Source organism: Neofelis nebulosa, chromosome 8, assembly GCF_028018385.1.
Source record: "Neofelis nebulosa isolate mNeoNeb1 chromosome 8, mNeoNeb1.pri, whole genome shotgun sequence".
NCBI classification, from domain to species: Eukaryota; Metazoa; Chordata; class Mammalia; order Carnivora; family Felidae; genus Neofelis; species Neofelis nebulosa.
Genome location: NC_080789.1, coordinates 31,448,887 through 31,593,065, shown reverse-complemented (window position 1 = coordinate 31,593,065; position 144,179 = coordinate 31,448,887). Strand labels below are relative to the sequence as shown.

Sequence of the window (144,179 nt, the reverse complement as noted above, 5' to 3'; positions counted from 1 at the left end):
CTAAATGGTTTAAAAGATCATGATAACCACTAGGAAATCTGATTGTTCATTAAATATCCTTCAGGTGGAACCATGGCTATCTATACAAACATACATGTGAATATACATACAAAAGTGGAGCTCAGTAGCTTATATTATGTGTTGACTGTGTACCTGTCTCTGTTTTAAGAACTATAGATGGTATTGCCTCACTTAATAATTAATAATAATAATAATAATAATAATAACAATAATAGCAAATACAAAGAGTGTTCAGGATGTGACAGGTACCATTCAGATCACTTTAATATGTATTCATTTATTCATCCTCACAAGAACTCTATGAGGTAGGTACTTTATTACCCTAACAGAGGCATAAAGAGAAATAGCTTCTGCCTTCACACAGCGAGGGAGTAGCAAGCAGAGTAAGAACTTGAACTTAGATGTTCTAACTCCAGAATCTGTAATCTTAGGTCCTCACACTATAATGCTTATTACTGAAGATCTTACAAGTAGAGTTGATACCTCACAAAAAAAATATACTCTACCATCTATCCAAGGCACCATTCCCAAAACACCTCCCTTACCAGCTTGCATAAGTGACTGAAATGCTGATTATTTAGTCATAATCTTTACAGAGGTACTTGAAGAACTAAAAAACAAAAAACACAAATGCGTCATATGGGTAAGTGACATAAAGCTCTAACCAACCATTAATATTTTAGCATGATATAGTTTATCAGATAAATCTAACTGATCCTTGACAGACTCTTTTTTTATGTTTTTAATTTAATGTTTTTAATATAATTGATTGTCAAATTGGCTGACATACAGTGTGTACAGCATGCTCTTGGTTTTGAGAGTAGATTCCCATGATTAATTGCTTACATGCAACACCCAGTGCTCATCCCAACAAGTGCCCTCCTCAATGCCCATCACCCACTGACAGACTCCTGAGAAAATAGAATAAGATAGCACATTGAATTTTGAGATGTTGGGGAAGATAAAGTCATGAAATGTTGAAAGAGTAGGAAAGAAAGACCAAGTAGGATGGTTACACTACAGGATATTTAAAGAAAAGGGAGAAAAGACAGATCAGAAATTTGGACAAAATAAAAAGGATTTAAATGTGCTACCACCAAAGTATTCTGTGCTGCTTTGCCAATCCTATCTCACCTGAAAGTGCCTGATTTTGAGTATATGTATTTTATCTTAGATTCTGTATCTCACATGGAATCATATCTTTGGGACCAGCAATTTCTTTTAGGTCTGGCTGGATATTTTAAAAGGTATTATTAATAGGTATAATTTAGACAGATTTTTGTTACCTGGAAGAATAAGCTCCAATTTTATAGTATGGGAAAGCTGAATCTAGTATATAGGACTTAGCTTCAGCAATTTTTGTTAACATCAAAGTTTGTCCATATACTGAGGTGCTCCTGTGAGAATCGAAATTTTGCTTCAAGATATATAGCCTTTGAACTAGGTATTCCCGGCTAATAGGCAACCTCTAGTCTTATTTCATACCTGCGAACTCTGTGCCTTTTAACCATTTAATAAAGAATAATTGGTTTAAGCAAATGTTTAAGTAATCCCTTGTGTATGAAACTTCACATTGCATATGTAGAAAAGATATATAGCATTATTTGTTATTAATTTTGATCTTAGCCTTTCAATCAGAAAATCCCTTTTGACAGATGAACATAAGGGAAGGGAAGCAAAAATAATATAAAAACAGGGAGGGGGACAAAACATAGAAGACTCTGAAATATAGAGAACAGAGGGATGTTGGAGGAGTTGTGAGATGGGGAATGGGCTAAACTGGTAAAGGGCATTAAGGAATCTCCTCCTGAAATCAGTGTTGCACCGTATGCTAACTAACTTGAATGTAAATTAAACAATAAATAAATTTTAAAAAGAAAGAAAAAAATCCCTTTTGTTTCCTCAATCTGATGAGATTCTACATGTGCATTAGACACGAATTATTCATTTTTGTGAGCAGTTCACTGGTTCAATAAATCATTAATCTGAATAAAGAACTGAAAATTTAAACCTCCTGAATCTGTATGACATTTATACCAAAAAAGAAAAGTTTGTAAGTGAATAGTAGCAAATTCCATGTATTTGGAAGAGTGATTGTATCAAATATTTCTCTAATCCGTTATATTTTAATTTTTTTAAGGTTTATTCATTTTTCAGAGACAGAACGTGAACGGGGGAGGGGCAGAAAGAGAGAGAGACACGGAATCTAAAACAGTCTCCAGGCTCTGAGCTGTCAGCACAGTGCCCGATGCCGGGCTGAGCTCACAGAGGGCGAGATCATGACCTGAGCTGAAGTCTGACGCTTAACTGACTGAGCCACCCGGGTGCCCCTTTAATCTGTTAGGTTTTAAAACAATTTAAAGTTATACAAGAGTTTGCCTACATAGTGAACCTTAGGCAGCAGAACTTTCCCTGGAAGCCTCAGTCAGGAAATAGGCTTGTGTTTCCTTTCCACTGGCGTATCTTATCTAGCTGGTTAGAGGAAATATCACTAGTGCCAGGGACCAGCAACTGGATATCCCAGCAAGACAGTCTCCAAGAGACCCACAGAAGCATTTCACTAAACAAGCAGATTGTCATCTGACATGTCCAGAAGACACCAACACTTGATTATAGTCAAACAAGTCCAATAAGAACTTGTCCATCCGCTTATATCTCCTCCTTCCCCCTGCTCCAACATTGGAGGCCCATGGCTAAGAGAAATGAATAGAAGAACAAAGTGAAGAGATGACGGTGACAACTCCACTGTGCAGGCTGGAGTAAGTTGAGGAAGGGACAAAGACCTAAAGCAGATAAGAACAAGGAATTTACGTTTTAATTATGGGCTGAACTGCACTTGTAATTATATTAAAAAATGAGATTATGTTTTCACACCCAATAGGCTCCTGAAAGCTCTGGCATTCTCTGGGGATTTTATCAAGGATAAGAAAGAATGAGCTAAGAGAGTAAGTTTAATGGAGGATATAGAGAAACACTAAAGTTACCTTCCACTTGAGCCCTTCTGAGTGTAACTCAATAAACTAGTTAGAAATTTAGAAGGAAGAGAGCTGAAACTCTATAGTTATATTTAAAAAACCAGCCTCTAAAACACTGCAATGTTTATGATCTGAAAACAGTCAAGCATGAGACCAAAACATATCAAAGAGTATATTGGTGTTTGTGTCCCGCTGCTGCCATAACAAATTTAGTGACAGAAGCAACATAAATTTATGATCTCACAGTAGGTTAGAAGTCTGATGGTTCATCTGATTCCTCTGCTCCAGTTTCACAAATCCGAAATCAAGGTGTTGGCAGAGCTGTGTTCCTCACCGGAGGCTCTAGGATGGAATTCAGTTTCTTGCTTTTAGGAATTAAATATTTGTTTTCTTACTGGCTGTTTGCTGAAGGCCATTCTCAGTTTCTAAAGAATGCCTCATTGCTTGGCTGGTGGCCATCTTTCTCCATCTTCAAAGCCAGAAATATTAGGGCAAGTCTTTCTCATGACTCAAATATCTCCTGTGCTTCTATCACCACACCTCTCTGTCTGCAGCTAGAAAGGTTCTCTGCTTTTAAGGACTGTAGTGATTACATTGGGCCCATCTAGATAATCCAGAATAATCTCTTCATCTCAAGGTCCATATTCTTAATTGTATCTGCAAAGTCCCTTTTGCTGTCTAAGGTAGCATAGGTTGCAAGAATAAGAGTATGGACATCTTTAGAAAGCCATTATTCTACCTACCACAGTGTTAATGCCCTGACAGCCTTCATTTCCATGAAGAAGTAAATGATTATGTCATCCCTGGATAGCAAAGTAGGCAGTGGTGTAATATAAAGAGTAAGATTTAGAATAGCTATGATGAGGGGTAAGAATAGGAGTAAATTAGGAATTGTTAAAAAAAAAAAAAAAAAACAAAAACCTGTGGAGGGGATAAGGGATTAAATGAGGGCTAAGTACCTTTTGGCAACATGCCATGTAGAACTAGGAATCATGCAATTATTACACGTGCTGATCTGAGAAAGCATCATTAACTTAAAATTATATATACTTGCTCTTCTTAGGGAATTCATTTGTATCTGAGTAATTTGCATCATGAATTCTTAGTTTTTCTTAAATGGTCACACTCATTAACTTTCAATTAATACATAGCTATGGCTGGTGACGTACAGAAGTAATCCTATTTTCCAACTGATAACCAGCACATTGATTTTCAGCAGAAGGAGAAATAATACCAAGAGTCAGGGGAGAACATAAGGTGGAGTTAGAATCCTCTGAATCTCTAGGAGACTTACAAGGTTGATAAATTATGTTCAGTACATAGGTTAATATCATATTTTGAGAAAGGAAAAATTATTATAAAATTTAAAATATGGAATATAGACTGGAGAGCAATCGAGATTCTTACATTTATATAAAAAAAGATTTTTTTTTAATTGAAAAACAGTGATTTAGAGAAGACCCTCTAGCTTTCATTAACTTTTGTTTATTTGGCTAGGAATGTACAGGTCTCTGTGTTGAGTCTGGATCAGCAGCCTAAGATCACCCTTTCCTGAAGTTTAGAGTATGTGTGTGCATGTGGGTATGTTTGCTCATTGCTACTGGTTTTATTTTTTTTAATTTTCTGGAGCCACAGTCTTTTGTTTGGCCACAAGTCATAATCGGGCCTAACTTATGATTGCCTTTGTCCACCCAACAGGTTTTCCTAAATTCAGACTGGCACAGTATACAGCTAATACTAGAAGTTTCTTCGATCTCAACTACCTTGTCCCAGTGGTTATAGTTTGATCAATAATAGCTGACTATGGAAAAAGTGAACTAAGAAGGGCAATACACTCAAAGTTCAATGTGATACACCATTGAAAACTGGGCAGGGACCCCAATCATCAGGTGCACATCATGGCAATGGAAAGGTGTAAATGCTGGAGTTGTCTAAAATAGCAACCCTATGTGATAGTCAGAAGCAATAGCTTTATAAGACAGTTCTCTCTTATTATACTCTATTAAAATATAAATTAAAGATGTTATAAATATGTTGAGAACTAAAAAAAATAAAACAGTGCTGCCATCATGGTAAGGAAAACAATGTAGACCCCCAAACTCTCCTCACTTCCCAGATCAGGATTAAAATGGTAACCTCAGTTTATTAAGCATATCTCAATATTACAAGTTGAATTTCTAGTTAGATTTTTATCTTTATTGGAGAAATAATCTCTCCTCCTTCATCTTCTCCTTCTCTTTCTTTCTCTTCCTGAAACGTTCAGTCCTAAAGCCATTAAGTGGGGTTGATCAAGATAGATGTTAATTGTTTATGCCAGAGTGAGGGGAGCTACAATGGCTCAGTATCAGAGTACAAGAAAATGAGGAGGATTTCCTCATGGAGAGAGAGCCTGGTGCAAAGGGCCAGAGCCCAAGCAGGAGAGATGACATCACACAGGAGGGCATCCCAGAATAGGGTATCAGAGCATGAACAATTTGAGAAGGTGTCCATGTGGGGAGTGCTCAGGCATTTAATGCCAGAGGCTAGGTGGGAGTGTCAGACATTGTATAAGTGGTCAGAGCCTAGGTGGGATGAGGAAGGCATTCACATGGCAGAACAACTCAATTTAGGTGCATCAGAATTTGGGTGAGGTAGAAATTTTAAAAAAAGGTGTCTACTTGTGCAGGCAGCCTGGCATGAGGATATTGGAGCCAGCTGACATTATAGAGTGTCCATGCAGGTGTCAGGAGCAGACAGATCTGGTTTCAGGACCTAAGTAGGATGAGGGAATATCCTTACAGGAAAGTATTGCAGCCCAACAAGGTGAGGAAGCTTCCCTGATGAGAGGGGTGTCAGAACCCAGGTAGGTGAGCAGGGTGTCCATACAGGGATGGGGTCTGGTACAATGAATCAGAGCTCAAAGGGGGTGAAGAATGTATCCATGTGGGGAAGAGGGTAGAGGAGCAATGGGAGATATTACTTACTGAGGCACTGAACAAATAAGTAAATGCACGAAGATAATAGGAGCCACATTTCTCACCTTTGCAGAGGGGAATTCCAAGTATGGGGAAAAAAATAAACTAGAAGGAGCTCTGTCTTGTTGGCTTGGAATTTGATATATTAATGTGAACTCATGGTTTTCAACATATGTAGATAAAGAAATGCTTAGGTTTTAATGTGGGTGTGTGCATACATGCATGTTGCTAGGGCTGAGTAGCAACTCTATTTCATAGGCTCAAAGACACTTAGCAGCTGCATCTTGATTTCTAAATACCACCCTTCAGTATATGATTGACTCCAAGGCTGAGGCAGGGAAAAGAACAAAATAATTCTGGGACATCTGTTTGTGCCAAAAGTGCTGACAGAGTGATGTGGGCACATTAAAAGGAGAGAACAGCCAGTTTGAAGGGTCTCACACTGGGCAAATGGGGGACAATTTGAACATAAAATACCAGTTACAGTATAAATCTTGAATAAAATAGGAAACCATGAATCCATACTCTTAGCTATCAACAGTCTCAAAGTAACTCTTCATAGAATGCCTATGAATGACAAAGGAAAAATTAGAAATTCTACAGTGGAGAATTCTGTAAGCTACCATCTTACCTAGGTGATCAGAGAACATGATCAGCAAGGTGACAAGTTGAATTGTATATCACCTGATAGGTTGCAATGAGAAGAACACAACATTTCTTTTTTACTATTCTTACCACTTACGCACAATCTGACTCTAATCGTAAGGAAACGCTGGAATAACCCAAACTCAGAGTAATTCTACAAAATACCTAACCCGTAATCTTCAAAAGTGTCAAAGTCATGAAAGTTGAGGAAAGGCTGAGGAGCTGTTCCAGATTTAGGAGTCAGGAAAAGTGACATTGAACTGCAAAGTGTGATTCTGAACTGGATCCTCTGCTCTTTAGGAGATTGTTAGAACAATCAGTGAAATTGAATGGATTAGCTAGTAATGGTGTATCATTGTTAATTGCCTGATTTTAATGGCTCTATTGTGACTTTGTAGAAGAATGTCCCTGTTTGTAAGAATTACACACCATATTAGTTTCCTAGGGTTGCTGAATCAAATTGTCATAAACTGGGTGGTGTAAAAAAATTTACTGGTGGTGTAAATTTATTCTTTCATGGTTTTGGAGGCCACAAGTGTGAAATCAGGATGTCAGTAGGATTGGTTCCTTCTGGAGATTCTGAAGAAGAATCCATTCCAAAGCCTCTTCCTTCAATTCCCATGGCTCCCGCAATCCTTGGCATCCCTTGGCTTATAGATGCATCACTCCAGTCTCTACCTCCATCCTTACTTGGCTTTTGCCTGTGCCTCTCTTTTGTATCTGTGTCTCTCCAATCTTCCTGTCTCTTGTTTTATCATGAACACTATTCATGGAATTTAGGTTTCACCTTTAATCGAGAGTGATCCCATCTCAAGATCTTTTACTTAGTTATATCTGCGAAGACCCTATTTTTGAAGAAAGTCACATTCATGGGTACTAGAGGTTAAGACTGGACCAATTTTTTTGGAGGGGGTCACTATTCAAACCACTGACACACACTAAAGGATTAGGGGGTGATCAGGACATCATGTTGGCAAATTATTCTCAAATGGTTTGGGACAAAAGTTATTTGTACTGTACTTGTGATCTTTTTATAAGTTGAGGCTGCTGCAAAATTAGAAAAATTAGAAACAAAGTAGAGGAATAAACTCTCTTGAACTAGTTTAGTAACAAATAAGACTGACTATACTGAGTTTGTCTGGGTGTGAGCTCCACCATTTACTGTGTGAATTTGTGCAGGTCACTAAACCCATTTCAACTTCAGTTCTTTTGTCTACAATGGGAATAGTAGTACTTTATAGATTTGTGAGGATTGAGACAACGGTTGTAAATAGCTTAGCAAAGTGCTCACCACTTAGTAAACAGTTAATAAAAGTTAATATTATTACCTTTTTAACATCATAAATATCATTAGAATGATCTAACATTTTCTTTTATGCAATAACTGAAGGTCAGAGATGTGCTTTCAGCCTGATTAAAAATTCCTGAATTGAGTAGGTCGGTAAGACTTGTCCTTTCCATACTAGTTTACCAAAGCCATATATCCTTGCTCTCTGCTTGTAGTTGAAATCAATTGTGTCAAACTATTATGTGTTGAATTTGTGGGGTTTTGACCTTTAAACGTCTTAATATAGCCATTCAAAGATCTGGAAATTCTCAGAAGTCCAGCCTTATTATCATGGTTAAGTATCTCTGTCTGTGTTGGTTGTGGTGTCATTTAAGAGTACATTCAGCTACAAGGAACATAAAGCAAAAGCAGAGTTTGCTATAACCATTCATCTCAGATAACATGAGATAAAGAGGGAGGCAGCCCAAGGCAGCAAGACAGTTCACTGATGTCGGCAAGGACAATCACAGGCATATTAGCTTCCATTCTTTACTGTCTTATTGTCACAAGATGGTTACAGGATGTTGAGGTTTTATATCACTACAAGCATGAAGAGAGGGGCACAGATCATAGAGCACACCAACTGAGTCTTTTTTTTTAAAAAAAGACAGCACAATTTCTCAGAAGCTTCTGTTCACCACACCATTCTTCTATCACTTTGATCAGAACTGAGTCACGTGATGCCCCAGAAATAAATCACTGATGGGGCAGGAGAAGTGAGAAGAGGGATAGTATTACTGTAATTAATTCAGGTCATTTTTTATTCATCTTCCAAAACTGGGACAGGCACCAGCTTTCTCAGTAGGACCAACCATGTATGTTAGCTGAACACACCAGGGTTCTATTAGCAGGGAAGAGGAGGGAGGCATGTAGGTGTATAGACAGTGGATGGTTTCTGTCATAATTGGCCACAGCTGTTTGCCAATTGCATTAAAAAGTAACGTATCAGTCTATCACCAGATCCTTCTGAAAATACCAACCTAAGATATACTAGTAAAATATAATTCTGACTTGCTTACCATTTAAGTGATTATGAGATACAGGTTTTTTATATATTAGCACATTTTTTGGATATGAATATAAAGTAGGAGCACATAAAATCCCTTTTTTTTTAATTGAAGATGCAGTAAAATCTATTGTTAGTCCCAGATTATTATTAAACACTCTCAATCTTGAAAAGCAGAAAGAGTTTTCCACTGCATGAGTCAGATGAAATTCAATATAAAATCCTTTTTTTAATTTTTTATTGTTTTATGTGTTTATTATTGAGAGAGAGAGTGTGTCAGAGAGGGAGGAGCAGAGGGAGAGAGGGAGACACAAAATCCAAAGCAAGCAGTCTCCAGGCTCTAAGCTGTCAGCACAGAGACTGATGCAGGGCTGGAACCCTCAAACCATGAGATCAGGACCTGAGCTGAAGTTGGACACCTAATCTACTGAGCCATCCAGGCTTCCCTCAATATAACATCCTTAAGGAACACAGGGGATCGTGTTTCTGTCTTCATGATCTGGGAAAGACCTAAAATAAGTAGAATACAAATCCAAAAACTATGAATATGATCTTATAAAGATCATCTAGTCCTCCTCTTTGCAGTTATGAAAGGACTAGACCCAGAGGGAGAAGGTTAGGCATGTTGCCAGAGGTTCCTCAATTGTTAGGGGATGTGGAACTAGATCTCAGACCTCTTTACCCCAATCTAGTGTTCTTTTATCTGTATCCCTATGAGGCTGAGAAAGCCCAATAATCTGGAAAAAGTAATACGTAGTGAGTTGTCTTGGTTTTTGTTGAGAAGAGACAGAAAATTAGAGAAATTTCCCGGATAGTCCAACCTCCTAGCTAGGAAGAGAGGACCAGAGCTGAAGGATTTTTACATCATAAACAGAGAGAGAAAGAACATAGATATGAATGTTTGGTTTTATGCAACCAGCAAGTCTGTTAAAATTCTAAACTTGTCTCTTCCCTCCCTCCCTCTCCCCACCTCCATGTATTTATTGAACACCTATTTTCTATCTGGCACAATAGGGTATAAGACGAAGTCCTATCTTCTGTACAAACTAGGTTTTCAAATCTGCCTCAGGATTGTACCCATGATCACAAAGAATCAAAATTGTGGTTCACAGTCCACTAGGAATCAGTTGTATCACCATAGTCCAATGCAACTAGTTTTGCCTCCAAAACTAGAAGGAATTTTTGATTTCTCAGATTAGCGCTGGATGAAGTAGTTGTCTTTGGTTTATGGGCCATGGTTGTTAACAAATGCTATCTTTACAAACTCACATCATGCTCATTGTTGTGAAGCACATGCACAATAAGACAGAAATCAAGGCATATTTTGAGGATTAAATACCAGCATCCAATCTCCCATATCAAATTCAATCTGAGGGGCGCCTGGGTGGCGCAGTCGGTTAAGCGTCCGACTTCAGCCAGGTCACGATCTCGCGGTCCGTGAGTTCGAGCCCCGCGTCAGGCTCTGGGCTGATGGCTCGGAGCCTGGAGCCTGTTTCCGATTCTGTGTCTCCCTCTCTCTCTGCCCCTCCCCCGTTCATGCTCTGTCTCTCTCTGTCCCAAAAATAAATTAAAAATGTTGAAAAAAAAAAAAAAATTCAATCTGAGTCCTGTGTTTATTGAAGAGAATAGTGTACAGAATCACTATTTTTTGGTCTTTTTTCTTTGTAAATTCTTCTTAATAAAATATGCATAGTTAAATGTGTATACATGCCACACTGCTAAATATAAACTAGTGTGTATGACTGAAAATATAACTCAATAGCTTGTGGGTTGCTAAAAACAAGTGTGAATTTAGATCTAGAATAAGAAAAGGTAATAAGCAATTAGTCAGTAAATGATTGCTTAGAGATCTATGGGAAGAGGTGATCATTTATTAGGAGAAGAGAACTAACGAGGTGCGTCTCCTCCCTGCCAAATGTTTTACAGATCTTTCTTCTTTTAAGCCTCATAAAAATTGCATGAAGTAACTTTTATTATCTCCAATGGAACAAAAATAGAACCAATTCAAGGAAATTCTCCAAGTTGGTAAGTGGTAGAGCCCAGATTTGAATCTAGCTTTGTATGACTCTGAAATTTGTGTTCTTAAGACAACAGCACAGCATCCTATTCCCCAACAAGACAGTATAACTTAAGATCCAATGCACGAGATTTCCTTCTTTATGTAGAGACATGGGAGAAATATCTTTCTTTGTCTCTAGCCAGGAATAACATTTTAAGAGCCTTCTGAGCAAATGGTATGTTTTAAATTGAGGATACTCTGAGTATATCTTCACATTCTGAGATTCCTGTTACAATCCTTAGCATCAAATTTGTGGACCATCAATAACAAGCTAGAAGATCTACTCTATGCAAATTTTTTATTCAAATCTCACTCCTGCCTTCATGTTAACTTTTCCTTTCCTCTGTGCTGTGTCCCACTTTCATATGCAATTATTTTATGGTGGTTTATTTTATTTCATTGTTATGGAATAATTGCTTTAAACTCTGCCTGTAACAAGGCATGAACTCAAGAGTGAAATAAAAACCCAAATGTAAGATCATTAATAGGCAGAACATGACTTTAAGAATGAAGGAGTAATGTAACAATAAGCTCATAAAGTATAGAAGTGTATTTACCAACTTAATTTCCTTGCAATTTTCTTCATTGTTGTGATATTAACCAAAGCATGTCCCCGCTATGTGTTAGGAATGAGAGCACCACAAAGGAAGGATTTGCTTGTTTATAGAAATAAATATTCATTTATTCCACCACCTATAATATGTACTATATGTCAGGCATCATGCTAGGCCTGAGAATAAAAAGACAAGTAAGACATAGTCTTTCCCCTTAGTTATAGATAATTGCCATAAAGAGTGATTAGTGTTGTAATAGACACTGGTACAAAACCTTCTGAGATTAATGCAATAAAATGACTAAAAGCTTAGCCTTTAAAGTCAGACAGACCTGGATTTAAGATAGTCCTTTATTGTAGTACTTTCCTAGGGCTTCTGTAACAAATTACCACAAACTGGGAGACTTAAAACAAGATAAATTTATTCTTTCAGTCTGGAGGCCAGAAATCTGAAACCAAAGTATCAGCAAAGTTACTTCCTTCTGGAAGTTCTGAGCCTCTTCTAGTTTCTGTGCTCTAAAAATCTTTGATCTGTCTCGGCTTGTAGATGCCTCATTCCAATGTCTTCCTCTACCATCACTTGGCTTTATTCCCTTTGTGTCTCTGTGTCTTCATATGGCCTTCATCTAGGACACTAGTCATTGGATTCAGGGCCCACTCTAAAATTGCAACTGCAAAGACTCTATTTGCAAATAAGGTCATATGCTAAGATTCGGAGTGGACATGAATTTTGGAGCAACACTGTTCAACCCAGTACGTTCACCTACTAGTTACATTAGTTTAAATAAGAACTTCTCTATTCCTCATCTGTAAAATGGAGATGATAATAGCAACTATCTCCTAAATTGTTAGGGTATTTAAAAAAAAAACTTACATAAAATGTTCTGCATACTGCTTGGCACAAAATAATTGCTAAATAAGTGTTAGCTAGTAGTAATTTTGAGAACAGTTGAGTCCAGTTTTTCCTTGCAGCGGTAATGCTTTGTTAACTAGTTTTCAAGAAGCAAAACAAGTTTATTTTCCAAAGTCTATGATATCTACCCCATCAAATAACTCAGATTATTTCTAAAACTTTGCAGAGGAAAACTGTTGTATGTGAGCACAAGGTCTCTGAGGAGTATTGGTATGCCAAGAATTTTACAATCCTAAAGATTGGAAATATCCAAGTCATGTATCAAAACTGTGTACATTTGTAAATAGGTCATTTAAACTTAGAAAGGGTACAACTATTTTAAATATCTCTAGTAAATTTTAATTTACTTAAGCAACAACTCTTTAAGTTGATAGGATAAGGTTATAGATAAGAAAGTCATTTTGATCTCTAAGATCCAATTTTTTATTAAATCAGGAAAATTACTTCCTGAATATTTTAGTCTGCCTTTTTGTTTGTTTTTTAATTGGCCTTATTTTTAGAGCAATTTAAGGTTAATATCAATATTGAGCAGAAGGTATGGAGATTTCTTATATATTCCTACCCCGATGTATGCAATACCCCTCATCAACCTCACCCACTAAAGTGGTATATTTGTTACAAGTCATGAACCCACATTGAAACAACATTGTCACCCAAAGTGTGTAGTTTACATTGGGGTTCACTCTTGGTGTTTTACATTCCATGGGTTTAGATAAATTTGTAATAACATATATCCACTGCTATAGTATAAACAAAGTAGTGTCACTGCCCTAAAATTCCCCTGTGCTCTGCCTATTCATCTCTCCCTCTCCCCTAAAAGTGATGACAAACACTCATCTTTCTATTGTCTCCACAATTTTTCTTTAATACCATATTTCAAATCACACAATATAGAGTTTTTTAGATTGAATTCCTTCACTTAGCAATATGCATTTTTCTCCATGTCTTTTACTGACTTGATAGCTCTTTTTTTTTTCTTTCAAGTGTTGAGTAATATTCCATTGTCTGAATATACCACAGTTTATCCATTCACCTACTTAGGGACATGCTTGGTTGATTTGTCAATTATGAATAAGCTGTTATAAAACATCTGTGTGCCAATTTTTGTGTGGACATAAGTTTTCCTTTGGGTAGATACCAAGGGGCACAATTGATGGATTACTTGGTAAAATATGTTTAATGTTATAAGAAACCATCATGCTGTCTTCCAAAGTGGCTGTTCCATTTTGCATTCCCACCAATGATGAATGAGAGTTCCTACTGAGCCACATTCTCACCAGTATTTGGTGTTGTCAGTGTTCTGGATTTTAGCCATTCTAATAGGTATATGGTGGTATCTCATTGTTGTCTTAATTTGTATTCCTCTGATGACATATGATTGGAACATCTTTTCATATGCTTATTTACCATCTTTATATCTTCTTTGGTAAGGTGTCTGTTCATGTCTTGGGCCCTTTTTGGATAGTAACTCTTTCTCAGATGTGTCTTTTGCAAATATTTGCCCTCTGTGGCTTGTCTTCTCGTTCTCTTGACATTGCATTTCACAGAGCAGAAGTTTTTATTTTTAAAAAAATGTTTATTTGTTTATTTTAAGAGAGAGAGGGAGGGAGGAGCAGAGAGAGAGGGAGAGAGAGAATCCCAAGCAGGCTTCATGCTGGCAGTGCAGAGCCTGATGTGGGGCTCAAACTCACGAACTGTGAGATCATGACCTGAGCTGAAAACAAGAGCCAGATGCTTAACTGACTAAGCCACGCAGGCACCATTGGAAGTTTTTAATTTTTTAAAAATTTCTTTTTAATGTTTATTCATTTTTGAGAGAGGCAGAGAGAGAGAGAGAGAGAGAGCACGTGTGTGCGCACAAGCACATGTGAGGGGGGAGGGGCAGGAGAGAGGGAGACAGAGGATCTGAAGCAGAGAGCCTGATGTGGGTCTCAAACTCAGGAACCATGAAATCATCACCTGAGCCGAAGTCAGACACTTGACCGACTGAGCCACCCAAGCACCCCTGAACATTTTTAATTTTAATGACATCTAGCTTACTAATTATTACTTTCATGGATCATACCTTTGGTGTTGTATTTTAAAAAATCATCACTATACCCAAGATCATCTAGGTTTTTTCCTACATTATTTTCCAGAAGCCTTATAATTTTTGTGCTTTACATTTAGGTCTGTGGCCCATTTTGAGTTAATTTTTGTGAAGGGTTTAAGATCCATGTCTTGATTCATTTTTGCATGTGGATGATGAGTTATTCTGGCAACATTTGTTAGAAAAACAATCTTTAATCCATTGAACTGCCTTTGCTCCTTTGTCAAAGATCAGTTAGCTATATTTACGTGGGTCTATTTCTGGGCTCTCCATTCTGTTTCACTGATCTGATTTGTCTATTTTTTTTTTTTTACCAGTATCACATTGTCTTTATTACAGTAACTGTAGTGAATTCTGAAGTCGGGTACTGCCAGTCTTCCCATTTTGTTCTTTTCCTTCAATATTGAATTGGTTATTCTGGGTCTTGTGCCTTTCCATACAAACTTTGAATCAGTTTGTCCATATCTACAAAATAACTTGTGGGGATTTTATTGGATTGCATTGAGTCAAGTCAAATCAAGAACCGACATCTTGATAACAATATTGAGTCTTCCTATATATGAACATGGAATACCTCTCCTTATTTAGTTTTTTTATTTCTTTCATCAGAGTTTTACATGCATTTTACACATGCATTGTTAGATTTATACCTAAGTATTTAATTTAGGGGTGGCTAATATAAATGTTATTGTGTTTTTATTGTCAAACTCTACCTGTTCATTGCTAGTGTATAGAAAAGTGATTAATTTTTGTATATCAGCCTGGTGCCAAAGATTGAACATTTGTGTCTCCTCAAAGTTCATATGTAAAGATCTAACTTCCACAGTGATTGGAATTAGGAGGCAGGGCCTTTGGAGGTGCTTAGATCATGATAATGGAGCCATAATGAAAGGGATTAGTATTCTTATAAGAGAGACCACAGAGACCTTCCTTGTACCTTCTACCGACAGAAGGAGAAGATGGCCATCTACCAGCCAGGAAGTGGACCCTCACCAGCCACTGAATCTGTTGGTGCTTTGATCTTGGACTTCCCAGCCTCTAGAACTATGAGAAATAAATCTCTGTTGTATATTAGCTATCTAGTCTGTGGTATTTTGTTATAGCAGCTGCAACAGACTAAGATGTGTTTTATCCTGTAATTTTGTTATAATAGCTTATTAGTTCCAGGAGGCTAGTTTGCTTTTGGGAATTGACATGATCTACATAAGCCCATTAAGAAAATAATAATAAATTAGAACTAATGTTTAATGAGTGTCTACTATATGCATGGTGGTGTTCTAGGCACTAGGGAATATTTGATTAATAAAAATATACAAGTTCTCTACCCTCATGGTGCTTACCTTCTGGTGGAGAAGATAGATACATAAATAAACCTGTGATGTCTGGTAGTGATAAGTGTCATGAGGAGAAAAAAGCAGGGAAGGGAATGGATAAGGAAGCAGGCATTCCCTTTTAGATAGCTGGGTCAGAGTTGGCCATCAAAGTATCTGGAAAAGAGCATTCCAGGAGAAGGGAAGAGCAAGATCGAATAGTCTCACAGGAGAATGTACTTTTATTGCTTTAGAAAAAATAAGGGACTGAAACAGAGTGAGCTAAGGCAGAGATGGGGTGGGGTGGGGTAGAATTGACTGGAGGAAATTACATTAGAGTCCATCAGAACCATTTGAAGGGTCCTGACTTTTTGATGATAAAATTGTAGTACATGGTAAGAACTTCCATTGTCATACTTAGTATAATAGGAAGTCATTGGAAAGTTGAGAGCAAAAGAATGCTTTTATATAGTTTGCTATGTGAGGGTTTTACTCAATTCATAATATCCACTGAATTTACATTGGCATGGAAAAATCTATGACTAGAGTATACTATGCAATATATACTATGACACAGATTTAACAATAAGAAATAAAACGACTAAAGATATGACCATGGGTTGAATGGGCCAGGTTAAAAAAAATGCGGACAAAGTAAATTAGAAGATATTTTAGAAAATATGACGTGAAGATAGAAAAGCAGTAGGAATTGGAAACTCAAAGCTACTTAGAGCCACTTGGTTAAATTTTGGTTTTCAGCTATCATTTAACGAGAACTTATTATGTGCTCAACACTTGCTCACATCCTGGACATATCTAATTAGGGAGGAATTGTTGGCCTTATTTTATATATAGATTAATTTATGTAACAAAGGAGTATTATTAGCTGTTTTAAAGATGATGAGACAGGCTCAGGAGGGAAGGAACTTGATCAAGGTCACATAATTGTTAAGTGGCAGAGCCAACATTTTAATTGAGTTTTTTTCTGATTTTTAAATCCATGTTCTTTATTACTGTGAATCATCTTAAAAATTTATTTTTACAAATCACCTCTTCCCCATGAAACCTCCAAATTTTGCCTTCAAAATGCAATTACCCTTAACCCAGGCATCTCACCCAAGTCTCTTGTCCTTTCATGTAGCTGCTGTGTCCAGCACCTTTGCTGCGCCTATCATGAGGTCTGTATTACCTTTGTCTGTGGCCATCTCTCAGGCCAGAGAACTCAGTGTCCTCCCCATTGTCTCCTAAGCCTTTGGGGAGAAGGTTTGATGATGAAACTAGCCCTGTGGAAGGGACCTGTCTGTATGGAGGTTTATTTCTCTCCATGATGTTGTCTCATATGAGCAGGCACATTATTTCATTTCAGGTAGATAGGGTTGACCTGAAGATCCAGTAAAGGGAAGGAAAAACAGAGGACAGATACAGTTACTACAAAATCAGGATTCTTCTTACAATTCTTCGTACAATCCTTTTGTGCTAATAGTCTATATGCTATTCAGTTTCATTTTTCTCTTGGCTATTATCTCTCAATCTGTCCCTTCATCACTGACTAATCTATTAGTAACTTTTTTTCCCTTTTCTAATGCAGATGTTGACACTATTCACCCTTTCTTCTAATAATTTTCCAACAACCATGATTGATTTTTATGGTTATAGTTCATTTAATATCCCAGTTCCATTTCCTTGACCTTTACATTAATAATCTTCACTTCTAACAATTCACATGTCTGTCTACAGCTCTAATATTTTAAACCCTGAGATTTCTCTCTCTGAATGAGCACTCTGCCTCTTTTACTTCCTCAATTTCAGTAAGTTTGATTTTTGCTTTTGTTGTGATCTTCCCTATTCTCAATTTTTTTAACTTCAGTTTATTAATCTAAGTTTATTAATCTAAGCTTCATTCCCTGCTTATTGCTTTTCAACAAGAAGGTATGCCCCTGTTTCTTGATATTGTAAACATCCTCCAAGTTTGTTGGATCACACCATATCTCATTCTGCTCTAATGCCCCAAGATTTCTGAATTTATCACTACTTTTCACATTTATAGCATTTTATTACTCTCTGGGATTGTGGTTCAGCGCTGCATTTAGGGTTATAATCATATTTTCCTCTTGGATCAAAGACTGGATTTTCCCTTGGTCTGTACTCTCTATAGGCATCTAGATAAATATCTTCCATGAAATTGTTCAATCTTGAATAGGCAAAGTTGTTAGTGATTCCACACATCCCCATGTATATGATCTAGGTACCTCCCTATACAGGCAGAATCCCAAGGTTCATCATGTCAAGTATATAATCATCAACCCTCTTCATTCTTTTACTCTCTTAACTTGTTTGTGGAGTTTATACATCAATGCCAAAATCTTGATGACCCTACCAATTCACATTGTCTAATTCCATTCCAAGATTTTTAAATAATGTTAAAGAAAATTGCATAATTATGTTGGTTAGCCTCCATTAGAATTTTTCATTTTTCAGCTTCAATGAGATAAGCAATTCTTTGAGTCATTCTTAGTCAATTCCTTACACATTCATTTTAATAACTATTCCAATAAGGAAGGAAGGAAGGAAGGAAGGAAGGAAGGAAGGAAGGAAGGAAGGAAGGAAGGAAGGAAGGAAGGAAGGAAGAAAAAGAAGAAAAAAGAAAACCCTTATAGTTCTTTTCAAGCCCCTGATTAATAATAATAATAATAATAATAATAATAATAATAATAATAGTAACCTAGCGGGGCACCTGGGTGACTCAGTTGGTTAAGCATCTGACTCTTGATTTTGGCTCAGGTCACAATCCCAAGGCTCTGCCCTGAGTGTGGAGCCTGCTTGGGATTCTCTATGCCCCACCCCTTCTGCCCATCTTCCCCTTCATACTCTCTCTCTCTCTCTCAAATAAAAAAAAATTAAATTAAACTAACATAGTTCTATGGAACCTAGAATTTGTATGTCTTATAAGAACATCTTCAATTTCACTATCTATTCTTTCTAACATAGTATTCTTTTATCATCTTTCTCTCTCCCTTCTGTATCAGCTAAAGTTGTTTGACTAGGGTGACACAAATGGAGTCTCCTAAGGAAAAATAGAAAATTACCAGAAGGATATTGTCATATCATATGCCAGAACATAGTGTCAAAAGGAAGCTTAGAAATGTGGATTTGGAAATTTGTGAGAACCAAGGAAGCCCTGGAGGGAAGAATGGCAAAAATAGTTTGGTGTTCCAGGCCTGACCTCTGGGATGAATCCAGATGTTTCTAGTCTCTTGTTACTCTGCCAACTATTAAACTCCTGGGAAGAGAACATCCAAGTGGCTTGGCTTGGATTACAGAAGTTGTTTCTTGGCTAAGTGGAAGTAGGACCTTGAATTACACATCCATCTGACTGTAACCAGTGGAGAAGCAATACTTTCCCCAAAGGGAATTGGGATGCTATGAGGAAGGGAAGAGTGAATGCTAAACCATTAAAACACAACAGAAATCCACTATTCTTCCTTTCTCTGAGAAATAATTGGTTCTACATTTCCCAATTCTCCCACTGGGTTCTGATTCAATCCCTTGTAGGATTTAGTCATAACCTTCTTCTCCAATATACTCATTCTAATACTGGGTCCTCTTTTTATCTGTTGAAAACCATTATATGTGCACTTCCTCCAAATTTTAGATTTCAGAGTAATCTTTGTCTTTTTTCCTCTGAATTATCAACCATCATCAAACTAATTGATGTTAAAGTTTTATTGATATTATGTGAAAAATAGCTCTCCAATTAAGTTTCTTTCTCTTTGCCTCACCTGAAACTATCATAGACTATTATAATAATATAATATTTTTTTCCTTTTTTAAAGTTTTTTTCCTAAGTTCTTATTTATATTATAGTTATTTAACATATAGTAAAATTGGTTTCCGATGTAGAATTTAGTGATTCAACACTTGCATGTAACACCCAGGGCTCATCACAACAAGTGCCCTCCTTAATACCTATCACCCATTTATCCCATCATCTGCTTGCCTCCTTCCACTAACCCTCAGCTTTTTCTGTATCACTAAGAGACTCTTTTGGTTTGTTTCCCTTTCTCTTTGTTTTTTACCTTCTGCTATGTTCATCTGTTTTGTTTCTTAAATTCCACATGAGTGAAATCATATGTTATTTGTCCTTCTCTGATTTTGCTTTGCATAATATACTCTAGGTCCAACATGCCATTACAAATGACAAGATTTCATTCTTTTTGATGGCTGAGTAATATTCAATTGTGTGTATGTATGTATATATAGATGTATATATGTATATGTATGTATTCATTCATAAGTCAATGGACATTTAGGCTCTTTCCATAATTTGGCCATTGTTGATAATGCTGCTATAAACATCAGGGTGCATGTACCCCTTTGAATCTGTATTTTTTTAATCCTTCAGGTAAATACCCAGTAGTGCAATTGCTGGGTCATAGGGTAGTTCTATTTTTAACATTTTGAGGAATCTCCATACTGTTTTCCAGAGTGGCTGAACCAGTTTGCATTCCCCTAGGCAGTATAAGAGTGTTCCCTTTCTCTGTATTCCTGCCAACATCTGTTATTTCCTGTGTTGTTAATTTTAGCCATTCTGACAGGTGTAAGGTGGTATCTCATTGTGGTTTTGATTTCTATTTCCCTAAGGTTAAGTGATGTTGAGCATCTTTTCATGTGCCTGTTAGCCATTTGTATGTCTTTTTTTGAGAAATGTCTATGTCTTCTGCCCATTTCTTAACTGGATTATTTGGGGGGGGGAGGATGTTGACTTTGATAAGTTCTTTCTAGATTTTGGATACTAACCCTTTATCAGATATGTCATTTGCAAATATCTTCTCAAATACCATAGGCTGAGTTTTAGTTTTTTTGTTTCCTTTGTTGTGCAAAAGGTTTTTAACTTGAAGTCCAAATAGTTCATTTTTTCTTTGTTTCCCTTGCCTCTGGCAACATGTCTAGTCAGAAGTTGTTACAGCTGAGGTCAAAGAGGTTACTGCCTGTGTTCTCCTCTAGGATTTTGACGGTTTCCTGTCTCACATTTAGGTCTATCATCCATTTTGAATTTATTTTTGCGTATGGAGTAGAAAGTGGTCCAGTTTCATTTTTCTGTATGTTGCTGTCCAGTTTTCCCAACACGATTTTTTGAAGAGACTTTTTTCCATTGGATATTCTTCCCTGCTTTGTTGAAGATTAGTTGACCATATAGTAGTGGGTCCATTTCTGGGTTTTCTATTCTGTTGCATTTATCGGTGTGATTTCCTTTGGCCAATACCATACTGTCTTGATCACTATGGCTTTGTAACATAGCTTGAAGTTTGGAACGGTGATGCCTCTCTGCTTTTCTTATTCAAGATTGCTTTGGCTATTCAGAGTCTTTTGGGGTTCTATACAAATTTTAGGATTGTTTGCCCAGATCTGTGAAATATTCTGGTGGTATTTTGATAGGTATTTCATTAATTGTGGAGATTGCTTTGGGTAGTATAGACATTTTAACAATATTTGTTCTTCCAATCCATGAGCATGGTATGTTTTTCCATTTCTTCATGTCCTCTTCAATTTCCTTCATAAATGTTCCATAGTTTTCAGAGTACAGATCTTTCACCTCTTTGGTTAGGTTTATTTCTAGGTATCTTGCTAATTTTGAGCATTTGTAAATGGGATCAATTTTCTTGATTTCTCTTCCTGTGCTTTATTATTGAATGAATATAGAAATGCAACAGATTTCTGTATGTTGATTTTGTATCCTGAAACTTTACTGAATTTGTGTATCAGTTCTAGCAATTTTTTGGTGGGGTCTTTCAGGTTTTCTACATAGAGTATCATGTCATCTGTGAAGAGTGAAAGTTTGACTTCTTCCTTGCCAATCTAGATGCCTTTTATTTCTTTTTGTTGAGGATAGGATTTCCAGTGCCCTGTTAAATAACAGTGGCAAGGGTAGACAAGCTCTCAGTTTTTTCCCATTGAGGGGGATATTAGCTGTGGATGTTTCATATATCCCCTTTATGATGTTGAAGTATGTTCTCTCTATCCCTACTTTGTTGAGGGTTTTCAATCAAGGATGGATGCTGTGTTTTGTCAAATGCTTTTTCTGCATCTATTGAGTGGATCATATGGTTGTAATCATTTCTTTTATTAATGTGGTATATCAAGTTGATTGACTTGAGAATATTGAACCACCCTCACAACTCAGGAATAAATCCCACTTGATTATGGTGAATGATTCTTTTAAAAAAAATTTTTTTTCAACGTTCATTTATTTTTGAGAGGAAGAGACAGAGCGTGAGTGGGAAAGGGGCAGAAAGAGAGAGGGAGACCAGAACCTGAAGCAGGCTCCAGGCTCTGAGCTGTCAGCACAGAACCTGATGCAGGGCTCAAACTCACAAGCCATGAGATCATGACCTGAGCTAAAGTCAGACACTTAACCAACTGATCCACCCAGGCAACACTGAATGATTCTTTTATGTACTGCTGGATTCAATTTGCTAGTATTTTGTTGAGAACTTTTGTATCCATGTTCATCAGGGATATTGGCCTGTAGTTCTCTTTTTAGAGGGGTCTTTGGTTTTAGAATCAAAGTAGTGCTGACCTCATAGAATGAGTTTGGTAGTTTTCTTTCCATTTATACTTTTTGGAATAGTTTGAGAAGAATAGGTATAAATTCTTCATGAAATGTTTGGTAGAATTCCCCTGGGAAGCCATCTGGCCCTAGACTCCTGTTTATTGGGAGATTTTTGATTACTGATTCAATTTTTTTGCTGGTTATCAGTCTATTAAAGTTTTCTATTTCTTCCTATTGTAGTTTTGGTAGTTTATATATTTTTACAAGTTTTTTCCATTTATTTTAGATTGCCCAATTGGTTGGCATGTAATTTTCTATTGTATTCTTTTATAATTATTTGTATTTCTGTGGTGCTGGTTGTGATCTCTCCTCTTTCATTCATGATTTTATTTATTTGGGTACTTTCTATTTTCTTTTTGATATGTCTGACTGGAGTTTGTCAATTTTATTAATTATTTCGAAGAACCAGCTCCTAGTGTCATTGATCTGTTCTGATTTTTTGTTTGTTTGCTTGTTTGTTTGATCCTATATCACTAATTTCTGCTCTAATCTTTATTATTGTCCTTCTTCTGCTGGCTTTAGGCTTTATTTATTATTCTTTTTCTAGCTCCTTTAAATGTAACGTTAGGTTGTGTAATTGAGATTTTTTTCTTGCCTCTTGAGGTAGAACTGTATTGCTATATACTGCTCTTATGACTACTTTTGCTGCTTCCCGAAGGTTTTGGACTGTTTTGTTTTTATTTTCATTTGCTTTCATGTATTTTTTAAATTTTTTCTTTAATTTCCTGGTTGATCCATTCATTATTTAGTAGGATGTTCTGTAGCCTCCATGTATTAATGGTCTTTTCAAATTTGTTTTTGTGGTTACTTCAAATTTCATAGCATTGTGATGAGAAAATATGCATGTTATGATCTCAATCATTTTGTACTTGTTGAGAGCTCATTTGTAAACCAGTATGTTATCTGTTCTGGAGAATGTTCCATGTACACTCGAAAAGAATGTGTTTTCTGCTGTTTTCATATGAAATTTTCTGAATATATCTGTTAAGTCCATCTGGTCCAATGTGTCATTCAAAGCCATTGCTTCTTTGTTGAGTTGTTCTTCTGCTTAGATGATCTGTACATGGCTGTAAGTGGGGTGTTAAAGTCCCCTACTATTATTGTATTATTATCAGTGAATTTAAGTTTGTTTTTTTTATTTAAAAAAATTTTTTTTCATTTACATCCAAATTAGTTAGCATATAATACAACAATGATTTCAGTCTTTAAGTGTTATTAATTGATTTATATATTTGGGTGCTTCCAAGTTGGTAGTGTAAATATTTACAATTGTTCGATCTTCTTGTTGGATAAACCCCTTTATTATGGTCTATGTCCTTCCTCCTCTCTTATTAGAGTCTTAAATTACAGGTTTAAAATAGTTTGTCTGACTTAAGTATGGCTACTCTGGCTTTCTTTTGACATCCATTAAAATGATAAATGTTCTCCATCCCCTCACTTTCAATCTGCAGCTGTCTTTAGGTATAAAATAAGTCTTTTGTAAGAAGTATATAGATGGGGTCTTATTTTTTTAACCCATTTTGACACCCTATGTCTTTTGATTAGAGCATTTAGTCCATTTATATTCACAATGATTATTGATAGATATAAATTTAATGCCACTGTATTACTTGTAAAGCCATTGTTTCTGGAGATTTTCTCTGTTCCTTTTTATTCTTTGTTGCTTTTTGGTCTTTATTCCCAAAGACATCACTTTCATATTTCTTGCAGGGCTGGTTTAGTAGTCATGAACTCCTTTAGTTTTTGTTTATCTCGAATACTCTTTATCTCTCCTTCAATTATGAACGTCAGTTTTGCTGGATAAAGTATTCTTTGCTTCATATTTTCCACATTCAGCATGTTGAATATATTATACCAAGTTTCTGGCCTGTCAAGTTTCTGTGAAGAGATCTACTGCTAACCTTATTTGTCTTCCCTTGTAAGTTAGGGATTTCTTTTTTCTTACTACTTTCAGGACTTTTTCATTTCTGTATTTTGCAGATTTTTACTATGATATATCTTGGTATTGGCCTGCTTTTGTTGAATTTGATGGGAATTCTCTGTGCCTTCTGGATTTGGATGTCTGTTTTCTTTCCCAGATTAGGGAAGTTTTCAGCTATGATTTGCTCAAATAAACCCTCTGCACCATTTTCCCTCTCTTCTTCTGGAACTTCTAAGATAAATGTTATTACACTTTATGGAGTCACTGAGTTCCTTAAGTCTACCTTCATGATCCAATATTTTTCTTTCCGTCTTCTTTTCAGCTTCATTATTTTCCATAATTTTATCTTCTATATCACTTATTCGTTCTGCTGTTTGTTCCATCCTTGTTGTCATTACAACCAACCAGTTTTGCATCTTGCTTATAGCGTTTATTTGGCCTTTTTTTTTTTTTTTTTGGTCTTTTGTCTCTGCAGTAAGGGACTCCCTGGTGTCTTTTATGCTTTTCTCTAGCCCAGCTAGTGTTCTTATGATTATTGTCTTAAATTCTGGTTCAGGCATATTATTTATATCTGTTTCGATTAGGTCCATGGCCATGACCTTTCATTGTTCTTTCTTTTGGAATGAATTCTTTAGGCTTGCATTTTGCTTAGGTCTCTTCTGTGTGTAGGAAAGCCTGTTATGTTTCCTGTTCCTGAGAGTAATGGCTTTATAAAGAAGAGGTCATATACTGTCCAGGGCCTGGCACTTCAGGAAGCATTTCTGGTGTATGCTACATGCACTCTGCTGTTATGTTTTGGCTACTCTTTCACACTGGTCAGTCCTCTGCAGAGTTCTCCTTGCCTGTAGTGGGAAGGGTTTGGACCTTGTCCACTGTGTGACAAGTTTTAACTAGGTGTGTTTTGGTCAGCTTGTTAAAAGAGGCTAGATCCTATTGTGACTAAAGCTGAAGCTTTGCCACTTTCTATGGTTCGTAGACTTGGTGCATGTTGGGGTGGGTGTTGCTGGTCTTTTGGGGGAGGAGCCCTGCTACTCTGGCTCTCAGGCATATTTGCCCTAGTAGAAAAGTACCTATAGAGCACAAGAGGGTGGGGCTTGGTGTAAGTGGCTCCAGCCTCCAGTGAGGGTGCTGTATTGCTCACTGGAGTCTCCTCATGCTGCTGGGCAGGGGAGGGTGGGAGTGGGAAGGAAATGGTATCAGCTCATTCTCTAGTCTCTGGAGGAGGCAGTTTGTACCTGCTGCTGTTCAGGAAGCCCTCACAGAAGAGCAAACATTTTGTGATCCTGGCCTCCCCCAAATCCCTGCCTTCACCCTGTGTCCAGGCTGTCTGCCCACATGACAATGTGGTGCTTTTGTGTTTTATCTCAGGTGCACTGACTGGTTTCAAAACTCCATGTTTTAGGGACCTGGTGCAGCATGGACCCACACTGATCCTTTGGGAGAGGGTCTCACCATGCTATGGCTGGTGTTGGTTTGTCCCAGAAGGTCAGTCACATGACTGTGCAGGGGCTTGAAGTTCATGGTAAAGTGCAGCAAAGAGACGGCATCTGAGCTAGCTGCCCTCAGCAGCTCCTACACTAATAAATCACAGCAAAATGGTGTCCCCCAGCAATTTTATCCCCAAAGGGTCAGTACCACCTCTCCCACTCCAGGAAGAGGAATTGCCTCTCTCAGTGTGACCCAGAAGATCCTCAGACCATGCTGTCCATTCCTGGGCCTCTGCCCTCCTTCTTCACAGGATCACCACTACACCTGCCAGGCAGCATCCCAGCAATGATTTGGACTTCTAAAACTTCAGTCTTTGAGCTCCGCTGCTTGTAAAAACTTGTGATAATCAGCCCCTCTCATTTCCCCAGTCATTGGTTTTGGGGACATGTTTTTCTTGTGCAATCCCCTGCATGCTGCTCTCTCCCTCACTCTCTCTCCTCTCTGTCGTCAGGGTTCCCTCCCCTCCAGAGCACTCATGATTCTTTTTTTTTTAATTTTTTTTAACGTTTATTTATTATTGAGAGACAGAGAGACACAGAGCATGAGCAGGGGAAGGGTAGAGAGAGGGGGAGACACAGAATCTGAAATAGGCTCTAGGCTCTGAGCCGTCAGCACAGAGCCTGACGCAGGGCTTGAACTCACAAACTGTGAGATCATGACCTGAACCGAAGTTGGTCACCCAACCAACTGAGCCACCCAGGTGCCCCTCGTGATTCTTTTCTCCCACAAATCATGTCTCCACACCTCCTACCTTCTACCTTTTCTCCCTCTAGTTGTGCAATTTGTTCTCTCAGTCCTCAGATCAATTTATTGGGTGTTCCAAATGACTTGATATTTATCTAGCTCTTTTCAAGGGATAAGGCAAGCATAGAGTCCACCTACTACTCCATCATCTTAACTCTCTCTACCAGAATCTTTTATAGGCACTGAAAACACAGAAATAAGCAAGCTGACAGAAGTTTCAGCTCTTGAGAGCTTATATTCTAGGGTGGGGGCAAAACAAAAACTAACCACTAATAAAATGGTAAGGTGTAGACTGATATAAAGTATTATGGAGATAAATAAATTGTGGCAAAAGTGCTAAGGAGTGCTAGGAAACACTGGAATGTAAAATAGGGTGGGCAGGGAAAGTCTCACTAAAAAAGTGAAATTTGAGCAAAGATTTAAAAGAAGTAAGAAAATAGGTGTTTATCTGGAGGGAAAGTAAGACAGGAATGTATGTATCATGTTAAGTGACATTCTGTTATTGAAGAGCAAGTACACCAACATGGTGGGACAGGAGCCAAGAGGGGATGAGAGTGTGCAAATTAAAATAAAAGCCAGATCATACAAGGCTTTGTAAGCCATAAATCATTGACTCTGAGTAGACAGTTTGGGCAGAGAATTGCTGACTCCCCCAACTCCACCCCTTTCTCTCTCTCCAGTTAATATGTGTGTGGTTTCATTTTTTTTTTTAAATCAAAGTGTAGTTGACACACAATGTTACCTTAGTTTCAGGTGTACAATTTAGTAATTCAGTAAGTCTGTACATTATGCTATGCTCACCACAGGTGTAGCTACCATCTGTCACCATAGAACACTATTACGATTCCATCAACTATCTTCCCTATGCTTTGCCTGTCATCTCCATGACTTATTAATACTTCCCTTTCTAAAAGATCATTCTGGTTGCTGGACTGAGAACAGAGTTTGGGGAAACATTTATCACACGATATAATTATAAATTGTTTATTCATCTTTAGGATTTCTTCTCCCTCTGAAAGCAAAAAATATATGTTGTTTATCTTACTATATTTGTGACTTGTAAGTGTTTGAGAGACTTAATGTGTAATCATATATTTGCTGCATTAGTTCCATTTCCTTCATCAGGCATAAGAGAAATGTTTATATTCAATTCAGTCTGAAAAGATTACATTAAATTTAATTACATAGAAAAGCAACACTAAATTGATAAAGGCAATAGAATGTGGAAAGGAAAAAAGAGAAGAGAATTAAATAAACCTATGCATAGGTAAATAAACATAGGGTGCAGTTTAAAATAAAGAACAATTTGTTTTTAGATTTTTAAATGGATTAAGAGCTAATGGAATGCAGAATTATAGCTTAACCAAATATATTAAACATCTAAAATGACACTGTGTAAACTATAATGGTATATGTCTCCAGTAAAATCAAAGTATTGGTGAAATGTTGGAATGTTAGTCATTTTCACATGGCTGTGTAACGGCAGCATAGACAAATCATCAGATAAATATCCCATAGTTAAATAAACTTATCCCCTGAATCTAAGTCAAATTATGTATTTGATGCATGTGTATTACTCCCAAATACAAATTTGCAACTTCATTCAGTTTTCAGGCAATTCCTAGGTTTCCCTGAATGTATTCTTTTGCACCATCATTTGTCTGGTATTTGAAAGGCTGTATTCACAAGTTCAGCTAGAAAATGTTTATAAGCCCTATGGTGCCAGGCATTGGCAAATGTCCTCTCTGGACATGTGCTGAAGGGAACAAGCCATATAACTGCTTCCCTTCCACATAATCCCTGTGGCTCATTGAAATTGGATGACCTTCCTGGGAACTCTTTACTGTGGCCTCCCTGGGTGCCAAAAGCCCAAGAAAGCTTGCTGGGTTGTTCTCATTCAAATACTGAGCTTGCTGGGTTTTCATTCAGGCATCTTTAGACACACTTCCTTCTTGCTCAGCGACACTGCTAATTGGCACGGGAAACATCCCAGCTTTGTCTATTTTCTATAGAAGTTGGAAATACTTCTAACTCACTGTGCTGGCAGAATTATATTTTCAATGGTATGAATGCCGCAGACATTTCAATGATAACTTTGGAGATAAAATAAAACACATAATACAGTTAGTTACTCTTAAACAGCCTCATGCCACAGAATAAGTGGTTACAAGCAAGAGTCCTCCAAAATCAGGAGCTAAAAAAAATGTGTGCTTGGGATATAGTTATTTAAATTTGATAAAAAACCGCACAGAGAGACTTTGTGTTGCTTTGCTCTTTACCTTAATTGTGCCATTTGCACAATTATACATTTAATCTGTTTGCCTCTAGTTATAAATAAGAGACTGCTGTCGTCAGTTTCCAAGGACTATTTTTCCATCAGTTCAAGAAAGCATGTTACATTTCCAAGAGTGAAGAAAATTGTCCTTGTATTTTTCATTGGCTAAGAGCCTATGTCTCCCATATATATATAAAGGAGCAAAATAAAAACAAAAACCTCTCTAATCTGTATTTTAGTTCTTGCCTGCTTGTAATGGACTTGTATACAGTGACAGGCAGAAAGGAGATATAATTAGTGGTGAGAGCACTTGTTGAAATTACTGAAACCTTTTTTAAGCCAGTCTTAACATTTTGTAAGTTTATGTCAAATTGCCGAAAGCTATTTTAAATTCTTTGCATATGTAAATATGTATATATGTCTTCTTTGAATTCAAGTAGATGCAACAAGGTTTTGTCAAGTCTTTTGAGGATAATGATGCTCTTTAGTTGTGAAATTCACATTAAATATATTGATATGAGCAAGGCCCACTCAAAAATATCGTTAAATAGATTATTAATGTTTTATTCTGTGTTTTTAATTCCATATTGTGAGGTTTTGGAATATTCACTAAGAATAAGATATCAATTCATTACATCACTGTTCTTGTGTTTAAAAGATCATGACAGGATAACTGACCAGGTTGCCAGTCATGTACAGGAAAATCCAGTCATTTCTAGTTTTTGCTTTATGTATAAAAAGTTCATTCATGGTGCCCTGTTTCCAGTGCTGGAAGGTATTTAATTCATTGAAATTCTGTGTGCCCACAAAATGTCCGGAACTGTAATAAATACTTGAATGGACAAAAAAGAAGTCTCCTGGAGAACTTTTGTTTAGGTCCTCTTTGAATTATGATTTCTAACTCTTGCCAAGTTGTGTGGTTGAAATCAGCTTTTGAATGGTTTCAAAGGATAATATTTTATGCCTCCCAAAATTAAAGATTCATTAGTTTGTGAAACAAAACTAAAAACAATTTTCAAGATCACAGTAAGTCAAAAGGTTGATGCTTGAGAAGGAACAAAATGATAGCTAAAATAGAGTTGACAGTTCTAGAAATAGAGCCAAAGTACACATAGGAATTTAGTGTGTGGCAATGCTGTTATTTCAAAGCAGTGTGGAGAGATCAATTATTTAATAGACAATGTTGAGGCAGCCATCTAGCCATTTGGAAGAAGATCAAGTTGGATCTCTACACTAGAGTCCTGATAATTTTTTAGTAAAATAATAATAATAGGAATCCTAATAAATTAGGAAAAAATGGATATAACATTTTATTTATTTATTTATTTATTTATTTATTTATTTATTTATTTAGGATGATGAAATGGGCAATGTCTGTTTAAACATAAAACATCACCTAAAGGCTATAAAGGAAAGGGAAGGATTGACTATATAAAAATTTAAACTATCTATGCAGCAAAAAGTACCATAAAAATGTCAAAAGAAAAACAAACTGGAAAAATATATGCTGAATATACAATAAGCAAAGGCTGATTTCCTAGATATGCAAAAAATACTCCTAAACCAAAAACAGCACCTGAAAGAAAATTGACAAAAATATAAACAGTGTTCATAGAAAAACATAAATGGCCAATAATCATTTATGTCATAAATGTGTGCTGAAAACCTACATGGCCAGGATTATTCAAGGTGTTTATAATATATCAAAGAACAAAATAGACACAAAGTCTTATACTTCAGCTCATTCTATCATGAGGGATGGTGGTGGAGAAGACCATAAATAATACACTTAAAAAAGTATGTAATAAGGGGCACCAGTGACTGGGTGACTCAGTCAGTTGAGCATCTGACTCTTGATTTCAGCTCAGGTCATGATTGCATGTTCATTCATGTGATCTCATCAAGGAACCTACTTGGGAATCTCTCTCTCCCTCCCCCACTTACACATGCATCCCCTCTTTCTCCCTCTTTCTCAAAATAAATAAATAAACATTAAAAAAATAGTTACATGGTAAGATCGACCCATGGTTTCCAAACTTTTGGAATTACAAAAGTTTATGCAGGTTATCTAAATTTTTAAGGGAAGCATGGCAACATCTATCAGAAAATGTACAAATTACTAGCTGAGGTAGCTGAAAGTTTCAACATGAAATCGTGCTAAATTTCTTCTGGTGACATCATGTCTTTTTAAACTCAGCTTTTCAGTGGTTGCTGTAATAACAAATACCATTTACAAAAATCAGTGTGCATCAAGAAATGAGAATGGTGTTGTCCATTATGATTCCAAGTATTGACAAGCCATTCAAAGTCCAACAGGCACACACATCCTATTATCACTTTTTAAAATGAATAGTAAGTTGTTTGGACATAAATACTATTTAGTTGTTCGGACCTTTCTGTTTAATTAATGGAATCGTTAGGTATTTGTTTTGGCTAGAGGTGCTGTGAACATTTTTTAATAAACTAAGGGAACCATGAACTGATGCAGTTTGGGAACCTCCATGCTAGAGGGTGATAAATGTTATGAAAAAAATGCCAAACACACTAAATTGGTCTAAGTGCTGAGGGTAGGAAGGGGGCAGGTTGCTTTTTGATATAGGGTGTATAGGATGAACTTCACTGAGAAGGTGACATTTGAACAAAGCCTTGTGGAGGTGAGGAAGTGAGCCATATGGATGGATACCTGAAAGGAGAATGTTCCAAGCAGAGAGTACAGCCAGTGCAAAAGCCCCAATATGGTAGAGAGCTTAGAACATCCAAAGAGTGCAGTGTAGCTAGGAGCAGAATGAGCCAGGGAAAATGGTAGAGGGAAAGGTCAAGTAGGGGTCAAGTAGGCATGTCATAGAGGCAATTATAGAACTTTGACTTTTGCTCGGAGAGAAATACAAAATGATTGCATTTTAATATGTGTTTTAACATATTTACATTCCAAAATAATAGTTTAGTTAAAAAATAAGTACTTATATTAGACTCTTCTGATATTTCAATAAACTCTACACCAGGTAGAGTTCAGGTACATAAAGTTTGAACCATTACTGTGCATATCTCACAATCCACATTTTTTTAAATAAATATATCTTTTTGTCTTTAGAAACTTAGCTTTATATCTGAAGTGAATCACGTAATAACATTATTGCTTAGAATGTAAAAGTTGTCCTTCAGATTGTCAGAAGCTATAAACATTTCATTCCCCATCCCATTTTCTCCCACAAAAGAAACACTTCCAGCAGTTAAGCCCAGCAGTACCTAATCTTAAATTTAAAAACACTTATGCATAAAAAGTAGAGGGAGATAATTTATTTGACAGTTTTCACCATCAAACATCTAAGGACTTATAAATAGTTAATGAGTTATTTTTGAACAGTATTCTTTAAGGTTACACTATTTTCTGAAAGCCTTTAGAGGGAGGGTTATGCTAACACATTTTAAAATATTTCAAATGATGGGGCACCTGGGTGGCTTAGTTGGTTAAGCCTCCAACTCTTGATTTTGGCTCATGCCTTGATCTTACGGTTCATGAGTTTGAGCCCTGCACTACCCGTGCAGAGCCTGCTTGAGATTCTCTGTCTCCCTCTCTCTCTGCCTCTCCCTTGCTTGCTTTCTATCTCTCAAAATAAGTAAAGAATTTACAAAAAAAATGTTTAATGTTTTATTTATTTTTGAGACAGGGAGAGACAGAACATGAGCAGAAGAGGGGCAGAGACAGAGGGAGACACAGAATCCTTAGCAGGTTCCAGGCTCTGAGCTGTCAGCACAGAGCCTGACAGGGGGCTTGAACCCACAGACTGTGCGATTGTGACCTGAGCCGAAGTCAGATGCTTACCTGACTAAGCCACACAGGGGCCCCAATAAGTAAACATTTTTTAAAAATAAATAAATAAAATATTTCAAATGATAAATATATGAATATTACATGAATATATTTAATTACATACATGGTTTTATTCTGAGATTAAAATCCTAGAGAGTCTTTATGACCAAACAAAAATACCATATTTGAGTAAATTTATTTCAGAATGAGAATTAGGGTATTTACAAAAAATAGGTACTAAAATCACCGCTTATATTCAGAGAACAATATACCTTCATGCATGAATGTACTTAAGTGGCAGCCAAGATATTATTTGTGTCAAAATTATCCTATTGAATAGTTTTTTACTATAGCAAGCAATAAATACTAGTCATTAAATAACCTCCAGTTAATAAAAGTATAAACCTAAGGATAATTTTTTAATATTTCCAAGACTTCATTTGGGTAGTAGCTGCAAAGAACTCCTTCTAAAATGTCCAGTTAAGCAGAGCTTTTATGGGTTTTGTTTTGTGTTTGTATTTTTGCAGTCGGATCAGAAGTTCAGTTTGGGATGCCAAATTTGAGATTACACTCAGATGTCTAAGAGGAAAGGGATCTGGGCTGGAAAAATTAATTGGGTGTACTTGCTGCATCTGTGTTACTTAAGGAGAGTGTACTGAAGGAGATCATTAAGAAACGCATGTGTTCTAACAGAAGAGGCCAGAGACTGAGCCATGGAATACTCCTTCAGTGACAGGATAGGAAGATGAAGAAGGAAGAGAGTAAGAAAGAGCAACAACAAAAGAAGCCAAAATAAGACTTTAAAAGTGTACCAGGGAATGTACGGCAAATGAAGGTTCCAAAATGACCATTAGAATTCATTCCATAAAAAATCTTGATAAGAGTAGCTTCAGTGGAAATGAAGACCCCAGTGAGTTTAACAAAGAATGTAAGATAAGATAGAGGATTTCCATTCTAGTAATCCCATAAGTAAACTGAATCAACCCTCCAGATAAGGAAAGCAAACTTGAAAAAATGGCAAAAAAAAAAAAAAAAAAAAAAATTAGGGTACTAGAGAGGAAACAACAACATCAAAAAACCTCAGAGAGATAGGCAAGGCATTCAGGGACACATTTTTCTTTCATTTTCAGGGATATCCACTGATAATGGAATGGCCAGCTAAAAGGTTCAGAAGTTGAGTAAAACTTCCAACCACTCTCAGGTCTGGTAGGCAAACATTGGACTCACTGCTTGCCAAGGAGTATGAGCTCTGGTTTAAAAAAAAATCCAAGCATTATATTGGGATCTTGAAGGTGTGAGAAGGAACAGATGGACTGTTCAGTGACCAAATTAGTGTCAAAAGATCTCAATTTCTGATTAGGTTAAGGCAATCAATGCGGGGGGAGGCTGATTTTACCCCTCCGACGATATTTGACCATATCTTAGACATTTTTATTGTTATCCTGGGGGATGCTGCTGGCATCTAGTGGGTAGAGGCCAGGGATGTTGCTAAAGATCCTAAAATGCACAGGGCAGCTCCATAATAAAAGATTATTCAGTTAACAGTGTCATTAGTGCCTAGGTCCGGAAGCCCTGGATTAAGGACATCTGGAATTCCTAGTGCTCCTAGCTGTTCTAGGAGACTAACAAAACCCTCTTAGAAGAAATATAATGCTATTCTGGGACTCAAGCTGTATCTATAATTGGTTTTATTTAACATCTAATGAGAGGTTGAAAATAATCAGGTACATGAGGAGGTTAGACAATGAGATCAAAATTAAAAGAAACATGACACAATGAAATTATCTGATGAATTTTATATTTTTAATTTTCTTATGGAAAATTTCAAACATACAAAAAATATTGAAAAAAATAGACATGATAGAAGGAAAAATGAACACCCTTCTAAATATCTCCCAGGGATAACAATCAATATTAATTCATAAACACTCTTTTGTTTTATCTATGCTGTTTACCACCACTGAATTCTTCTAAGAAATTGTCACAATTTTCACCTGTAAGTATTTCAGCATATATCTCTAAAAGATAATCTTTTTTTTTTTTTTAAATATGTCATGGACTGAATGTTTGTGTCCCCCCGCCCCATTCATATGTTGAAGCCCTAAATTCCAGTGTGATGGTATCTGAGATGAGGCCTTTGGAAGGTATTTACGGTTAGATGAGGTCATGAGGGTGCACATTCATGATGGGATTAGTGCCCTTCTAACAAGAGATACCAGGGAACTTGTTCTCTCTCTCTCCTCCCATGTAAACACAGAAAAGAGGACACATGGGCATAGAGCAACATGACAGCTGTCTGCAAGCCAAAAAGAGAGCCTTCTCCAGAGTCTCACCATACTGGTACATCAGTTTCAAACTTTCAGCATCCAGAAATGTGAAAAAATAAATTTGTATTGTTCAAGCCATCCAGCCTATGGTATTTTGTTATGGCAACATAAGACAAGGAATATAATCTATACCAATAATACCATTATCACTCCATGAGGAAAAAAAAGACAACCCTAGAATCCATTTTCCAGCTTGAGTTTTAACTTCCTAAATTGCTTCAAAGACTTTTTCTTGTCAGATTGTGAACATTAGAACCCAAACATTAAAACATATCTATAAAACAAACATATTCAGAGAAGTTTAGCTTCTTGCTTTTTCCTTCCAAAAGAGGCAGGAACTCCTTTCCCCATAGGCAATTAATTTGTCTTATGATTTAGCATTCCATATTTTAAATATGAGCAAAGACACACATACTTATATTCATAATACCTTCCCATTTAAAAAGAAATTTAATTTTTTACATTTATTTAGTTTTGAGAGAGAGAGAGAGAGAGAGAGAGAGAGAGAGAGAGACCGCACATGCACGAACAGGGGAGGGGCAGAGAGACACAGAATCTGAAGCAGGCTCCAGGCTTTGAGCTGTCAGCACAGAGCCTGACATGGAGCTCGAACCCATGAACCATGAGATCATGACCTGAGCTGAAGTTGGACGCTCAAATGACTGAGCCACCCAGGTACCCAATATCTTCCCATTTTTAAGATAAATAGTAGCATATTTACATTTTCTTCTACGGCTTTTGATGTAATATATTTTTGTTACAGTTTTATTCTTACCATCAGAGTAATTTAAATGTATTTCTTCACATCTTTATTGACTTTGTTTCATATGTATTTATTTTTTTATTTAAATAGTTTTTCATTTTTATATTGATGTATAATTGGCACACAATGTTATATTAGTTTTAGGTGTGCAACATATTGATTTGGCAAGTCTGTATAATACTCACTGCTCATCACAAGAAATGTAGTCACTATCTGTCACCATACAGCATTACTACAATATCATTTACTATATTCCCTATGGCGTACTTTTCATCTCTATGACTTATTTATTTTATAACTGGAAGTTTGTGTCTCTTAATCCCCTTTATCTATTTCACCCATTCCAACCCACTTCCCCTCTGACAACGACCAGTTTATTCTCTGCATTTAATAATCTGTTTTTTGTTTGTTTTGTTTTCACATTCCACATGAGTGAAATCATATAGTATTTGTCTTTCTCTGTCTGACTTATTTCACTTAAAATAATAGTCTCTAGGTCCATCCATGTTGTTGCAAATGGCAGGATCTTATTCTTTTTATGGCTAACATTGTTTTATATATACATTTCACATCTTATCCATTCATCTATTGATGGACATTTACTTCCTTATCTTGACTATTATAAGTAATGTTGCCATAAACAAAGGGGTGCAGATATCTTTTTGAACTAGTGTTTTCATTTTCTTTGAGTAAATTATTGGATTTACAGTAGTGGAATTATTGGGTCATATGGTATTTCTATATTTAATTTTTTTGAGGAACCTTCTATACTGTCTTCCACAGTGATTGCACCAATTTACATTCTCACCAATAGTGCAAAAGGACCCAAACATTAAAACATATCTATAAAACAAACATATTCAGAGATCCATATCCTCCACATCCTCAAAAACACTTGTTATATATTGTCATTTTAATTCTAGAGATTCTGACAGATGTGGTTTTGATTTGCATTTCCCTGACATATAGTGATGTTGAGCATCTTTTCATGTGTTTGTCGGCTAGCTGTATGTTTTCTTTGGTAAAATGTCTATGTAGGTCCTCTGCCATTTTTAATTGTGTTATTTTTTGGTGTTGAGTTTGGTGTATAAGTTCTTTATGTATTTCGGATATTAACTTTTTATTGGATATATCACTTGCAAATAACTTCTCCCATTCAGTGGGTTGCCTTTTTGTTTTGTCAATGCTTTCCTTCACTGTTCAAAAGCTTTATATTTTGGTGTAGTCCCAATAGTTTATTTTTCCTTTTGTTTCCTATGCCTGAGGAGACATATCCATAAATATGTTGCTAAGGTAAATGTCCGAGAGATTTCTGCCTGTGTTCTCTTTTAAGAGTTTTATGGTCTCAGTTCTCACATTTAGGTATTTAATCCATTTTGAATTTATTTTTGTGTATTGTTTAAGAAAGCAGTCCAGTTTCATTCTTTTACATGTAGCTAGCCAGTTTTCCCAGAACCATTTATTGCAGACTGTCTTGTCCCCATTGTATATTCTTCTTTTTTATTAAAAAAATTTTTTTAACATTTATTTATTTTTGACAGAGAGAGAGAGTGCGAGCAAGGTAGGGACAGAGAGAGATGGAGACACAGAATCTGAAGCAAGCTTCAGGCTCTGAGCTGTCAGCACAGAACCCGATGCAGGGCTCGAACTAACAACCGTGAGATCATGACCTGAGCCAAGGTTGGATGCTTAACTGACTGAGCCACCCAGGCACATGCCACCCCCACCCTCCCACCGACATAGTATATTCTTGTTTCTTTTGTCATAGATTAATTGACCTTGTAGGTGTGAGTTTATTTCTAGTCTCTCTATCCTGTTCCATTGATCTGTGTGTCTATTTTTTTGTGCCAGCACCATACTGTTTTGATGACTATAGATTTGTAGTATATCTTGAAATCTCAAGATTGCTTTGGCTATTTGGGAGTCTTCTGTCGTTCAGTACAAATTTTAGGTTCATTTGTCCTACTTCTGTGAAAAATGCTATTGGTATTTTGATAGGGATTGCATTGAATGTGTAGATTACTTTGGGTATTATGGACATTTTAAGAATATTAGTTCTTCCAATCCATGAGTGTGGAATATCTTTCCATTTGTTTGTGCCATCTTCAATTTCTTTCATTGATGTTTTACAGTTTTCAGAGTGTATGTCTTTTACCACTTTGGTTAAATTTATTCCTAGGCATTTGATTCTTCTTGCTAGAATTGTAAATGGGGTTGTTATTTCTCTTTCGTCTACTTTATTGTTGATGTATATAAATGCAACATATTTCTGTATATTTTGTATCCTGAAACTTTTTGCATTGGAACTTTTCAGTTCTACTAGATTTATGGTGAAGTATTTAGGGTTTTACATATATATACATATACATATGTATATATATATATACACTATACAATATACATATACACATGTATATATACTATATACATGTGCATATAGTATATATACATATATATGTATAGTATATATAGTATATATATGTATAGTATGTATAGTGTGTATATATGTATATAGTGTGTATATACATATATACACATATATATATGTATATGTGTATATATATAGTATCATGTCAACTGCAAACAGTCACAGGTTTACTTCTTCCTTACCAATTTGGATGCTTTTTACTTCGTTTTCTTCTCTGATTGCTGCAGCTAGGACTTCCTGTGTTGAATAAAAGTGGTGAGAATGGGCATCTTTGTCATGTGTCTGATCTTTGAGGATTTTTGAGGCAAAGCTTTCAGTTTGCACCATTGAGAATGATGTTAGCCATTGGTTTTTCCATATAGGTCCTTTATTAAGTTAAAGTATATTCCCTCTAAACTCACTTTGGTAAGAGTTTTTATCATGAATGGATACTGCATGAATTCCAAATGCTTTTTCTGCATCTCTTTAGGCGACCATATTACTTTTATGCTTCCTGTTGTTAATGTGATATATCATGATTGATTTGCAAATATTGAACTACACTTGTATCCCTGCAGTAAATCCCACTTGATTGTGGCAAATGATTTTTCAAAATTTATTGTTGGATTCAGTTTGCTAATACTTTGTTGAGGATTTTTGCAATTATGTTCGTTAGAGGTATTGGCCTGTAGTTCTTTTTTTTTTTTTTTTTTTTTTTTTTTTTTTTTTTTTTTTACAGTGTCTTTGTTTGGTTTTGGTATCAGGGTAATTCTGGCCTTGTTGAATAAACGTGGAAGTTTTCCCTCCTTTTCTACTTTTTTGGAATAGTTTGAAAAGAATAGGCCTTAACTCTTCTTTAACTGTTTGGTAGAATTCATCTGTGAAGCCATCTGGACCTACACTTTTGTTTGTTAGGAATATTGTGATTATCAATTCAGTTTCATTACTAATAACTCATCTATTCACATTTTTTTTTATTTCTTCAGTTTTGGAAGACTATATGTTTGGAAGACTATTGATTCAGTTTTGGAAGACTCTATGTTTCTAGGAATTTATCCATTTCTTCTATCCATTCTTCCAATTTTTAATATGATTTTTATAATCTCTTATAATTCTTTGCATTTTTGTGGCGTTGGTTGTTATTTCTTCTCCATTTCTGATTTTTTTTAAAATATGAGTCTTCTCTTTTTTTCTTAATGAGTCTGACTAAAGATTTATGAGTTTTGTTTATCTTTTCAAAGAACCACCTTTTGGTTTCATCGATCTTTCTATTGTCTTTTTAGTCTCTATTTCATTTATTTCTGCTCTAATCTTTATTATTTCCTTCCTTCTACTAGCTTTGGGCTTTGTTCTTCTTTCTCTAGCTATGTTAGATGTAAGGTTATGTTGTTTGAGATTTTTCTTGTTTCTTGATGTAGGCCTGTATCACTATACATTTCCCTTTAGAACTGTTTTTACTGTATCAGATTTTAGTCCACATATTTTCATTTTCATTTGTCTCTATGTATTTTTTTTATTTCTTTGTTGACTCATTGGTTTATGATAGCATGTTACTTAGCCTCCACATGTTTCAGTTTTTTCCACCTTTTTTTGTAATTGATTTTGAGTTTTATACCATTATGGTCAAAAAAGATACTTCATATGTTTTTAATCTTCTTGCAATTAATAAGACTTGTTTTGTGGCGACACATGTGATTTATCCTGGAAAATTTTCCATGTGCCCTTGAAAAGAATGCATATTCTGGGGCTTCTGGTTGGCTCAGTAGGTTAAGTGTCCGACTCTTGATTTCAGCTCAGGTTATGATCTCCTGGTTCATGAGATCGAGCCCCACGGTGGGCTCTGTGCTGACAGTGTGAAGGCTGCTTAGAATTCTCTCTCCCTCTCTCTCTCTCATCCCTCCCTCCCCTGCTTGCACGTACACACACTTTCTCTCTCACAAAATAAATATTTTTTTAAAAGAAAAGAATTCATATTCTGCTGTTTGGGGATGGAATGTTCTGTGTATATCTGTTAGGCCTATCTGGTCTAATATGTCATCAGAGCCACTGTTTCCTTGTTGATTTTCTGTGTGGATGATCTATTCATTGATATAAGTAGGGTGTTAAAGTCTCCTACTCTTATTATATCACTGTCAATTTATCCCATTATGTATGTTAATATTTGCTTTATATATTTAGGTGCTCCTGTGTTGAATGCATATTTATAATTGTTATAAACTTTTGTTGGATTGAACCATTTATTATGTAATGTCTTTCTTTGTTTCTTGTTATGGTCTTTGTTTTAAATTCTCTTTTGTCTGATGTAAGTATTGCCATCTCAGCTTCCTTTTTTTTGCTCTGTTTATATGGTTAATATTTTTCCATCTTCTCACTTTCAGTCTATATGTGTCTTTAGGTTTAAACTGAGTCACTTGTTAGGTAGCATATAGATGGCTCTTGTTTTTGTTTTGTTTTTTATCCATACAGTCATCCTATATCGTTTGATTGGCTCATTTAGTCCATTTACATTTAAAGTAATTTTTTTTATGATTCAAGGATTTATTAAGTTATACATGCAAAACATACTGCTAATTGCATTAGCAAAAGATCAATGTAAAAACACTCCACAAGTCTGAAACTGTCAATTTAAAAAATTTTGTTCTAGTGGTTGAAAGGCCCAACCTTATATTCTTGCTGGTGGGTAAACTGTACAGAACTTGGTTAGCAGCAGCAGGGGCTTACAGAGCCGCACAGACCCAAAAGAACTTAGGCAGAGCAACAGGAAGGTTGTGTGTGTCTGGGGGGTAGGGGCAGGGGAGTGAGGTGAGGAGGAGGGTCAGCATTAGTCAAGGTACAGTACTGGTGATCTAGTGAGACAATGATGTTAAGAAAGTTCATAGTTTAGGAATATCTAAAATATTTCAAAAACTATAAAGCTGCAACACATGATTTTTTTTTTTGCCTAATTACTAGAAAACTAAGGAAAACACTTATTAGCTTTGAATAAAGTAACAAGGGAACAGGAATGCACTTTTACTAATCTAAAAAATAATCTAATGCATTATCAGAAAGATTTTATAATACAAGGAGGCATATTGTTCATTAAGAAGGGGTTCTAAAATAAAAGCACTAAGTTAGCAACTATGGGAATGACCAGTTCAAAGATGAACTAAATGCCCCATTTTAGGAGGGATGGCAGGTCTAAGAAAAAAATCTTAAAACACTTAGTGATGATACTGACCTCTCATCATTCATTGCATCTGACAGAAACTAACTTTTTAAGATTTTACTCGTGACACTTTCACTCAGTTTAATAATGATGCGCACAGTGTTGTGTAAATTAACCTCCATATTTTGTAAGAATAGTGTCTTGTCCTCTGATGGCCTCCTGTGAAGCACACACCCGCCCCCGTGTGCCCGCGACCACAGCGGAGCCTTCATCACAGGGAAGGGAGTCAGAGGGCGGTTCCAGATCTCAGCCAAAGCTAATACACTAACTTAAAGAAACAAAAATCTCACTACAAAATAAAAAAGATTGATCCAGAGAGCTGAGTCATTACCCTCGATCCATGAGGATCTTAATCTGAGCAACTCTTAATCTGAGCAAGAGTAAGGGCTTTTGAAAAATAAGGCTTTAAGAAAGCTTGCCATTTTAGGGATACATTTTAATGTGAAAATTTGAAGTCTTAAACTTTACAAATAAATCCTAAAAATTACTGATTTGTTCAAAATGGTTTTATGGAAAAACTAATCTGTAACAAAAAGATGGCATTGAGTGTGAAGGCTCCACCATATTTGAGCAAAGTGTACAAAGGTTCCGAGGGGGACAGGGCAGGAGAGGGGCCCAGATATTTACAACAGCAGGCATTTTCTTTCCCTCCTCTTGACTGAAGGGGGCCAGAGAACTGCTCGACTAGCGTCATCAAACACTGTCTTGAGGCCTCTCTGCGTGATAGCCAGGCACTCTAGGTATTTTACAGCACCCATCTAACTTCGTTATGGCCAAACCCTGCTGGTAGGTGATGGGAGTCAGCTTCTTGTCTTTCAGTTGCCCAATCCTGTCTTTGTCATCCCTGAGGTCAAGTTTAGTTCCCACCAAGATGATGGGGGTGTTGGGACAGTGGTGTTGCACTTCAGGGTACCACTCTTCTCCAACATTTTCAAATGACACAGGACTCACAAAAGATAAAGCAAATTAAGAATACATCCGTTCGCTGAGAGGATAAGGGACGTAATCTGTCATAATCTTCTTGTCCAGCTGTATCCCATAAGCCCAGATTCACTGGTTTTCCATCCACCATAACATTGGCAGAATAGTTGTCAAAGACAGTGGGATATATTCTCCAGGAAATGCATTGGTTGTGTAACTGATCAGTAGGCACGTTTTACTACAACTCTGTAGTACTCCACCACATGTTTGATGGCCTGCATCTGGGCCGCTTGCTGGGCCTCAGCAGGCTCAGGGGAGGCAGGCAGGCAGGTGGGCGGGTGGCTGAGGGTGGCGGGGTGCGGGGTGCCAGGGCTGCTGTCCATGCTACCTCATCCTCCACCTACCGGAAGACAGAGCCCAGAAGTGGCCACCACCCAAAAGCTGGAGAAAACTCTAAAGTAATTATTGATGGGTGTGTACTTGGTGCCATTCTGTTAATTGTAGGTACTTTTTAAATTATAATTAACATACAGTGTTATATTAGTTTCAGATATGCAACATAATGTTTCAACAATTCTATACTAACACAGTGCTCATCACAATTAGTGTAGTCACCATCTGTCACCAAATAGTGTTATTATAATTTCATTGACTATATTCCCTATGCTGCACTTTTCATCCCTGTGACTTATTTATATTATAACTGAAAATTTCTACTTCTTAATGCCCATTCTTTTTGTTCTTCTCTGTTCTTTTTCTCTTGTTCTCTTCCTGTGTGGTTTGATGGCCTTCTTTAGTGTTATGCTTGTATTCCTTTCTCTTTGTTTTTTGTGTATTATAGATTTTTGACTTGTGGTTACTATGGGGTTCAATTATAACCTGTTATGTGTATAGTAGTCTATATTGAGTTGATGGTCTCTTAACTTTGAACACATCCAGAAGCACGAAAGTTTTACAGTCCACTTCACATTTTATGAATGTATCTTTTATTTTGTATATCCTTTGACTAATTTTTTGTAGATATAATTGATTTTACTAATTTTGTATTTTAACCTCCATACTGGCTTTATAAATGATTAATCTAGTACCTTTACTACAGGTTTGCTTTTACCTGTGAAATTTTTTCTGTTCATTATTTTCTTCTAGTTATGACCTTCTCTTTCGATTTAGAGAATTCTCTTTAACATTTCTTGTAAGGCTAGTTTAGTAGTGATAAACTCCTTTAACTTATGTTTGTCTGAGAAACCCTTTTTCTCTTCTATGATGAATGATAATCTTGCTGGGTAGAATATTCTTTGTTATAGGTGTTTTCTTTTCAGCACTTTGAATACCTTATGCCACTTCCTTCCGGCCCTAAAAGTTTCTGCTGAAAAATCAGTTGATACCCTTGTGAGATTTCCCTTCTATGAAACTGTTTTCTCTTGGTGCCTTTAAAATTCTCTCTTTATTATTACTTTTTGCCATTTTAATTATAATGTGTTTTGGTGTAGACATCTTTGGGTCCATATTTTTAGGGTCTCTCTGTGCTTGCTGGACCTGGATGTCTGTTTCTTTCTGCAGATTAGGATGTTTTCAGCTATTATTTCTTTACATAAGTTTTCTGCCTCCTCCTCTCTCTCTTCTCCTTCTGGGATACCTATAATGCAAATGTTATTACACTTGATCTCACAGAGTTCCCTTAACCTATTCTCATTTTTGTTATTCTTTTTTTTCTTTTTGCTGTTCAGCTTGGTTACTTGTCATTACCCTGTCATCCAGATTGCTAATATGTTCTTCTGCATTCTCTAATCCCCTGTTGATTCAATTGGTGTACTTGTTATTTCAAGTTATTGAATTCTTCAGCTCTGACTGGCTCTTTTTTATATTTTCTGTTTATTGAAATTCTCACTGAGTTCTTCCACTCTTAAGTCCAGTGACTATCTTTATGACCATTGTTTTGAATTCTTTATCAGGCATATTGCTTATCTCCACTTCATTTAGCTATAATTTTTATCTTGTTCTTTCATTTGGGACATGTTCTTCTGCCTCATTTTTTCTCTCTGTGCTTGTTTCTATGTATTATGTAGGCCAGTTATGTCTTCTGGTCTTGAAAGTAGTGACCTTGCATAGAAGAGGTCCTGTAGCACAATGCCTTCTGGTCATCAGAACCAGGCACTCCAAGGGTGTCCCGTGTGGGCTGAATGCACCCTCCTCTTGTGACTGAGCTGTGATTGCCTTTGGCCTAGCGGGTTGCAAGGATCTGTTTTGCTTGCTGTGGGCACACTGGGCAGGGTTTCCTCCCCATATTATTAAGGACCTTCTTTGTGGCCCACTTGGGCTTATTGGTGAGCAGGGCAGGTACTCACCCTAGCTCTCTGCAATTAGCCTCTCTGTCACAGCAGCAGGTGCACCAAAGGGCAGGGCACAGCTGCAGGACCTAGAGGTGCACTGGTGTGTGGGGTTCTCTCCCACCAGCCTCACCAGGGCATGAGCCACTTTGGTGTGGTGCCAGTCATGGCTGGGGCTGCTCCAGGTGAGGTGGGTGCCTGCGGAAGCAGGCAGTTGGGATGCAGTGGGTTCACAGGGGAACGTTGGGGTAAGTCGTGCAGTTCTAACAAGATAAATGGAAGGTGTTAGCACTGGTTCCAGAAAAGTGTCTGGCTATCTAGGTTGGGGGATGGGAAAAGAAATGGCAGCCACCAGAACTTTTGTTCTAGGAGAAATCTCCTACAGATCCCTGTCCCTCTTACACACATTCTAAGATTATTCAATGAATCTCCTTCACATATACCCCAAACGCTTTTCAAACTGCTGCTTCTGATCTGTGTCTGGGGCCAAATTATTTAGAATGCTGACTTTTTAAGGGCAGGGTCTCAGTTTTCTACCACCCTCTGGCTCTCCTGAAGTTAAGCCTGTTGGTTTTTAAAGCTGCTGGAGTTAAGCCCCACTGATTTTTAAAGTTCTTGGAATAAAGTCCTGCTGGTTTTTAAAGCTAGATGCTATGGGAACGGTCTTCCCAGGGGAGGTCCCCAGTGCCAGAGATGCCCAGTGTGGTGTCTGATCCTCTTGCTTTTCCATACTTGTGATGTCCCTCCTGTTTCTGGTTAGTCTGACCAGGGGTTTGGTTCGCAACTATGTCTCTATCTCTTCTACCCTTTTCTATGATTAGCAGTGAAAAGTCTGTTCTGCCAGTCTTCAGGTGGTTTTTCAGAGTTAGTCGTATGGATGCAGCTGTTATATTTGTATGTCCATGGGATGAGATGAGCTCAGGATCCTCCTACTCTGCCATCTTCTTAAAACTCCTAGGTCTTGGGGCGCCTGGGTGGCGCAGTCGGTTAAGCGTCCGACTTCAGCCAGGTCACGATCTCGCGGTCCGTGAGTTCGAGCCCCGCGTCAGGCTCTGGGCTGATGGCTCGGAGCCTGGAGCCTGTTTCCGATTCTGTGTCTCCCTCTCTCTCTGCCCCTCCCCCGTTCATGCTCTGTCTCTCTCTGTCCCAAAAATAAACAAAAAACGTTGAAAAAAAAATTAAAAAAAAAAAAACAACTCCTAGGTCTTTAATAAATAAATACAATGATTACAGAAAGGGATCCTTTATATCGATTTTATATGTTTGAATTAGTTTATAATTTCTCAATTATTTTTATGAACGATTCCAAAACATCTTTCCAGACTGGAGTTAAATGTCTGAGTTTTATCTTTTTTCTTCTAATGTTTTGTTTGTTTTTGTTTGTTTGTTTGTTTGTTTGTTTGTTTGGAGTCTTTAAAACTATGTTAGAAGTCATTACAAGTTCCAAGTCCTTAAAATGTCATTATGTCCCAACAGCCTTATGTTAGGGAGACCATCTTGTTACACAAAAACTCTTTAGAAAGTTTTAAAATATGTTAAAAAATCCTTGAAGCTGCTCTATGAAAGACAATGTTAAGAGAATGAAAAGACAAGCCACAAACTAGCAAATATGTGTAGAACACATATCTGACAGAGGGTTTGCCTGTAAATATATACAAGAACCTCTTAAAATTCATCAGTAAGGAAACAAATAACCCAATTTAAAAATGGACAAAAGATTTGAAAAGACACCTCACCAAAGAAGATAAACAGATGGCAAATAAGCTCATGAAAAAATCCTCACCATCATTTGTCATTAGGGAACTGCAAATTAAAACAATGATGACAAACCAGTACTCATCTATTAGAATGGCTAAAATCCAACAGACTGACCATAACAATTGCTAGTGAGTACGTGGAGCAGCAGAACTTTATATTCATAGCTGCTAGGAATGCAGAATGTCACCGCCACTTTAGAAGACAGTTTTATGTTTTCTTACAAATCTACACATAGGTGTACCGTACGGTCCAGAAATCATGCTCCTTGGCATTTACCCAACTGATTTGAAAACTTCTGTGTTCCAAAAACATGAACGTTTAGAGCAGCTCAATTCATAATCACCAAAAACCGGAAACAACCAAGATGTCCTTAATAAGTAAATAGATAAACAAAGTGTGACACATTCATACAAAGGGATATTATTCTATGATAAAAAGAAATGGGCTATCCAAGCCATGAAAGACATAGATGAGTATTAAATGCATATTGCTAGGTGAAAGAAACTCGTCTGAAAAGGCTACACATTATGTAATTTCAATTATATGATACTCTGGAAAACATAGAAACTGTAACAACAATAAAAAAAAATTACTGGTTTCTAGAGGTACAGGGGAATGGAAGAGATTTTGAATAGGTAAAGCACAAGGGATTTTTTTTAGGGCAATTAAACAATTCTGTATGTTCTATAATAGTGGATATACCACACTACACATTTGTTGAGACCAGTGTATTGAGAAGCCGAAAACATGTTATCTCACATACGGATTTTCTGGTTCTATAAACACAGCAATTTTATTAAATTCTATTGTATTTCCTCACCACTAAGAGAAAAAAAAAATGTATGGTTTTGTTTATAATTGTATACTCTGTACTACTGAGCATTTTGTGATTGGGGAAAGCTATTATTTTGACCAGGCATTAATGAAACCTTAGTCTTCCACTTACAGTTTTACATATCAGGAGACTGTGATGATTGTGAAAATTTCCCACAAACTGGATTCTGCCTCCATTCATTTCAAAACTCATTTCTCATCCATCACCCGCATACTTCTGGTGCCAGATCCATAAGACACATTCACTAGGGCATCATGATACAACCTCACATATACTTTTAGGTCATGGTGTCCTAGTAAATTGGCACAGTGTCCAGTGGGAGTGTTTCTGGAAGCCATTCCCACATGAGAGGTACTTTAATATCTTAAAGATAAATGCAAATGGGTGCAAATTTTACAAAAATATATTACTATATGAATACATGGCTAGCTCCTCTCTATGACATATAGAGTGAGTGCCTGTATAAGTGAGGACCAGAAACCTGAATTTCTTTAGCTTCACAGAAAATCAGCCTCCAGGCATTAGGGGTCTTTGGAAGTTCTATTCTTTCAGTTTGCAGGTAAAATAGCAATCAAGATTATCGGCTAAGAGTGGGAATGAGGAATGTAGTGGGTGGTTTGGAAGAGAAAATAATGTATGAAATAGCTACGAGAATGGAAAAGCAATGGACTAGAGAAATAGAATTGTTGAGCAGCATTAAGACCCACTTGATGGGAAGGAATCTACAGAGAAATTAGTAGGCATGATGGCGTGTTGTACACCAGACGTGTTTAGCCATACAAGTGCAGACAGAGAGTGCATGGAGAACTGGATTTGAGCAGGGTTGTCATTTAACAAGCAAATATTAGGAAATGAGAGGGATTAAATAGAAGGTATATGCAGGAGAGTGATTATTAATGCTGGATTGTGGATTTTAACCTGTATAAGGAGAGAAGAGAGGACATCAAGTTTGACAATTAGTGGAAAATGGTAGAATCGATAGATTGACAGGCCCACTGGATCAAAGAGAATAAACTGGAAAGATACAAAGTGGTGGTCAGAGATGGAATACATGGAATTGAAGAGATGAATGGATTGCAATTAATGGCAATGACAAAGGCTACAGGAAGACCATCAAACTAGGGGACTAGGATGGTGTTGAGGACTGGTTCATTAGGAGAAAAGTTCGAGGACCTGAAGGGACAGGATGTTGAAAGGATCATTTATGTGCATATCAAAATCCCAAGAATGAAGACAGGAGTACAAATGAGTGACAGTGAACCAGATGCTAACACCATCAAGAAATGAGGCCGTAGAGCCTGGGAGTTATATATGGAAGGAACAGTGAGTGGCAGTGGAAAATCTAATGAGATTCAAATCTGGGAGGGAGGAGGGAGGAGAAAGTAATACAGAAGCGGTAAGAACAGATAGCTCACTTCTGGACCCTGTGATTGTTATGGAGGAAACACAGCCACCAAATGAGAGGGCTGAAGAGATAGATACATCCTCAGAAGACAGACTCACTTTAATTTTGAGTAAGATGAAGGAAAAGTTTTGAAAATACATTGGATTTTGCAAAGTATCGGCTTTGGAATTCCAAAGGGCACACATTATATTACAGTCTCAGTGTCCATCTATAATATCCTGGCTATTGTGGCACAGTGAATAGAGGTCTATTGAATGTTACACATTCTTCTAATAAATGAAAAATGTAAGGCTACAGAATAGCATTATATACATATATATGTGTACATACACACACACACACACATATTCACATATATGTATATAGTTTGCTTATGCCAAAAAGTTCTCAAAGTTAACACAAAGTAGTGGTGTTCATCTGTGTGTGTGTGGTGGTGGGGGGGATCTAAATACAATGAATGTTGAAGGGATACTTTTGCCTTTATTTTATAGCCTGCTGTAGTGCAATATTGAAATGTATAATGATGAGACAATTGAAATATGAATACTTACTGACTCTAATATTAAGGAATTGTTCATTTTTCTTAAGTGTGGCAAGTATATCATGTTTTTTTTCAATTTAGAAATACATATTTACAGATCAAATATTTTTGGGTATTGGCCTAAAAGTAATATGAAAGGGGGAGTGGATAAAGAGTATAGATAGGAGACTTAGATACAAGATCATTCTGTAGTTGAGTAAAGTTGAACCTAGGCTATGGTTACATGGGGTTACATTACACTACTGTATTTTTATACATATTTCAAACTGTTCATAATAAAATGTTATAGAAAATAACTTATCAGATATTACAATAGGTAGTATCTATTCAGTTAAAATTTTGTTTCATTACACACTTTATTATATTAAATTTGGGGAACATAGTGTTATAAATATTCATGGTCCTACCCCTCACATTGTTTATGGCTTAAAAGTAAAAACAATTAGCAATCTCCTCTCCTTCCCCAAAATTATGAGATGGACCAAGGAGGGCCTTGTAAGCCATGTTAAGGCATTTGGGTTTTCCTTTGAAAATAATGAGAAACGATTTAAGTGTTCCAACCAGAGAAAAATATCAGATGTCTTCATATTATTTGTTCTAACTTGAGGAACTGATTGAAAAAGGGCTAGGTATGTGTGATCAGTTAGGAGGTTATTGAAATTGTCTAGGCTTACATTGGTGAAATTGCAATACAAAGGCTGAACAGAAAAGGCAGAGTAAGCAAAGAAGTTGAAAAGAAATGGTGGGTGAATAAATATTATGTCATAAAGCTAGGGTATATGGTCTGAAAAGTCAAATACCGACCAGAGGTTAGCAGGATAATGATTTATTGCCTAAACCACATTAGCCACCATGGTGTTTGATCTTGCCATTCCTCTTCTCAGAAACACACGGTGGTTTCCCATGGCCCCTAAGAATGTCTACCCTCCTTGTTGTGACATTCAAGGTCATGCTCTCATCTCTCTGTGTATCTCTTTTTGCATTATATACTCTGGGTGCACTGATTTGATCTGATTGAATAAGAACTTGTATAGCTTCTTGCTTTGGAAGGTGCTGCTCAGACTGGGCCTAATTCTCCTCTGTCAAAATTTGTCTCACCCTTGTAAGTCTTATTAGCCCAAACACCCAACTCCTCCATAATCCCACGTAGTCTATATCCATTCCTCCTTTCTGCATGCTCTAAGGACATTAACTGGACCTCAGCTTTATACTTAGGTAATAACTTCTGTGTGTTTTTATAAATATTATAGTCGTTTTCAGATCTTCTCCCCAACCAAGTTAGAAACCTCTTGAGGTCAAACAGTGTTAACTTTATCTTCATCAATTACCTTACCTATTTTAGTAACCGGTAAATACGTCCATATTATAACAAAATCTAGATTTTAGCTTATATGCTCAACCATTTTTTAAATATGTGTGATAACCTTGATATCAAATGACAAGGCAAACTTATGAGAGTGCATAAAATTCTTTATTTAGAACAATAAAGTATATGTATATATATAATGTAATTTCAAATTCAAACCTGTATAAAAAAGGGTCAGGACATATACCTAGTTTAAAAAGTACACATATAGTATATACACATACACATCACATTTTACAACGTTTTTTATTTAATTACACTTCAGTCATAATAAACTAGAATAGTGTTGACATACATTTACATTACAATATGCAAACTCCAATCTATGAATGAACTAGCAATGTATCTATGCATCCATCTAAATGTTTGAATACTTTTCAAGTCCGTCAATTTAAAAAATAGCAACAAATGGACACTATAATCACACATTAATCCTTAGAATATAGGATATTTTTAATGAAAAATTTTGAGCCTTATAGCCGAGAAATCAAGTAGTTGAAAATACTATGTTTTTAAAACAATTTTATTTTTAAAAACATCATAAGGATGTAGTTGGAGATGGCAGTTATAAATTTACAATGCTTAGGAAACATTTTAGGATTATGAATATCCACTTTAAATTCTTTCTAAAACATCTTGTTAGGAAATAAAAGTACCATTACTTTATTTGTAACAAAGGCATTTCCAGACTTGTTAATGAAAAGCAGCAAAACCATAATTTGTGCAATAAAATATCATAAATTAACTAGTTAGAATTCCAATGTTTATATTTTAATGCCAATTTTACAAAATCATACTGTTTCAAAGACAAGCTGGCTTACTTTAAAATTCTTATCCCACCTTCTAATTTTAAAATGAAATTTATGGATGACCCCTTTCCAAATGGATTATAAATTATTTTTTGGCACTCAAAAACTTTAAGCATCTTACATTTCTGTTCTAAGCTTTTAATAAAATGACAGCATTTAAATGCTTAATTTGGTGCATTTCCAAATGTTGCACATATCTTATAGTATCTCCTCCTGACTAAAATGCACTTGTGGTTTTCATTCTTCAGAGGTGATCCAAAAATGTTTACTTAAGCAAAGGAAAAAGCCATCTCTTGTGTAAATGGTTACCCAATTCACCCTATAGGAGATTGAATTTTACTTTTACTAATGGATCCTATTTACATTACAAACAAGAATAGCAATGACTTTTTGTGTTCAAACTGATTATTCACAGATCAGAATGGAATATCTCATATGGAATAGTTTCAGATCTATTTTGTTGTCTTTGTCAGTCAGTTATCAATAGGTTTCACACCTAAGGTGGGACCTCCAACTTCACCATAAATAAAACATGGAGATCCAAAGAGAAGAGGTGACTTACCAATATCCGTTAACAGCAGAGAAGTTTCTCACAATTTTTTCCAACATCTGCCTCACTATGCGAAACTGTCTTTTGAAAAATTTCTAAGAATACGTGGGAAATGGCTAAAAGCCCCATATTGGAATTACATTTTGAAACCAAAACCTAGCTGCAGAAAAATACTGAGATATCCATAAATCATGAATCATGAATGGATTTTTCTGTTAATTTCAAACCTCAGTTGAATTAGAATACCAAAATATGCCACAAAGTTTCCCCGAAGTACTTTCATACTCAATTAAATGTGTTAATTCTTACGAAAAGCAAACACTACATTAAAAAACACATGTTTTCATTCTTCATATACTTAATTCTTTTTAAAGAGAATAGGGTACTTATTCTATTATCATATTGAAAAAAACTGAAATTTGTCTCTGACTCATTAAAAAAATGGCAGTGTGGTAAGCACGTTAGATTATAATACAAAATCCGGCAACACTTTGATATTACTGGGCAGGCACCATTTATCACAGAGCCAGTTTCTTTATAGACTTGTGTTCTACCAAAGAGGTGCAAAGCTTTTAGTATAATTTAGAATCTGCAGACTTCTGAGATCATTTTAAAAGGCAATTTTGGAACATTACAAAAGATATCAGATACATGGCACCAATTTAAAAGGTGATTTCATGATTGATAATATCAGTTGTGAGTTTTCCATGATTTCTGAAGGATATTCAGCACACATATCAGATAAAATAAAGCAAATGTGTGTGTGTATGTGTGTGTGTATATATATATATATATATATATACACACACACATACACATACACACACACATATTCATCTCAAAGCAGATATGACATATAATTCCCAAGCAGCCAGCATCCAAAATCATGTTCAGCCTTTTTCTACTGTTCATGCATTTTACTGAACTTTAGTGTTTTAAAAATTGGTAATTCACGTAACTCTCAATGAACTAACACATTTAATTAGGTAGAATATATCACCCCTTGCCTATGATGCCAGATTTCATAACTTGCTGAATTTGTTATTTAACTCTATTGATTAGGACCATGTCCTTGAGCGTTAAAACCCAGCTCCTGCCTTTGAGAATAAAAGTGCATTTATTGTACTCTCAAGCTCATTAAACAGCATTTTCTCATGGCTAAGAAAATCAAAACCATTGGTGAAATAAACTATTAAATTGAGAAGTATCAATCTTCTCAATCTACACCTGACCTACACACATGACTCATACTAACTTATATCTAGTTTCTTCCAAAAAATCAAAGTCACACACTGAGAGTCAGGTCCTTTCAGCAATTAAACTGATCGCTGGTTTTATTACTAAACATTTGATCCATGGGATATTTAAGGGCCTGAGTAAGTCAATGCAGCTTCCCAAAGCACCTGGGTTGTATCTTAGAGAAATGACTACCATCTGAGGAAGCCCAGCACTTTAGAGAAGGAAGGGATCGTAGAAATCATCTGGGCTTTTTGGTACAAAACGCAAAAGCCGCTTCACTGGGGTTGTATTTGGATCTTTTAACATGAAGTCCAACTATACTAGAAATTCTTGGACTTTTGAAATAAAGGAAAGCTAGCAGTTTTTCATGCCCTTTTGTATCACTACATTGAAAATGATCATCTGAGGGGGTAGAACATGACAATAATGTTATAACAAGAATTAAATTATAATAGAAAGCTTTGGATCCCTTCATCTGTATGTTCATGATCTACTGAAAGAATCTTAAACCACAAGAAACCATTTCTTTAGTCAGATCTTCGACTATTAAAAAAAATGGCAAGGGAAATTCACAAAATGTCTTACAAGTTTTAGTTTAAAAGCATGATGTCCATCTTGAGAATTCTTACCAAATTCACTCTTAATACAACAAACGCTGTCACACATTTTAAACAGCAAACTGACATGCGTAACTACATAAAGCTCGCTATTTTAAATTCATAAATATTAATATAGAGTGCCTGATTTTAAATAAATGGATCCCTTAAACTGATAATGGTGATTATATGAGAAATAACTAAAATTTCCTGATTCCTTTCATTCTTATAAAAGCCAAGTAACCTTATTTTCAATACCCATATTACCATGTGGGTGTGGTTTTCTAATCTTAGATACTAAATATAATTTTTAGTTTCTCTCATGATGTAAATTGAAAATGAGACCTTCAAACATTCAGCAATTTCTCTTAAGTCCCTTTACATAACTCTGTAATAGTTTTAGAATATAAACATTTCATAATATATTTTGCAAGCACAATTTATACACTCTATAAGTGGTAGGGGAAAGGGGTGCAAAATGTCCTCCTCAGTGACCGTGCTGTTCAGTGTTCATGGCTTCTTTGGGCCATAACTCCTTTGGAGAGTCTCCTCTCTGCAAAGGCATCAATGTTTTTTTTAGGGGGTGGTTTGTTTGTTTTTTTTTTACATTTTTATTCAACTTACTTAAACCAAAGCAAACCAAAACAAAAACAACCCAGTTCATCCATTTCTCCCAACCACCCCCATCCCTTGCAACTACCAATCTGTCCTTTGTATCTATGAGCTTGGTATTTTTAATTTTTTTACTTAAAAAATTTTTTTAGATTCCACATATAAGAGAGATCATACGGTATTTCTCATTCTGACCTATTTCACTTAGCATAATGCCCTCAAGTTCCATCCATGTTGTCACAAATGGCAAGATTTCATTTTTAGAGCGGAATCAACTGTATGTATAATACGTGTGTTATACACCCACACATGTAACACATTTTCTTTATTCATCTATTGATGGACACTTACATTGTTTCCATATCTTGGCTATTATAAATAATAATGCAATGAACATGGGGCTTATACATCTTTTAGAATGTGTTTTCATTTTCCTCAAATACCCAGATGTCGAACTCCTGGATAACATGGCAGTTCTAATTTTTTTGAGGAAACTCAAAATTTCCCATAGCGACTGCACCAATATACAGTCCCACCAACAGTGCACAGGGTTCCCTTTTAATTCTTATCTTTTTGATAATAGCCATTCTAACAGGTATGAGGGATATCTCATTGTGGTTTTGATTTGTATTGCTCTGGTGATTGATGGTGAGCATCTTTTCATGTACCTGTTGGCCATTTGCAGGTCTTCTTTGGAAAAACATCTACTCAGATCTTCCCATTTTTAAGTTAGAGATTTTTTTCTTTTTCTTTTTTTTTTTTTTTTTTTTTTTTTTTGCTATTATTGTAGGAGTTCTTGGTAGGTTTAGCTATTAGCCCCTTATCAGATATTTGACTTGCAATTATTTTCTCCCATTCAGGTTTTTTTTTTTTTTCCATTTTATTGATGTCATCACTGTTCTACTACAATACTGACTCCCAAGCATGGATAGATCCAGCTAACCATGTCCATTTGTCTAGTGGGAGATAGGTTTATGTCAAGAAGAGACCAAGATCAGACCCAGACCATTAATTAGCAGCTACAAGGCTGACATGTTGCCTACTCCAATCATTTTGTTCCTACTGCTTTCTAAATGTAGACTGGCTGATGCTGTTGAGTTTTTGTTTTTAACATTTTTTCTAGATTCATTTCAGAAAAATTATCCCCACTATACAGGATGAAATCTACTTGCAAAGACCAAGATTACTATGAACTGCAGGTTGTAACTGAAAATAAAGCTATGTGACTTTTCAGCAATTAGACACTTCTGGAGGCATGCAAAATGGTGCATGCAATCGGGGACACGTGCTTTCTCTCCCAACGTCAGTTGCAAGTTCTAAATGAGACCACCAGTCCCCCACGTCTTTAAAATAGAGTCCTGCTCCATGCAAGGTCTTCTTTATAGATGATTAATTCAGTGCCAGTTTCACAGTAAAACACTTTGTTCCAATTTGTGAATCATCCATATAGAGTCATGGGTAGCAAGAACAGATAAAAATGCAGTCTGTTACTCCAGACAGAATATGAATTTGTTTAAAGCTGCTTCATTTATGAAGCAAACATGAACTGTTACCCGCCTAGAGAGGAAAGAAAAGAGAGAGATTATGGTGTATCTGCTTTATGCCTTCTTTCCATTCTCAATAGCTGAATTCATAGGACTACAGAATGAGTAATATACTTAAAATACAAGCTTCACTTACACAAGCTACAAGAACTTGACAAATCTTTTCCTAGATGCAATGATTAGTCACTCTCCGTGACCTCCCTGGGAACATTTAACATTATCTGAATGATCTTACTCATTGTTTGACTCTCTCCTCTCATTAAAATGTAAGCTCCATGAGGACAGAGACCTTTGTCTATCTTTTTTACTGCTGTACTCCAACACCTAGAATAATACCTGGCAGAGGAAATATTCAATAAATATTCCTGGAACATAAGGATGGATGAATGAATACCCAGTGGCCTTCACACCCATTTGCATACTATAGATTGTTTCCATTTGTGGTAAGAGGGTTATTTTGCAGCCTTGAATTTCTCTAACCAGGCTATGAAAAGGTAGTATATACATAGTGAGGGGAGAGGGTTTTTGAAAGACAAAGACAGTGTCTAGAGAGAAATGCAGTAGCATTAAGGAGACATCAGTGGAGAAGCTAATAAGAGACCATCAACAAACAGCAGCCTTCTGGTCACTGAGCAATGCCAGTATCTTAACTGCTAAGCCATCACTTCTCCCAAGTGAGGAAACAGCAGCAGCAAGAGGGCTTTCAATACTGTCAGCCAAGAAAAGGAAGAAATCCTCCATCACGTCCGGACAAAGTCTCTGGGGAGGTTCATTTGGCCTTAACATAACTTATACTTGTTGAAACATTAAAGCCAGACATTGTTTCAGTTCTTCAGAGCTGGTGCTAATCCACTGAGCTTTGGACTCAGCTTTTAGATTTTCAACTTTCACATCAAGTCTCCCTACTTACTTAACTATTTTTTTCAAAGATCGTATCTTCACAATATCTTCAATCACCACCACTAAATAACCGCGTATGTTGCTTTTTCTTCCCTACTCAATACCCTTCGTCCTTATTTCCTGAATTCAAATATCTCAGTTTTTAAATATTTGACATCAACACAAAGGTTATATATAAACTGCATAAAATTCCACAGTATAAATGGTAAGAAGTGCACTATTTTTTTCCGCTCTCTCTAAATGAATTTACTACAAATTGTACTATGACAAATTATCAAACAGAGAACTCTAGAAACTAGAGAACCTGCATCTGAGAAAGGAGAATTAAATCCCAAGAGGAAAATTAAGAAACAATTAAGAGAAAACTTCAGAAATCCAAAATATATAAGTAGATGATATTTTTTAAATAAGCCTTGATTAAAAACCAAAAGGGAATCACACAGAATACAAAAGGATATATTTTTTAAAAAAGGAATAGCTTGAAATTCTAAACTTAAGTAGAGAAGATTGGAAATCTATTTCTAGTTTTGTTCCCAGGTATCTTAGCAAAGAAAATAAACTCGAAGGTTGACAACAGTTTTCCCATAAAACAAAACAACAATTTTTATAATGATACCCTGGGATCCTTGCAACCACCTCATGAAATAAGCAGGGTGAGTCTTATTATCCCCTTACTAGAACTTGAAAAAACAGGGGTTAAAAGACAACTGACCCATCCAATAACCTACAGCTTAACTATTTGCAGAGCCATGGCCTGAACCCAAGTCTGATCCCTTCTTATCCTCTATGTGTGTGTCCTCAGAAAGAGCTCAAAAGCAAATCCTCTGAAATTCTTAAGAAATATCTGGTAAAGAGTCAGAGATCTTGGCAAATCCTGTGTGTGCCAAATGATAAAAATGTGACTCAACGTTACCCATATTCCAAATCTAGGATCTATTATCGCCTATCTTAGCCCAGATCTGCAGGAAATGTCCAGGTTGTGTTTCTTTTATGAATCTCTCCACCAGCCTACTTGTAATAAGTTTAAGTTTATTTGAGAGAGAAAGTGGGGGTAAGGGCAGAGAGAGAGAATCCCAGACTGCACTGGCAGCATGGAGCCTCATGCAGGGCTCAAACCCATGACCCATGAGATCATGACCTGAGATGAAAGCAAGAGTCGGATGCCCAACTGACTGAGCCACCCAGGACCTCCCAAAATTACTTTCAACACTTACCATGCTGGGGTGTCTCAATAACACTGACAAATGAGTGTCTACAAACTCATGTTATTTACTGTCAACCAAACAGGGCCTTCTCAGTGATGCAGTTCTTCTTCCAAGGTCTCAATTAAAATTCTTTGTAGATGACTCCCAAACCCCAAATCTATTACCTCCAGCCCTGACTGTTCTTTGAATTTCCAGTCTAAGACATTTGCCCCCATCAATATTTATTAACAACTCCTTCTCTTATTTTCTTTTAATGGCACCGCCATCTGGTTAGTCTCATAGGCTCCAAATTATCCTTGAGTACTACCTGTGATGTCAAGCCTCACATTCCATCAGTAACTAGAATGTGTTGATTATTTCACTGCATATCTCCAAACAGATCCATGCTTTCCTATTTCCATGGCCCTCACCCCAGTTTACGTCATCATTCTCTCACATCTATTTGGAAGATTGGCCTCCTAGGTGGACTGCCTGACTCCAGTTCACTGCTTCCATCCATCCGGCCACACCAACATTTCATTACTTTCATAATACTCGTTTTTGACTGTATTACTCACATCTTTTTTGAAGCCCTCACATAGCTCCTTACATTACTCAATAGAGTACACGTCCTGTATTTGTAATTTTTCAAACTGATGCCCACATCCTTGCTTCTCAGCATTTCAGCCCTTCATGTGTGACCTCCCACTGTAGTCCACCTGTACAAATGGACTCTTGAACACTTTCTCTGTACTTTTGGCCTCTCTTAGTTTATACCAATTGCAGTGTCTGGATTTCCCCTTCCCTATTGCTATTAAAATGTTACCAGTCATCCAAGATCTAGCTCAGTATAAATGCCACCTCCATCACCTACATGATGAAGCCTTTCTCCTATTGCTAGTGATTTCTTTCTCCTTTCAGATAAAGCAACTGTTTATGGGTGTGCATACTACAGTTCTAAGAGGTCTGTCCATACATATCACCATCTATATCTCTGAGTCAAGGACACATCCTGTACAACCATAATCAGTGCCTTTGATCTCTTATTGCATTTTCCTTGTAAGCTCCTTTCATTGTTTTAACTTTGCAAACTTCTAGTTTGCTTTTAAAAATAGGTTATTATGCATATGTCTTACTTCCTTTGGTAGGCTATAAGCAATTTAAGGACACAAGTAGGCTATATTAAGCTTTGCATCCAACAATGTATCTACTAGAGTGTGTTGAAATCACATTTGTGGCAAGAATTAAGAGTGAAATTTTCCTATAATATACGCTTTTCTTTCTCAAACTGCTACACACAAGCTAATAAGTGAAAAATTCTTGTGGAATGCCACTTATGAATACTTGGCATCAGCTAGTCAACTAAGTCGATTTTAAACTGTTTATATAGATTAGTATATTTTCTCTTAGCACCGGTTTCTTTTGTTTCTAGTTCATTACCTTATATTCCATGTTATTTCCTTGTTTTCAAAATATCAAACCTTTCCTCTTTTCATTTTCCAATTACAGGTTATTTCATTTGAAGAACTAATTATTCCATTTTTTGTTCTAGTATTCCAATATTTGTCTTCATTTTTTTTTAGCTGGTGAAACTTCCACTTGAGGGAGAAATCCTTGCAATAAATCTGAGTCATTCCCTGTAATTTCTCCTTCCTTGTTAACCAAGAAAATGACTATAATCCAAATCATATCTAATATTTAAAATATATAACAACAACTGCATATTACATTTCTATCTTGGTACTTTTTACTACGGCTTTCTTATTTCTCAGCAAATTTCCTCTTACTGCATCCTATTCTGCTCTCCCAAACCTTTTCCTTCACCACAATCCTCTCCCCAAATTACAAAGTTCTTCATCAGGCCTTAAACCTCTGTTGGTATAGGGACAAGCAAAAGGCTTTTACTCTACACAGTGGGTACTCAGTAAATGGTAACAAATGATACCTACATATTCACACTTTGGAGTCTGCAGATTCATGATGAAACCTGGCTCTTTTGTCTTCCTTTTTCCTATCCTTTCCAGGTCTATTTTTGTTTTTATTTTCATAAATTTTATTCTCATATTATTGCAATTTTCTGAGATTCTCATTTTCTCCATTTGTCCTCCAACAAATATTTATTCATTACTGTATGCACAAAGTAGATGTTATAGAGTTTGGTGGGATTCCAAAATGAAAGTCAGAAACAAACCTTGCTCTGTAAGAGCTTATGGTTTAGCAGTGGACACAAAATAACTATAAAAGTAACTGTGAAGTCCTATTAATGTGTTAATATTACATGAGTATTACATGTCATATGACATAGGATTAGAAGGGTATAAATTTGGGAAGTCAGCTTTTTGGAGGTGGTGGTATCTGAGTCTTGGAGAGATTTGCACACCTGATGAGTAAGATATTTATGAAGGAGAATGCCAGTTCATTCCTTATCCATTTCACAATGACTACTCAATAATGTGTGAGGAGTTTATTTCTAAATGATCCAGAGCTTCTTTTTAAACCTAATGTGATTGAATGTATACATGAATAACATTTTACATTTTAAGAAAAAATAGTCATTTCTCATGACTATATTTCCCCTTTGGACGCTTTACTTTCCTATTGACCCAAATCAATAAGTTAAATACACACGCACACACACACACCCCTACATGATAAAAATAAATCCTACTTCACCTTCTTAAAGATTTTTAAAAATTTATTTTATTGAGGTACGAACACTTAATGTGAGATCTATCCTCTTACCACATATTTAAGTACACAATGTAGCATTGTTAACTAGGGGCATAATGTTTTATAGCAGGTCTCTACAATTTACTCATCTTGCACATAAAAAACCCTACTTCAGAAGAACTATCTTCCTTACCAGTGGTTAAACTTTCATTCAGGATTTATTCACTCTGTCATTCAACAAGTATTTGGTTTGAGTCTACAACACATAGGCAACAAGCTGAGTTGCTATGAGGAGATACAGCAAAACAGGCTCAATTCCTATCCCTGAATGTTCCCTGACTAGCAGACATATGCAGAAATTGCTTGACCATGGTTGTTTTCAAATGCCATTTTTTTCCCTCCTAAACAGGTGCCCTGGGTTTTCCCATCATAATCCATTCTCCAAACGTCATAGGGCAAATACCACAATTAAAAACCGCATGATTAAAGACCTGTGTGCCAAAACAGGATCCCAGCGATGCAATCCAAAACCAACCAGGACATTACTTGAGCCTTTAAGACTCAATTAACTATTTAATGTGTGGTTTCTGGATGTCTAGCTTAAGGGAACTGAAATGGCAGACAGGAAAGCAACAGTCAGGCTCATGTTGGGGTTGAAGGGCAGAGGAATTATTTTTCTTAGAAAGCTAGGATTTCAACTTGGAGAGTACTGCTCCAGAAAATAAAAAGTATTGAATGAAAGGTCTATTCATTATTTGACAGAAAACATGACCTTAGAGAGGAGGTAAGATCGTGAACAGGGGGGGAAAAAAGTGCTATTTATGGTTTGGATATGGTGATCCAGAGCACGATTAAAGGCTGAAATGAAGTCTGTGTAATAGCAGGGTTAAAATGTTAGAGAAATAGGCAACATTGTTATTGTATCATCTTATTTGGGACTGTTGGAAAATGTTTTCCAACTATCAGAGTGAGCTCCTGGAGAAGGCAAAAAGCTCTCTGGAGAGAAATCTCTGAATCTGGGACAGAAATGAAACTGGAAGGACAGTGATCTACAAAGAAAAGGCGAAGCTCACCACAGACCATGTATCTCCTAACCCTGGAAAGTGGGTGATCTTCTGACCATGAGGGAGGGCAGGGAAAGAACTGAAGACTCAGGAGGATGAGAGGACATTCATACACCACTGTGATCAATGTGTCGCGCTCCGGTGGCCGTAACAAAACTAACAGCCAGTTAGCACAAGTAGAAATGAGAAGGGCAGAACTGACGTTGGCTCAGGTGGGTGCCATTCAGGGTGCCCTCCCCCTCCCCCACACTAATCCAGGGTCTGCCACTCAGCAGCTGTGAAAGTAGACAGGAGAGGAGGTATGAACATCAGGTATCTGTTTCTGGTGTAGGTTTACTGCATCCTGGCTCTGGACAGTCATGGGGCAGGTGGCCCTTTACCTTGACAACTTTCTTCTCCTGATTTACAAGCTATTTTGATCATTTATCCTTTTCCTTAAGATAGCAAGGAAAGGGGCGCCTGGGTGGCGCAGTCGGTTGAGCGTCCGACTTCAGCCAGGTCACGATCTCGCGGTCCGTGAGTTCGAGCCCCGCGTCAGGCTCTGGGCTGATGGCTCGGAGCCTGGAGCCTGTTTCCGATTCTGTGTCTCCCTCTCTCTGTGCCCCTCCCCCGTTCATGCTATGTCTCCCTCTGTCCCAAAAATAAATAAAAAACATTGAAAAAGAAAATTAAAAAAAAAAAAATTAAAAAAAAAAAAAGATAGCAAGGAAAGATTTGTGGCATGCACTTGTTTACAGCATCTAACAAATGAGTTGCTTTTTTCTATTACGTTATGGTAGTCACGCCTAACTGAAATTAGTCTTATTTTTACTTCCTCTATTAATATTATCTTATTTTAGCCCTAATTTGTTCTATTTCCCTTGGTTAACTTATTTTCTGGCCTCAAAAATAGTAAACACTTGGCTGTTAATTTTTTGTATCCCTTCCACACAGGATGAATCCAGTAATCAGAACGACTAATCACTGTTTGCCTTTCAAAATGTAAGAACACACATGACTGCATTGTGCACATCTAATTCATTGTAACAGCTTCAGTTACCACACCAACATCAGTTTAATAGTCAACTTAATAAATTTTGTTTCTAAATTTTGGCATCTAAGATTCTGTAGGGTTCTTGCTTAATCTTTCAGCTTAAATTCTAAAAACTTACCAAGGCACAAAAGTAACAGTGTTGATATAAGCCACAATTACACCTCTTGAAACTCTCTCTCTTTTTCTTGCAGCATACTGAAAAACAACAAGAAAAATGCTTATTTGCTTTTGGACAGAGATTCTGAGGTACACCATGATCTGGGCATTGTAAAAGGCAGTTTTTTTTTTTTCTGTAAACACAGTAACAAAAGATGGCAAAACCGAGTGGAAAGTTTATCTTCATCAGTAATTCTAAAGGGAAGAAGGAAGACCTCAACACAGTCTTCCCCAAGTTGTTTAAAAAAAGTCTCTCTCTCGCATATGCAAATACACATACTAAACATGCCTATCTGTGCTTCATAGGTGTATCTGTATACACGAAGGCATGATACAAGAGAAAGTAACATGCCAAATGAAAACTATAAACGGGGGGTAAATCAAAGTACCAGTGCTGGAGCAATATGGGGTAAGGGAAGTCAAATACATGAAGTATGCAAGAGAAAAGTCACTCAAGTATCCTGACTAGGAAGTAACCTTATGAACCAGGGTTGCAGGCGGAGTTTAGAAGGGCGAAGGGGAAGATTCTGCCGCAGCTCAGTCAAGACATCATAAAGGGGTGGATGAAGAGGATGACGGTTTCCAAAGCGCTAAGAGACAGACAGAGGAATGAGCATGTCCTGGTTGCTAGTGTGGAGATGGAGATTATGCACAAGTGTGCCTCCAGAGCCCCATGACGGGCAGTTTAAGCAAGATTCTGCTGAGTACAGAAATAGAGCTGCGACAGCCACTCTTGATACCTTAAGAGGAGTCACGAAGACGACGTGAAGGTATATTCTATAGGGAAGCAGAGATGTAGGACTGAAGCAAGTGTGAGAGGTAGGAAGTGTGGATAAAGACTGCAGATATGCATTGGGAGCTACCACTGAGAGCAAACAACTTGTTAAAAGATGTATAAGCACGTGTAGGGCAAGTGAAATGGCAATGTCAAGCCTACTTATGCACATATTTAGCAAAACAAAATACCTTATCTCATTATCCTCTTCATTAATCTGTATATTTTCAACTGTCCTTGTGAGATTCGGTTGTTTCTTCTGGGAAAAGAACAAGGACATAGATTGTAGAAACATCAACGGACAGTATAATATTCAAGAGGTAAATGGTCTCTACTTTGATCTTTATGTCAATAACTCCAACATCAGGGTTTTGTTTCCCAGCATGTAGCATGTAAAATATTTCTACAATAAAAAGTTATGAAAAATGCACCGTATTAGCGACTTAACATTTCCAGGGTGCTGGAGGTGAAAAAGCAACGAAGAAACAGAAAGATTTAAATGGTAATCAAATTCAAAAGACTGGATTTCAAAAAGTTGAATCGTAATGATTTAGCACATTTTAAAATCTGAGACAGGTTTCTGTAAGAAGAGAACAAAAGAAGAAAAATCCAAAATAGCAGATAATACAAATGACATTTCTGTTTGGCTTTAAGTGCATCATATGTTTTTCAGTCTATTTCTTCCTTTTTACATTTAGTTCAAGCTATTAAAACCAGTTATCATTTCTTAGGTGTACATTTAAAAACAATTTTTTTAACATTTCTTTATTCTTGAGAGAGAGAGAAAGAGAGAGAGGGAGGGAGGGGCAGAGAGGCAGAGTGGCAGAGTGTGAACAGGGGAAGAGCAGAAAGACAGAGAGAGGGACACAGAATCCTAAGCAGGCTCCAGGCTCTGAGCTGTCAGTACAGAGTCCGACGCGGGGCTCGAACTCAAGGGCCATGAGATCACGACCTGAGCCAAAGTCGGATGTTTTACCGACTGAGCCCTTTAGATATACATTTTCAGATAGAGGGGTTTTCTCCAAAGCATGATAAGGAATGAGGGCAAAGCCTTAAGATTTAGATTTTATTGAGACTAAATTAAGGTAGGATCTTTTCTCAGAAAAGGGGTGGCTTGTTAATCATTTATGTAAATGTAGTATGAGCAAATACACATCTGAAGTTAAGTTTTGATCAAGAAATAAAAAGAGTAGCAACACTTACCTTCCAGTAGAAGGCTCCAAAAGCAAATCCGATTACAAGAGAAAAGCACGCTGGTAATGCCATGACTGCCCATTGTATGCTGGAGTCTTCTATGGGATTTGTGGCCTTCCCTGTAAGGAAAACAGTACAGTGGTGAACACGGCATATCCATGCTAGTGGTTTGCTCTCATGCTGTGTGTGGTTGGCCCCACCTGTTGCCATAACGTACTCTTGACCTATCTCTGTTTGGAATATTTGGAAAACTGGTTTTTCTGCTGAGCCTTGTTTTGGGACAGCAATACAAGTCCATGTCGTCTCCAAAATACGTACGAGGAAAAAGAAAAGAAAACCCACAGAAGGTTATCACTTGGTTAATGTTGACACATATGGACCACAGACGACATTTTCCTAAAAATTATTTATACTATCAAGGAAATCTAAAACCTTTTCACTTTTTCACTCGTGACATCTTGCCAAGAAATTTTAGAGGACATGTTGCATTCTGGATCAAGGACGGTATGCATTATGCTGTTTGGCCTGCTGCATATATTAAGTCATTAAATATACTTTGTGGTTAGGGTCCTTTTAGGTACCTCACCCTCAGAGTCATGGCATTGCCTCACCACATCTCCGGTATACATTTACTGCACGCCAGAGAATGCCCAACACGGTGCTAAGGACTAAAGGTTTAATTTTTCAGACTTACATTGGAAAGCCCCAGAGTACCAAACACTAAGAATGGTTGAAAGAACCAGTGTCCTCTCATTGCTTACTCTAAATAAAGTAACAGTGCGAGAGAGAAAACGTGTGAGATTAAATTGGTCCTCCTCGGCTTTGATCCTGCTTGGCAGAATGATCGATGAATTAAACAAAACACATCTCCCACAAGGGTCTCTTCTCCTGTATCTCCTTACAAGGAACAGCTTAGCTGTTAGAACACACGGACACACATGCCAACTGGTGAGAGTCAAACCTGAAAAGTTTTATACATTTTCAGCAATTATAAGAACAAAATGTAAACTAATCCAAGGTAAAGTGACCATTTGGGGCTGTAATATTGCGCAAGATCTGGGTTACTGGGTCAGCCTACGGTCACCTATTTAACATATTAAGTACCTAAAGTATATAATGTAAAAGAACCAAACCACTGTAATGTGTATAAACATTTATAAGGAGAAAATGAACTTACAGATTTAACCTGAGAGGCAAGAAACAAATGCGATCTACTGCAGGGAGAACAGGAATTGCCCATTTCCCCACCATTTGTAAACTGGGAGCAGGAAGTTCAATTCTAGGATTCCTGTTTCCCAAAGGCTCTAATAGGAAGTTCGTGTGTGTGTGTGTGTGTGTGTGTGTGTGTGTGTGTGTGTGTTAAGGGGAGGGTTAGTGAGTCATGGGTACCCCTTACACATAAGGAACAGGGAGACTATCTGGATAGGGAAGTGGGGTCATCCATCCTGAATCACTTCCTTAAGACTCAACTACTGTATCTTCTGGCCCACCCCCCATCCTACAGCCCCATGGGAAAGAAGTTTCAGGAGTTTTAAAGTGGAGTTCAACATGAATTCTTTCAGCAAAGTAAGCCAGAGTTACAAAATGGGATTTGGTAGAATTGAAGTAGTACTACTGTCATTATGATAATATAGCTATTTTAAGGGTTACAGAAGATTATGTGTACTAGTCTGGGATTTGACTACCATTTATAAAAGAGTTTTCTCTCAGAAAATGGATTCAGAGTTATAAGCAATTTTTGCCATTTTAGGCATTTTAATATCACTGTCTGTAAATAACTTGGCTATTTGTGGTTGCATTCCAGTAACAAGTTTGATTTCTCCCAGGGGGCCACTCTGCTACGGCCCACAGTGTCTATTGGGACTGCTGTGTAGTTATGACAGATTTGACCAGGCGATGTCCTGGAGGGATCCCCTAATGAAGGTATACAGAGAGAACAGAGGAAGCTTCTGATATTTTTGTCCCCCGACTCCAATGGAAAACTAATGAGCCAGGATGGTGCTATGGAAAATTCCATTACGTATGTTTGGGTAGCCAGATGCCCTGGAATCAAGGCAGCCAAACACCCTGTTTTTCCCCTTCTTTCAAAAAGCCAAATCTTGAATTGAGCCATTCAGACCACAGGAAGGACCAGGCCCACTACAGCAACAAGCAGAAGCAGGCTACTAGAGAAAGAGGCATCCTGGGATTCCCCACTCACAATCTTTCTCAGGTAGGACGGCCCCTAAAGAAGGTGTTCCAAACAAAGCCATGCTGGAGGAGAGATCTAATTAAAGAGAACTCACCTCACGCTTCCAGAGTATTGTGACTTTTTAACCATTTTAAAAGTCCTTCCCCTCCCTGCTCCAGGACTTTGGCCCCAAAGTCTTAGCATCTAAGACACAGAAGCAATCCACTTGCTGGAGGGAGGGGCCTGGTAAAGACCGGGAGGAGAAAGGGACCAGGAGAACTGAGAGCTTTCACCTCCTTAAGGGGTCAATGTTACCTTGCTTTTGTTATTTCTCATTAATGCAAAAAGCTTAATAGCCAGCCTTTGGTTCTCTCCACTGATACTGCCATCCCTCTTGCAGAGAAAGAAAAAGGATGTTGTAAGAAAAGGCTTGTTCACACCTTCATAGTTTGGCTCCCAAGAATTTCTATTGCTGCTATCTATGTGGGATCAATGAGATTTGAACTGTCTGCCTCAAGGCCCATATGGTGGGTGTCTGGGGTCAAAGCCCAAGCTAGTAACAAGGCTTTGCTTTTAGTAAAGATTGTCCCAGAAAACTTGTGAGGTAAGGGGGCTCATCTGGACAGGATTTGAGTAATCCCAAATCCCTGGGTTGTTGTTATAATGGTTCTCTCGTTATTATGAAAAGGGTCCATTGTCCAAAATTTATGGGAACTGATTTGTTTGGTTTGACTAATAATACACAACATCTGTTCAAACACAGGACACAAAAAACTGCGCTACAATTTTGCTGAACTACTATTTCGAATGATTCTGCTTATGGGCATCACCATGTCTGTGAACATGGATCTCTTGGTGCTTAGAAAACCTGTAGCTCAGTCTCCCTCCATGATTCAGATTCAAAGCTCACTGTAGGCTTGCCACATTTACTGACCCACAGGCTTGGTGTATCTGACAATTCTAACAATTAATGATGAACACATACATAAGGCATTGTGAGAAATAAGCCCACTGGCCCAATCAAAGGAGGGACATGGAGACTCGGAGCACAGTGAAGTGAGGCTTTAATCAATGTTCTTGCAAGATTGGGTGTCTGAGGGACAGGCACGCTCAGGGAAGTTGCGGCAAACCATTTTTTTCCTAGCATGCAAGTCCTTCCTCTGGTTCCTCATTGGCTGAGTAATAGAGGTTACCGCCTGGGACACAGACAATGCCTATGGCCCATGACAAGCAGAAAGCAGTCTGACTGGAACAAATGTACATTCCCTGAGGTGACACAGAGACTTTCAGTCCCTCCTCCCTTTGCTCTTTGGCACATGCTCATTGCAAAGCCTGAAACACAGGGAGGGTAAGAAGAACCAGGAAGTGAAATGTCTAAGGGTTTGGGTTTCCATTGTGTGTGTGTGGGGGGGGGGTCCGTACTTATTTCCAATAGGTTGTAAACCTGTTAACTAGAGAGCACAGTTTTTTTTTTAATTTTTTTTTTAATGTTTATTTATTTTTGAGAGAGACAGAGACAGAATGAGAGGGGTTAGGGACAGAGAGAGAGAGAGAGAGGGAGACACAGAATCTGAAGCAGGCTCCAGGCTCTGAGCTGTCAGCACAGAGCCTGATGCGAGGCTTGAACTCACAAGCTGTGAGATCAAGACTTGAGCCACCTAGGCGCCCCATGCATAGATAGCACAGCTTTTATTTGGTACTTCTGAAAATACTGCCCTTACTTCTCACAGGCAAGGCTCCAAGTTCATGTGTCTTAACACATTTAAAACTCACAGAAACCTTCTGAAGGAGGTATTATTATCCTTCATTTGACTGGCAAGTCCAGAGAAATTAAGTAACTCACCCAAGGTCACACAGTTATCCAAGGGCTAATGCTGGGATATAAGCCCAGGAGGTCTGACTCAAAGACTCTCTTTTTAGAAGATATATAAGGTAATGTCAAAGTAAGAATTTCTTCCAATATTCTTCTCAAATACTGTCTGCAAGGATCTTAAACATCCTTTTAGCTTGGTATATAAAGTTAATTACTTTTACTGTGAAAACCCAATTCCTTTTGGGTAACTTGAACACTTTTATAAGGGAGAATCATGGGATAATACAAGATATGAGAGGACACTCATCTCTCAGGACTCCTTCATAGACTTTGGTCTTCCGGCTAGCATGGCCACTTTTTGATTCTTATCCTGAAAACTAGTGTGATCACTTCAAATTTCTCTGGCCATATTCCCCCCAAAAGTCTTACCTCCTTTATGCTACAACTAAAAACGTTTACATACTTCTGTTATGATACATATTGTAGTCCATACATGGTATATATGATAAAATACTATGAGTATTTTATGTATGTATGTGTCTTTTAGAAAGATGTAAGCTCTACAAGAGCTAGTCTTTGTGCATGGCTATCTAAGTGCTATATTGATGAGTGACATCTGACAGCAGCAAATTATGCAAGATCCATATTTTTTACAAAAAAGAAAAAAGAAAAAGCAAAACAAAAAAGAACACTGACCATTCATTCTGTAATTTAAAAAATACCTTCAGACTCAGAGGCACAGGACTGAATAGGTGTTTTATATTCAGTTGTTTTTTGAGGTAAGTAGAAAAGACTTTTGTTTCCAACCATGATAATAGCAGATTAGCCCTCCCAACCTAAATAGTTATTATCATAGAAAGATTATAGGCGGCAGTTACTTTCATACATTAGCCAACAGATAGCACAAGAATGTATTCCCTAAGAGAGTAAAAGCACACATGGTGAGTCCCACGATTGTCTTCATTTTCTAGCTAGGAGGTATGGAAGACAGAGCCCAAGGAAAGTTCAACGGTCTCACTTGAGATAGGGTATCAGAGACTGAAGTTCAGGGATGCAGTGGCCACAGTTTGTGGGGCAGGTTTATTTGTGGGAAAGGAGCGGGGCTGAAAAGAAATCTCTGGAGGAATCTCCTTAAGTCACCAGTTAAGAAATAAGCTGTACATGGACAGAAAGAGACTTCACAAAACCTGGAATAAACAACACCTGGGAAGCTATGACCTTGGCATTCAGAGACAAAGGAGCTCTGACAAGCAAGAATGGAGAGATTTTCTAAGCACTCAATATCTCAGAAATTTCACGCCTTAGAAATAAGGCTACTCTCCCTCTTTCCTCCATGAAAGCTTAAAAACAAGACTGACAAGGAAAATAGTCTGCCAGTAATTGAACTGCCTACCTGAACAAAACTCAAAAGTCTCTAAAGGAATGAAACAAAATCTGCTTTCTCAAAAACATAGTATCCGTAATATCCAGCATATACTAAAAAAATTACTAGTTATTTAAAGGGAAATGTGACCCATAATCAGGAGAAAAAAGCAGTCAATATATAATAACCCTGAGATGACCTACATGGTGAGATTAGGAGACCAAGAACTTTTAGAGCTTTATTAACTACAGTTGGCACTTGAACAATGTGGGGTTAGGGGCATGACCCCCTTGCACAGTTGAAATCTATATATAACTTTTGACTCCCCCAAAACTTAACTACTAATAGCCTAACTGGAAGCCTTACCAATAACAAACAATCGATTAACACATATTTTGTATATCTATCCTGTATTCTCACAATAAAGTAATCCAGAGAAAAAATATTAAGAAAATCATAAGAGAAAATACATTTATAGTTCTGTAAAAAATCCATGTATAAGTGGACCCATGTGGTTCAACCCCATCTTGTTCCATGGTTCCAGGGGCCAAAAAAGAAAATATTATCATAATGAATATGCAGAATGCAAATCTCAGCAGGAAAATAAGAATCAAATGGAAATTCTAGAATGCAAAATACAGACTTAGAAATGAAAAAAATGCACTAGATCCAAACCCAAAGAATGTACAGCACCAAGAGTGAACCCTATGTAAAATATGCACTTCCAATGATTATGATGTGTCCATGTAAGTTCATCAGTTGTAACAAAGGTACCTCTGGTGGGGGGGGGGGGGGGGAGGGGAATGCCGATAATAGAGGCTGGACATGTGTGGGGGCAGGGAGGGTGTGGGAAATCTCTGTACCTTCTCCTCAATTTTGTATGAATCATAAACTGCTATAAAAAATTAAAAATAGCAAAAAATAAAAATGTACTGGATGAAAAGTTTAGCAGCTTACAAATGGCAGAAGAGTCAGGGAACTTGAAAACAGGTAAGTAGAAATTATATATTTTGATGAATAGAGAAAAGAGATCGGGGCAAGGGAAAACAATGAACAAAACCTCTAACATCTGAGATAATATTAAACTACCTAATATATGTGTTATTGGCATGTGTGTGATTAAATATACTATGTAGCACAAAAGATATTTCTCCTATTTTTTTCTTGGTGCTACAATATTAACTAAGTAGAACATTTCAAGTTAAGATATATATTGTAACTCCTAAAACCACAAAATAATAAATTTTAAATTTTATTGAAAACAAAATAATAAAAAAAAAAATTAACCCAAAATCAACCTGGAAAGGAGAAATAAAGAAATGAGGCAAATAGGAAACAAAATGGTAGACCCAAATCCAACCATATGTTGATATGATGATAATAATAATAATCATCATCATATAATAACTGTATTAAATATAAATGGATTAAACACTCCAATTAAAAGTCAAAGACTTGCTAAAATAGCAAGGCCCAACTATATACTGTCTACCAGAGATGTACTTTAAAAATAAAGACAATAGATTGGAAAGAAAAAAATATACCATGAAAAAAGTAAGGATAAGAAAAACTGGCTCTACTAATGCAGATAAAATACACTTCAAGACAGAATACTAGCAGAGGTAATGAGGAATATTTCAGTAACAATATAAAGGTCTGTTAATCAGGGAACCCATAATAATAATCAATATAACCACCTAATAATACAGCTTCAAAATATATGAAGTGAAAAACTCATAACCAAAAGGACAAATGGCCAAATCCACAATCTTAAGATTTTTAATACCCCTCAGTAATTGATAAAAAATTAGACAAAAAAATGTAATAAAGATATTGAAGATCTGAACACTATAACCATTTTGATCAAATTTGAGAATGCTACACTCCATATTTGAATGATACACATAAAATAAGTCTCAATAAATTTTGAAAGATTACAGTGTATGTTTTCTGACAACAGAATTTAGAAACCAGTAAGGTACCCAGAAGAACCACATATGTTTAGACATCAAGCAACCCATTTTAATATTACCCATTAATCAAAGAATAAATCACATGGATAATTAAAAAATATTTTTGAGGAAATGATGGAAACACAATATATCAAAGTGTATGGGATGCAACTAAAGTTGTTTACAAGAAAACTTATACCTTTAAGTGCTTATATTAGAAAATTAGAATGGTTTAAAAATCAATGATTAGATTTTTCTACTTGAAGAAAACTAGAAGTAAGCTGAACAAACTCAAGCCCAAGTAAAAGGAAATAAGAAAGATTAGAAATCAATGAAATAGGGGTGCCTGGGTGGCTCAGTCGGTGGAGCATCTGACTTCGGCACAGGTCATGATCTCACGGTTCATGGGTTCGAGCCCCGCATGAGGCTCTGTGCTGACAGCTCAGCCTGGAGCTTGCTTCGGATTCTGTGTCTCCCTCTCTCTCTGTCCCTCCCCCACTGGTGCTCTCTCTCTCAAAAATAAACATTAAAAAAATTTAAAAAAATGACATAATATAAACTAAGAAGCTAAAAGTTGCATCTTTGAAAAGATTAATAAAATTGGTAGTAGAGATCTTAACCCATGTAGTCCGTTCTTAAAACTTTTCAGATCTGACGTGTTATGTAATTCAAAATTTCAGATTTTACAAAGTTCTGTCTTACAAATATTGTATATAATATCCTCATTGAGGTCTGGGTAGCACACTGTAATCAAACACAGTATTTCTGTAGTGAAATCAAGAAATATTCACTTTTGGAAGGAAAAATACTATATATAAGTAGCCTTATCACGGGTCAGGTCCAGTTTTGGTGGCCAAAATTCCTAAACAAATGGATTTTAGAGGTTTTTAAAAATTTTCTGAATTGCAGATTTGTTATGGTGGATTGGTACTAAATTGATTACTCTTATTTACAGGTAGTTCTTCTATGTCCCTGATCATATAACAGTGCCCCATTACGAAGTTTTGAGGGATGATTTTCTTAGCTAAGATCACAGGATGAAGTTCTTCCTCCTACAGCTTCCATGAAACTAGAGGATCAGAATATTTAGTAAAACCCAATGATCTTTATAATGACCTTGCCTGTATTTGAAAAGAGGACATTAGACTTGCACAAAATTGGGTTCTTGGTTAAAAGGAAAGAAATTTCAGGCAAAGCAGCATATTCTCCTCTAAAATAATTTTATAGTAAAATAAAATCATCAAATGTACAAACACACAATAGTAAATACTGTGAATAGTAAATATAAACAAAACTGAAAATATCCTTGGAATTCTATATAACCAACATTTGTACTTTCAATTTTTAAATTCCATTTTTGTCAGGCAAATTTCACATAAAAATGTAAGCTGACAATGAATAAAGCTTAAAAGTATCTGAAATTAATTACATGCCGTATGTAAAATAATTTTAGAAGATTTTGACCCAATTCTCTAAAAATTATTTCCAGTTATAGGGAAACCCACTTATACAAGCCTAATATTTAATTCTGAGGAAGACCATAACAGGAAGAACAGTAACAGAACAGTATTAATAGTAGTAATTGCAGAAATTTCCTTTAAAGCCCATGCAATACTCCTATAGATGCTAACTGGAGTCATGCATGCATTAAATCAGATATATGTACTTACTATTACTGCTACTGCTGTCATTCCTAAGGGAGCTGGCTGCAACAGGGGGTAACATAAATGGTTTTGTGACACTGACCCTGGAATCTAAATAGAAAGCAATAATGTGTCAGTGTTGCATGGCGATTTAATGAATTACAGAGTCCGCAAAAGCCTGAAGTGCAATACCAGAATATTTTCTAGGTCTGCTTCCCAAATCTTGATTATTAAGATCCTATTTATTTCATACCGAGTCCTGTTCTATTTTTATTAAATGCACCACAATCACGTTATAGAACAAGGATTCATTGCTTACATAGGTTAATAAATATGAGTAACACAAATTGTTGGTAATTGGTCTTCAAAACAAAACAAAACAAAACAAAACAAAAAAAGCAATGAAATTAGATTTTGCAATACTGGGACCCAGTGGGAAAAAAGGTTCTTAATACAGAGTAACTACTGAAGATCAGAATTCATGACCCAGAGGCAGACCTTAAGGAAAAGATTTGAAAAGGGTACATTAAGAAGAGTGGAGGTGAAGAATATTACACTTGCACAATGCTAGCAAAGACCAGATAAAAAATATGAGTGACTAATTCCTATATTGTTTACTCACACACAATTCTTATATTTGAAAATGAGGAGTGTTGCTGTGGCCTGAAAACCAACAAATTAACTGATCATTTCTTTCATGCCATTGATATAGGTCTTTGTATTACACATATACACATACATCTTTCTCTAGCTACACATACATTTGAGTCAGAAGTAGATTCTTACCTAAACATTCAAGATTCAAGCTTGCTTTTGACATTTAAATTAGAAATGCTTACGTGTCTTACCTTTTTCGGGACTTAATGTTGAAGAAACCACACATTCACTAGTTTTAGATGCCACCATCTCCAAGTCCTTGAAGGCATCAATAGATCTATTAAAAATTCTAAAGAATTCTTCAGGAGTAAAAAGCCTGGGTTCTGGGCTCTTAGATGATTTTTTTACATTCTAGAAGAATAAAAAAAAAGGATTGTGCTTTTCAAATAATTTACAGATTTAACTGACGTCAAGGTAATAGATTATAAACATGTCCTCCAAAGACTCAAGTAAAATTGATACTTTTAGACAACTGCTTTAACACACATAATTCAATTGGTACTGCAAGGTAGTGATCCCATCCAGTTAGGTCTGGGGCTCAACTCCAGATAAAAGGAATGGGGTGCTGGTGGGGATGAGTAAGGTGACTAGACATGCTTTAAAATAATTATTCCTCAAAAAAAAATACCCTTACATAACACATTCTCCAAATAGCCCAAAATTAACAATTCTGATGATACTAAATATTGCCAAGAATATGGAACAAAGGGGACCCACACACTGGTGGAATGATGTAAACTGGCACATTGGATATCCTCTGGTAAAGTAGGACATGTGTCCACTTTGTAACCCAGCAATTCTACTTCTAGGTGAATACTGTAGTGAAGTTCTTGCACATATGCACCAGGAGACATATAAGAAAGTTCTTAGCAGCAGTATTCTATAACCCTTACATCAAACAACAGAAGAGTGGTTTAATAAATATTGGTATATTGAATCAACTCTATAAGCAGGAAAAAAAAACCCTGAGTTTCAGCTGTATGCATCAAAGTGAATATAACTTATAAGAATATAAGTTATAAACAATGCTAAGGGAAAGAACCAAGTTATGAAAGAATAAAGAGTATGATTAATTTCTAGAAGTTCCCCAAGAAAGCAAACCAACACTATAGTTTAGGAATTTGTAAATGCATGATTACCTATAAAGAAAAGCAGGTAATAACAACACCTATGTAGCACTTGCTATATATCACTCTAAGTGCTTTATATAGATTAACTCAATCGCCAAAAAAATTGAGAAATACCAGCTGGGTTCTTGCCAAAGTGCCATGATTAGTAAGTGTACATTCTCCAGTGTTTGGGGTACTCTTCTCGACATCACCATTTACCTAGCACCTAACTCCATCTTTCAAGCTCCAATGGGAGCTTATTTCCTCCGTGACACTGTTCCTGATATGCCCTACTTTTGGGGTCCTTGACCTTGTATCATTGCCCTCAGAACACTATTTGTACTAACAATATGAAAAGACACGTTGACTCTAAGAGACTATAGATTTTAAGACACACTATTCAGAAATTAGAAAGTAAAGCATAGAAGTGATGAAATACAGTGAGGAGGCTATTAGTATGGTAAGAACTCTGAGTTTGAAACACAAATGGGACTGACATTGGGTCTTGAAGAGTGACTGGAAGATGGATGAGAAGGTAGTATTTGAGTTTTACAGTACAGAACCATGTTTAAAACCTTAGATTTAAGCATCTAGAAGGCCTGTAGGATAAACCCTGAACTGTAAACTCTATGCCAAAGCAGGCCTCCCAAGACCTATCTTATTATAGATGAGGTGTTCTAAAATAAGAATAAGAAATATTTATTAGGGTTTATTTTGCCAGACATGGTACTAAGGCATTAATCAGAAATCATCCAATGTCAATTCCGTGAGATGCATCCTGTCATTGTCCTCATTTTAGGCATAAAGAAAGTGAGCACAGAGAGGTTAAGTTCCCAAAGCTAATTAGCGACAGAGTCAGGATTTGAACCCTAACACCTCATTTTTAATCTCTGTACTCTGCCTCTTCAATATACTTAGATCTGAAAACACTGCCATGACCACATTCTGAGGCTGGTGACAACGAATCATCAAATGCCCTGGACTGGAGATGTGAAAATGCACTTCATTGTTGTGACAGGATTACTATGGATAAAAGGTTAAGTAAGAGTGTTCATTATAGGTAATTTTCCATTTAAAGATAAATGAACATTTGTAACCTAATAGGTAGGTTAGAAGGACTTCACTACCTTCTGAAATAAAGGTGTTTTTTTTTTCTTGTGTTGAGGTGTGAATAAATTTTATTTTTATGTTAAGTAACAACATTTAAGCCTTAATGTAGATTTCAGCATTGCAGGGTAACTACAAACACCTATTCACTGTGCTCATCTGAAAAGAATTTTTAATTAAAAGTCTTTAAATTAAAAACTTCACAAATAGAGACAACCCCACTCTTGCCACTGCCAAAGGGCATAGGTTTTGGAGAAAAGTAGTAAAAAAGGAATCCCAGGGAATACAAAGTTACCTCAGATGAGTGTCCTTCCACGCACTCCACAAGGTCATCCACTATTTTCACAAGTTTGTCTATGATAGAATAATTACTCAAGCCTTCAGAAATATTTGAAAACTTGTCCAAAAGATCAGTCAAGCTGACTGACAACTGTTCCACCATCACGCTTATCCAACAATGACTAGGCTGAAAGAAATTGAAAGAAAGGAAGATAAAATCTCTATGGTCAGTCACCCCTCAAAGACATCAATGTTTTAGTCACTGTGGGATAAAGAATTTCCTTATATCAGAACAGGTCAGATGTTTTGTTTACCTCAGATTTAACATCGGTTTCAAAATTTGCAAATTAATAAAGATCAGAGCCAATATTGATGATGAACAATATTGCTCTCGTATGGAAGTAAACTAAGAGTCAAGTCTTACCCTTGACAAGGTTTACTCACTGTTCTTAGAAAAGCTTTAGCACAGAGGGAGTTAAAAAAAAAAACAAAAAAACAAAAACTGTAGGAGAGAGCCCTAGCCTTCAAGGAACTTGCAGTCTTTTGGTGAACTGAAATAATAAGCAATGGATTAAAAATAGCCTGTTTTTCCAAACTGCTTGATAGATTTCAAGGTTTCTCTACACATAAATTCATGTGGGTCTTTAAAAATCAAATAACAATCATGGCAGGAATGTGGTCTGAGAGAGAAGCACTTTTGCCTTAGCAGCAGGACCAGCCACATAATTTGTGGGTCCAAGGACAAAATGAAAATACATTTATTGTTCAAAAAGTTGTTCAAAGCTGACTAATTACAAGATGGTGACAGTAAAGCATTAAACCAAGCACAGAGTCCTGCCCATGATGCTAGCCCTGCCCATTGGTTAGAAGCTCAAATCTTAAGAGTCAGGTATAACTGGGTTTGTTTTGGGCTGAGAAACTCCAGGCAAGCCACGTAAATTCTCTGAACCTCTCTTGGATGGGAATGGGAATAATGGAACAAGGTAGTTATGGGGAGATAATGTACATAATTTGTAAGTTTTATGAAGGCAGTATTTTTTTTTTTATAAAAACTTGTTCCCCATGGTGTCCCTATGGCCTAGAACTGTGTCTGGCATGTGAAAGTTGCTCAGAAATTATTTGCTGAACAGATGCATGAGTGAAGAAAAAATACATGAGAAAAAAATTACTCTGTCAGGGAGTAAAGAGCCAGATAATATGTCAGACTTGGCATGCTAAGAGGCAAAAATAAAGGATATTATGTAGGTACATATATAGAGAGAAAGAAAATTTCTACAAAACTTTTATTACAGAAAATATAATTGAATATAATTTCTTTTGCATAATAACCAAATTTAATCTTTTTTAGTACAGGTCTACCAATAAAATTAACGGAATTCTTTATTTTGGGTCAGCATTTGGTGTGGTTGGGCCTCACAGCATTCTCTATTATCAAACAGACCACAAATGTCCATCTGTAAAAACTAATCTCAGTTAGCTGGCCATATAAAATCAGGTACAGACTGGATCTGACGTACAGGGCATAGTTTCCCAACCTTGGCTATGAATGGTTCTGGGCCAGTAGAGGTTTAGATTATTAGGAAAAAACCTCCTTGATACATTAAAATGGATTTCAGGATTTTTTAAATTAGTGCGGCGTCACTTAAAATAATTACTTAAGTTCATATATATTCTGTATTTTAATGTTGTTTTCTCACAAGGATCTTTTAAGTAGAAGCTCTGATTTTTTTCTTTAATCTGCTAAAATGTAACAAGTGAGGGAAAAAAGATTGGGAATGGCTGCAATTGCCATAGCTTATGTGATCCTAAATTATTTAAAATAACTTCTGCTGTAATAAATATATTATAATCACAGGGAGTAACTGATGCCACGTAAAATGAATCAAACCACTAAATCCGATTTCTACCAGCAGAATATCTCTAAGGGAAGGCCAAGTAATTTATCCTAAATTAGGATATTTGGGGGCCATCTATTTATTTAACAGAACAGTTTTAATTAATAGAACACAGCTAAAAAGGAGACTGGTTTATCTACAGAATGGTAAGCCCCAATTCCTGGAAGCACTAAATGACATTCAAAACTTTCAGGAGTGTTGGCTCTGGCTTCAGAAAAGTAGAATAAACAAACCCCCAAATGGGAATTAGTTCAATTAGGCCATTTCACTCAACTCATCAACCAAGTTCTCAAAGACTATGTGTTTCCAAAGTATGCTCAGAATGGATTCTTTGTTTTGTTTACTCAGTGCTTATCCCAAGCACATGCAAGTTCACATTCACATCATTCGCACGTCTTTTTCCAAGATGTCAGTCTTTCCTACGGGGCTTAATCACTCTCCAAGTCTCCCACCATTTAGGCAGTGATAATTCCCTTTTAGATAGCCAGCCCTATCAGCAAGGGGCAGATTTCCTAGGATACAGGACGCAGCATATCCTGGAAATACTGTTTGAAGGGTATTTATAGGGCAGGGAAGCCTTCCCCAATTAGTTCATTCTGTTGTAATTGTGCAAATTTTACTGTGGCAAGAAGATTTTAGGTGTTGGGTCTCTTCAAACTCTGTCATTATTCCGCTTTATAAATATTCTTGCCTATCCTTCCCCTCAGATCTTCTGATGTGGAAGAACCAAAATCAAGTTCCCTTAATCTGAAATAAGGTATTCATTTAGTTTCTGCAATCTTTGCCTTAAGTGAGGTTTTTTCTTTTTTTCTTTTTTGTGGTTAAAGTAGAAAAAAAAATTTGTTTATAGGTTTCTTATATTTAAACCTGGGAACTCTGGGGGTGCTTATTGCTACCACTTCTGTTTATCTCTATTTTCAGCTGAACTCTAGGTTTGCATTCTGCATTCAAGTTCTCATTTAGCTATGACGACTCCCTCATGGCCACCCACGTTCTGTCCACATACCTAATCAACAGCTGAGGCAATCAACTTTTTCCAGGAAAATCCTCAAGCCTAAACTTGTAATTTCTTACAGTGAAATCATGGCAATCCAACAATCTAATCTTAGCCAAATCTGCCCCTTTAACATGAATTCATCAATAGCCAATAAGAAATTTCTGTACTACACTGCTGAAAAACACATCTCTAAACATCTTATAAGTTGTATTTCATTCATTATTCATTCTTGCAATAATTTTCTTGGAAAAAAACTGTACAATTCAGAGTTCTATCTTTTCATTAATTTGTTCAAAGAGTTACATGTTAGGATTTTAGGATTCTTGGACTTATTTTATTTAAAAAAAATTTCTTAATGTTTATTTTTGAGAGAGAGAGAGAGAGTGAGACAGTGTGAGTGGGGGAGGGCCTGAGAGAGGGAGACACAGAATTGGAAGCAAGCTCCAGGCTCTGAGCTATCAGCACAGAGCCCAATGTGGGGCTCAAACCACAAACCACGAGCCGTGAAAACATGACCTGAGCCGAAGTCGGACACCTAACTGACTGAGCCACCCAGGCACCCCAGGATTCTTGGACTTATTAAAGATAGATCTGAGGTTAAAAAAAATATATCAAATATCGGCCAGTTTTGACCTGTCTCCCTGCAAAAAAGAAAACCAGTTCTGACTATATCATCAAGCAGTTTCATATTTTCTTTTTAATTAAATATAGTCAATGATTTGCAAAAGAGAACAAAATACAGCAAGCTAATATTTCATTTGTGAGATGACAGACCTGTTTTTTTTTTTTTTTTGACTGATTCCAAGATTATGATTAGGAAATGGATGATTTAAGGCTATGGGGCTCCCAAATGTAATCTTTTCCTTTGCCTTAATAACAGGCATTATTGTCACACTTTCTTAGCCTTCAGAGACAATTTTAAGTTCAAACAGTTCCATATAAATATTAACTCACAACATGCATCAGAAGAACGTAAGATATAAATAATGTTCTCTATTTTACTAACAGAAGAATGTGAAGAATTAGGAAAGTTGATAAAGCCACAGAGGAGTTCAATGAAGTGATGTAAAAAAGTACCTTTCAAATTCTTAAAGTACATATACCTTAATGTTCGACTCACCCATATACATACAAAAAGAAATACAATCCTTGCTTTGAAAGGGAAAATCTAGGGCTGCCTGGGTGGCTCAGTCAGTTAAGCGATTGACTTCGGCTCAGGTCATGATCTCACAGTTCATGGGTTTGAGCCCCGCAAGGAGCTTTGTGCTGACAGCTCTGAGCCTGGAGCCTGGTTCAGATTCTGTGTCTCCCTCGCTCTCTGCCCCTCCCCCACTTGTAGTCTGCCTCTATCAAAAAAAAAAAAAATTAAAAAAATAATAAATAAAATAAAAATGAAAGGGAAAATCTATCTGGCTTTTCCTTAACTCCATACTCTCAATTTCTTATCTTCTTTCTTTGTAGCTTCCATCTTACATTTTCTGGGTTAATTACAGCAACTCTGAATAAAACCACTGGAAAGATATGCTTTCAATTCCTATATAACACATATCATTCTAGAATGCTAAGTTAGTCAATGATAATGCATCAATATCCTTAACGGGCTACCACGCCCCTACCCTTGAAGATTTGCTTAAAAACTGTGAACCTCCTGTAAGTGATTTTTTTTTTAAGTTTAAAGTGTGTGAGCTGGGGAGAGGGGCAGAGGAAGGGAGGGACAGGGAGAGGGAGAGAGGGGGGTAGAGAGAGAGAAAAGTCCTAAGCAGCCTCCATGCTCAGCACGGAGCCAGATGTGGGGCTCCATCCCACAACTCTGGGATCACAACAGTAGCTGAAATCAAGAGTGGGGTGCTCAACCGAGCCATCTGGGTACCCCTAAGGGATTTTAAAGTTTATAGCATCATGACTAAGTTGATGATTTAACTAAATGATTAAATGAAAGATATAAAAACTATTATACTTAAAAGCATTCTAAACATAACTAGGAATACTACTGCTTCTAAAGATCAATAATGAAAAAATCCATGCACATTCTAAAACCACACATATTTAAAATACATAATATACGAATATATGAAATAGATAACATATGATATGTGATATAACACCTCTGCAATCCCAGAACTGATACATTTGAGACCCTGGCTGAAATTGTATGTTTTAAAAACATCCTAGTGGGTGCCTGGGTGGCTCAGTCGGTTGAGCATCGACTTGGGCTGAGGTCATGATCTCACCGTTCATGAGTTGAGCCCCAGATAGGGCTTTCTGCTGTCAGCACAGAGCCTGCTTCAGATCCTGTTCCCCACCCTCTCTCTGCCCCTTCCCAACTTGCAGATGAGCTCTCTCTCAAAAATAAACATTAAAAAAATAAAAATTTAAAAAACAAACATCCTGGGGACTTACTGAGTCTGCCATACTTTCTCTTCTCTGTCCTCTGCTTCATTCAAGAAATTGTTCTGCTTTATTAGCTGAAAGAACTTGACACATTATTCTGCATCAATCTTGGATGCAGAGGGAGTCTCTAAGAGCAGTCACCATTAGCTTTATAGAATCAGAAGGTGAAAGTGGACACAATGTACTGTAAATTTCTTCATGCAAGCACTTGGCGCTTCTTTCCATTTGGTAGCTATTTGAAGACAGATACCTGTGTGTTTCCTTACTGGGTCTAAGGTTGGTATCTGCGTTGTGAGAGTTCCTGACAAAGGAGCTGGGGTAATGGGGTAATGTATCTGTTAGGATTCTTACAGAGAAACAGCACTGGCTCATAACCATGAGCCCTCTGAGGAATATTCACAAGAAGCATGCACTCAGTCTTCTATTCCAACTAATCTAATTACTAGCATTACCGCCCACTTAGATTGTTTTTGTTTTCTTTTCTTTAATGTGTGTGTGCCAGTATTAGAGGTATGAATGCCCAAGGCACAAAGCATTCCTTTGTTTCCTCTCCTGTTTCCAGCATTTCCCTTCTGAGAAATCAAAAGAACCTAGAGCCACGCCATTAGAATCACAATAGTTTGGATCTGGAAGGAATACCGAAGACCACCTGGTCCAGCCCCATAATTTTACAGATGGGAATGCCAAGACTTAGAGCAATGACGTGATTTGTCCAAGGTTGTACAATAAATTTAAAACAGAAACATTACAAAACCGAGACTCCCAAGCACTCACTTAGTTCTTTTGTCAGTGATACAAAGCACATACAGCTGCAGCATTTCTTCTGCCAGGTTGTCTGAGTCTTGTGGTCTCACATCTAGACCAGACTATACTGGCCCTTGGACTCAATTAAGACATCTCTTGGGAACGGAAATGGTTCCGTCTCATTTCAATGAATTCAGAGTCTACTGATGAAAATAAATTTCTCCGAGCCAATGGTCACAACCAAACGGCAAATGCCAATTGCCTTTAGTGGCCTTTCTTTATCCTCCTTCTGGTATTTACTCTTAAAGGCTAGAGAACTGACACTCCCCTGCTACTCACAAACATTCCACAGCAGGCAAATTTCAAACATTTCTATAAAAGCACTTTGCAAAAGCAGTGTGTGCTCACATTAGTAGTGTGGAATCTCTAAAATCTTAACTCCCTTTTGGAGGAGCCGGGTTTTGTCAGGATTTATTTTGGTCTTCTCCCTAAACAATTTGGGTCTTCGGTATTTACTTTAGGCATCTAACTTTGCATTTTCTTGCTTGAATTAAAGTGATGTAGCAACTTTAACCTGATTAAGATGGTAATCAGCCCACATACTATAAATATGTGTTGTTTCCCATGGCCTATAAATGGTCCCTGAGCCAGACACAAAATAGCACAGTGAGGAAGAACAGCACAGAGAGGTGAGGGCAGAAAGGATGAACTAGAGGTTCGGTGTTTAGTCTTAACTGTTAACACACTTTGTGATTTCAGTCAAGTCACTTCGTCTATTCAGAGCTTCAATTTCTCCATAGACTAAAGGGGTCATAAAATACAGGGGCTATTAGCCACCTGTGGCTACTGATCGCTCAAAATGTGGCTAGTATAAAGCACTAACATTTTATTTTACTTACTTTTAATTTGTTTACATTTAAAAATCAATACTTGATTCAATGACTGAAAAATTTTTAAGTATATTTAGAAAATCTTAGGTTTGTGAATCTGCACTTTCAACTGTAAACTTTATGAAAATCTAAACATGGAGTAAATATTTCTGATGAAAATTTAACGTCTGCACTGAAATGTGCTGTAGCTATGAAATACACTGTGGATTTTGAATAACATGAAAAAATGTAAAATTCCATTAATTTATATTGATAGGGTAAAATGATATTTTGGATATATCGTAGTAAAGAGAGAGAGAGAGAGAGAGAGAGAGAGAGAAGCCCAAGTAGGCTCCATGCTCAGCAGGAACCCCATGAGGGGCTCCATACCACGACCTTGGGATCATGACCTGAGCTGAAATCAAGACTCAGCCGCTCAACTGACTGAGCCATCCAGGTGCCCCATGTCCCCTCCCCCCTTTAACTTTTTAAAATGTGGCTACTGAACAATTTTTAAGATTATATATATAGCTTTCATTATGTTTCTACTAGACAGCAGTGGTCTAGATATTCTGAACAGCATCTTAACATAATCACTAAAGATGGATGCTGCCTGTAGTTTGAGTACACAAAAGAGCCACTTAAAAATAGTTTTGGGATGCCTGGGTGGCTCCAGAGTCAGCTGAGCCTGCTTAAGATTCTTTCTCCCTCCCCCTCTCCCTTACTTATGTGCTCTCTCTAAAAATAAATAAAAATAAATTTAAAAAAAGACAATCTTCTTAGAATTAGTATTTAATGTTATGTTTTATTCATTTGACTAACATTTTATACCTATTCTTTTTAAATAAATACTTATTCTATGGGAGATAGAAGTAGATAACTACAGTGTCTGCTTGGCTGATTTCATCTATTTCTACAGGAAGTACTTCTAACCATAGGGTTGCCCCTCAGGAATCATACTCACAACTAGTGAAGTTGCTCTGTGGCCATAACTGATTGGACAACTGGCTGGAGTCCCTTCATGAAGCCTGACTGCATCCTTGTCCTTTAACTTGGAATGCTGCTCTTCAGTATCCTTATAACTGGAACTTTTTCTTTCTTTCTTTCCTCTTTAGAATTAAGTTTGAATTCATCACTGTTAGTGAGAACCAAAGAACTCTAAACAAATGAAGATGGACCTTTCGAGATTTGGAAATGAAGACATTTTTTTGCCACAGTTAAATGCTAACTGGTAAGCAGTTTTTGAGTAACTACTATCTGCTTGAAAGGTGAGGAAATATAAAGGAGTGAAAGATTTGATCCCTAATCATTAGACAAATAAAATACAGTAAAAAGAGAAAACATAAGAAAATAATAATGATAGCATCTGACAATGTATATAGATCTTATATCTTGGGCTTTTCCTATCTTAATTATTTCTCACAACACTTTGAGACAAATATATAACACATACAATTTTAAATAGCCAGGTGAGAAATAATATGATCAGGTACCCAAAATGAGTTGTTTTTGGACAAGTTCTATAAAAATTCAGAGATGATGGGGGCGCCTGGGTGGCTCAGTCGGTTAAGCCTCCGACTTCAGCTCAGGTCACGATCTCACGGTCCGTGAGTTCGAGCCCCGCGTCGGGCTCTGGGCTGATGGCTCAGAGCCTGGAGCCTGCTTCCGATTCTGTGTCTCCCTCTCTCTCTGACCCTCCCCCGTTCATGCTCTGTCTCTCTCTGTCTCAAAAATAAATAAACGTTAAAAAAAAATTAAAAAAAAAATTCAGAGATGATGAACTAAAAGGTAAAGTCTACAGATCAGACACCATCTTGGTATTCCTGACCACTGCATCCCCCGAGGCAAGCAGAGTAGGGGTGAAGCCAGTTTTACTGGATGATGCAGGGAAGAGAGCATGGAACAGTAGGAACTAGCCCTGGTGAGAAAGGTAGATCTCACCCTGATCTTGGACAAGAGGCCATGGAAAAGATGCTTTTAGCTGTGAGACACTGCAGGATTCTACAGGTAGAATTGGGATGGCTGGATGGAAGGGGAAAGGACATCCCTGGCCAAGGGAAGTAGCACTGAGCAAAGTCAGAGTTGAGAATAAGCAACGTAATTTTAGGAGGCAGGGATGCATCTAGCTGGGGTGGCTGGTTTGTGTTGGGCAAAAATAGGTATTAAGATGAGGTGGTTAGGAGGAGGCAAGATTATGAAGATTATGAACATTAGATTCAGGAATTTGGCTTTCAGCCTTTAGTTACTGGGAACAGTGAGAATGTTCTTGAATATGGAAATGACTCAGTGAAAGCAGTTGGACAGAAGCCTCAAGAAAACCATGATTCCTAAAAATTGCATAATACGTGGGGTGGCTCAGTTGGTTGAGTGTCCGACTCAGCTCAGGTCGTGATCTCATAATTCGTGAGGTTGAGCTCCTTGTCAGGCTCTGTGCTGACAGTTTGGACCCTGGGGCCTGCGGCCTGCTTCAGATTCTGTGTCACCCTCTCTCTCCACCCCTCCTTCACTCACATTCTCTCTCTCCCTCTCTCTCAAAAATAAACATACAAAAAACCCTTAAAAATTGAATACCTCATATCTAAGATTTTTAATAAAATACACATGTATCTAAAAAAAAGACAGCAATAATATTGAAGTGCAGGTATTGTGTGAGGAGTTACAGGCACTCAACACAATAATCTCATGGACTCTACTCAGGTCAAATTTGCTCCTTAGAGAAATTACATGAGATGACATGGGAACTTCTTCCTTCGTCACTTTCAGCAGGGATTTATTAAGTGCCTATTGTTCATCACGCACTGAAGACATAAGAGCAAACATCGACAAATTCCTGCCTTACAGATGTTTACAGGCGTTAAGTAGAAGGTTATCAATTAAATAAATCTACAGATAAATGGAAAACTGCTATTTTGAAGGATGTTACAAAAAGAGTTTCCAACAGGAGGATTTGGCTTCTTCGAGGAAGAAGGGGAAGGCTCCCTTAAAGAAGTGAAATTGAAAGCAAGAGTCAGAAGTTGCCGGAATCAAAGGACTACTCAGGTACACAGAAAGCCGTGTGCAGAGGAACAGTGGCAACAGGAAACACGTGAGGATGTGCGGCTAAAAGAGGACTTGGAAAGGGGCCAGATCATGAGAATCTTGAAGGTGTTATTTAAGAAGCTCCTTTTTCTGTTTCCTAAGAGCAACAGGCACACAGACATCAAAGTGTATGAAGAAGGAGGGGTAAAATAATCAGGTGTGTTTGTTTTTTTTTTAATTACTCTGTCTACTCAAGAAGAGTCAAAACCTCAAATGAGAAGTCCTGAAATGGCAAGGGAGATGGGAAGAGCCCAGAGGCCGCAGGGCCGGGTAGAGAAAGGTGGGGAGAATTGAGAATGGGAATCCTGGACACGAGGGTGAAGGTGCTAAAGGGAAGGTGGCCTGCAGGCTTATTGTTACATATTGCCAAGGGCTTCTTTGTTTAACCCTGCCTTTGAAAATAGAAACTGATGTGGCAAAGACTGGTTTAGGTAAGAATCGTCAATACATACTCAATTTATGGGATAAACTTTGATGAAGAACCGTACATGGTCTTAAAACATCTCCCCAAATATTGCTTCTGAGTTGCTCATGAGTAAACACACAGAAACAGTGTAACACCTTAATCAGATGATCCAAACAACACCATGAAGGGGGAAGATGGACACTGTGTGCCTCTGGGTATGATAACCTGAGGATGCTTCATCACTTATATAGCACTCATGGCTTGGAACACATAACCTGAATATAACAGTCATCAAGAAACACGAATCAAGTGTCTCAGAGACACACGTTTTACTTAAAGAGGAGGGCTGTGTTACTCCAAACTCTCAGTGTCATAAAGACAAAAGAAAGGCTGAGGAACTCTTAAAGCAGACTGGTGGGCTTAAAACAGTACAAATTTATGATGTTACAATTGTTGAGGTCAGATCCAACTCCAGGCTGTTTAGGCTCAAATCAAGGTGTGCACGTGGGCTGGTTTATTCAAAGGGGCTCTTCAGGAGAATTATTTTCCTTGCCCTCTTCAGCCTTTGGAGGCCACCACCTGCGTCCCTTGGCCCGTGGCCCCTTCCCCATCTTCAAAGCCAATGGCGTAACATCTTCTAATCACTCTCTCTGGCTCTGATGCTTCTGCCTCCCTCATATAAGGATTCATGTGATTAGAATAGAACAATCTGGATAATTTCAGATAGCTTAAGGACTTAGAGATGGGGCATTTAATTATATCTGCAAAATCCCTTTTTACATGTAAGGTGATATGGTCACAGCATGGGACATCTTTGGGAGACATTTGGCCGTCTCACACCTGATGTAAAAATGCAAGCCATTATCCTAGCCTGGACCTTGTACTAGAGGAAAATACTAAAAAGATACAGCCAATAGATTTAAGTATTTTAGTTATTGCTAAATTTACTGAAGTTGACAACCATACTGTGGTTACAAAGGAGAAAAGCCTTTACTTAGGAAACACACACTGAAGTATGCAGCGGTAAACATCCCTTATATATACAAGTGATTCGATGAGTTCAGAAAAACAATAACACACACGCTTGCACATTTACTTTAGTAAAGTAAATGAGGCAAAATGTTAAAAGTAGATGAATATGCATTAAAGAGTTTGTGAGTGTATTTGGAATACTCACAACTTTTCTGTAAGTTTGGAATTATTTCCAAATAAAAAGTTAAAGGTGATAAATCTATAATTAAAAATGGATAAATCTTCTTTTTACTCAAATACCATAAGCAAGTCATAATATATATCATTTTATAAACATTGGGATAACAGCAGATGTGTGGCACAAATTCAGCAATCCAATTTTTGGTCTTTCTGCAATAACGTCACTGGTAAATGAAAGGATCAGAAATGTTTAGGATTTTTAAGGTTAGTGACTTAAAATCCTAACAGTCTGGCAATATTACAGTTTCAAGAGCTTAAGACAGAATTGGTGATTATCATCAGGTTTAAATACCAACTGGCTGGTAGCACCCTGCTATTTGTGAGAAGGAAACTCCTAGGTAATTTTCTAAGAGGTCCCTTAGAAAAGTACCTCCCCTCCCCCCACCATTTTCAGGAGTACCTAGCAGAATTTTAAAGCAAAACTACAACAATAAAGCGTATTCTATTCTAGAGCCACCTCCTGCCTGGTGCTTCAAGACGGAATTTTATTGCCGTGGCCCCAGAGAATTTTTCTGGTGCTCATTCTGATTCCTACTCCACCCTTTATTGTTTAAAGACAAAATATAATGCAGCTGGGTCTCTGACCACTGACAAATAATCACTGGCCTCTCCACTGGGAAACTCCTCTGGTCCTGGCAGAAACTAACATTTTAAAATAAAGGTAAAACAAAGTGTAAGACCCCGTTTCTACCCAAAGCCTTATGCACGAGCTTATTTTTCTTGCCAACTGTGGTAGCCAAGAACAAAGTTTCTCCAGTTGTGCCAGGACGGTGTGCCAAGATCAAATAATAGTGGACTTTTCTCAATTACAGAAACAAGAAAAAAAAAAACGTGGCAACGAATCAGCTTTATTTTTGCAAGTTTGGCTCTTGCTACCACAGCCCATACTAAAATGTGTGACTGAGCACAACCTAGGATTTTATCAGCACAAAGTAATCTATTTTGTTATTTTCAATTTAACATGAAAAGCTGCATGATTTCTTTGAGTTTGGCAATCGCAGACCTAAATGCTTCTGTCAGGAGCAGGGTGCACCTTTATTACTTACGTGTTTCACTTAGGACACCCTCCCTTGCTATTGATGACTAGAGGTTTCTTTTTAAGACTGTCACTTTTTAGTTGGATAACCCTGGGCAAAATGCTTATAAACCTCAGTGTGTCATTTGTAAAACAAGAACCCATACAAATCACAGAAGCTGTCTTGCCTTCCTTGAAGGGTTTTTCTAACCATCCAAAGAAATAAATATGTGAAATCATCATGAAAGTTTAAAAAAAAAAAAGCATTATGAAAAGGCCAGATAGTCCCCCTCAACTAGTTATTAAATTTTTTGCACATAAAGCTAATTGATGTGTTTGTTCCTTAAAATGTCTGCCAAAGGGCTGGCTCCAGAACTTTTCCTAACAAATACTGTACCTGCTGCCTGAGTGATCGACTGAATAGATGAATTAACTTTCAAGCTGCTATGATTTTACATTCCTATTTGAAAAGAACTCCCCCTAATTCAGTGGAACAGACACTAACCTAAACTTGAGGGTATCTGGTTCAACATGAAGAAACACATTCGAAGGAGTTCTAAGGAACTTTAGATAGCTCGTGCTAAAATGTTTACTTTCTTAATGAAAATTGGCCTTTGACATTCTCTTGAAAATAACCTTATAGTCTTTGAATGACTTTTTAAGCACACTTAGTGATGTAACACACTTAAAATGGTCATCATTTTGATTGACTAAGCCACAAAAAGTATTCAAAGCCTAAGACAACTTGCACAGGGTGGATTTATAATAAGCATTTCATAAATCGTGGAAAGATGTTTACTTGCAGAGTAACCCAAATGATTTTAAATTAAGTCAAGGAACACAATCCGGTAGTTAAAATGAATCATCGTGGATTGGCACATTATAGGTCAAAGGCATGTCACAAAATATAGGCAAGTTGCAAAGTGGTATATGTACTACAGTGCAATTAACATAAATATGAAAATATGCAAAAAATACAGTATCTTCTGTATGGGTGCATAGTTTGCTAAATATGAAAGAGCAGGCAGAGTTACTATGCACTGTTGCACTCAACACAACTCCTCAGGCCATGACTTGAAAACACATGGTAGAATGAAAGATTCCAGCTCAAAATACTTGTTCCTAAGAGTCAAATTGCCTGTAGGAGACAAAGTGGGGACCACTGGAGATAGGAAAGAGGCATGGTAGTATTTATAATGTTTCATTAAAAATACACATTTATGGAGCGCCTGGGTGGCTCAGTCAGTCGAGTGCCCAACTCTTGATTTCAGCTCAGGTCATGATCTCATGGTTCATGGGTTTGAGCCCCACACTGGGCTCTTTGCTGACAGCACAGAGCCTGCTTGGGATTCTCGCTCTTTGGCCCTCCTCTGCTCTTGCTTGCTAAAAAAAAAAAAAAAAAAAAAAAAAAAAAAAAAAAAAAGCCAAAACCAAAACTATGCAAGTCAAATTCCAAAAATACCTTCTTCAAATACTAACAGTCAGTAAACTCCTAAATGGCAGATAATTTCCTGTCTCAATAGAATGTTCTCATCTCTTTTGTCAGCTCTGAAAAAGAAACGCAGAAATGTACAGTTTACATACCAAAACATCCATCCCGGGGACATATTTGAGGGCTATCTTATAGTCTTTTGGAAGATTTGCCACCTACAGAGACCAGAAGAAAAACAAAGAAGGAAAAAAAATCCATGAGAAAATTCATATATATCAATTAATCATTATTTTTAATGGTTTGGAGGAAAACACATACACACGTGTGATATCGTTGTTAAGTTACCGCTGAATTTCAATATTTACATAGTGATTTTCCTTTCTTGATTTCCCTTTGTAATCACAGGCACTCTCAAAAAAAAAAAAAAAAAAGGAAGTGACAATACAAGTCTTTTGGACTCCAAATTCAATAATGAGTGGCTAAGTATAATCCATTGAATTTTGGAAACCTCTAAATTTCAATTTTTACCTGTGGTCTTGGAATTCCCTCCCAGGACTAGTTTCCTACTGTTTCACCAAAGAATCAATAATATGATGTGTCTTCTTTGTTTTGGGTTCTTTTGCCAGTGGTTTTCAAAGCGATGTGTCAACATCACCAGGGAACCTGCTAGACATGTAACTTCTCAGACCACATCAGACCTACTGAATCTTACTTAACAAATTCTCTAGATGACTTTGATGCAAATTTGAGAATTTATTGATCCTAGAAAAAAATGTCAGTGAAACTTCCAAAGAACTACTACTTATGAGATCCAAGTGCTTTCTAACCTAACTTGTAAAGATTCAGTTCTGTGAGAGAGCTTAATCTGCTTCCCCAGGACTTAAGAAAGGTCTCAAGTGTTTACCTAGCTTCTTTCACAGGCTTTTAAAAAATATCTCACACATTTTTATCAGTCATTGTGGCATATGTTGACCAAACATCTGATCTGGAACCAAAGCTAAATTCTGTACTTTGGTTTCTCTCATCTATAAAATGGAGATAAAAGTACCCATGCCCAAATAGTCAATGTATGAACTAACTGAATGTGCCAAACACATCATAAACACAATCTAGATTCTTTACTGAGAGATATATTGGCAACTGACTTCTAGAATATATATCCTGGTGTCTTAGAGTTCTAGATTCCCTGATCTCCTTTCCTACAACAGTACTAGCTCGGTCATGCCACCACTATTACCATTTCCAGCTGAATAGAGCCAACAACTGATTCAGACCATGGAGTCTTAAGACAACATATGGTGGAAAAGTGTGGTTTTACACTATTACGTCTTCAATACATCCCCAAACTTTGCTCTTCCCCACATTAAGCTAGGATCTTGCTCACGTTTGCTGGACTGGGTCACCTCCGACAAGTCTCCTGTAACACAATCTGTATGTTTCTTCCTGGCCATGCCAATAGCTTCTAGAATCTGAGAAAAATTTGGTGAGAAAAGAATCTAGGCACAGGCATAAGTAGTCAGAAGGGAGCCAAGGGAGCGACTGCTCCCTCGTGCTTACCACCATTCTACCTCCAAGGGTACATCTTACTCGTCTTACACTCACCTTAGTCTGGAGCCTAACCTTTTCTGAATATGTAGTATGTGCCAGGCACTGTGCTCATGAAGGGCTTATGTTGCCTCATCACATCTAGTCTTCCAATCCCTGTGACACATTATCTCTATTTAACAGATGGAGAACTTGAGGCTCAAAGAGGTCACACAGCTACGACGTGAGGAGTATGGACGAGAACTAGAACTCAGATCTTGGACAGCAGTGCCTCCCTTGCCTCTTTGTTCTACTACACATTTCATCTACTATCTGCACATTTGTCCTGGGTATGTTCTTCCTCTCAAATTTCTCCCCATGCTTCCATGATTTCTTTTGTCTTTTGGATCTTCATCCCCATGTTTGAAAGGCAAAAGTACCCAGTCATTTTATGTAAGCCCTGCTGGCAAAGAAACAGTGGACACTTCCACATGTGTAAAAACTGGAACTAGACTAAGCAACAACATTCTATTATGTTATGAACCAACCTTGTAAATGAAAGCCATTCCAGATGGAAAAACGGGACAAGAAGTGGCAGGTGTTCTGAACACAACCTGCTAGCCCCTTCTTCAGTATAATTTACATTATCTATTTCTATCCATCTTTATAAAATTGACAGAATTCGTATTCAGCAAATTTAGGACCTGAGTATATATATACATACTCCTAACAAGCAGGAAGAAATATAAGGGATATGGTCAATTAATTTTATTATTAATTTATATATATAAATTGGTTCAAAGAAGTCAAAGAAACCTTACAAGAAGTTCTCTGACCAACACACTGAAATCTCTATGCCTTATTACTTGGGGGGGAAGGGGTATATAATAATAAATTCTGCATTAAACTGATTTGCTGATATTTAATTTCTGATAGGATGAAAAGTAATAGTATTTCTAAAAATGCTTCATAATCCATAACAAATTTTCATATACAGTCTGCCACAACTTCATGAGACATATATTATTATGTCTATTTTATAGATGAAGACATGGAGGCCCAGAGGGGTTAATTGGCGTCTCCAGGTAGCAGAGCTCAAGAGTTCCAGATGCAGGAAGGATACAAACCTGGCCCCACGTGCTGGGCTCAGTAAGTCATCTATAGGGCAGTCTCCCTTTATTATTTTCTCAGCTTACATTGGTTCCTTTCCAATTATATTTAGAAGAGAACTTAGGGAGTCAAGTTGTAGATTCTTATGGTTGCTTCATGAGTTACTGTATTACTTTCCAAGCACACAAGAGTGTGTTAAAGAGCACTCAGCACAGATAACCTTGTGATAAATTCAGCTTGATATACATGGATTATTATAGGAAGTGTGACAGTATAGAGGGAGCCTTGGGCCCGGAGTTTAGATGTTCCTTTGAGTTAGTCTGATGTAGAAGTCACTGAACAGGTGCTGGGAATACGCCGTTCGGGTTGGATCCAGGCCCTCAGCCTGGTAACTCAGAGATCTCGGGCAAGTTCCTTAATCTACTTTAGCCTCAATTTTTTCCTACCTAGAGGAGAGGTCGTATGCAAAGACAAAGAAATGGGAAAGCACAAGGTGTGTTTGGGAAATCATGGACAGATAAATCAAGCTCCAGCAGGTAAGAGGTAGGAAATATGCCAGGAAAGCCACATGAGAGAAGGACTTGAGTGTTGGGTGAAGGCAGCCCACTAGGAGACAGTGAGGTTCGGTAAGACACGTTTTACCAGAACCCTACAGCAAGTCACTTCTTCCTTAGACACATCGTTTCTTCTCTATAGAACCTCTATTTGTCTCTAAAATAAAGGGAACAAACTAGTTACTGAGAATTGAGTCTGATCTAACTTTCTCACAGAAGAAGTGGTGCTGCATTAAATGTCTAAGCAGGGAGGGATGGGATAGTAAATTCAGAAAGATTGGTCTGCAAGGATGGATTACAGCAAGGACAGAAGAGAGACCAGGAACAGTTTAGAAGACCACTAGGAAAGTGTTCAACATGTATTAAATATTCCTGTAGAGACTGGAAGCTGAAAACAAAACAAAACAAAACAAAAACAAAAACCCAGGAACGAGGTTCAGAATCTAGGGAAGTAGCCTGTTGGTAGGGTCAAACAGATAAGTAATCAAAACTGTAGATTCTGAAAACAAATCTATTCTAGTTTCTAAAATAAGTTCAGGGCAAAATATAAAATAATGAAATGGAACTTAACTGATTAAAAATTTTACTGGACGCCAAATTATCCCAGTGAGCTTTGTGATTTGGAGTATGAGGATGTCAGTAATATGCCAGATTGTAAAATGCATAAAACAGCAACACAAGTCACTTTCTGATGGGCCCACTCTACTAGATGGGCCCCTTTGGCTGTAGTTTTTGGATGTCTTGAGGACTGACTATACTCAGTGACACTGGGAAGAACAAAGAAAAAAATGCATAAGGGGCAGCATGCAGAAATCCTGAAAACTCAGCCAAGAAAAAGTTTTTTTTTATGCCAAATTGTCACTGGCTGCAAAGCAGGCCCTAAAGGTGTTTGGACTCAGGAGAAAAAGAACTCAAGGTTAGAACATTTAATGCCCTCTCTAGATCGCTAATCTAAAATCTTTGGAACTCATAATTCAAATGTCGTTGAGGTCTCTAAATCTTATGAAATAGTGGCTCCTTAAATGTCTTTGCTGAGACACATACTTGTCTCCATTGTTCTCCCCAAGTTCAAGGCAACAATCAAAATACAGGAGTGGTAACTCATGGTTCCCTTGACACTGTACATAAAATGTTGCACATAACAAAGCCTCTGGGAAAAGAGTCCACAGTTTCCAGAGTTTCAGACCCAGAGAAGTTAAAGAGTTGCTGCTGTAGAAGGGGGAAAAAATCTATGCTCATATTTAAATATCACAGCCTACTCATGTACAGCTTAGTGTAATGCTGATTTTCAGAAATAACACAGGAGGAAGCTTTTTGCTTTTTAAATTTTCCCTTGTAAGTCATCTCCTGTTAATACTAACAATCTAATTCACCAGGACAACTGTCTTCGGTTTTCATAGGTATTTGTTTTTTGATAATAACTCAATTAGCAACTAAAACAAAGTTAAGATGGCAATTTTACAAGACTTTTCTGAGTCATCGTTTCTCAGTGAAGAATACCTAAAAGTTAGAGGACTCTTCTCCCTCCAAAAACAAAAACGAGAGAGAAAGAGAGAGATTAAAAGAACATCTAGATTATATTCACTCCCTCATCATGTGACTACTACTTAGGAAGTAAAATTCAAGAGGTTACAATGATAGTTCTTAAAACTGCAGTTGACATTTACATCTTTTTTTTTTAATTTATTTTTATTTTTAATATGAAATTTATTGTCAAACTGGTTTCCATACAACATCCAGTGCTCATCCCAACAGGTACCCTCCTCAATGCTCATCACCCACTTTCCCCTCCCTCTCACCCCCCCATCAACCCTCAGTTTATTGACATTTACAGTTTAAATTAAGACATCATACATTATTAACTAGGTTCTTGTGTTCCAGAAACAGTTACAGGCTCAAACCTCTCCACTCAGCTTCCTATTTCCAGATAAGGATGATCAGGTCACTTATCACTAGGTCTCAGCTTCCTAATCAATAAACAGGGGGTAAAAATAATTACTTCCTAGGGTTGTAATGATTAAAGGGGACAATGTACTTTGCATGGTACCTGGATACTCACGCAGTAACTACTGCTTTAAAAAGTCAAGGAGTAGGAGACATAGTACCTAAGTGGGTCATCCTGCAAAGGAAAAAATATTTGTTTTTCTTCACAGTAAGTTGGACATGCTTGGTAATATAGCAGGCCACATACTTGTTAGTTTTACAAATATTATTTCTAATATACTTCTGTCCTTTCTTTGAATCCTGAAAGTCCAAAATTTAGTTTTAAATGGAAAAGAAGATTTCTACTGACCACAGGAGAAGAAATTAAAATGCTAAATATAGCAAACTAATAAAATTTAAAAACTATCCAGTTGTCAAACCATTGTTTTTCAAAGCTCCAAAAAACAAAAACCTAGGCAGCGAGAATTCTATTTGAAGAAAACTGCATTTGAAGAATAAAAATCAGAATTATTCAAAACTGTCCGAAGTGAAATTTATCTAAGATATTTTATGATCTCCCATTATGCTGAACTCCTATTATGTTAAAGTAAGTGCCTATCACAAGACCAGGAAAACCATAAATTCCTGTGTTTTAATTCTATTACACTGATTTGTAAACTGACCTTGAAAGAGTAATTTCACCTTTATAAGATGGGGCTGGGACTGCAGCCTGCCTTAAACATTATTCAAAAGATATTTTAAAATAAATAGGGTTTTAAAAAGCAACATGGTCACATTTAATCAAATACCCCCAAATGGAAGAACACTATGATCGCAGATGAAAGAAACAGTAGGAAGAACAAAAGGAGAAACTAATTTGAACTATTTCAATATTTGTATGCCTCCTTATATTAACACAACTGTTAAAAGCTGTAGCCTAATTGTCCCACAGATACAAGTTTTTAAAGTTTGATTCATCCTCTTCCCAGACACTTGACCTTTTCTTTAGGTAGGTCTGAGTTTGCCATTTAAAACAAGTCTTGCAACATTTTTTAGAAACAAAGCAAAATGTTCTGTAAATAGATGAACTATTATGCTGAGCAAACATGCCAGAAGGATTTCAAATGAAAACCATAGGGACTGTAGGGACAGCACAAAGGATCCAAGAAGAAATAAAAAAAAAACCCAAAAAAAATGACATTAAGGTCGTAAATCATGTGCTTCTGTGACATGAGAATCACCCCAAGCAAACAGACTTCAGGTTGGTGGGCCCCAGTGCAAGTTGCCACCTAATGCCGAGGCAGAATCGGTAGAGACTGTGAAGAAATGAGTTCAGTCAAAAGAAATTACTGTGAGCAAAGGTAAAAAGGTACTGTCAACCTACTTTATTTCTCCCAAATAGAATATACCAAGGTTATGCCTGCAGAACAATTACCTCTTGTTCTATGCAACCTCCTGGAGTCCAGGCATTACTGAATTATTCTGAAAGGTGCAACCGCACAAAGTATCATTATGGAATGAAAGAATTGCAGAGCTGAAAAGGGCTTCCAAGAAGATTTGTTGTGCTTCTCTTTGGGGGGAGGGGTATCACAGGCTTCTCTGGGAAATTAAAAGTATATACCTTCTTCCCAGAAATGTGCATAAAGCGTACAGAGGCACAGTCTGGAGCTCCACTTGTAAGAGTTCGAAGTTTATGAATCCTAGACTCAGAACTACTGATCATGTCCTTGTTCCTCGTTTTAAAATCCAGAAATTGAATCCCGGATTTATTTGTCCAAGATCACACAGCAAAGTAACAGCAGAGCTGACGCTTAAACAAGCCAGTATGCCTGACTTCAAGATGCTCCGCCCCACTCTACTTTAGAGCGAGGCTGTGATTATCTGTATCCATACAACTCTGAAGTCACTCATGTTGCTGTCTGAATTAGTGAAATTCATGAGTAAGGATGAGAACACTTTCTCCCCTCCCCCCCAAAGATGAAAAAAACCCAACCTTAACAAGTATTATGGCTTCAGCAGTCCTGGCACCCTATCACCTAGGCTGCTACTTGGCAACATTACCGTTCCTACACCCCATCTCCACCAGCTGAGACTCCCTATTTCTGCAGTAGAGCCCTGATAGCTGTACTTTCAATAAGTACCCTAAAAAAAGTATGATTGAATGATGCTCAGATGATATCCTACAAATGCTGGTTTACAGCAGTGACTTTCCAACATTTTTTTCAGAAGCTCAATTCTTTGTTTTTCCAATCAAGTCTTATTTGGGAGTCCAGATACACAAAAGCAGAGTGGCTGAGCAGGCTCTAGGAGCCAGTTTGAAAATAAATGTTGTAGAAGGCACATCACTGGTAAATGGGGCCAGGAGCTGTGCTTCCCTGCTCCTGGGTCTCAGTTTCTTTATTTATGAAACAGTTTGTCTAGATTATCTCTTAAGTTCTCTTTCAGCTCCAGTATCCTATGATCCCACAACACCACAACTACCACTAATAGCTAATATTTAGCAGGTGCTTGCTGTGTTCCTAACACTGTTCTACTAACTGATTCAATCCTTAAAAATCACTCTGTGAAGTACTATTAATCTTAATACTGATGAGGAAACTGAGGCCCAAAGAAGTTATCTGACAATAACTATATTTAAAAATCTGTACATACGTTCTCTCTTATTTAATCTATAAGACAAAATTGGGAAATAGAAACTGAGATTTAGAAAGGTAGTTAGTTACTCATCTAAGGTCAAAAAACTGGGATTTAAGTTCAGGTCTACCAGGGCGTCTGGGTGGCTCAGTTGGTTAAGGGGCTGACTCTTGATTTTAGCTCAGGTCATGATATCACGATTCCTGAGATGGAGCCCAGTGTCGGGCTCCACACTGACAGCATGAAGCCTGCTTGGGATGCTCTCTCTCTGCCCCTCCCCTCCTTGCTCACTCTGACACACACACACTGTAAATAAATAAATAAACAAAACAAACTTATAAAAAAAAATTCAGGTCTACCACCAATTCCAAAATCCATTCCTTAACCAATATATCAGCACAGGTTGGTACATCACAAAATAAATTATATCTATTTAGATTTTATTTTTAGCTAATCTCTATACCCGACATGGGGCTTGAACTCACAACCCCCAGATCAAGAGTCTCACGCGCTACTGAGTCAGCCAGGTGTTCCTACCACGAAATCTTTTAAATGGCATCCATGCATGTCTTATTATTGGGTATTAATGATATGTATTCATATTTTTATGGAGATGATTTATCTCCCAAACTAGATTATGAACATTTTGAGGTCAAGGATTATTTTTCTACTTCCTACGCTATGAAATATGGGCTGTGAATCATGTCAATCTTTACTTAGTTAGGAGTAATCTGAGTCCAAGTTTTTATTAACTTGATTTTTTTTCATTAATCCAAAGTAAACACACTAATTTCACTAAATCAACTCTTCAAATTAAAATATTTCCCAAGTCAGTTGCTGGAAGGGGTTAAAAACAAGACAAAACAAAACAAAACAAACAAACAAACACCTTTTTTCAGTCTTAGGATTTCACATTTGCCCTTGGGGTGAGGAACTATATTTTAGTGTCAACATTAACAAGTTATCCCTTTTCCAGGTACTTCTTTCTCAGTAATGCTTCTTGCCATTTTTCATTGTATCACCTGACAGGTAACAGATGGAGAATAAGCAGATGTTTAAAGACAAGGATGGAAAATCCTGGAAGGTGCTTATAACACCTACTTAGGCCACTTCAAAATACTAGTTTGACATTTCACAGGAAATAGTGCTTAGTGAGTAGTATTCCTTAAACACTTAGCAAGTAATAATGCTTAGTAATTTTCCTTGAATATCATGTTAATCTCGGACATGCTTGGCCTATGGTCAAATATACAATCATCTTCCAACTATGATTCATTGCCAATATACTTGACATTTGCCCCTTAAGACCACTGCAGGTCTCCATTGCTCATCCCCAGCTCCACGGTCATACCAGCATCCCCAGGAGAACTGTAATTTCCCAGCTATGAACTACTTTAAGCATGTTTTTGAGACTCATGTTAATCTGACATCCATATAAATTCACGTAACACAGATAAAGCTAGTCATAGTAAGAATTGGGACATACTAGGATCAAGACACTTTGGTTTCCAAATGTTGACTGAACAGATCATCTAGGACAGGAGTTCTTAAATCTTTCAGAAATTTCTTTAAAATATAGACGCCTGGAGCCCTTCCTCAGACTGATCATTGTATCAGTTTTTTGGAGTGCTGCCCAGACCCCTGTAATTTTAATAAGCACCACAGGTGATCACGATGCTTATCACAGCAAAACTCATCAGGTCTTCATTCACTGAACAAACATTTAATGAGTGCCTTCTGTTGATATAAAATTTAGAATATAAGCATATATTTTCTTTTTAGTATAGTTTCTTGGATCACAAATTAACAAGTAACTTGAGGAATAGGTCCATGCTCTATGTTCTTCAAAAAACAAAATCAACTTTCCTTACCACATCTTTATACCCAATATCTAGCAGGGCAGATAGCAGGAAAATGGTGCACTGCTTTGATCACCAGCCCCTTGAATAAAGTGTGTTGATATATCTTCACGTATTGCATCAGAGAATACTTTTTAAGCCTGGACCCCAGGGCATCTTTCTAAGGAATCCACATAAATTGCGTGTGTGTGTGTTATTAATTCTGCATTGAGCCTAAGCCAGAAAGACTCTGACCCTAGTATTAAACTTTTTTTTTGAAGTTTGGCTATGAACCCCAAATAAAATATAAACCAGGAAACGTATATAAAGAGTAGGGAAGTATCTCAACAAATAGCACTTTCTTTTCTCCATATCACAACCCTTATCTCTTCCCTATTCTCGCATCATCTCTGTTCTCTAGACAGTTTTCAAGCAACAGAATGCCACTTGGCTATTTTGAACCAGGAATTTGTGAAAACGCTTCTCAAAGTCTGTTCATCCTGAAATCACATACTGCCACTCAAGTGGGCACACAAAATCTCCCCTACATCAGGAGAGTTGGGAAGAATCCATTCCAGATGCTGTATTATCTCCCTCTCTGTGGTGTGCATTTTAAGAGAATGGTGGCATGAAACTGGCAGTGACCAAGGGGCACCGGTGTGAAATTGCTTTTGCTGAGAGAAGAGTTCCCATGTGGCAAATGTGGGAGAGAAGTCGTTCAACATTTGGGTAACAAACCACTCCTCCAGCTATGTTCTCACACGGGTCACCCACCCACCCACCCACATGTGACGGGGTCTTTGTGTTGTTGGAAAGCGGAGAATGGCCATCTCAGATCTTTTTTGCTAGGCTTGTTAGAGAATAGTAGGAAGGCATGTGGAGGGGGATAAGACACACGGTGGAACCCACAAAAGAGAAAATGGGGAACAAGCTGGTGCTGCCACATCAGCACAAAGAGAACTCTTCGGTGTCCTTCACTGCCTGTGATGGAGATGAAAAAATGAGCAAAGAAACAAAGTCACTGCAGTGATGTACCAATTTTACCCACAGATTCTCCATGACCTTAAATATCTCCCTACCTGCTCTCTATAAACCCTTCAGAATAACTCCAGGATTTCTCTCCTTGTCTTAGAAAAATACTAACTTGGGACAGGAAAAAAATGAAGTCTTTTTCAAAAACCACAAGAAACAAAAATTCACAGCTATCGAAAGCATTCCTTACTTACCAATTTTGTAACGTCTTTCACATCATCAGTCACACGGTTCCTGCAGAGCCCTTTAGTTTTGACCAGAGGGTTAAATAGGAGCAGCTGAAGATAAATGCAAGTGACAATCCAAGTCTAGATGAAAACAGAAAAACTGCTGGTGATGACCAGTGAAAAACTGTAATCACTCAAACGATTGCATCTTATACCTTAAGGTGGAAAGGACAATCTATATTAAAAAAAAAAAAAAAAAGAAAAGAAAAAAGCAAACAAAAAACTACTGCCTTAAATATAACTTAAATGCTGAGTGTTCAAAATATGCTGACCAAATTTTTAAAAAATTGACTGTTAAAATGTGGTTTGGATTTTCATTTCAATGACATTATTGTTAACTCTTGTCAAAAGCTTTCTAAGGCCAATTTCCTAATGGCAATTAGGAATGAACATGTAGCAACTTATAAAGGATCTACCACTAAAGGTGTTTTCTTTTTTAAACTAGGAATGTATGAAATTCATACCTTAAGGCACCAAAAAAGGCTTTCTATACTTTAAGTGTAGACTGTTTGGCAAGTAGCAGCAACCCCTGAGCAGTGCTTTAAATCCGATAGTATATGATAGTACTCCAAGTGAGGGAGAGAGATGTATTTTTAGATCTGGGACAGAATTTAACCTCATTTAAGAGACATCAAAAGAATCATCGTTTTTAATCACAGCTTTTAAACCACTTAATAAGGAAAAACATTTCCTTAGTGAAGAGGAAGACATTCCTGAACCCTAGCATGATCTCTCTCTCTCTTACTCTCTCTCTCTTTCTCTCTCTCTCTCTCTCTCTCTCTCTCTCTCTCTCTCACACACACACACACACACACACACACACACACACACACACCACATGTGTGCTCACACACACTTCTCCTTGAAAATCCCACCATGTTTTGTAGTTACTTTTATGCAGGACTTATTTTTTCTTACTACACTAGATTCTAGGTTTTTAAGAACCTGGGCACCCGATTCTCTCTCTCTCTCTCTTTTTTTTTTTTATCCTTATAACACACAACACAGCACCTTGCACATTAAGAGCTCTTTATGTAAATATTGGCTGGATGAATCAGTGACCAAAGTAAAAACTGTCTAATGCTTCAAATTCAAATCCAATTTATTGAGCACATATTATGAAACAGGGACTGTGCCAGTCTCTAGAGAAACAAAGGTGATGAAGATGCCCTTGAAACTCAGAGGCAGGTGCATAAAGAACACACACAATCTATGACAAATGCTTTGAGAACACAAAGAAGGAAGCAATTAATCAATTAACCTTAAAGGAGGAGAACCCCTTGGCAGGAAGACAGTGCCAAGAAAAGCCAGAAAAAAAAAAAATGGGACTCTGGCTGGCTTTTGGAGGACAAGGAGGAGCTTGCAAGAGTGGACAAAGAAGGGACACGCATTCCAGGAAAAATAAACAGCATGAGCAAAGGCATGGATATCTGAAGACATTTTAAAATGTGACGGTCATCTTTTAGGAGTTAACATTTGTCTATGGCATCTTACAATTACACGAAGTCCATCTGCACACGACTAGAAACCTTTCCTATTTATGTAGCTAGCCAGGTACTTTAAAAAAAATTTTTTTTCAACGTTTTTTATTTATTTTTGGGACAGAGAGAGACAGAGCATGAACGGGGGAGGGGCAGAGAGAGAGGGAGACACAGAATCGGAAACAGGCTCCAGGCTCCGAGCCATCAGCCCAGAGCCTGACGCGGGGCTCGAACTCACGGACCGCGAGATCATGACCTGGCTGAAGTCGGACGCTTAACCGACTGCGCCACCCAGGCGCCCCCTAGCCAGGTACTTTTTAAAAACACTGGATTATTTTCAACTAATATCTGCACACTAACTAGGTGTCACACTGGACCAAGTGAACATCAGCATTTACAACATTTCTGAGAGTACAACGCTACCTACATAGATAAGAGTGGCTTGTAAACAAAACCTAAGCCTTTTCATTGTTTTAGCATCGTGACCTATTCTAGCAGTAATCCTGTTTAAGTTTGGTTAAGGCTACTTTGAACACTGAGGGGTCATTCTGACCTATTCTAGCAGTAATCCTGTTTAAGTTTGGTTAAGGCTACTTTGAACACTGAGGGGTCATTCTGTTCATAGCACTGTCTCCCTTGGATTGAAATGAAGACTAAATTGTGCAAATGATTTCCTGAAAGCAACCAGGATGTTGTTCAGCAGGTGGATAAACTGTGGCATATCAGACAATGGTATATTTTTATTAAAATATTAATATTAATCACTAATCATTAAAAAGAAATGAGCTATCCAGCCATGAAAAAACATGGAGGAAACTTAAATTTATATTATTAAATGAAGGAAGCCAATCCAAAGAGGCTACCTACATACTGTATGATTCCAACTATTAGGACGTTCTGGAAAAGGCAAAACTATGCAAACAGTAAAAGGATCAGCGGTTGCCAGAGGTTGTAGGGGGAGGGATGAATAGGTGGAACACAGGATTTTTAGGGTAGTGGAAATACTCCGTATGACACTATAATGGTAGATATTGGCCATTGTACATTTGTCCAAACTCACAGAATGTAACATTAAGACTGAACCCTAACGTGAACTATGGACTCTGGATGATTAAGAGGTGTCAATGCAGGTTTATCAGTTGTAATAAACATACCACTCTGTGCATGTGTAGGGGCAGGGAGCATATGGGAAATCTCTGTACTTTCCTCTCAATTTTGCTGTGAATCTGAAACTGTTCAAAGAAAGAAAAAAAAGTCATTAAAAAAAATCACTTCACTGTGGTGAGAACAAACTTTAGGGTAGCAATAGGTAGAAGAAACAGACCACTTAAGGGCTATCGTTATCACCCAAGCAAGAAAGGGCTGTAGCAATGCACTGACCAGAATTGGTTTGATTCTGGATGTCTCCTGCGGGCTCAGCCAATAAGATTTCCTGATAGCTGGGGTGTGATTTGAAAGAGTCAAAGGTGACTCCAAGGTTTCTGGCTTGAGCAAATGAAAACATGGTACTACCATCAACTGAAGTGGGAAGGCTGATGGTGGGAAGGTCTGGAGGTCAGATTAGGAGTCGAATTTTGAGCGTGTGAAGTTTGAAATGTCTTTGAGATATCTTACTGATGATACCAGGTCATGATATTTGAATCTGGGTTTAGGAGGTAAGTTTGGGCTAGATACATAAATGACAGCCTCTGATGTATAAATGGAATTTTAAGCAAAGAGTGGCTGAGTCCATCCAGGGAATAAGTACAAATGGAAAAAAAAAAAAAGAAGAACAAAGGACTGGGTCCTACAGTGCTCTAACTGTAAAAGGTCTGGCAGAAGATTTAGAAAGCACAAAAGAATCTCAGGGAGAAGCCAAAGGAGTAGGAGGAAGCCAAGTTTAAAAAAAGAAAAGTTAGGTTAAGGAGAATGAGGTCGAACTACGTTAAATACTCATAACAGGTCAAGTAAGATGAGAACTGAGCACTGACCACTGGATTTGGCAGAGTTCAGGTCACTGGTGACATTATCAAAAACGGTTTTACTGAGGCAGGTGCAGGAAAAAGCCAGTGGGGTGTGGGTTTCAAAGAACATGAGGGAGTAATTAGAAACGGTGAATGTAGATGGCTCTTTTAAAGAGCTGTCCTTCAAAGGGGAGCCAATAAGCAAATGAATAAATAAAAACAAGTGGGGTAGTAATTGGCAAGGACTTGAGGGAGGGGAGAGTTTTCTCTGCAAGTTGGTAGGAGCACTGGGAAGTGTGTATGCCCCTGGGGCTGATCCAGCAGGAAGGTGCAACTGGGCGATGTAGGTCAGAAGAGAGGCAACTAATTGCAATGTTCTTGAGAAGGCGAGAAGCGGGGAGATCTAGGCGTCAAGCACAGGGGCTGGCCTTATGTAAGAGTACATACAGTTTATTAGTGCTATCGGACAGAATGTCCGAAAATATGAGTGCCGATGTGGGTGATTTTTCAACAATACAGTGAATGACAGCTACCCTCTATGTGTGCCAAGCATTTTGTATATCTGATCATAAACAAACTTCAAGTTTCATATATTCTAATTCTAATGATGGAGAAATTGAGCTACAGAGAGATTTGGTGACTTCTAAGTGGTAAAAACCCAGGCCTGTCCACAATTCTAAATCCTGTGCTCTTCACCACCCAATACTGTCACAATACTCCCACAAAGCTGTCACATCATTGGTGAGAATTCCAAATACCACAGTTCTAAAATAGTCATAATTTTTAAAATATTGAGCATATCAAGACAAGCATGTTCCATAATCCATGTCAGTTGAATATGTTTTTCAGATTACCGTAATTTTTAATATGTTCTATTAGTTTTTAAAAATATACTAATACAGACTTCTATAACAATCGCAAAATAATGTCACCAAGGCAGCGTCAAAATATTTTCTTTGCATCAGTTATATACAAATACCAGTGAAGATAGATTCCTGTAAAATGAGCAAAAGCCTATTTGGTCAGGGCTAAAATTAAATCTGTTAATACATTCACGCATCTCTGACAAACTTGTATTTCTTGAAGCACTTTATTTTAAAGCTGTTAAATAAACTTATGTTGTAATTTAACTTTGTATATACTTAGCTAGTAGTAAGGAATAGTCACCTTTTGTTAAATTCAACAGTTCACTCTGGCAAAACTAGACATTACAATAGAGGAAAAATCATAGAGAAATGTCCCTCATCAGTGTTCTCGTGAGAGCGCTGAAATGCAAAGCCTATTTCTTTGCATGGAAAAGTAATTTTTCAGTATTATTCTATAGAGAATACAGACATTTTTCTAACATATAGTACACGCACTTCCTTGACTTCTTAAACAGTGGGAAGAAGTACTAAGCTTTACTTTTTTTTGATGATTCAGGTTCATCAAATAAAAGAGAGACTAAGTGAAATAAGCCAGACTTAGACAAATATGATATGATCTCACTTACACGCAGAATCTAAGAAAGAAAAAATAATAATGGTAACGGAGTAAAATAGAGTGGTGGTTATCAGACACTGGGGGATATCTAGATCAAAGGATACAAACTTTCCAGTTATAAAATGAGTAAATTCTGCGGATCTAATGTACAGTAAGGGGACTGTAGTTAATACTATATTGTAAAGGATAACTATGAGGGGATAGTTTGCTGTCATTTCATGATGTATGCTTATATCAAAGCCATCACATTGTACACCTTAAATATATACGATTTTTATTTGTCAGTCATACCTCAATAAAGGTGAGGGGAAAAAACATTCCAGGTATGCAGTTGTGACGACCTTTGCCTAACTAGCTCCAAATTACTGTATTTGACTGAATGACTGTTTTTAAAATGTTATTTTAGTTTTTGTCGGCTGGCTTCCCAGTTTACCAGTTTCTCCCAGTCTGTCAGGTCATTACTTGCAACATAGTTTACTGCTAGTATGCCTGTTTCTAGCCTCCTGCAGTCTCAATGGCAAAACACAACACATGGACCACAGTGGGTGCCTATGGTAGTCAGAACTCTGGCAAAAAGATGGCCATGCCCTAATTCTTGGAGCTTGTGAATTTTTTGCTTTGTATGGCAGAATGGACTTTACAGATGTGATTAAACTAGGAACCTTGAGATGGAGAGCCTACCCCGTATCTTCTGGGTCCAAGAGAGTGCTACAGCTCCTCACAAACTAAGAATGTTTTCCAGCTCTGGTGAGAGAACCGCAATAAAGGAAGAGGCGGAAGATGTGACATGGTAAGGACTTTACTTGCCATTTCTGGAAATGGGCCAGGAGTCAAAGAATACCAGTGGCTTCTAGAAGCTGAAAGAGCAAGGAACAAAGTCGACCTCAGAGCCTTCAGGAAGGAACATAGCGGCCCTGACACCTGGACTTTAGCTCAGTAAGTCCACCAAGTTTGGATTTCTGAATCTACAGAACTGTGACATAATAAGTTTGTATAGTTTTAAGTGGCTAAGTTTGTGATAATTTGTTATAGCAGCAACAGAAAAAAAAAAAATCAGAGCTTAAGAAACTCACTTTTTGAATGAATCAATGCATGAATGGTATAGTGTTGCAATGCCCAAGCTTTTCTGGTAAGGAAAAAATAAACTGCCTCTGTCAGTATTCTGGGCCCCCAACCCCTGCTTCAAGCAAAGCAGCTCAGCTTTTTTCCTGCTTTATTTGTTCATGCTTCTGGGTAAGATTTTGTTTAAACAAAGGTTTCCAAGGGTAAGAGGGAGAGAAAAAAAACACACACACACACACAAAAAACACATGCTTTTGAAAACTGGTGGTGTGATGGCAGAGAACAGAACATGAATCCAGAAAACCTCTCAACTCCTTTACCGTGTGACCTCTAGTAAGCCAGTTAGTTCTTCCAAATGTCTGTAGTGTATAAGAGGACAATAATTTTTGCCTCACGCACTTCATGGAGCGATGGTGAGGGGATCAAATAAAAACTTTTCCAACTGCAGGTGCTGTGCAATTATTTGCTGTGCGGTTTGTAGGTTTTAGATAGTCAAGGAAACCAGGGAAAGAAGGGCTTCACACTGAACACTCAGGGAAAGGACTTTACATAGTCAATCTTTCATGAACAAAGAACAGGACCTTTGGTATGGATATTTTGACACTGGTACTGGTTTCACATGCGTGTTTCAATGTATTTCTTAGTTCTCAACTGTGCTGAGAGTAGCTTCAGTTAACGCTGCACTTCCAATCAAGTGAGGTATTTCCCCATCTTTGGTTTCACACTCTTCCTCTTTCTCTAATTTCTGGGAACCCTAACAAAGGTACAGGGGTACCTAAATGTGGGGGTGTGCACGCGCACACACACACACACACACCCTATTGGAGATAGAATGCTGAAGCAAAATGTCCCTGTGTTTGTGACTTCTGCTCTAAAATGTATCTTTTCACTTTGGGCAAATCATCTCACTGGTTTTTTGTTTTGTTTTGTTTTGTTTTGTTTTTCCTGTAACATTCTCTGCTTCTGCGGACGACATTTTTCTTTGGCTACTTTGTTTTATCATCCTACAACTTTTCTCTCTAGGTCACGCTCATTGTGTGATAACCTCTCATTTCATGATAACCTTTCATTGCACAGACACATTAAACTAATCTTATTGTCGGCAGTTCTAGATTTTTTATTTGGAGGCATGCGTCAAAAGTGTCCCCCACATACTCCCCACATCACGCAGAATTCCAATAACACTTTCATTGCTAATAGTTGCCTTGAAATTATTTACATGATTAAAAAAAATGAGAAATCTGTATGTACTGTTAGAACTAAGCCATACAATAGAAATAGTTCTGGTAGAGGGAAATATAGGGAATTAACATTCATAATTATGAATGACAGAAAAGCAGATCTTTTTCTGGGGAGTTTTTATAGCGGCAGATCATACTGAAAAGATCCTTTGAAGAAGAGGGGGAAAGTTACAGGAAGAGGCCAGAGACCCTGAAGACCTGAGACCGATGTCTCATTTTTGTTGAGAACCAGTTTCAGTAGATCCCAGTGGGACATTCATCTGCTTGTTAATTCTTCCTGAACATAAGAACCTTCCTTACAATAAAAAGCCACATGCCAGGAAAAGGAGCTGCAAAATCCCCCTAAAGCAAACTATTTACTTGATCTGAACATGTGTTATGACACAGAAGTCGCTTTGCAAACTTCTTTCCTTTGGTAGAAACTAACATGATTGCAGCCCAAGAACATCAGGGGAACATATGCTGTTTGAGAAATCAGAAGATTCATAGCTTCTAAACTTAAAGAAAAAAAAAAATCCCGCAAACTTTTCTATGAACTTGAGAAGCGATTTTAAAATAAGTGTTGCCAGGGCCCACGTTACAGACTTCTCAAAGTCAAAAAGGTAGTGCAGTGTCTGCGTAGCTCGTTTTCTTTATGCACAGACCTACAAAGTGGTATTGGGTCTGCCCCGAACAAAACAGCAGCTGCTGCCAAAAACAACATTCATCTTCTCTTTAATCTGGAATGCCAGCTAGCGAAGCAGGCAGTTCCCTTGTAGCCCAAATGTGCTTTGGAAACAAGCCAACTGGCTTAGCTACCCAGAGCCAGGAAAGCAAGTTACCAAGATACAGGTATAGTAATTAGTCCTGAGTTCAGGTCTTTTGAGGTCATATGAACCATATCCTTCAAAAATAATCGTAATGTAAACTACCAACAGATTCTGGTTCAGTGAATAACCATTTAATTCTACAGAATTTCTTCCTTCAGATTTAAAAAAAAATTTTTTTTCATGTATATTTTTGAGAGACAGAGCATGAGTAGGGGAGGGGCAGAGAGAGAGGGAGACACAAAATCTGATGTGGGCTCCAGGCTCCCAGCTGTCAGCACAGAGGCGACGTGGGGTTTGAACTCACGAACTATGAGATCAAGACCTGAGCTGAAGTTGGACACTTAACCAACTGAGCCACCCAGGTGCCCCTTGATTTCTAATCTTTAAGTAATATACCACTAAACATTCTAGAGAAAATACCGAATCATCCTACACAAATTCTTCTCTAGTGATCATCCAGTAAGCTCAAGGGGCAAAGTAAACACTGAGTACAAGCCTCTCAGGAAAGCAGATGTTAACAGGGTAGCTAAGTGAAACTCAAGCCAGCTTCAAGTCCAGATTGGTGCACTAGAATCTTGTGAAGATCTACTTCCATATTTCTCCGTGCAGATGCTTTTCTGAAGAAGTGAAATAAAAATACTCTAGGGACACCTGGGTGGCTCAGTCGGTTGAGTGTCTGACCTTGGCTCAAGTCATGATCTCATAGTTCTGGGAGTTCAAGCCCCACATGGGCTAGCTGCTGTCAAGCACAGAGCCCACTTCCGGTCCCCTGTTCCATTCTCTTTGCCCCTTCACCGCTTGCAGTCTCTCAAAATTAAAAAAACACTAAAAAAGATCCTAAAGTATTGGTGATCGCTAAAACATGTTAATATGCTCTACTAACAAAAACTGAACAACCTAGAAATGAATTTTTTAATATGAAAAGACAAACAATGGCTTTAATGTAAACAGGGAACTTAAGGACTTCAGTGGATTCAATATATGGAAAAAAAATGAGAAAAGTCACTATTGATAGTCCTTACTCTAAATGTAAATGCTATTTAAAGAGGAAATGACTCACGTGTATAGACTTCTACTAAGGGCCACACACAGGAGGAACAGTTTGCAGATATTACATATAACCTTCCCACCAACCAGATTTTACAGGTTAGTAAAACATGCTTCAGTGAGATTAAGTAACTTGTTTATGGCCACTCTGCTAGTAAACCCCTGAGCTGGGTTTAAACCAGTATCTACACTATACTAGGAAGGAAAATCCTGGGCTAGTCACATAATAAAACTGATTTCATTTATATTTAATGAACTATTCAATTTTTTCGAAAATACCTACGCTGTGGATGGTGTATAGGTCCATTTAGCTGAATCAGTTTTTGATTGAAGCCACCATATCAAATTATTACTAGGCTGGGTAAACAAGTAGTACAGGTAAATCAAGTTACACTTCACTGTAGGTTTTTAAAAAATTGCATAGCTAGAGGGAGGGGAAAAAAAAAACAAAGTGATAAGTTGTTCCTTCTGATAAAAACAAAATTAAGTGCTTTCAGACTTCTAAGAGCTACCTATTCATTTAACAAACATGTATGGGAGTGCCTGGGTGGTTCAGTTGGTTAAGCGTCTGGCTTTGGCTCAGGTCATGATCTCATGGTTCTGGAGTTCGAGCCCCGCGATGGGCTCTGTGCTGACAGCTCAGAGCCTGGAGCCTGCTTCACATTCTGCGTCTCCCTTCCTCTCTGCCCCTCTCCCTCTTGTGTTCTCTTTCAAAAATAAATAAACATTAAAAAAAAAAACGTATGGCGTACCTGATAAGTATGTAAGATAAACACACAGCAGATGTCTTCTTTGGCCCAGGAGGGACAGCTAAACCTGACTTTGGGGGAACTGAAGGAGAGGCTCAGAGACAGCTCCTGGGAGATGACCCCTTCTTCGGGGGTGAATAGCAAGTAGCCAGATCAAAGAAAGCAGGGGTGAAGACACCTGGCAGAGGAAGTAGGAAGTGCCCATAGAATTGAGAAAACAGGGCATTTTCATGGAACTTCACGTTGATGACATGACTGGAAAATGAATTTCAAGGAATAAATAATAAAACAGAGGAAGCTAGAGAGATAGGCAGAGGTCCTCCCAATTTTGCTAACTGGCGTGGATTTTATCTTAGAGACATGGGGAGCTCTTTATCTTAGAGCAGGGGAGGATCAAGATCTGATTCTAGAAAGGCTTATCAGGCATCAGAATGAAGGATAGACTGGGGCTTGTGGAGGTCACTGAAGTCATCAACTAGGACAGATGCAGTGGGAGTGAAGAGAAATGGACGAGTTCAAGAGGATGTGAAGTTGAATGGGACTTGGGTGATGGGCAGTAAGTGTGTGGGATAAAAGGAGGAGGAGTCACAAATGACCTCCAGTTCCAGTTTAGGTGACGGCGTAAAAAGTAGAGCTGTCCACTGAGCCAGGATATGTAGGAGAAGTGGTAGCTGGAGATTACTGGAAGTTATCACCGAAAACCTTGGGGGATAACCTCTCTAAGGGGGAGAAGAACTGTCTGCATAGTAGAGGAGAGTGAGAAGCTGAGCACGAGAGGCAAGTCTGTTGATTGTGGGATCTGCAATCACTGTAAAAAGAAAGCACAAGAGGGCAAGTGTGAGCAATAAAACAAGCACTGAAAGAGGTCAACCTGATGGTTGCTGAAAAATACCTAATGGGGTTGACGCTGCTAAGGATAGTTTCCACGGAGTGACAGAGCTAGGAATCAAACCACAGTGGTAAATGAGCCAGGGGGAAATTTCAAGGCGATATACTACAACACCTTGAAAAGGAAGGAGAACAGGTAACCTGGAAAGGCTAGAGAGTTCACTTTAGTCTGGGTAGAAGCAAAGACAGCTTGGAAAGAATGGAGCCGTAATGATGCACTAAGCTTTCTTCTTTCTTAAAGGGTCTGTGCCTGGGAACAACTTCCCTGTGGTCCATGACAGCCAGGTGAGCTGCGAGGCTTGGCCACTGTGGAAATCCCTGCAAAGAACTTCTACCTCAGGCTAGAATCTAGGGCCTAGGTGTTCAAATTTTGCTATTACTATTTTGGAATAGACATGTACAAGGCAGAAGCATTTGTGCCCGCAGTAGACATTACGTCATTAGAAACAATGGTAATGTAAGTCATTAGCTATTCATAAATACAGCAGTTATATAAAAACGGAAGGAAAGAATTCCCCCAAGCAGTATAATCTGCTGTATTTTAGGGAAATGCTGGTTGATGACTAATTCTAATCAATTTTATGAGGATGATATGTAACAAACCAAACTACGCTAGAAAATTGCTAGGTGCTAGTTTAATGTTGAACCTAGATGTACATATTTGTTGCCAGATTTTTTTTTTTTTGATATAAGTATACATTTTCAAAGAAATAAGAGACAGGCCCCCAAATTGGCAAAAGTATAGGAACATAGAAAAAAAATTTAGGGCAGTTTTGAAATTCAGATATTCACCTTCAAACACTCCACAGGCACAGGACCTTGTTCACTATTATGTCAATTAGCTGCTCTTAAAATTAAACCACAATATGCACTCCCAGTGTCGTAGCTTTCCAACAAACAGCTACAAAAACGCAAATTGTAATTTATACTCTCTCAACTATGTGACTCACTTCTGAAAGTGGGATCGCATGTAAATCAAAAGCTCTGCAATTTTTGAAAACTTGTAAAATCTTTTGCACTCCCAACAACTGAGAGATGGAAAATGAATGCAGATTCCAGCTGCTATCTGATCCCATGCGCTGAATTTGGACTGAATGACTCCCCTATAGAACTTCTTGTGTTTTGTTTTGTCCTATGGTTGCAATTAAATGGGCTCAGATGTCTTGTCAGATCAGCTACCAGGAGCCTTACGAGTTGGGTCTCTAAGGGACTTTTAATCTTTTAATTTTTAAGAACTTAATCTGAGGAAGCAGCTCAGAAAAATCTCTGAAGGTCTTCTCACCTGGGCTTTTTTTTTTTTTTTTTTTTACCACATTCAAATAAACTAAATCTTTATACTCTGCTTTAACTGTTTCCAACAGCATCAAAACCAGTGGGAGTTAAAGGCATAAACTCAAAGAACACTCACAATCTTGATCATTTTCTCCATCACATCAGATGATAAGCCCAGTTTGCAAAGGTCACGGCATAAGCATTCCTGATTATGCAACGTGTGCTAGATACACCAACTGCTTTGGTTGAGTTGAATAAACTGTTCAAATGTTCCCTGCTTTCACTGAAGGTGCCCTAACCGGAAACAGGGTGGGGGGGGGGGGCGCGGGGAATTGGTTGTCTTACCTTTAGAAGAAAATGTAATCATCTGGGGCGTTTATGAAGATTTCAGATTCCTAAGCATCATACAGAATCAAAATTTCTGAGGGTGCATCACAAAAATGTGCACTTATAACAAGCCCTCCATGTGATTTTTAGGTATTCTTTAAAATCTGAGACATGCTATTTTAGGCTGTACTAGCTCATGGGTGCTATATCATTACAGAAAACAAAAAGGTCTAAAAAGGTAAATGAGGTTACATTTGGTTCAAGGGCTACATATTAGATGCTCTGCATTTAGAGCAACTTGAAAAAAGGAAAGCTAAATGTAACGAACAGTGTAGGAGTAGTGAGCGTAGACGATACTACGGATTGGCTCTTTCAATTCCTACTCCATCTCTCTCCTAGCATATTCTCCTACACTGTGGTGGCTGCAAAACTTCCATTCCTTTGTAGTCAGCTACAATTGCAGATGTGACTTAGGTTCTGGCAATCAGGCACAACTCTGCAAGACTGATGTGGGAAGGAAATTCTTGAGAAAAGAAGCTGGGTGTTGGGCATGCATTTTGCTCCCTTGGGTGGTAATGCGGGCAGAAACTCCCTGCCATCAGTAGCAGTAAGAGCTTCCTGCACTAGCTGTCACAGTTTTACAGACAGTGGTGGATTTAACTGGCAACCAGAGTATTCTGGAAGCTGAGACTCCTCTTCTAGCCCTCCCAGTGGTTTTATAAGCCATCAAATACATTTCATTATATGCCCCACTCTGTTTAGCTGGAACGGTTTATCCCATCTGCAACTAAACCCTAAGCAATACTTGGAGAAAAAGAACCCAAGTTATTAAGCACTTCTTATGAAGGTTAGTCTAAACTTTCCATAGGAATTTTCCATTAGTGTTTCAAAATTGAAACTGTAAGATAAGGATCACTTTAAAATTTAAGAAAACAAAAAAAAAAAAAAGAGAAATTTTTGATGGTCAACCCCGGAGAATGTTAATGTAATTCTACCACCTAAAGCACAGCAAAGCATCCATCTCTGACATGCCCGGGACATGTTCCTTTGGTAACAGTACACTTCATCAGCAAGTTCATTGTTGATGCAGAAGATAATGTTTAGAACAGAAGAACATCAGCAAAGTAAGACATGGATTCAAATCCTGATTCTGTCACTGACATGCTATAACCTTGAACCAATTATGTAATTTCTCTGAGCCTCAGTTTTCTTATGGGGCGGGGAGGGAATAGCATTTCTTTAGATTTTTGAAAAGATTAATTAAGACAGTATTATGTAAAGCACCGACAAGAGGCCTGCAACAGATCATGACATGACTGCCAATGCTATAGGTATTTTATCATTATTACTACTCCTTTAGATGCTGAATTCAAAACTAACAGTTGTACTAATAGTGAATTTCACATTCCGTTTATGTTCTGCTTCCCTGTAGATTAAAGATCAGCACAGGGAGATGATAAAGAGTTTGTGAAACTGCCCTGGGTTTGGATTTAGATCAGCTCTCCCAAAGCAGGTGGCCATCTTGACCTGGTGTAAAAGTGAGGCTGAACTGTTTGGGCCATGGGTGAATGTTAACCTAGACAACAGAGTTTCAAAAGTCAGCTTGAGCTTCAGCAATAAATAAATTCAAGACCGCTTTCGAAAACAGAATGTGTGTACTCATGCACAGAGAAGCAGTGTGGAGTAGGGCCTGGGGTACAGTGATTCAGACTACCAAGGGGCACCTACGTGGCTCAGTTAAGTGGGTGTCCGAGCCTTGACTTCGGCTCAGGTCATGATCTCATGTCATGGGGTCAAGCCCCGCATCAGTCTCTCCACTGAGCATGGAGCCTACTTGGTGTCTCTCCCTCTCTATAAATAAATATAAAGTGCCTCTTCCCCACTCTATAAATAAACAAATTTTAAAATCAGACTGCCCAACTTTGAATCCCCACTCTGCCACTGACCTGCCTTGTGGCCTATGGAAAGTTTATCTTTCTGTGCTTTAGTCTTCTTACCTGTACCATGGGCCTAATAGAACCCACTTTCCAGGCCTGTTGAGGACTAATATGCAAAGCACTTGGTATGGTACCGGACAGGAGGCACACCCCTGTAAAAGTTACCATTGTTAACAACGACACTTAGAACAAGCATCCCGGATAATGTTATTTCCAAACTTTAAGCCAAAACTCTGGGCACCATCCTTGATTCTTCCCCTATTTCCATATCCAGTCTCTTATGCCCTGTTAGTTCTACCAGCAAAATAAATCTTGCAACATTCACTTCTCTCCGTCTCATCTTGTACGGCTACAGTACAGGCTCCACGCTTGCCCAGAAGCCTTCAAAGGCCTCTAAATAGCCTTCTCTGCTTTCATGCTTGCTACTTACAACAGTGTGGCCCTTTGGGAATATACGACAGTACTCACTGCTTGCTTCGAATCTCTGCATACCTTTCCGTTCCATTTACAACAACATGTGAGCTGCTGACCAAGGCCTAAAAGGCTCTGTTTAACATAAACTTGCCTACCTCCATGTTCCCATCTTAGCATGCCCTCTCTCCCCACCATACTCACCACAACCCCACCGGCCTCCTTTTTGTTCCGGAAACACCTGAAATGTATTCCTGCCATAAGCCCTTTGCACTCGCTGCCGTGAGCTTTCTCCTCTTGGGCTCTGCAAAGGCAAGTCCTTCTTGTCACTCAGGATTCAGTTCAAATACCACCTGCTCAGAGAAACCTTCCCAAAGTGACTTGTCTTCAGCAGCTCCAAACCTTCTCCTATCACAGTTTTATTTCCACGGAATCACTTTTCATCAGAAAGTTCTCCTGCTTACCCAGTTAGTTTACTTGTTTATCACCTGTCCCTACTGACAAGCATGTCAATGGTGTGAAGATGAGAAGTCTATTGTTCTTGCTCTTCACTCTTACCTCCAGCACCTGGAGCTGCTCCTCACTCACAGCACAGGCTCCTTATGTGTGCGTTGCACACGGTGCAACCTGCTACTGAAGTATCCACAAAACGCAAACCTTCTCTTATACGGGACAGACCACGATGGTTAGAGTGCAAACGCAGGTTTACGAACTGGGGTACAGATGAAGTCTGGATAACGCAGGCTTCAATTCTCAGCAGCCAGTGTCCAGATTCACACAACTGAATTGCAACATCATCCACCAGTTTTGCTTATAATCTGTCTCTTGCACTGGGGTCTGAGCACCACCGGCCAGTATTTGCGGTGTCTCACCATTTTGTCCAGAATGGATAGAGCCCACTGGGAAGCCTCTCGTGAATATTTTTTAAATGAATGAACACAGGATAAACAGAAGAGTTTTGCTCATCAGTTGGCCATAAACCATTGTCCTACTTCTCACTCGAGGGTCCGGTAAGTGCTAAATCCTAATGACATATATAAGTAATATTCCACGTTCTCTTAATTATTCAAAGTGTGACATTAGCTAACTGCTTTTCGGTTTGAACTTCTAACCATTATCTCTGTACCTTTAAGTACTTTTCTAGCTCCATGAAAATAGTAAATTGGGATATAAAACCAGGGGTAGACTGTAAGCTCCATGAAGCACAGCAATGAGGTGATTTTTTTCACTACAGTATTTCTAGCCATTAGCACAGTGCCTTACAGTAAATTCTACAGAAACAACTAATGAATAAAGAACTACTAGAAAATGCCTTTCCTGGAAGATGTGGCCAAAGCACAATAATAAGCCAAGGTGCTGACCTGCCTGTAAAATCCTCAGAATTCTTTTTTTTTTTTTTTAAGTTTATTTTGAGAGACAGAAAGTGTGCACATACATACAGCATAAGCAAGGGAGGGGCAGAGACAGAGAGGGAGAAAGAGAATCCTAAGCAAGCTTTGCACTGTCAGCACATGGAGCCTGATGCAGGGCTCAATCCCACAAACCAGGAGATCAAGACCCAAGCCGAAATCAAGATGGATGCCCAACCGACTGAGCCATCCAGGCACCCCCCTCAGAATTCCCTTTCTAAAGAACCTAGATTAAGTATAATTTTGGAGTTACTTTCCTTTATTGACCCAACAGGAGCATATTAAAACAAAAACAACAATAAAAACCCCACAGATCTGGAATGCAGACACTTTCCTATGGTAAGTTCAGGGGAAATCTCTGAGAATCCTAAAATTCTGCACTTCATTTAGAATTCAGAATACAACAACTGTAAATTTCTCCCTGTCTCCCCACTGAGCTGCAATCCATCAAGATTTCTCAAGCAGTCAATAAAAAAAAAAAAAAAAAAAAAAATTACTCATGGTGCTTCTGCACTGGGAACACTTGCAGAGACTAGGACTTCACTTGGGAGCAGATATGTTCAGAAGCAATGACACAGGTTAAGCTTTTAAATGCTAATCTTATCTCTTCCCAAAGCATGGGTTGACTTATCTCTAGGTCATCCCTAGAGACCTACTACAGCAGGCAAAAACAAGCTCTTAGAGCTATTATTATTATTATTTTTTTTTGTCATCCAGACCTATTCCTAGTATGATTGAAGACATAAAAAGCTCCCTTTTCTTCAAGAGAGTAACACAAGCATACTTTAACTGCTACCCTCTCCCTTGACTTGTATGCAAGAAATAAAACAGCATAAGCATAAGCAAACTGGAAAACTCATGCCCAACTCAAATGACACTCTCTGCCCCACTCCCATAGGCTTCAGTCATGCCTAACAGTAGGAAAATGCAATAGTAAGTGGTCAGCCCTTTTATTCCAATTTTTCACCATGATATTCACGAAGTTATACTTAGCATTCTCCATGATATCACTTATGGAGGAGAAGACTCCAAATTCAGTACGGAAAGAAGACTTAACAACAGAAATTAAAAGGCCGAGCTCTTACAGTGTATCAGGATACCAGTACAGGCATCACAGGTTTTTAAAATTTTTAAAAAGATTCTGAGCTAACAGTCTTCAAAGTAAATGTAAACTATTTTGTGTTCTGAAATTCTTTCTCACGTTAGACTTGGAAGCTTACTTGATAATATTCCCTGGTTTAAAAAAACAAAAGAAGAAGATGAAAAATGTACTTTAAAACCCTCAAGTTCTTACTCTAAGTCCGGGAGGAAAAAAACAAAAAACAAAAACGAACTTTCTTCTTGAGTCAGGAAAGAGGGTGAGTGGGTAGCCATGCAAGATAATCCTTGGGGGGGGGGGGGAGAGTTTCTTTTCAAAGCAGCTGCTTTGCTGAGGAATTAAAGGAAGCTGGAGGGAATAAATGTAAACAGGGGGACTGCCTGGGTAGCACAGAGGCTCTCTCACCATAGCTGGGAGAATGGGGATCTACTTCCTTGGGACGTGGAGAGAGGCCTGTGTGGGCAGCACCTCCAGTTAAGTGAAATTTAAAAGATATGCTTCAGCTGCTCTACGATTTAGGTGCCAAATCTGCACAGATAATTATGCACATCTACTTCATGGTTTCATTTTTGTAGGTTATCTCCTCTTTTCATTTATGGTACTTTTTGGAGCTTTCATTTTCCAATCAGGGCAGGAGGTAGACTTTGCTCTTTTTGAGGTAATAATTATTTAATATCTGAGAAGTTTTATGGGTTCCAGAAATGTTAACATTTTAGTTCTACACCCCAAATGGAGCTTACCTGATTAAGAAAAATAGATAGACCATGCTACAAGGTTGCCTAACTTTAAAATTTCAGAACTTTGGGGCGCCTGGGTGACCTCAGTCAATTGAGCATCTGACTCTTGACTTCTGCTCAGGTCATGATCTCATGGTTTCTGAGTGTGAGCCCAGCATCGGGCTCCACACTGACAGCACGGAGCCTGCTTGGGATTCTCTCTCTCTCTCTCTCTCTCTCTCTCTCTCTCTCTCTCTCTTTCTCTCTCTCTCTCTCTCTTTCTCTCTCTGCCCCTCTCACACTCTCTCTCAAAGTAAACTTTGAAAAAAAAATTCAGAACTTTGAAAACTTGGCATCCAAAGAGTTTTATGAATTTTTTAAAGTATACGAATCCTATACTATATTGTTACTCTAGCACTGTATGGTAAAGCAGCATTATTACTTCCCCGAGTCACTAACATGGTGTATTCTAATCACAGATGAAACTTGAAAACATCACTTATTAATCCTCCTCTAACCTTCTTCCTCTGCATGTAAATAGATCTTTGATCTTAAGTACTGAAACATCATTTTTTGCTAAATTCCTTAACCACATCAGTCTTAAATTCTTAACTGTCACTCAAATTGAGCCATCTAATACTTCTCATATTGTCATATTTCTGTCTCTTATCACTTTCCAGACAGGGATTATACACATCAGTATCAGAATGTATAGAACACCCTGTCTCTGTCTACTGCACTGGCTAACTATTAAGTAACACAAACTATGAAAAGAAAATCTAAAAGGAAGCATCTTGAATGTAGGTAAGCTGTGGAGTAAGAACCTACTTTACTTACAACAATCGTATTCATTACATTATATATGATTATTAATTGTATATCAAGGAAAACACGCTATCCAGGCAATACAAGAAGATGACAAATACCAGTACAAAGCAAAGGCTTAGGAGCAAACAGATCAGGTCTGAAGACTGACTAGATAGAAGATGCGAAGTCACTTGCTCAACCTCCCCAAGCCCACATTCCTCTTCTGTCAAAAGGAACATCCACAGTACCACTCTCACAGATGGAGACAGGGGAGATAAAGCATGTATTTTTTGTTTTTCATCAGCAACAGTATTATGCCTCAAATCTTTTCTGGCTCTTAAACCTTCTATATATCTTAGCAACACTGCTGGCACCTGATATTCGACCTATTGTATTATTTCCTCAAGGATGGCCAGTAACTTGGGGTGCCTGGGTGGCTCAGTCAGTTAAGCATTTGACTCTTGATTTCCGTTCAGTTCATGATCTCACAGTTCATGGGTTCAAGCCCTGTGTCGGGCTCCTTGCCAACGGTGCAGAGCCTGCTTGGGATTCTGTCTGCCGTTCAGTCTGCCCCTCCCCTCTTCGTGCACACGGTTTCTCATGTGTACACACTTTCTGGCTCAAAATGAATAAACTTAAAAAAAAAAAAAAAAGATGGCCAGGACTTTCCCACCCTCCTCTCTGTTTTAATCCATGGTCACCATTCTCTTCTACAAGCCCAACTGGCCCATTTCTCTCTCCAAACAGAGTTATGTTTGAACGACGTACGTTTGTGTGGGCCAGTGTTATCTGCATGGTTATACGTACTTCTTACCGATACCAATGCAGAATAGTACTATTCTAAAGTGATCTTCTTACCTCCTAAATCACTCTCCTTAGTGCCAACCCATATATCAACTGAGGTCAGCAGGCATAAAAATGATAAATACCCAGATCCAAGCTCAGAATGCGGCATCTGATCAGAGTTTGGTTCAGAAAATCTTTACCAAGATTCTGGTGCTGGGCCACTAACTGGAGATACCAACATGAGGCAATTTAGACAGGCAGACAGGTAAGAAGATAATTTCAGTACATTGTTTTCATTCTATGATTTTTTGCTTTGGTTTTGTTTTGTTTGAGAGTTAGATAGCATGAGTGGGGGAGGGGCAGAGAGAGACAGAGAGAGAATCCCAAGCGGGCTTTGCACTATTGGTGCAGAGCCCGACGTGGGGCTCCAACTCATGAATCGTGAGATCATGACCTGAACGGAAATCAAGAGTCGGACATTTAAACGACTGAGACACCAGGGTGCTCCTATGTGATTTTTTTTTTTTTTAATGCTACGGAAGCACAGGGTAGATCCGGGGAGTACGGATGAAGAATAAGAGTAAACAAACATCACAGAGGGCTTCTTGGAAGAGGAAGTAACTCAGAGGATGGAGAAGGGCTGACAGGGCCAGAAGACCAAGTCTGGTGTGCTAGGTGCATCACTACACCTTTATTACAGTGTCAGATGACACCATAATAAAATTTACCACTCAGGGAGCAGAGGAAATATGCAACAGCCAACAGAGAACCCTGTATAGTGTGCTGAGGGTTTGGACTTTATCCTGCGGATAATGAAAAGGCAGGGGAGGATTTTAAACCAGGATAGTTACACAGTGAGACTCCCTCTAATCACTCTAGATTGTGTGCACTAGACTCTTTCAAACTACAGAAATCACCATTTGTTTTGTTGGATAATGAAATGGACACCCTTGGAAAGACTAAAACATCAAGACCACATAACCGTATTCAGGACATGGATCTCCTGTGTGGGCAAATTCTTGTTCTGACATTCCACAGAACCCTTCAAATGTCAGGACACAAATTTTTGGGTAGAGATGCAAAACTAAGCTCCCTTGTACTCCAACTCTCCTCCTAGACCACTAACAAAAATAATATGTGACGATGTTCCATCCCATTCTCCTTTGGGTCTGAAAATAACGGACTTATACTTTTTTCCCCCCTTACCATTTAAAAGAAATTTCGCTTCGTGGTTTCACAGTCTTGGTTCAATTTTTTTTGTTGTTGTTGTTAAATCTACTCTGAACTGAACCCAAAAATCACATCGTACATTTCTAGGTTGGTAATTTAATCACTGAGGTAGCAATGGTAAGAGATTCAGTCAAGAAACCTCTAGAAAGGCTCTTTAGATTATACAATGTCAGGAAACAGGAGCTGTTTTCTTTCACAAGTGCTTTGAACCAGTCAGCACTCCATCAAAAGGAACACAACAGTGTAATGTTCCCTCAAAGAATGGAATGCTTGTTTACCTGAAGTAACAGACTGATAAAAGTAGCTTGTTTGATTGATACAAACTTACTTGAAGATTAACCTGGACAATCAAGCCCTCACACTCTAAACACAATTACCTTCAGGAAAATAGAACCTGAATTCACAAGGAAAACACTTCCAAATTATTGATCCCTACACACTTATTAAATTTAGTACTTGCAAAATAATTAAGTCAAATTAAAAAAACTTAAAAAAGCTTTGAAAGCAAAAACACACTTTGCTTAAAAGCACCTAGAATTTATCGCAGGTACTGGCTCATTTAATCCTGACAACCACCTGAGGAATTAGAACTGTTGTAAACCTCGTTTTACAAATCAGAAAATCAGAATATTGTGACTCAAGGTCATCCTTCTGAAGAGATGACTCCAGATTTAGGAATCTCCAAAGCTATCAATATATACTACACATAAGATTGTTTGAGGCTCATTTTTGGAAGACATTAATACAAAGTATTTGTATATTTAGAAAGTTTGAATTTTTTAATCACTCAAGAGTTAGAATAACATGACCTAGACCCCTGAGTGGAACAGCATGGTCTACAGAGCACTCACTGCTCAATTATCTCCTCTCTCTCTCTCTCTCTCTCTCTCTCTCTCACACACACACACACACACACACACACACAGCTTGTGAGGTAGCCAAGACGTATGTCAGCATCCTTAGTTACAAAGGAGGATGTGGATCCTGAGCCAGACCCCTTACTCATCTCCAATTACCATACACAATCCCATTTCCCACATCACCCATAACCTCTGCCTTTTAACAACAACAGATTTTAAATTATTATAGCCATCACACAAATGGAACAAACCCACAGAGTACACAGTCTGGCATATACTGATCTTATCTTTGCTGGTAAAATATAGCCCCAAAGATTAGAGATACCACTTATCAAACATTGGTTTCGCATCAGCCAACTTCCATAGATTATGTCATTTAATCTTCGTATTCTTCCAATTGTGTACTATTACCTATATTAACCCATTATACACATGAGAACATCAAGGCCTAGAGAAAGAATGTTAACAACATGCACACGGTCTTGGTGAGTAACAGAGCTAGGACTTGGGCCTCCTTCTAACCCCAAAGTCCATTCTCCTTCAAGTGTCTTTGAAGCCAATGAGTCAAGCACTTTCCACAAACATATAATTTTGTGTTTAACAGTATAGTAGGCAAATATGTGTTAAGCCTGACAATTATTTTTTATAGTAGTGTAATTCCATGAGTGACAATCACAAAGCAGGTACATAGGATACTCTTTCTCGGTTAAAAAAAAAAGGGGGGAAACAAGGAAAAGAAGGGGGGGTGGAGGGAGGAAAAGGGAGGAAAGAGGAAGAAAGGGAAGAAAGCCTCTAAGTATTCTTATTTTATTTTATGGAGGAGGAAATTTGGGGCACCTGCTTGGCTCAGTCGGTTAAGCGTCCGACTTCAGCTCAGGTCATGATCTCGCGGTTTGTGAGTTCGAGCCCTACGTCAGGCTCTGTGCTGACAGCTCAGAGCCTGGAGCCTGCTTGGGATTCTGTGTCTCCCTTTCTCTCTGCCCCTCCCCTGCTTATGCTCTCTATCAAAAATAAATAAAATGTAAAAAAAAAATTTTTTTTTAATGGAGGAGGAAATTCCAGGTAAGAAAAGGTTAAGCAGAGTTAAATAACTTGTATAAGATCCCTTGGCAAGCTGGAGTCAAGAGCTGGAGGGAAGGCCTAGGTCCTCTAACGCAAACGCTCTTCCCATTCTCCCTGGACAGGTGGCTGTATTTCTGCTGATGCTGAAAATGACTTCTCCTTCTGGACGGGGAAAAGTAGGAAACCACTCACCAATTCAGGGGAAGGACTCCTACTCCGTGCCTCCAGCTCCAAGCACAGAGTTTAGGAATAGAGACTCTGGTTCTGAACTGGCTGGTTCGTGAAGCAGCTCTACCTCGGATTAGCTCTGTGGCCTTGGGCACACGACAGAAAGAAGTAATTGCTCCTAGGTAAACTATCTTGCGATTATAAATCATGCACATTTAGCCCTTTTTCAGTTTTTGTTAAAGTAGGGAATGAAAACAATCAAATTATTCAGGACTAAAGGGAGTCTGAAGCTTGAGTTATCTGGGTGAACTGCTTCAACTCTCCTTTTCATTCTGACAGTTGAGACCTGACAATTAAAATCACTTTAAGACAGAAGTCATTGACACTGATAAACTTACCACGTCTTTAATGCTCACGATAACAGCAAACATGTATTATTGCCAACGTGCCAGGCACTGGATTAAGGGCCTTTTGTGGATTTCATGTAATCTTCATTACCACCCTGGGTAAATGCACTATTGGTCCCCTTGTTTGGCAGATGGGGAAACTGAGGCTCAAGATGATGTGCTTAGCCAACCAAAGTAGGCCATCTATTTGGTGTCTGTTTGGTTCATCACACCCCTGTTCTGTTCCCTTCACCTGTACTCAAATGATTCCTTCTAGTTAACACTTTCATTTCCAATAAAGTGCTGCTAGGTTACATACTGATGCTGCTGATAAAGGTATCGTGACTGTCATTTATTTAAACAATCCTAACATCAATGCAGAAAATAAATTTTTACTACTCCTGCACTTGGGCAAAGAATGACAATGCAAAGGTCACAACTTAAATGGCTGGTAGTTTTAAAAGCCAGACATAATAAGCATAAGGGCATTATTATGAAATAGTTTTCTAGTATCATCAGAGCCACTTAAAACTGTCTTCAAAAATAGCATGAAAGAAGGTCAGAGCAAATTGATTAAAGTAATCCCTGAAGCCTCCCTGTTCCTCCAAGAAGTTTTTGAAACACAATTTTAAAATATTTTAAAATTTCCCTCTGCCAAAAAAAACCCCACAAAAAACCAAAAACAAAAACCATTTTCTTTGAAAGACACCAAGGATTTGGCAGTACTTCTTAATTCTGTAAGTAAAAGGCATTTTTACAGTTTCTAAGGGGGCCTCCCTTATAACAGATGAGGGATGCATCTGATGGCTAAGGAGATAGGGGCAGGGGCTGGGGGTGGGGGGAGAGGATGGGGACCAAGCCCAGGCTCCTGTTGGCCTTCACAACTATTTATACTCCTGGGTCAAAAGCAGCAGGTCACTTAAGCAGAAACTCAGCCCCACCTGCTCTCAGTCTTGCCCACATTAGATTAAAAGGCATAATCTACACACACACACACACACACACACACACACACACACACACACACACACAAAGTCCTCTGGACCACATGTGTGTATACATACTTAAAATACAGGTGCATTCTACTGCAGCGGTTAGGAGGAATCTAGTCTTTGTAATTAAACAGGCTTGTCTTGCAAACCAAGGTCTTCCACTTACTTGTATTTTTTTCCTCTTAATCTTGGGAAAATTTTCTTAATCTCTCTGAACTTTAGTTTCCTTGTTTTTACAAAAAAACATCACTATCTCCTTAAATTTTCTCCCCCCGCCCCAAGAATCCAGTGAGATCCACCTGTGCAGTTTGTGGCACGGTGCCTCATCCACGGTACATAATCAACACTATTAACTTACTAACTAGTCTTACTTCCATATTCTATTAGCTGCTGTCTCTCTTCTTAACCAGCTTGTCTTTTGGCCTATTTATACAACTGTTTCCTTTCTAAGAAAGGGGAGAAAGGTAAAAGATAAAATGGGGGGGGGGATTTTGCTGAATTTGCTAAGAGTACTTGAGTATTAAAGAAGGTAGATGATATATAAAAAAGGCAGTTAAGGAATTAATCTGTAAGGATTATTGTAATTCATTTATTCATTCAAGCCCTATAGCCAAAACCAGGTATTGCTAATAATGAATTTATTTCTTATAGCATGTGGGTTTGCTGTAATGTTCTGTGATTCACTATTCTAGCAGAGAATCAGAAGATTATTTAGTAAGTACAAGTCACTGTGCCCTTAGACATGATCTCACTTAATCATTACCTCTTCAGTAGTATAATAGGCAGTTATTTTAAGATTGGGAAAGTAAAGTTCAGAGAGAAACACTAAAAGTCATATAAATAATAAGTGGCAGAACCAATAACACATCTGAGCTATAACTCAATCCAATGTTTTCTATTTTCTTGCATGGTCTCCAGTTTTGGTTAGTAAATTATATTGCATATATACTGAAAATTAATGCTGTAAATGGTGAACAGAGTAACCCTTCCAATCATCAACCAAACACATTTGTTTGTATAATAGACTCAATATAGTAGTTAAAATTTGCCTTCTGTTAAAAAAAACAAAAAAAAATTCTTAAAAATATATCAGTACCTAACAACCTGAATCAGGTATCTATTCATTCCACAACATTTGGTATGTATTTATTAAGCATCTAGTATAAACCACTCGGTTAGGGAACTAGAATCACGCAATTTTTGTTGTTCAAATTAGTATCACTGGCAGCTGTTTTAATATCTGAATTGCAATTGTTTTTGGATTCAATGTTCCTATAACAGAATATGCATCTTTGAGGTACTGAATTAGCCTCACGAATGCACTGTGGTTGTGCCAGCTAAACATCTTTGGGTGTTAGTGTTGGCAATCAACACTTGGAGTTGGCAGAGAAAAGACCTTATCTTAATTTCCTCATCTGTGAAATGGGATTTGGAAAAAAAACAACAACAAACAGCACCTACCTCCCAGAAGAAAAATTCTATGAATTAATTAATCTTGGATCAGTGTTCTACTAAGTGTCATTTTGGCATGATCTTAGTATCAGGATGATTTGATTTTATAAAAAACAATGATGGGAGCTATTTAAAATGGCTACACATTTAAATGTCAAACATTTAACACTTAACTACAGTAAATTTCCTTTTTATTTTCCCCCAAGATGAATCATTTATGTGTGACATTTGTACAGAGGTACAAACAATGGTCAAATCAGTTTGGGATTTAAAAGCGCATAGAATTGTTCAGAAGTAAAAAAGATCTAAGTTTCAAATGGGAGAAGAAAAGCCCACTTTCTGAATGTTGTTAAGACACAGCACTATGGCCATGGAACATTATAAACAAACACGTACTGAAGTTTAAAAACTATTTTCCTAGGCAGGGGTTAAGAAACAAAAAGTTTTAAAAATGAAAACAACAAGCCTGTTACAATTGTTGTGAAGACAAAGATTATATAAACCCTATTTTGCAGCTCTGTGCTTTTCTACATAGAATTTATTTCATCTAATATTAAACACATTATGCTAATAACCTCCTGTTCATTTTTCATGAATGTTTTCTAGCTCCTCTTTTATCCTTGGCATTTTGGTGTCCACTTTGGACCACCTGGAGGCTGAAAACACCAGCCAACTCCCCTGTACTGTGATAATTTATCTAACAAACAATAGAATAACATGTGTTAGGCCTCTGCATAATGGAACACATCAGAGATGTCTGGGCAGGGCCAGATAAATAAAGCAGTTTTCTAAAATCACCAGAAGATCCCAACTAAAGCAATCACAGGAGGTTTTAGTTGGTCATGAAAAATGTAAATCCCTAATGTGTTGACTGTTTCAGAAGCGTTAAATTGCAGGTTTACACAGAACCATAAATAATGATGTGTGACTGCCAAGGTTTGTTTCGCAATCCTTGGGTTTTCAAAATCACATTTCATATGAAACCTCTCCACCCTGCCTCCCCATCTGAAGTTCTGCAGTGAATATAAATTTTGAGAGCCATCCGTATGGACAGCACATCCCAGGAGGGGGTTCAAGACCTTTATAACACAACCCGCTTTCTCTGCAACACTCTTCTTGGAAATCAAGGAATCTGTGTTTTCACAAGGCAGTTGCCTGGGAGGGCATTAGAAAGGGACCCCAAGAAACAGTGGAAAACTCAGCAGAAGAGAGACCCTCACAATAGACAGCTACTATTAAATTGTCATTTCTATCAGTGCCCTGGTTTACAACCATTCAAATGCGTGCATTAAGGAGAAACAAGCCAATTAGGAGAGGAGTTGTGGTCCTGGAGTTTAGTCAAGGCACTTCAATGGAAAGGTCATTGGCTTCAGAGATTTTATGTCAAGGTGAAAAAGAGGCGAAAGTTCTCAGCACCCACAGGGCTTTTGTTCAGAAGATAAACTTCTGTTCCTCAAAGAGCAACAGCATGTGTATAGTATACAAGACAAACACAAGGCCCTGCTCTGGGCTGTGCTCTTTCCTCCCAGGTCCACAGGGGAGGCCTATTATGCAGTGGGGATGCCCTTTCCTCAAAGGTGAAACAGAGGGAGGCTTGCTCTTTCAAGTGAGCACTGATGGTGGGTTTGCTCTTGCTCTCTCCCTTTATGCCCTTTTCCATGGGAGCAAGGCATTCTTTGCAAGGCAACTGCGGGATTTTTGAGCTGCCATCTATGCACCAGGAACACAGAAAAGGCACCCTAACTGCCCCTGTTAAGACCACATTCTAATCCACGGTATTCAAGGCCTCAAGGCAACCTGCAAAGTCAAGTACTGAATTCCTGCATCCAGGTAACTGCTAGTTTAACTGTCTGGATCACTCAATTTTGACTTTGTTTTCATGGGTAGCACATTTGACTCTGCGGGCGTTTTGAGAAGAGCATTACCATCATTGTCTCGGCTCTATTTTCTGAGGCATCCACATTCTCTTGCTGGAGGAGAGGTCCAACTGACCTTTGACTAAGAATGTGGTCAACAAGAAGAATAGGAGAATTCATGCCAACAATAAGAAAAAAAGGCAGCCATGGCTTCTGACTGCTAAGGAAAACCGACTGCCTGTTACTGGGCTTGCCCCAACTCTCAGCTAGTATCAGTCCTTAAGGAAAGCTAAGGAAAGGAGATAGGTGAGAGGTGTTCCAGAAACTGAGACCACATTAGAACTGCAAAAAAGCCAGGGCAAGGAGAGACTCTGCCACTCCAAGTGTCCTATGTGTTATCCGCAGGAAAGGTCTCTTCCCTGCGGCAAAAGGGTTATTCCCTCTTTTTTCCAGCTTCAGTGCCTCCAGCTACAGGTCTCCACTTCATGATCTTCTCAGGATTAACTCTGAGTGAGATGCACAGATACTACTACCACTCAGAGACTTGCCCGTGACTTGCCCATGATTTGCCAATGACTTGCCCCTGACTTGCCCAAGACTTGCCCAAGACTACTAAGATTCAGTGATGGGCAGTGGAACAAGCGTGAACATTGGACCCATTCCTCTGATTCTGCCCACTAAATGCTCCTTCTACTCCACTCCCTGCACACAGATGTGGGGGGCTGCAGAGGCAGCAAAGAGAAGCAAATAAATACTGGGAGGCCTTCATTACCTTTTGTAAATTTACCTCTTCTGGCTGTCTGACCTTGCCTTAGGATTCTTCTTCACTTGGAGAATTTAAAGATTAGAAGCGAAAAAAAAAAAACTTCGTCAACTGTGGATATTGCTAAAACAGGAAAAGTGTAAATTCCATTATTATTATTATTATTATAGAGAAATTGCATGTAGTAGGTGAAATGGCTAAAAGTAGAACAGTCTATACTTAAACCTTCATTTCTCCCCATTGGCTAGTTCATAATCATAAACCAATGGTTATAATTTGTATTCACACCAAACCAAAGCAATGGTTACATAAATCTCAGAATCAAAGCTCAAAAGTCATGTGGTTCAAACCTTTATCTTACTAGGATCTTAGAAATAGAGAATTTTAGAACTAGAAGGCACTTAGAAATCACCTAGTCCTGGGCACCTGGGTGGCTTAGTCGGTTAAGCCTCTGACTCTTGATTTCATCTCAGATCATCATCTCTTGGTTCATGGGTTTGAGCCCCATATCCTGCTCTGCACTGACAGTGTGGAGCCTCCTTGGGATTCTCAGCCTTTCCCTCTCTGCCCCTCCCCTGCTCATGCTTTCGCTCTCAAAACAAAAAATAAAAATAAATAAACTTAAAAACAAATCACCTAGTCCTACTTTCTCACTTTACAGTTGAGGAAACCAAGGTTCAAAGAGACTAAAATACCTTCCCAAAGCCATACAACTTCTATCTGGGCTAATAAGAGAACTCTATCCCCTAATATCCAAGTCAATGTGGCAGCCTAGAAACATAGTAAAATGTAGCCAAAAGAGAAAGAGAGCTACATAAAGAACAGTCTTTCTTTAGATGACACACATTGTGATTTTAAAAAAAGAACCATGAGGCCTAATTATAAGAAAATCACCACCCCCGCCCATCTCCTTTTTTTTCTGCGCAGAAGGAAATAGGTAGAGATGAAATGACAGTTTCTCAATCTCCTGGCCCTTGTAAACAGTTTTTAGTATACCCATAATTAAGTGAAAAGGCAAAAACATCTTGTTGCATCTACAAATTAGTAAGGGTATAGTCAATGGTTTCTATGAGACAAAGTCTACACAAAATAACTGAAAACAGCATTTATTATAAAAGCATCCCAGTGTTCTCTCCATTTGTTTTATAAATTGGTCTAACTACGCAGGTGACAAACACCAAAAAAGGGTCTCCTGCAGCTGCTCATGATTCATGTAGTAGAAAACAAAGATAAAAGATCATTCCTCAGATTTATATCCAAATGCTTTACACCCTTATTTACAAAAGGGAACATTAAGGTAATCGAGAAAAGGGGGAGGGGGAAGTCTCACAAACTTGCATAATGGGAAAAAAAAAAAAAGTCACTGCATGTTGCCGGTAAAGACATTCTGCAGAAATGAATGCATGGCCTCCCTCAGGAGAGCAAGTGCAAGAAAGAACATCAAGGATAGGAAGCTGACCAAGTATATTCAGTCTACAGTAAACTCTCAAAATCCTACCAGGGGAACTCAGAAAGTAAGTGAAATATGGATATGAATCAAATATGGTAATAATACTTCCAGTTTCTATTTTTATTTTCAATTCTAATTCCCTCATTCAGGTTTACCTTTAAAAGAAACAATTTATTTTTATTTTTTTTAATGTTTATGGCTTTACTCTTGGGAAAGAGAGAGAGAGAGAGAGGAGAGAGAGAGAGAGAGGAGAGAGAGAGAACGCACAGCAGAAGAGGGACAGAGAGGGAGACACAGAATCTAAAGCAGGCTCCAGGCTCTGAACTGTCAGCTCAGAGCCCAACATGGGCGGGGCTCGAACTCACAGACTGCAAGATCATGCCCTGGGCTGAAGTTGGATGCTTAACCGACTGAGCCACCCAGGTAGCCCTAAAGAAAAATTCCAAAGAATTTAACATCTCTCATGCCACATAGAGCCTCTGTCTTCACACATTCCTATTTGAGGTGTATTAATTACAGTCTATAAAAATATAACCATGTATAATGAGAGGCACTGAATCCACAGATCCAAATTTATAAAATTTTCGTCTGTCTGCTTTGTTGGGTAAGCATCATTTAGCTGCAATAGCCAGTTTTTCTTTGGTTTTTAAGTTGCCAGCAAGGCAATTCTCTTCTGGGGGATAATAAATTCTGACTGTAACTATAGGAAGTCACAGTACTGGGATAAAGACCTATATAAAATTTTGTTTAGCCCTTTACAATGATCAGGAAAAGAATCTTTATAACTAGTTTATCATCATAGAGATTATAAAACAGAAATCCTAAGAAGTTTAACCATTTGCCTAAAGTCATTTGTCTTACCAGTGGTAAAACAGAAATCAGAGTTTAAGTCTTCAAAAGCAAGATCCTGGGATCTTTCCATTATAGTTGAGGCACTCCCCAGACATGGATGGAGAAGGCACATGCAGTGGGGTTCAATGGACCACGCAATAAAATATCCTCCAGTATTTAGACTAGCTATTTGGGCAGGGATTTTTTTTTTCTCCAATGTTATTTATGGTGATGGAAGAATTTCAACCACTTATCATTAAAGAAAAAATGTAACTCACAATTGCTATCTTCAAATCAGTAGTTAGACATAAAATTTAGCAATTTTAATTGGTTTGGCTCAGGCCTTCAGATTTCCATATGGTTTCTTTCCTTGTTTTATATTAAATGTAATTGACTTAGCACTTGACTTTTAAAGTCTTGGCAGAATCTATCAATTAAAAGCTGTCTAAATTAGAATTATTCAAAGCACGCAATCCAAATTGAGCGACTTTAAAGACAAAATTTTAAAATGCTGTCTTCATAAATGCTATTTTCTATAAACTTGCATTATCACCCAGATGCAAACTTCATACAAACAAAAGAGGATTATTTTCTTTAGAATAACATAAGCTAACAAGAATTCTATTTGTTTCTTTTCAGAGAACTAACATGTGCCTAAAATGGCCTTTCTACACTGTTTGCAAGATGAATTTTTCCTATGTTACGATTTCTAAAACTGACAGCAGTCATAAAAACTCTCACAAACCATCTCAAAACTAAAATACAAGTACAACATCGATAAACATGGGACCAGGCCCATTAAACTGACAGCACTCTTCTAATTGGTCTTACCAAATATGCTGCACAATTGTTATTTAATATACCAGTGTAACAGAGCATTACGTTGAAAAAAAATGATTACACATTGAAATAGATGTTCTTTCTCAGCCAGAGCCACCATTCTCTTCAGAAACTGTAAAAACCACACAAATACAATCAGAAATAGGAAAAATGCAAAGTGCATTCATTTCTATAGGCTGATTGAATTTGTTACAATTGTTCCTAAGGACTACTGCCCGTGTAATTATTTTCCAAATACTAAAGTCTTATCACACATGCTAAATGACAGAATAATTTATCAAACCCCAAGTGGTTGTTGATGGAATTTCCACACTTATTTGGTGTGAGTGAAAAGCCAGAATGCCTGGTGTCCCTGGGATTCTTGGAGAGCTTGTAATTCAAGTTAAAACTATTACAATTAATAAATTATCATTTTAGGTATTGGGTAATGGAAACATATAGAACCATATGCCTTAGAACTCTGGTATCGAGATGCCATCTTTATAAATGATCATTTAAACTGTTAAGCATTAATAGATATTCCTCCCTGGCAAGAACATTAGATGACCTTACATCTATGGTATCTATTAGACATCTATTAGATGACCTTACAGAACAAATGACCTTACATATTAATGTCTAATTTCCTTATACTATTCTCCATCCTCATACAGTTGCACAGAAAACTTCTAACTTTTGGATTAGGAAATTTAACGATATGAAGGAGAATCTAACTCCCCTCCCCCATTTCCACGGATTATTTTATCGATTTCCTGCTATTTCCAAGTGTCTTCTTTTTTAGTGGCAAGACTGTGGAATTGCTAGAAGTATCCTTAAAGGAAACCTTGAAGGTCATCAAATCCCTGGCAATGAATGCCTTCATTCAACAAAGGGCACTGCCCTCCTTTGCCTGCAAACCCTTTAACATCAGCAAGATCCCCAGAGGGCTTGCACTTTAACTTGGTTGGAGCAGGTCACATTTCTAAAATATTTAGCCCTCTCAAATGTCCCTGGTCGGCAGCACTGAGTCACTGACGCCGCAGCGTTTCAGCCTAGATCGACCTCTTTCAGGTTTTCAATGGAATTATTCCATGTAATCCGATTTACACAGCCATTTAATCAAAGTGAGAAAGGAGATTACAGAGCTCACGTTTGTTTTGCAAAGCAAGGGTGCAAGGATCATCAATCCTACTGACTCTCAAAGTGACAGGATAGTACATCGTCTCCCTTTGGAGTGTTGGTCATTAACCTGATCTGTCTCCTGTGTTGTTTAAATAGGAAAGTTTAGGCTTTTTTTTTTCCTTTCTGAACTAGAAGGTAACGGTTTCTCCACCAGATCCCACCACTACTATCCACCTGAAGAGATGCTACTATAACAAGGAATTGGTCCTCACCTCCCCCCGCCCCCCCACCGCCCTTACATTCCACAAAGCAGAAGGCTTGTACAAGTCAAATAATTACATTATAACTTTTGTTGTCAGTCTTTAACATTTGCATTTCAACATCACGGTGTGCAGATCTCAGGTGTGGCGGCGTTCAATGCTCTGCCTATGAACCTGCTTTCGAGAGGAACCCGCGCTCCGCTTAGTCTTGGGCGGCTGCCTCGGAGACTGCACAAACCTCCTTTCTGCCAGGCAGCATCCCTTCCCCCCGCCCCCTGCCGACCTTTCCACACCTGTGCACTAAGCTCAATTCTTCCTACTTCCTTCTGAATGTGTACATTTCCCAGGCCTACATATCAATTTAAAGTAGGATACAAAGCAATTCATTCAGTAAAGCATTTTCTGCTCACGGATGCCTTCATTCTAAACTGACGATGTGGACACATTCTCAATTTCCTTTTTTCCCCACCACTTCCACCCCTTGGACACATTTCAGATAGTGCAGTCTCTGAGAGATCCTCTTGGGGGTGAAAGGGCAGTTTTACCCAACTCGCGGCAGTTACGCAGATAGATTCCTAAGGGGAGAAGTGAGAAGAGGTAAGAACCATAATGCAGAACGAACTGTGGGTGGGAGTACCTCGGCAGTCCTTTCCAAACGATAAGTCAAATATTTGCTTCAAGGGAAAAAAAAAAAAAAGTCTAATTGTACCCCTGGGCGGTGCTTTACCCACAGTGTTTATGTAGAATGCACAACTGAGCAGCACTGGGAATTACCTCAATAACTATCATTAGAGGTGCCTATTAAAAACAAAACAAACGAACAAAAAAAAACCCTTCTCCTCTTTAATGGAAGAAGGTGGGTGCAGTGTAGTGGTATTACCCCATCTGTGGCTCTCTGGAAACTCACCCAGAGCCGCAAACCTGGCAAACGCCTCGCAGAGCGAAGTTTCCCGGGCTGGCCGGGCAGGGCAGGTTCTCCGCCCCGCCGAGCGCAGCTGCTAAGGAGCTCCCGTTGGCTTCGCTCCCGCGGCTGCACCCGAGTCCACACGAGCCCCACGCCCACTTGGGGGGCTGCACAAAAACCTGGGTTCGAGAGCGAGCGTGGTGCGCTGGGAGCTGTTTTGCAATCTCCCGGAATCCACGGGAAAACATCTCCCGTGCAAAGAAATGCCTTCTCGTGATAACTTAAAAAACAAAACCCTCTCCGGCCAAAGAGCAGATCCTTCCATTTTACAGGAACTGCGGTTCCCGACTGACAGCTCCAAACTTAACGGCTGCGGCTCCAAACTTGACACCAGCTCTCATCGCTCCCACTCCTCCTCTCTCTGGCTCACCCGGCCACAGCCGCTCGGACGCGCACGCCACGCCCGCCTCCCTCGCACCCTCCTGGCTCGTGCGGCGGGCAGAGCCCCACTCGCCCCGGCAGCCGGTGCCGAGACAAGCCGGCCTCCCGCGAGCTCCGGGCGCGATTTCCTGGGAGACCCGGCGAGCTCCCGGCGCGCCCTACTCACTTGTGTCTTCTTCATAAGGAAAGGCAGCGCTGTGATCCAGTCCAGGCAGCGGTATGGCGACTCCGTTTAGATGTTCTGGAGCTCCAGCATATTGCACGAGCAGCGGCTGCAGATAGTCCACGCATTGGGTAGCCCGAGCGCAGCGCCCTCTCCCCGGCCGGTGCTTTCCCGCAGCGCTCCCAGTCCCGGCGCAAGGCGGCGAGTGAAGCCCCAGCCGGCGCGCTGCCAGCACTTTTATACAGGTCCCTCCCGCCTGCTCCGGACACGCCTCCTTCCCTTCCGGAGCCCCGGGGAAGCAAGACGGGGCAGGGGCGCGGCGGGGAGACCCGGGAGGGAGGCCGGAGCGCAGCGAAAGCCCCCGAAGTTGAACAGGCAAGGCGCTTCCCCTGGCGTGGCAGCCGCGGGCGCACACCAAAGGGAAGCCGCGAGGGCTCTTCCCTCCGCGAGCTTAACAACCTGCAGCCGCCGCTCGCGCCGCGTGCCTGGCGCGGCGAGTCCCAGCTCGGCCTCTCTGCTCCGCCGGGGCTCACCTGGCACCGCCTGGGGATAGACGCGCGCTGGAGAGAGCTGGGAGGCCCCCCTTTTACACAGGCGGTTCGAGAGGAGTTCGCTGGATGCCTAGCAAAGAATTCACCCCCCTCCCCGCCCCGCCTTAGGGCAATTTAAAAAAAAAGCTTAATTGGGATCTGTAGCAGGCCATTGTCTTACCTTCTATTTGCTTTAACAATTTCTTCAGTGAATGAATGAATATTTATAGTTAAAAAAAATTTGTTGACTCAGGGTTAAGTATTGCTAAGGGAGATGCTATTTTCAGGATGGTTTGCTGTTGTTTCTTTAGAAATCAAAAAAATAAACATAAGAAAATAAATTAACATTAAAAGAGAAAGGATAGATTATTAAATGTGCGGGTCTCTAATAGCAAGTGTTTGAAAAGCTGTACTTTTTGAAAGCTGTTAGGGAAAGTTTTGAAGTAGGAAAAATAATGCAAAAACAGTGATAATAGCTAACACCATTATGTAATGCACTTAATTATATACCGGGTGCCATGCTAAGGACTTTTTGTAGATTATCTTGTTAAATCTTTTCTCAAACCTATTGTGTAGGTCCTGTCATTTTTATTCCCATTTTATAGGTGATGAAACAGAGGTTTAGGTCAATTTTCCCAAACCACATCTAGTAAATTGTACAGGTTAATTGGAATCCAGAGCCTTCTGGCTATATAGCCCTTAAAAAAAATACTTACAACAAATATTTTATTGCCTCTCCAAAACCCTTCTATATTTGTTCTTATAACTGGAGACCATTAAAAAGCATTTTATTAATTTTTTAAAAGAAAATGATAACCAGACATAACACCAACAGTTTTTTGGAACAAGAATAATGTATAAATTTAGGAATTAGGTATTTTAATGAGAGGATTCCAAATTTGCATTAATTAGTTCAGTGTACTTTTGTTAAAAAATGAATATGCCAAACTTATAACCATTAGAGATCAAGAAACTAGGTAAAAGTTGAAGCTCACAGGGTGCCTGGGTGGCTCTGTTGGTTAAGATCTGACTTTGGCTCAGGTCACGATTTCGTAGTTTGTAAGTTCAAGCCCTATGTCTGGCTCTGTGCTGACAGCCTGGAGCCTGCTTCAGATTCTGTCTCCCTTGCTCTCTGCCCCTCCCCACTCACATTCTGTCTCTCTCTCTCTCAAAAATAAATAAACATTAAACAAAATTTTTAAAAAAGTTGAGGCTCACTGTGTTGGTTTTCTATGGATGCTGTAACAACCACAAGTTTAATGGCTTGAAGCAACACACATTTATTATCTTACACATTTAAGGTCAGAAGTCCAAGATGGATTCCACTGGGCTAAGTGTTGGCAATGCTGCATTCCTTACAGAAGCTCTAGGGGAGAATCCCTTGTCTTGCCTTTTTTGGCTTCTAGAAGCTGTCCACATCCTTTGGCTCATAGCCTCCTTCATCTTCATCGGTAAAGGTGAGTTGAGTTTTCACATCAAACCACTCTGACTTTCCCTTTGGACTCTCCTACTTCCAAAGACCTTGTGCTTACATTATGTCCACCAGAATACTCTAGGAAAATCTTCCTATTTTAAAGTTAGCTGATTAACAACATTAATACTCTTTGCAATGTTAATTCCCCTTTGCCATGTAACATAACATATGCACACGTTCCAGGAATTAGGATTTGACATCTTTGGGGGGGTCATTATTCTGACTACTGCATTCACTTAATGGCAAAGGACTCTGGGGACTTGGAAATGTGAACTTCGTATGTCATTATGCAGCCTTCAGCAAGTGCTTTGCTCCAGGAGGCTAGAGCTCCCACTGAGAAGACTACTTACCCCTCCATAATTATGAAAATAAATGTTTGAAAAAAAGGACACAAGAAAAGTTCACAGTATTAAATGACCGTTTTTACTTTCAATCAGAATAGTGCTGCAAATCATTTTAAGCAGAAGTGGAAAGAAGCCTGAAAACAGAAGCAAGTATGACAGTACTAGACAATCATTTAATTGTTGACTCCTCCCTGGTAATCCCAATCTTAACACAACCAGCCCTTCGGGGTAATTTTGCTATGCCAAAAAATCTTCCAAACACTTGCATATATATTATGTCTAAAGGATCTACACTCCTGAAATGTATTATTATACTCTAACGGAAATGAGTATGAGCAAGGTTGTTTCAGATTGTGCTGCAGGCTATATGACCTTGTCTCAAATCATATAACAGTGTAACATGCATAACTGTAAAGGTTCCCAGGATGGTACACAGATTAGTATTTTTATTTTATCAGAGGAGTATGAATCAAAATGTATACATTTTAAATGTGTGTATATATAATACACATATATATCACATCAGATGACCCTAAGTAGTTTCTTAGTAAAAAAATGTGAAGGTCAATTTAAAGACAGTTTAATGTATAATATTAAATAAATAATAACTAGTACTAAAGGAGGGTGTTTGTGACAAAAATCATGAAGTTGGTAGAATTACAAAAGCTCAGTAAACATCAATCTAACCATATTAATTTTATGAAATCAATAGGAAGGAAAGGCTAATAAATTAGACCAGGTTTAAGGAACCCAGGGGGTAAAACTCTCAGAAATTCAGGTCAATTTTTTTTTATTATTCAACTAAGTCATTCATCTCAGTACTCAATACATTCATCTCCTATAGTGTACACTCTCACCCGCTCTCTCCCTCCCTCCTTCCCTTCTTTTCCCTCTCCATTCTGTCTCCTCCTCCCACCTGCACAGCCCAATCAATGGCCTTAGCTACATTAATATCATCACTGACTTTCTTATCCATAACTGTATTTTTTGTTTCCTTCATATTGCTGCATCACAGTTTTGCTGTAGAATCATGTTATTTGAAATCAGGTCAAGAGAATAAAAAGCATATCTCAAAGAGATTAGGAAGAGCTCATATAAAATTTGAAGATTCTCCATCAAGCTCATGAGGTAGTCCAAAGTGGGCCAGAAAGATGGAGGTCTTCCTTTAAGGTAGGCCTTTGGAGGAGACACAGGCCAGTATCCAGTCCCTTAGCAGAAGAAAACTAGGAGCTACTTAAAAGTGAACAAGAGGCAGGGCTATGCTTCAAGTGGAAAAGGAGACATGGGGAATATTTTCTTATGGAAATAGTAGCTTCCCATTACAGGGTTCAGGGAGTTCAACTTCGGTACATTGGGAAGAAAGTCTCTCCATGATGATCTCATCTATGCTTGCATTCTTTCACTGCTACTTTGTCCATCATGCTGTTTCTGATTAATTGTTGGAAACAGTTTTTGGTTTTGAGCTTAACACTTGTTAAGAAACAACTTTCATTTAGCAAGTAAGTCTTGGAAATCTTGTCTCATGCATGTAAAACATCTCTTGTTCATTCACCATTTTGTGACTGCCCTGTGTTAGACACACATGTTATTTTCAGTACCTTTCTTTACAAAAATGGCACCCCAAACTAAAATCTCTTTGTTTGACCAGGCTGGACCAGAGGGTTTCCATCCATTCCCATCTTTGGGGGAGGTGGAAATGGAGAAGGATTAGAATTGTTCTTTGATCATGCAACTTCCTCTGCTGAAAACTCTTTGGTGACTTTCCATTGCTCTTGGGATAAAGCAGTACATACCTTAGCAAAGACTTCATGGTTTCCAGGGTTTGGCCCCTTGCTACCTCTCCAAAGTCCATTCATTTTGTGCTCCCCTGCTCCAGAGGCAAGGGCCTTCTCTCTGTTCCTCATAGTTCCTTACCCTTTCAGAGCCTCTGCATATCTCCTTCCTTTAGACTCCACTTGCATCGCTTTGCTCAACCCTTTCCTCTTTGCCTAAATAACTTTTCATTCTCATTAGATCTCAATTCAATATCCTCTATATTCTCTTCCTTAGGCAGGCTTTCCTTAACTTCTGATTTAGTAAGCTCTGCTTTTATTATAAACTCAAGTGTGAATTCCTTCTCTTCTGTAGCACTTACAAAGTAGCTGCAGTTTAACATTTGTCTGTATGATTATTTGATTAAAGTCACCGACTATGACTGTCCTCACTCATTTTTTTTATCTTCAGTGTCAAGTATAGTGAGCAGAACATAGTGAATCTCTGTTCTAATTAAGTTGCTGATGCCAGGCTTGAGGCAGGGACTGTGCCAGGCTCTTAGCTTATACTATGTCACTAACTTCTCACAACAACTATGTAAGGGAGATAATTTTTCGATTTGATAAATAAGGAAACTGAGGACAACAAGATAAAGTAGTTTCTTAAAAGGTCCCTCAATCAGTAAGTAGAAAAAGCATTGATCTAATCCAGGCATGTGGACTATGGTAAGCATGTTTTATCTGCCCAGCACACCTTGCTATTCCTCTTCTGCTACCAGCACCCTACTTTCTTTTGTAGAATTCACATGGATTCCATGTCTTTCAGGATGGATTGTAATTCACAAGGCTCTGTTTCCCTCATCTGCAACCCCACTGTAGGGGTGAGTTTATGACCCAGGCCTGTCCAATCCCCAGATTGGTGAGGTTGGGATACATCGCCTCAGGTGGACCAATCAGAATCCACTGTGAGACTTAGCTGCTAAAGTTAATTGGAAAGATCAACTCTTTCCTGTGGAGTTGCCAAGCTACAAAAATGTAAATCCTCCTTTATCCTTCTAGGTGTATGATTTTACCAGCCCTAAAAATGATGAAAAGCATCAGTTAATGGAGTATTCTTTGAGTAACCCTGTTTTTTAGTATTCAGGGAATATCATCAAACCCATTTGTTTAGTTCATTGTTTTTCTTGGTTATAGAACAAAGATTAGCAAATATTGCCAAAGATACTAAATACTTAAATTATTGGTAGTTGGATTTTTTCCCTTTACACTGTGCCTAAAAATGAATCATAGGTCCAATTTAAAAATTAACAGTAAATAATTACATTCCTGAAAAGAGTTGAGCCTGGGTAATACCAAATCAGAGGGATGTTAAAAAAAAATGTTTAAACTCTTGGGGTACCTGGGTGGCTCAGTAGGTAAAATGTCCCACTTCAGCTCAGGTCATGATCTTGCAGTTCCCACCCGGCATCAGGCTCTGTGCTGATGGCTCAGAGCCTGGAGCCTGCTTTGTATTCTGTGTCTCCCTCTCTCTCTGCCACTCCCTCATTCATTCTCTTCTCTCTCTCTCTCACACACACAAAATGAATGAAACATAAAAAAAATTGTTTAAACTCTTGTGAAATTCTAGAAATGTTTATAATATTAACTCAGAATGTTCTGTTTAATGTTGTCAATAAAAATTGATCATATATCAAATGGAGTTTGAAATTGACAAAATAAAAGAATTAGTGTTTCATGGAGATAATTATAATAAAGATAGATCATTATTCTCTACATTTATCAAGTAATCAAGAAGCTATTAACCATATGATTCAAAGAAAAATTGAGATTATCAAGAAATATTTTTAAGTTTATTTATTTATTTTGAAAGAGAGAGAACATGAGCAGGGGAGGGACAGAGAGGAAGAGAGAGAATCCCAAGCAGGCTCCATGTTGTCAGCACAGACCCTGGCACGGGGCTTGAACCCACAAACCATGAGATCATGACCCGAGCTGAAATCAAGAGTCTGACGCTTAACTGACTGAGCCATCCAGGTGCCCCAAGAAATTCTAAAGTTATAAACTTATTCAAACATTCTGTTACGAATATGAGAGAAAAGAAATCCAATGGATCCTAGAGAAGGAATTTCCTGGCATATTTAAAATTGTTAAATTTTATGGAGATAACTCATATCATTTATTCATGTGTACTATTCATTAATCAATTTAACAAATATTTTTGAATACCTCCAAATGACTAATAATTTTCTTTAAAACATATTATCTATTTCTGTTATCTACTGCCCTACTTCAGAGTCTCAAGAATTTCACTTAAATTATTTCAACAGATACACCAATGGTCTTCCTTGTTTTTGTTTTTTCCAGTCCATTTCAAATTCAGCGCCAACATTTCAGCAGCATCTGTAATAATCTGGTCATATCACCTCACTGTCTATAAATGTATGTTGATTCTCAGTATCTAGAGAATGAAACCCAAAGTTCCTCACAGTTTGGCCACAATATTTATAGCTCCCTACGCTCATCTATTGTATGAGCCACTTCTGTCCATCTAGCCATGTTGGACTTAACATTTTCTCTGACACCTTTGTTCCTGTGTTCACATTATTCCTTGATCATGGAGTAGCTTTTTTCCTATTTTCTGCCTGAAATCTCCTTTTCATCATTCAAATCCTGGTGCAAATAACACTTCCTCTTTGAAGCAGAGTGCCATTCATTCTTTATAACCTTAATTACATTTACAATTAATGGGAAAATTAATTTGTAATACGTGAGTCCTCACTCAGTGAAAGGGAAAAGGATATTGGTCACAATGTGATGAGTAAAAGAGTAAAGTAAGCTGTGGGAATTTGATGGAACATTCTTGGGAAAGAATATGAAAAAAGGGCTTGATAAAAGTTAACAATGTTTTCATGTCATTATATTGGGTACTAAAAGTTTAACAAATATTTTTTTGACTCAAAATTTATTTTTTAATAAAAGAGGAAAACTTATTTCAATTAACTTATATCAACATTTTGCTTGTCATTTTCTAATTCTGAGAGATTACAGAAGCTGTTATTTCATGAACACATTGTTTTTAATTTTTTTTAATGTTTATTTATTTTTGACAGAGAGACAAAGTGCGAGCAAGGAAGGGGCAAAGAGAGGAGACACAGAATCTGAAACAGGCTCTAGGCTTTGAGCTGTCAGCACAGAGCCCAACGCAAGGCTCAAACCCATGAGCCACGAGATCATGACCACAGCCGAAGTCGGATACTCAACTGACTGAGCCACCCAGGCGCCCCGTGGACACATAGTTTTTAAAACTATAAGGCAATTTTGATAAATGTAGTTTACACAGTTAATCTACAGATGAAGAAACTGAGGCCACAAAGGGCTAATTTGAAGGAGGGGGTAGACTCCATATCTCCAGAACTGACTTATGAAACACTTTATGGCTGGTCCAAAAGCACTACTTCTAAGGAATCAAGATCAAAGAGTAAATATTCCACTTTTGTTTATAGTAAAGAGTGATTTATTATCAGGGCACCTGGGTGGCTCAGTCAGTTAAGCATCCAACCCTTGATTTCCACTCAGGTCATGATCTCATGGCTTGTGAGTTCAAGTGTCTGTGCTAACAATGTGGAGCCTACTTGGGATTCTTTCTCTTTCTCTCTTTCTGCCCCTCCCCTGCTCGTGCTTTCTCTCTCTTGAAATAAATAAATAATCTTTAAAAATATGAAAAAAAGTGATCTATTTTTTGAAGAGTGATTTATTATTAATAAGCAAATGATTTAAAGATTATTCAGAGAAGGATTTCTAGAGAAGAAGAAAAGTTGAAATTGATTTTTTAAATGATACGTGTGTTATACATATTCTATGTATATAGGGGTCTACTGAATATATATATATATTTTTTTAATTTTTTTTTAACGTTTATTTATTTTTGAGACAGAGAGAGACAGAGCATGAATGGGGGAGGGTCACAGAGAGAGGGAGACACAGGATCTGAAGCAG

At 38.0% G+C, this 144,179-nt stretch overlaps 1 protein-coding gene and 1 pseudogene across 6 annotated transcripts; both read right to left on the bottom strand.

Moving 5' to 3' along the window:
- Window positions 1–41,906: 41,906 nt before the first annotated feature.
- On the bottom strand, window positions 41,907–42,608 carry LOC131483955 (ras-related C3 botulinum toxin substrate 1-like; annotated as a pseudogene).
- An 8,034-nt stretch (window positions 42,609–50,642) lies between these two features.
- Window positions 50,643–136,601, bottom strand: KITLG (KIT ligand). 6 transcript variants are annotated; one of them, XM_058741836.1, is made up of 11 exons: window positions 136,088–136,589; window positions 111,208–111,348; window positions 101,827–101,940; window positions 91,170–91,232; window positions 76,995–77,165; window positions 74,675–74,834; window positions 73,854–73,937; window positions 64,895–65,004; window positions 63,883–63,950; window positions 62,879–62,955; window positions 50,643–54,306 (listed from the first exon to the last, which is right to left on the bottom strand). In XM_058741836.1, the coding sequence occupies exons 2-10, from the start codon at window positions 111,229–111,231 to the stop codon at window positions 62,916–62,918; spliced, it is 834 nt and encodes a 277-aa protein (XP_058597819.1). In that variant the 5' UTR covers window positions 111,232–111,348; window positions 136,088–136,589; the 3' UTR covers window positions 50,643–54,306; window positions 62,879–62,915. The 6 variants fall into 6 exon arrangements, with proteins under 6 accessions (XP_058597819.1, XP_058597818.1, XP_058597822.1 ...); XM_058741835.1 differs by having other exon boundaries at window positions 50,643–55,922; window positions 136,088–136,588; XM_058741839.1 differs by lacking the exon at window positions 91,170–91,232 and having other exon boundaries at window positions 50,643–55,922; window positions 136,088–136,601.
- Window positions 136,602–144,179: the final 7,578 nt, after the last annotated feature.

Excerpts from the sequence above, each read along its gene's own strand:
- KITLG (XM_058741836.1), bottom strand. The coding sequence starts at position 111,231 with ATGGACCTATACACCATCCACAGC. Across the intron at positions 77,166-91,169 it reads TCCCCGGGATGGATGTTTTG|CCTAGTCATTGTTGGATAAG; the intron begins GTATGTAAACTG and ends AATTTCTTTCAG. Across the intron at positions 63,951-64,894 it reads TTGGAGCCTTCTACTGGAAG|AAGAAACAACCGAATCTCAC; the intron begins GTAAGTGTTGCT and ends TTCTTTTCCCAG.